This window comes from Ictidomys tridecemlineatus, chromosome 5 (assembly GCF_052094955.1).
Source record: "Ictidomys tridecemlineatus isolate mIctTri1 chromosome 5, mIctTri1.hap1, whole genome shotgun sequence".
Taxonomy (NCBI): domain Eukaryota; kingdom Metazoa; phylum Chordata; class Mammalia; order Rodentia; family Sciuridae; genus Ictidomys; species Ictidomys tridecemlineatus.
Window position 1 is genome coordinate 154,922,345 of NC_135481.1, and position 144,179 is coordinate 155,066,523.

The 144,179-nt window shown below is 40.4% G+C and overlaps 1 protein-coding gene and 1 long non-coding RNA gene across 9 annotated transcripts; both read left to right on the top strand.

The window, feature by feature from the left end:
- Positions 1-67,732: 67,732 nt before the first annotated feature.
- Positions 67,733-72,047, top strand: Foxa2 (forkhead box A2). 2 transcript variants are annotated; one of them, XM_040276062.2, is made up of 3 exons: positions 67,733-67,965; positions 68,935-69,004; positions 70,068-72,047. In XM_040276062.2, the coding sequence occupies exons 2-3, from the start codon at positions 68,936-68,938 to the stop codon at positions 71,370-71,372; spliced, it is 1,374 nt and encodes a 457-aa protein (XP_040131996.1). In that variant the 5' UTR covers positions 67,733-67,965; position 68,935; the 3' UTR covers positions 71,373-72,047. The 2 variants fall into 2 exon arrangements, with proteins under 2 accessions (XP_040131996.1, XP_005334664.1); XM_005334607.3 differs by lacking the exon at positions 67,733-67,965 and having other exon boundaries at positions 68,853-69,004.
- A 1,802-nt stretch (positions 72,048-73,849) lies between these two features.
- LOC120886165 (uncharacterized) lies at positions 73,850-118,467 on the top strand. Of its 7 annotated transcripts, none has more exons than XR_013439499.1 (6): positions 73,852-74,664; positions 84,952-85,007; positions 85,472-85,565; positions 109,319-109,458; positions 113,829-113,912; positions 117,043-118,467. It is a non-coding gene; the product is annotated as an uncharacterized LOC120886165 (long non-coding RNA). The 7 variants fall into 7 exon arrangements; XR_013439503.1 differs by having other exon boundaries at positions 73,885-74,611; XR_013439498.1 differs by lacking the exons at positions 109,319-109,458; positions 113,829-113,912; positions 117,043-118,467 and adding exons at positions 85,961-86,058; positions 86,931-90,316 and having other exon boundaries at positions 73,881-74,611.
- Positions 118,468-144,179: the final 25,712 nt, after the last annotated feature.

Genomic DNA, 144,179 nt, shown 5'->3' on the forward strand with positions numbered 1-144,179 from the left:
ATAAACTCCAGAGTTGGCACCCAATCTTGAGGCAGTCCATACTACTCCTAGACTAGGACTAACATGGGGCACATCTAACAGAGGAGAGTCTTCTTTCTGGATCTGGATAACGCCCATGGGTACTATCAAACCCCACCCCATGATCTACTAATAGTAGATGGAACAAATGGATGCTTAAAACTTAGGACCTTAAATAACGAAGAGGTAAAAAATGCTTCATTGAGGCAAATGCATTTGTGCCAAATGAGAGTTTTATGATCTGTTGTTCTTTTCCTAAAAAAAAAAAAAAAAAAAAAGTAATGGTAGCATTTAAAATTCCTTGTTGGTCACCAGCATGTAGGGTTTTGTGTCTGGGGTAAACAGGTTTGCTTTCTTTCAGGAGATCTTATTGACTGGGGGCCATAATTTATATGGCTATGAGCCCCGATTTGTTTGTGAGTTTGGAGGAGAACTGAGCTCTCAGTGTGGCAAGGACCCTCCTCACCCACTCTCACCAGGAGGGTGTGACCCTGCCCCAGAGGGAGGTCTGCTTTCCCCTCACCTGAGTGGGTCTCAATATTGTCCACCCATTAGAATGATGGGGACAGCTTATTTAAAAACTCACAGGTCTAGCTCCCCTTCCTAGATCATTTATGTCAGAATTGCTGAGAATGGGGCCAGAAATCCAGGTGCCTTTCTCTGAAAATCTGCTGTTGACTGAATCCATCCTAGTGATTTTCCTTCCCCTTGGACTCCATGGTAAGCAGGGAATGGAGGCCTGAGACAGGACAAGGAAGACCAACTGCTTCCACGATGGCCACCTGATGTTCTGCCTCCCGAGTCCAAGTCCTGAGACTGCAGGAAGTACAATCTCTCCTCCACGGGCCCTAAAGAAAGGAGAGATGACGAGGCAAGAGGGTTGGTGTGCAAGTTTTGCTCTCTGCATCTTCCCAAAGATGACTTATTTCCTTTATGTTGCCTTTCAGAGGAGTAAACAAGTATCCATTTCTGCAGGCATTTTTATCTTTTAAAAAATGTTTTGTTCCCTAATTTAATAGTTTTTTTTTTAAAAAAAAAGAGCATTTAATACTCCAAATATACCATCCTTATGTAAATTTTGAATCATGGATAATTGTAAAAAGGAGATGAATGTTCTTAGTTGTGACCAACATTGACTTGATAAGCATTTCATTCATTCACTGGCACCCCACAGCAATGCATTTGATCTCTCTTAAGTTTTGCCCAAAGTGAGACATTTTCTGATTTTTTTGGTGCTGGTCTCCTGGCTTCAAGGTATCATTGTTACCTTGACATGTAGGAATTGGTCTCTGTTGTTGAAAGATGTGTATAAGTGTCTGTAAAGGGATTAGAATCAGAGAAATTCCACTTACACCCAAATCCCAGACAGCTGGTGCCTGATGGTCTACAGAAAATGGGCCCATGGGAGCTGCCTCTTTCTGGGAACTTATATGGGAAACTGAGTGCTAAAGGCTGCCCCAGGTCTGTCCGGTGGAAGAGCTAAGAGGTGCTCCTAGACGGAACTCTTGTTTGCCTTCCAGGTCCTTCTATGTAGCCTGTTTTGAACTGCTTTCCCTGATCCTAAGATGAAACTTGGCACTAAATTTCTAGCTTACAACTCCCACCCTTTACCAACTGTGAGGCTATGTTGAAGTCACTTTACAGATAAGAAAACTAATACTCAAAACCTAAGAAAGGAGCAATTCAATAAGAAATCTAAAGTTGTTGGGTCTTTTAAAAAAAAGATTGCAAATACTAATGTTCATGGCAGCATTATTCACAACTGTCAAAAGATGAAAGCCATTCAATTATCCATCAACAGGTGGATGAATATGCAAAGAATTGTAGATATGTACAGTTGAATATTATATAGTCTAAAACAGGAAGAGAAGTCTGACACATGCTACAAGATGGCTGAAACTTGAGGATATTATACTAATTAAAAGAAGCCAGTTAATATAACCACTCTGAATTTCTCTCATATGCAGAAGCTAGAGAAAATGAATTAAAGGGAGCAGGAGAGAAGGAAAAGATTACACATAGAACCAATCGAATACAAATTAATAGATGAGTGGAAGGAAGTCTAGTAGAGTAGAGGAAGGAGAAGGTGAGGGGAGGGAGGATGGGAGGAAAAGGGGGAAAGAAAAGGGGAACATGAACTGAAATTGATTTCCATGCATGTACGAGTTTATCGGGATAACCCAACTACTATCTATTACCACAGAGCTATAACAAAAATTTTAAAAAGAAATAAAAATAAACAAACAATAAGGAATCCAGTCACTAAAAACCAAATATTACATATCCCACTCCTATGAGGTACCTAGTACAGTCAGATTCATAGAGACAAAACAGAATAACGGTGGCCCTAAGGTGAAGTGAGACAGGACAAATGGGGAGCTAATGTTTAATAGCTATGGAGTCCTCGGTTTTGCAAGATGGAAATCTCTAGAAATGAATGGTGATACCATTCATTAATGCCATTGAACTATGCAACTAAAAATGATTAAAACAGTCAATTTCACGCTATGTATATTTTACCATATACACATAAAAGACTGTAATACTCCTGCAGCTCTGTTATTTTCTGTGCTTTCCAATTGACTTAGCAGGATCAATATTCATAAAAGGACCTGATTATGACAAATAATGATGGTTAGCACTCAATGAATCTGAGAAAAACTTCAATGCAAATTGTTATAAAATTATAAAATTCCAAGTATCTTATTATATGATCTTATGAATAAGGTCTGACAGGAATTATGAGAACATTAAAACTATTTGATTGATTTTAAAAGTTATTACTCCTTTTTTATTTTGATGAAAATTTATAACTTACAAATTTGAATAATTCAGGCATCTAAAAGTACATGATTTTTTCCAGATAACACAGGAAAAGAGTGTGGATCACTGTCTATATCCACAACAATGTCAAAGCGTGGCCAGGAGCTGTCTAATGAAGATGGGTTCCACATTCTCTATAGGTACAGCTCTCAAGACAAATCAAGTTCAAGAAAGAGCAGGTGACTCACTCAAAAGTTGTTACATCCTATATCATTGCAGGCACCACATGGAAACACCTGGAAAGGAAGAGAGGATGCAGAGAGGCAGCCAGTTTGCATAAGACAAACTCCAGTTGACAAATACAGATAATCAAACAGGAAGAGGCAAATTGCTCATTAACTTCTGGGAGTTGATGAACTGGGCCGTGAAGCTTCAACCAACCAAGGAGGATCCACCCATAGGCCCCGAGCTGGCCTCAAAATCACCCCAGAAGTCACTGTCCATGCTGAGGACATGGGAAAGGACACTGGCGAACCTCCTTCCACCCAGACTCTTCTGAACATCAGTGGGCACCATGGGACAGCCAGGGCCGATCTGGGCTCCCCAGGGGAATGTGTCCCTGAAGCTGGAGATGGCAATGCTTTCTGAAAATGGCTCTGCAATTTCTCCAAGTGCCCAAGGAACCAGCAACTCTATCCTCGGGGGTTTGCATACATACAAGTTGTATCTGCGTGAGTGTAAGGGTGTGTGTCTATGTGTGTGTGTGTGAAGGGGAGAGCATGAGTGTGTTAGATAAGAACAAGTGTGTGAGGGTATGTGCAGGAACATGCTCATGAACATGTATGTTAATGTGTGTGAGAACATGTGTGCCTGTGTGATAGTTAATGTGACAGTGTAAGTCTGTGAGGTGAGAAAGCATGTGGTTGTCTGGGTATGTGGGGTGAGTATACATGAGTGGAAATGCCCATATTTCTGTGCATATCCATGTATGCGAACATATTTATGCTTGTCTGTTTTTATATTTGTGTGCAAGTATGTATAATAATATATACAAATTTGAGTAACTCTATGTGATTGTGGATGTGTGTATACCTGCATTTGAGTGTGTTCATGTGAATATGTATTTGTATGTAGGTATGTGTGCACTTGTGTGTGTGCATTTGTGTATACCTGTGCGTGATTGTGTATATGTGGATGAGGATGTGAATGCATGTATAGCAGATGCCTGTGTGTGAATGTGGGTATGCACCTGTGAGAATGTGTGTGAGTGGATGTGTGTGTACTGTGGATGTGTATGAATGTGGGTTTATGCCTGACAATTTGTGTGCGAGGGGATGTGTGTGTATGTAGGTGTGACCATATATATGGATGGGTGTATAGCACATGTGCATTTAGGGATGTGTACATATCTGTGTAGGGGTGTGTAAGAGTGTATCTTCATGTGTGTGAACATATGTATATCTGTGTGTCTATGTGATTGTGCATGTACACATTTGTATCCACCCCGAGCTGCCTCTCCCGGCTCAGCAGTGACATAACATGCAGGCTGCTGCCACCACCTCGATGACTGTGTGATCCATTCATCATAGGCACATGTGAGACCCTTTTGTCCCCTTTTCTTTCCAATCTGAAAGAGATTCTTGGAGTGTAACCGCGTTTGTTTGTAGAACTGCCCTCTCCTTAGGTGAGCCCTGTTTGTCCCTGTGATCGGCAGGCCTTGGACAAGATGTACAGCCCCAGACTTTAAAATAGCCGGGCACATTTTCCCCTGCCCGCGAGACACAATTCTGGCCCTGTGGCCTTTCAGATTCATTCTCAGGTAAACACCCTGTGACAGGCCACAAGCTGGAGACCAACCGGCGTGGTCGCAGCTGTGCCACATCATGGCGCACCCGACACCAGGCCTGTGCAAGAATGTTTGCCGTCACCCCAGGCTGTGGGCAGCAAATATTTTCCATAGCTCACCAAGGAGAAAGGTTTCATACAGCGTTTCTTGGAGATCCGTTATGCTGGAGTCTGTAGCCACCTTGTTGCAGAATTTATGAGCCCATGTGTATGGATTCTCTTAGAAACATTAAATTGAATTCTTAGGGCTGGATCTTTCTGAATCTGAAACCATAAACTTCTTAAAGGTTGTACAACTCTTTGGATCCCTCCCCCAATAAAAAAAAAAAAAGGGACCTATTTGCTGGAAGGAAAGATGAGACCTTCATGTTGGCACATTGAGAGGGGCAGCAGACGTCTGCCAGCTGTTCACAGGCTGGTGACTCACACACGGTAAAGGAGTAGCCTTTTCCCTGTGTACCCCAGGCAGGAAAATCTCTACAGCCAGGCGGTTTTCACTAGGGATGTGGAGCAGGTCTGGGGGCTAACGCTCTGTTGGAGGTCAGACAAGGGTGTGCTGTGGGCCCTAGCATCTCCCTCCAGTCTAGTGGATTAATTGGTTCCCTCTTTGCAGGGATCAGGGTGAAACTTGCCAGAAAACTTTAATGAGGAAAATATAACATACTCCTGGATTTCCGTTTCCCGGTCCCAACCCAACTTGTTAAAGATTTGGGAATGTAAATGGCAGGAGAAGGGACTTACCTTTTGTCCTTACATTTGGCTCAGATAGGAGCCCTCGGATTGGCACCAAGCCATTCAGCTCTTGGCAGGCTGGAGTAGCTCCTGCTCCAGGAATGTGGATTTTCTGTCTGAGCAAAGCATAATAAAATGAAGCAAAGTTCCTGAATGTTAAGCTGAACAGTTGAAACTCTTTACTCTATGGCATGTGGAGAAAGGGAAGGAGTTCGTTTTACAAGGGAAGAGGTTTAAGCCCCGTTGGGGAAGTGGAAGGAAGTCAGCCCCAGAGTCTCCCTCAGCTCCATGCTATTCACCTAGAAGAGGTCAAAGGCCAAGGGTTTGAAAGCAAATTCCATGGGGACTCTTACACCTTCCTCCTTTTAAAGGAAGATGGACTGGAGATGGAAGAGTAAGCCTGGAAGTTTCTGCCATGCTAATCTGGGCTCCAAACCTCTTAGCTCCTGCATGCTTCTGGCAATGGCGTTCAGACTTTCTGGGTGAGTGTTCCCTCTCTCATACAGTGGGGGTGGGGGGCGGTAGCACTACTCTATGGGCCCACAAGGAGCACAACAGGAGAGGCTGGGGAGCCTTTGGCACTGTGACAGACACCCAGGATGGAATTGACTCCCACAAAGATCAATGAAGTCTTGCATGTTTTTTATTTCTTCTTCTCTTTTCTCCTAACAAGCAATGTAAAATAAAGTGACAAACAAGGTTCTCATCAGTGCAAACAGTACTTAACACCTACTGCATGTAGCTTTGGACCAGGTGCTAGAGATGAAACCATGATTAAGGCATATCTGGGCCTTAAAGAGCCAAGAGAAGGAGAGTCTTCTTGCTATGTTACATGGAGTCCAAAATGGCCTTGGGACACAGAGGCAAGAGCAGTTCCCCTAAACTCCCAAGGGGTGCACCTCATCACCCATTGGGATCCCTGGGAAGTGGTAGATTGTATTTTCCAGAAATGGATGCATTCTTAAATCTCTCATTCCACATGCCACCCTTCCAATAAAATATCAACACTTCTGTATGAGGGGGCGGGGTCTCTGTTCCCTCCCTCTGCATCTGGGTACACCTGTGTAACTATCTTAACTGATACAATACAACACAAGAGATGCTGTATGGCTTTTGAGGCTAGGTCCTAAAAGGTGACATGTCTCCACTTGGCTCACCTGCTCTTAAGATCTGCATCTTGGGAGCTCTGAGCCTTCCAAGTAATAAGAAATCTGCCTACTTTGAGGTCAAAGTAGAGAGGCCACATGGAAATAATCATGCCCAGGGAGACCCTGCTGTTCCAGCTCCTCACTATGTGAATGTCCCTAGTCTAGTTACCAGGCATACCACTGAGGTGCCTCCAGATGATTCCAACCCAGTCTTTACTTTCCCATCTGAGGCTTCAAGATAGAAGAAGAGAGATGAGCCATCTCTAGTGTATCCTGTATGACCTGACAGGTTTCAGGAGATTGATTTATAGTCATTATTTTAGAGTAACTGAGTTCTGGATGGTTTTTTTTTTTTTAGATGACTGTAATAACTAGAACAGAAAGGGGCATGTGACATTCTCCAAGGGTTCCTGAACAGTGGGAGACGGAAACAGCATTTAGAAGTTTGTGCCTTTGGGTCAGATGTTCTTTCATAAAAGCAAATCTCCTGGATTCCTCATTACTGGATTATGATGTAGTTCTGGGCAGTGAACAGAAGGAAAACCATAACCTAAAACTATATAGATCAGGTTCCCAAGTGTGTAGTTCAATGAACAGTAAGTGGTTCAATGGGATATTAGTAGCTGTTATGAAAAAGGAAAAAATAATACTTCACAGAAGAGAGAGTGAAAAGGACATTCTAGAGTCAAGTTTGAGAAATCCCAAGTGGAGCAAAGTTGATGGTGCCAATCCACACCCCCAGAGCACCCCTTTGTCCAGTCAGTACAGCAGGCTACATCTTATTGCAGGACCCTGAAACTCTCTGCCTGGGGGATTTCTCTCAGCTTGCACATATAAACAGGGAGTGAATGTCACAGGGTGTCCCTCAGTCCTTTGATGGGTTGAAAGGAAGTTCACCAGTACACCTTCCCCACCCACATGGCGTTGTTGACACTGTCTCCCAGAGGTCCCTGACCAGGCTGAGCCTCTCTCTGATAAGATGCTCGATGACGCCTGTACTGCTGGCTTCACTTCAGCTTCACTGTCCTGCCCACTCCCTGACACTACTGGATGCATCACCTCCTTAATAAATCTCCAAATGAAACCTTATTTTTTAGCTTGCTCTGGGGCCCAGATCTAGGCACTATTCTAGTTTTCCTGCATGATCCTTCAGGAGTAGCCATGCTACCTTTGGCTTAGAGTGGGTATCAAGGACTCAGTGCTTCACCATGATTTTTGTTTAGTCTGGAACATCTCAGATTTTTCCTCTTCTCTGATAACAGCTACCAGCTTGAAGAAATGCTACCTTAAAGGTATTTGTTAAATTGGATTCCATTGGCCAAAAATTCTATATTAAATAAATGATTTATTAAGTAGCAGTCTCCCAAATGTTTTATATTCTTTGAAATGGGTGAAATAGTCAAGTCAGACTTGAAATCAAGTCGAGTCATGAGCACAGCAGGAGATCAGATTTTGATGTATAGATATATGAACTGATGATCTTATACCAACTTAAATTTTCCACCTGAGCCAACATTGAGCCTCATTTTAAAAAAATTGACAACACTGACTTGAAAAGGGGAGATTGAGGGTCACTGAAACATCCAAATCGTCTGGATGTAAGGCGAAGAATTCTGATGCAGCAATATTATTCAGATCCTTGCTTCTTAAACAGAAGCACATGCTGCCCCTCCAGGGCACAACATGAATAAATGGAGGATTAAAACAGGAGAAAATGATTTCAGGGCCCATATCCTTAAGAAATTCACTGATGAAACGGCACAGAACATTAAAGCCTATGAGAAGGCTCTGGGTTTCAGCCTCATCAGCATGTTTTCCTTGGAAAAAGAAAATCATGAAATGTTTGGGAAGTATTTATATAGATTTTTATCAAGAAAGGAAAGGAGAACTAGAGAACCACCTAAGTTTCTTAATTTAATGTTTCCCCAACATGTGTATCTATTTAGGATGTACGTGCTCTCTGCTGACTCTATCCAGGGAAATAGAGTGTTTGTACATAACTTTCCCTAAGTGTCAAACTGCATCTCGTCTCCTCTTGAAGCATTTCTTTTTTCTTTTGCTTGCCCTTGTCTAGAAAAAAACAAATAGAATGGCTGTGTGAGGGAAGGAGCTGAGAAATTGAGAGCTGATATACATACAATTGGAAAAAAAATAAAGTTGAAAGCTGATTCTTCAAATAGATTAATGAAATTGATAAATTCTAGGAATACTGACCAAAAGTGAAAGAGAGAGCCAGCAGATTTAATGTCTGAAATGTAAAAACAATGCAATCACAGACCCAAAGTACATTTAAAAGTTAAGAGACTAAGTATAAACAACTTTTACCAGCCTATGCTTGACAATACAGATGATGCTCAACAATATAGATGACAAGGACAGATTTTTTAGAAACCTAATGCTTAAAAGCTGACACAAGAAGAAATAGAATACCTGAGGCATCCTATAGCTTTTAAAGTAATTATAATCCAATGTTAAAAACTATTCTGTAAAAGAAAAACCTCAGATCCACTCTGCATCACTGGTAAATTCCAAACTTTCAGAAAGAAACAGCACTGATCTAACAGAAAATGTTCCAGACAAAAGTATAGTCACTGCTACTTCATTTCAAGATATTTAAATATTGATTTTACCCTTGGTGTCTTCCTTCTGTACCTCCATGGAACCAAAAGCCACCTTTCTACAGGTGCGATGAATGGTGCTCCCTGGTTACTCCCCTTCACATTCTCCCTTCAGCCCTGGGAGAATACATTGCCTTTCCTTTAAATGATCTCATCCTTTTCCTTAAATCTATATAACCATCCCCATTTTAGTTCCTGCCACACTTTTGTTTCAGCTCCTGACCTGAGTTTATGAATACCTCAATAATAATGGTAATATATGTAAAAGAAAAAAAATACCATTCTGATTCATTCTTCCTGGTTAATTAAATTTCTAAAGATCTTTTCCCATCATGATTTATCAGCATGAATAATTTTAAAAACTGGTTATAACAGAGTTATATAATGTCGTTATATGCTGGCTATTTTTGGGTGGGGGTGGTACTGGTGATTGGACTCAGGGGCACTCGACCACTGAGCCACATCCCCAGCCCTTTTTTGTATTTTATGTAGAGACAGGGGCTCACTGAGTTGGTTAGGGCCTCGCTAAGTTGCTGAGGCTGGTTTTGAACTTACAATTCTCCTCTCTCAGCCTCTTGAGCCGCTGGGATTACAGGTATGCACTACCACGACTGGCTATATGCTATTTTATACAACATAGTCTGCAAAAGAAGAACTTCTGTGTTGCTCCATGATTACCATTTTATCAATTAGATTAAAATCCCAATCTATGTCTTTTAGATATACCATCTTGAAACTTCTCACTGCTTTCTAAGCATTCTAAGACTCCACTCTTCACCCTTTCTTTAAATTATTTATAATATAAATTAATAACATATTTATACACACATAAGCATACATACCACTTTTCTGGATTTGTCCTACAGAAAATTACACAGACATGTGTGTCAATGTATTTACTGTGTGTCTTATAGTCACCCCCAAACCCAATAACAACAAGCTCAATGTACACTAATATGAAATTGTTTAAGTAAATTATATTATCTGAGAGGGTTGCCAATAAACAGATATTTTTAGAAAGTATTATGGCACCTGCATTTTGCACTTTATAAATGTCTGAAGTTTTGTTTTTATCTTATGACTAAGTGTATGATATCTACAACAAGGGAAAATATAAAGAGAAAATTATTTTAAAATGTAAATAAATAATTTTAACAGAGACCTCAAAATTCCACCATGCTCTAGGCAAAGGTATCAAAAATAATAATTATTTTGAGAAGCAAAATAATGTGTTCCTATTATGTCACAGGAAGAATGTATAATGAAGAATTATTATATATTATGTATGATACACAATTATACATTGTGTATAACGAAGAGTTATTTCCAAATGTTTTGATGCAATGATTTGGTAAATATCTACTGAACTGATGCTATGGGTGAGTCACAGAAACACTCTCTCTCATCTCATGGATTTGATGTTGTACTCTGAAAACAGACAATAAATATGAAAACAACTAAGTAAATAAAGTAAGTACAAACCACACATGAGAGATGACTATTAAGAACAAAATACACGTGGTGATAAAATAACGTAAACGGGAGGGACCTACTGAATGGAACGGACAGGTGAAAAAGATCTCTGCAAGGACCAGATACGAGCTGAGACCTGAGAGAGAATGAGCCAGTTTACTAGTGATTCAGCCAGGGGCAGAGTCAAGCATTTACGTGGCACCCAGAAAGTAGGTGACAAGATAAATATATAATCTGAAATTTATAGAATGTGACAGCTTCTTGATTCCATGTTTGTGGAAAAGATAAGAGAGTTGTCAAAATTCCAGAGAACAGAAGGATTGAAGCACGGGCTCAAGTCCCCAACAAGGAACCAAATGTCACCAGTCAGTTTTTTTTCTAGTCTAGCAGTAGTACACAATATGAGCAGTCTCACCATAGAGAGCATTTTCTATTGCTCTAAACACCATCTAACTCATATTAACCTTTCTACATCATTTATAGTCAAGAATACTTGTCAGAGTCCAACTTTAAGAGGTTAGTGTGAAAATTTCAGAGACTATCTTGCATTCATTTGTCAAGTCTTTATTGAACAGATATTATATTCTAGGAATAGTTCTGGCTGCTAATGATTTGGAAAATAACTAAACAGGTCTCACAGCTGTTAATATGCTGGCACTCTCGTTGGAGAAACAAGAGATAAACTGCATGGTCTACCAGATGGTGATAAACACTCTGGCAAAAGATAGAGAAGGGAAAGTAGTCCAGGAAATTGAGAGTCAGAGTGATGATGATGATGATGATGATGATAAAAATAATCATCATCATCATCATCATCATAATTATTATTATTATTATTATTATTAAGTGGACAAGAAACGTGTTATGGTTTGGGTAAGTGTTCACTAAAGGCCTGTGTGTTAAAGGCTAATTGCTACTGGGAGGTGGTGGAACTTTTAAGAGGTGGGATTTAGTGGGAAGAAGTTAGGTCACTGGGAGTGTCTCCTTGAGAGGAGATTAGGACCCCATCTCCTTCCTCTTCCTTTCTTTCACTTCTAGTCATAAGGTGAACACTTGCTTCACCATATGCTCCTTCCATGATGTGTTAACTCACCACAGGCCCAAAAGCAAAAGGTCCAAGTAACCATGATTGGAAACCTCTGAAACCATGAATCAAAATAAACCTTTCCTCTTCTTAAGTTGATTATAACTGATATTTTGATACAGTAACAGAAAGAAAATTCATTCCAAAGGGCCTCAGCAACAAAGAGTACCTGAGCAAAGATGTGAATAAGAAAGAAGAACCCATGTGAATGTCTAAGGGCAGAATTGTTCTAAATAGGGAACAGCAAGACCTTAAGGAAGGTATGTCTGGTGTGTCTGGGGAACAGTTGGAGTCTACATAGACTTGAGATGAATGATCCAGGGATAACAACAGATGTGGTCAGATGGGGTGGAGGTGCAGATCTTATAAGGCATTTATAAAAACTTCAGCTTTTTGCTTTTTTTGTACTAGGGAATGAAGCCAGGAGTCCTAAACCACCGAGTCACAACCACAGCCCCTTTTATTTTATTTTTTTTTAATTTTAAGACAAGGTCTTTATAAGTTGCTTAGGGATTTGCTAAGTCACAGAGGTGGGCTTTGAACTTGAGATTCTCCTGCCTCAGCCTCCCAAACTGCTGGGATTACAGGCATTCGCCACCACATCCAGCAAAACTCCAGCTTTTACTCTAAAATGAGGAAATACCAGAAGGCTTTGACAAGAGTGTTAAGGCATGGGATGATTTTTTTTTTAATATTTATTTTTTAGTTGTAGGTGGATACAATATCTTTATTTTATTTATTTATTTTATGTGGTGCTGAGGATCAAACCCAAGGCCCTGCATGTACTAGGTGAACCCTCTGATATGAATATATTGCCATTTAAATAAAATGAAATTGGTTATAGCTTCTGTAAAATATAGTGAGTGTTGTGTGGGGTGTGTGTGTGTGTGTGTGTGTGTGTGTGTGTGTGTGTGTGTTTGTGTGTGAAAGAGAGAGAGAGAGAAAAAAGAGAAAGAGAGAAACTGTAGTATGTTGGTTTAAAATTTTGCCTGAAGGATTATGAAACTGGTTACAAGTTTTCTCTGAACACTGGGACTATGGAAATCAGGAAGGAAATGCACAGTTTATTCTTTATTAACACATTTGATATCTTATGAACATTATTTTTAGCAGCTACTATTTTGAAATTTATTAAAAGATGATTAAAAAGCTAACAGAAAGCAAGGTACTCATCATAAACAATCCCATAAATGTTTTCTGAGAAGCAAAAAGATTATGAGTGCTCCTGCTTGCATTTTAATTAGGTAAGCAAACAATTTTTCATTTAGATAAATCACCGTGCTTAAGTGGTAAATTAACAAACATTTATCTATTGTTTCTCAGAATAAATTGTAGGAATAAGAAATATTTCAACCAAGTTTACTTTTAAGTTCATAAAAAGGATTAAGTCACTTTAGGACAAAAAAAACCTGAGTCCACCATCTTGATAAAATCAGTTCAGACTGCTGGTTATATTATAAACAGTCCTCTTTACAATTTAAAAAAAGATTGAGGCAATTGGAGATCATGTAACTAAGGCAGATCATATGGCTAAGCCTAAAGCAGAACCAGGACTGTCTATGAGTTGACCTACTCTAAAATCTAAGCTACCCACTGCCACCAAGATGGCTGTCAACCACCATCCTCTCATTCTCTGAATATTCCTTCCCTACTTATAGTGTATTACTTCTCACTTCATCCATCCATCAGGAACTCTCAAAATATTTTTTATCCTACCACTTATACTCTTACCAGTCACAGAAAGATGTCCTGTCTGATTTGTCTATTGGTAGACAATGGCAATTTTTAATGTTTAGGCAAGCAACTCAGCAATCCCAATGTGTTAGTCAACTTTAGCAGAAAAAAAGTTTGCAGATAAAATTATACACCTTTTTATTGCTGTAACAAAATACATGAGAAAAACAATTTAAAGGTGTAAAAGTCTGTTTTGACTTACGGTTTCAGAAATTTCAGCCCATGGTCAGCTGGCTTCATTGTTTCTGGGCCTGTGTTGAGAAAGTACTTCATGGTGGAAGGTTAAAATTGCTTACTTCAGGAAGCACAAAGAGCAAAGAGGGAAGGGATTAGGGACAGTATATGCCCTTCCAGGGCACAATTCCTCCCACTAGGCCCCACTTCCTCCTACAGTTTTCAGCACCTCCCAATAATGCCAATAAACACCTTCCTAATCCACTTGCCTTCCCAAACACCCCACCTCTGAACACTACCACCCTGGAAAACCAAGTTTTCAACACATGAGACTCAACACCAGAAGGAGTAGAATAGGGTGAGAGCAACTGTAAGTCTCCACTGTGAGAAAACTGCCCTTATTTGACCTATCTGAAAGTTCCTTGAAAAAAGCATATATCTCAGATTTGTCTTCATTCAAATTTTCCCAGATATCCACCAGTGCAAATAGACTTTTCCCTTGGAATATTTGTTAGAAACAATCAGTGGCATTAAACTATGCATGAAACTATGAAAAAAAAAAGTGGGGGCAAATGGGGTGAAAAAAAGAATAGTTGGTTACCAAATGAGAACATAGAAAAGTTCCTGAATCTAACTTTGAACCTAGAAGGTCATATACATGCTTAGTGCTGAGCACATGTTCAGGAGAAATCTAAAAAGTGTGTAAACTCTCCCATCTGACTGGACTGAAGGTTCAACACAAGCAAGAAATGAAGTCTAAGGCAGAGTTGCAAACTACCTGTCTGGGCACTGATGAGACGTTCCAATGCACACATGGGGTCCTTAAGCAAAGACTAGGAAACATTGGGGCCAAGCATTTAATATTAAATGTATTAAAGACAGCCTTTAATCAGATATTCTAAAGATGTTCCAAGAATTAAAGTAAAGCTTGTGTCAAGAACTAGTATGAGCATGTGGTCTCACTAGAAAATATCAGTGAAGAGATACAATTTAAAGAACAAAATAGAAACCCTGAAGTTGAAAATTAAAATATCATAAATGAACAATTCACAGTGTAAGTCACAGAGTCTATTTCATTTAGGTTTTTGTGCAGTTTTACTGTCTTTCATTTATATTTTTTCCATCTATTTACTTTCAAATCATTTGTGACTTTGAATATATAGTCAATCATTTAGACAGCATTTTGTTGGATCACTTTTCACTTCATGTTTTTTAATCAGCCTTTTGATCATATTTTTAATCTGCTCACATTTAATTGTATTGTTGATATGATTTGATTACTTTCTGTATGTCTCATTTCTTGTTTTGTTCCTCTCCCATTGTGCCATATTCTGTGTTAAAATTAGTGCATCTAATTTTTTTCCTTACTATGTTTTACCATATTATGTTGAGGATTATAATTATTATCAACACATAACAATTTTGCTCAAATTAATATTGATTTAATTTTGATAGTACACAAAAACATTATAATTCCATCCCCTCTCTCTCTCTTATTGCCATACAGATTGTTTCTTTATACAATGCAAAATTCCCTCAAGCACAGATTTAAAATTATGCTTAATGTAGTTGCCTTTCAAATAATGTAGCAGAAAAAGGTTTGCAGATAAAAATGTATTTAGACCATTTTTATATTCATCTATGCAAATAACTTTTCTTGTGTTTTATGTTTATTCACATAGATTTGAGTTACTGTCTGTTGTCCTTTTTAACACCTTTAAGAATTCACTTAAGAGTTTCTTATAGAGCTAGAAACAAATTAGTTTTTGTTTCTAACTTACCCTTCATTTTTGAAAGATAGTTATACTAGATATAAAATTCTTGATCCTCAGTATCTTTTTTTCAGCATTTTGAATATATCATCATGTTGCCTTAAACGTCCATAGTTTATGATAAGAAATCTGTGAATGGCATAATGAGGATCCCTTGCATGTGATAGAGTAACTTCTTTGGTTCTGCTATCAGAAGTCTCTCCTTGGAGTTTAGCACTTTGATTATGATGTATGCAGGTAAAATTTTCTCTAAGATTATCATATATTGTGTTCATTGAGCTCCTACAATTATAATACTTTGAGTTCACTGTTACAGATTTTTATTTTTCAAATAATTTTGGAAGTTTTGTCTTTAATTCTTCCAATGTTCTTCTTGGAACTTTATCTCTTTCCTCACCTCTGGAACACCCATTGTGTTATTTGAATGTGTTATTTGCCTCATATTATCTCACGTATCTCAGAATCTGTTTATTCCTCCTCTTTTTTACTGTATCATTTATTTTTTATTTGTCCTTTTTAGCTACATAATATTTTAACATATTATACATACATGGAGTATAACTTATTCTATTTCTTTTGCTTGAACATGATGTGGAGTTACATTGGTAGAATATTCATATATCAACATAGGAAAGTTATGTTCAATTCATTCTACTGTCTCTTCTATTCCCATAACCCCTCCCTTCCCCTCATTCCTCTTTAATCCAATGAATTTCTAGTCTTCCCTCCCCAACCCTTTATTTTGTGTTAGCATCCACATATCAAAGAGAACATTTAGCCTTTGGTTTTTTTGAGATTGCCTTATTTCACTCAGCATGATATTCTCCAGTTCCATCCATTTACCAGCAAATGTCATAAATTCATTCTTTATAGCTAAGTAATATTCCATTGATTATATATACCACATTTTCTTAATCCATTCTTCTGTTGAAGGGCACCTAGGTTGGTTCTGTATCTTAACTGTTGAGAATTGAACTGCTATAAACATTTGATGTGATTAACACCCCAAAATCAATTGCATTCCTATACACCAGTAATGAATCAACTGAAAGCGAAATTAGGAAAACTATCCCATTCACAAAAGCCTCAAAAAAATAATTGGGAATCAATCTAACAAGAGAGGTGAAAGACCTCTACAATGAAAACTATAGAACACTAAAGAAAGAAATTGGAGAAGTCCTTATAAGATAGAAAGATCTCCTATGTTCTTGGACAGGCAGAACCTACCAAAAGTGCTATACAAATTTATTGCAATGCCTGTTAAAATCCCAATGGCATTTTTCATTGAATAGAAAAAGCAGTCATGCAATTCTTTTGAGAAAAGAATAGCCAAAGCAACTCTTAACGAGAAAGGTGAAGTAGGAGGCATCACAATACCAGACATTAAAGTATACCCCAGAGCTCTAGTAACAAACACAGCATGGTATTGACAACAAAACAGAAATGAAGACCAATGGAGCAGACTAGAAGACAGAGACAAACCCACATAAATACAGTTATCTCTTACTAGACAAAGGCACCAAAAACCTACATTGAAGAAAAGAGAGCCTCTTTAACAAATGGTGCTGGGACAACTGAAAATACATATGTAGCGGAATGAAATTGAACCACTATATCTCACCCTGCAACAATCAACTCAAAGTGAATCCAGGACCTAGGTATTAGACCAGACACATCTCATCTACTAGGATAAAATGTAAGCTTAACTCACCATCATGTGTTCCTTTTTATTCATTTTTGCTCTTCCTTCAACTCTTTGATGTCAATTGATCTTTGTTCAAGGTGTTAATTGAATAAGTAGAAATGAACAAACAAAATGTGATCCATCCATACAATGGAATTATTGTTAGAAGTAAAAAGGAATGCAGTCAAGGCTAAAACATGGATATCTTTTGAAAAAATTATGCTAAGTCAAAGAAGCCAGGCACAACAGCCATATGGTGCATGATTCCATTTATATTAAGTGTTCAGAACAGGCAATGTGCATTACTCATTTCCAGGGGTCAGGGGTAGAAGAATGAGGAATATTTGCTAACAAATATGGGATTTCTTTTTGCATGATGATAATGTGTTACAATTCAATAGCTTAATAATCCCACACCTTTGTGACTATGTCAAAAAATACTCAATATTAGAGTTTAAAAGGGTAAACTTTATGATATATTAATTATATTTAAATTTTTTAAAGGTCACATTACAAAAATATTTTATGGTCTTGATACATCTCAATCTTGACATTTCAATGCAATCTTGCATTGAAAAGTGGGGACTTCATGAGCTGTTTTATGTTTCTTTTCTCTTAAAAACTACCCCAATGCCCACCACATGGGGATCTACTGTTCTCATTCCCCCCCAAAATTCGCTTTCCTTATGCTATTGAAGACCAACAAGAAGAACCTCTCTTTTGTTTTCTACTAAATCACACATTCTGCACATAATGATTTGAAATGCCCCTCCTTTTCTGATCTTTCTGCTACCACATCATCTCAAAATCAATCAACTAGGTGTGAACTTCCTTTATGCCACTACTCCAAGTAAAAATTTAAAGGCAGGAAGAAACCATGACCATGATTTGTTTTGTACCTGGGATATTGAGTATCTCAACTTGCTTCTTAAATGGCAACAGCTTCTTAAAAATCATCCCCTCTCCTCCTTCTACAATGATATTATAAGCTCTTGTTCTGGGAGAGTTCACAGTGCCTATCTATTGTTCTTCAGGACTAATAGCAACCCACCTTCACTAGACAGATGAGGAAATAAAGTTTATTCATTTTAGAGTCATAGAACATTAGGGCCTGCATGACTTGGGAGAACATCCAGTCCTTTATCTTATTTTAAGTATGACAAGATAAGCACTTAGAGAGGCTGAGGAACACAGAGTAAATTGTTGACCTTCCAGTGAACCAGGTTAGAATCCTACTTTCCATCACAGGTTCCACCACATCCACGACCATCTGCATCCTAGACATCTGTCCAGTCTCATTTCCTTCCACCTTTCTCTGGTTCATTCCATTTCAGTCCTACTGGTCTCCTTAATAGTCCCCGAAAATGGCAAACAGGTGTTCATATTAGGGCCTTTGCATATGCTCCTTCTGCCTCTGGCACACACCTTCTGCCCAGATAGTCATACCATCTGGTCCCTGTTTATGTCACCAACTCAGAGAGATATTCATAATCTAAAATTGCTCCACCAGGCCATTTCTCTCCATCCCTTTATTCTGCTTTATTCCTTTTTCTTAGATTTCACCTGAGACCATGCCCTTGCTTGGCTCACTCCCTTACAAACTCCCTCCTCCTGAGACCCTTTTCCCAATAAATCCTAGTTATCAGAAGATCTATCTTAAGCACTACGTCTTAGAGACTATTTAAAACACTGTGCGTAAGGGAGGCAGGGTGTTGGTTGAACAGCATTGCCTGCTCTCTGGATATCGACTCACCTGTCAAGGGTAACCATTCATGAAATATCCAATGAAACTGTTAAGAAACAGCAAGCAAGCACTTAAAAAAAAATCACATCCTAAAATGGTCACTTTAGTAATTATGTGATCTTTAGTTTTTAATGCCAAATGTTTGGTTCCGGAGATGTGCTCGGACCTCCACAAATCATGTTTGCCTAACTAAATGTGCGAGGCAGTGGTATCAAGCTGGAGGAGATCATGTGAGCTACAGCAAACAGTCAACAGATGCATGCTATTTATTTTGTTTTTTAGTCTTTTCATATGTTTTCATAAGCCATGCAGTCATTTTGCTTATAGGTCACCCCATATTAGTCTTCAGTGAAGCATGTTTCCCAAGTTAATGACAATATTGTCTGCCAAGTAAGGAACACTTATTATAGACAAGGATAGATGACACTGTGTCCTATCCTTTCCAACTGATGTTTACTATCCCTTGTGAATTATGGTACATTATATCTTTATGGCCAAAGCATGTTATTAACAGTTTCTGGAATCTCTTTAGACATTTAACTGCTATTTAAAAAATCACACATGGGGAATTGGGGATGTATCTCAGTGATAGAGTGCTTGCCTAACATTTGCAAGGCCTGGGTTCAAAGTAAGCAAAAAAAAAGTCATACATGTTTATATTCAAAATAGCCTTGTTTGGGGCAAGAATACATCTTTTCTCCATTTCAGTGGTGTTATGAACTTTTAGGAATAAAAATAAACCCAATGGAGAAAAAAAAATAACCTTTTTTTTTTTTTTGATGGTGATGATGGTTTTTCTTTTGGTTGTTGTTGTTTTTCTTGTTTGATTGTATTTTTTTTTTATTGTTTGTTGTTGTTGTTTTGATTTTTTTTTTTTTTTGGTTGGAGGGGTATCTTTTCTCCTCTCTGTTCAAAAGCCTAAGAACATTATCTGAAAAAAAAAAAATAACCAGCATATACAAAGCCTTAGAATTTGAGACAAGTAATTGAAAACCTCCAAAGGGAAATCTCTTTGGTGAAAGAGTTGATTTTCAATTAAATTAAGAGTTTCTCCAAATTCAAAATTTCAGATCTAGGCATGAATTCATCATTTGAAATCCCAAGGATTTGGTCACCTAATGATGATAAATACATTTTATGAGCCACTGAACCAATGCAACTACTATTGCTGACCAATATTTTCATGGACATTCAACTCTTTACGTTTTATAGTTTTATTTTAGGTAAATGTGCATTTCTTAAAATGTTTCAAAAACCATGTTTAATTGCCAAATAATGGTCAACTTTAAATGACTTGTAAAATGTTTTATTTTGGATCAAACAGATTCTTCCTCCTCCAATGCAACCATAACCAGCCAGAAATACTCACTTTGCAAGGTAGGGATCGCACCCAGGGCCTCACATGTGCTAGGCAAGCACTCTACCACTGAGCAACACTCCCCAATCCCATGACACTTTATTTTCAAGGTGGGAAATTCAGCTTCAAATGTAACAATAACCAAAATAAATTGATACACTGAAAATAAAATTAAAACCAAAGTTTATCTTCAAAGAAATTTTGCACTATGATTTGGAAATAAAATAGATTTATTTCCCTAAAAGCATAATCTCTGAAATGATAGTCACTGAATATAACCTCAGGGAGAAAAATTATTTGGTTCTATAGGTTTGGACGATAGTGTAGCCCATGATTCCCTTCAAGGCACATTGGCACATATATAGTTCTGCGCAATATTCTTGTTGAACATCAAGATCCTCAAAACTTCCTTGACCATGGTATCAAATCATTTTTTCTTTATTTTTCTTTCTTGTTCTTTTGAGAATCCATCTGGGATCTTGCAGATGCTAAGCAAGCACTCTACCACTGAGTTATCCTCCAACCCAGTGGAATCCTTTTTTGAGTAATAGATATTTGTTATCTTTGGGAACAAGAATTCTAAATCATATGTTGTGGTTCACAATAAGCATTTTTGTGGTTCATAAGCATTTTAAGAATTTCCAATTAATACATTTAAACAGAAATCACATCTGCTATATACCATCACTGTGCAGAAGGCTGTTATATCAATTTTTTGGAATGGGATTCACTTCCCATTTTTGCTTCTTTCTGGCAACAAATAATAATATTAAGTAAAACTGGAGAATGCTAAAACTTGACTTTATGGATGATACTGAGTTGGAATTCTAAACTTTGAATAGAGCTGGAATTATTCAACACACACTATCTAAGTGGTTCAAATTCATTCTTTGGGCTTTCTCACTTTAAATAAAACATCTAGGAAAATAAGAACAAAGTTTTCTTCAAAACTTGCTCAGTAACTAGAGAAAAAGAATAATGGGAAGCATCAAAATCTTAAATTTGGACTTTTTGTTGCCAAAAATATTTGTATTGTTTTTGTTTTATCTTTTTAAAATTTTCTCTAATCCTATACTAAAAATCATATTATTGTGTTGATAAAACCACACTTATGTACAAAACAAATTACCTATAAGTGACACTTGATACATAAACCTTAAGAAGAAGTGTGATTCCAATTGCGTAAGTTACCTAAATCCAAGGTGAGGAAGTGTTGGTAGTCAAGGGCCTTCCAGTGTGTTCTGAGCTGAAGTTCCCTTTGGTGGCCTTGCATGCCAGTTATTAAGTGGACTGTGAACTCAAATCTCATCAAGTAAGCCTCAAACTTCTATGGATCCTGTATTTAAAGCTCATTTTTTTTTCTCACTTTTAGTTTGAATCGTCTCAGAGAAAGGCCTTTCCAGGCAACATAAAGAAATAAAGAGACACATAGTATGAATGAATTCTACAATTACTAAAAATCAAGATATACTGAAAAGAGGAAGACTTAAGGAATCACACCCTCATTATTTTCTGTCTTTCCATTTACTAAATTTTGAATTATTTTGCCAAATCTTCTTGTTGAAGTGTCTTGTTGAACCGTGTATAACACGATGAATCACGGTAGGTTGAAAGTGAGTGTTTGAAAAGGGGAAAATATTCTAGAGTGTGTAAAGTCACAGAGGAAATAAAACAGCGGGTAAATTGCCAAATCTTTCACAATATCATAGCACTCTGCCAGGCTGCATTTTCTCTCCAGCAACATCCAGATATCCTCCCCCAAAGGTGGGGGTGACCCAAGCAAACAACATCACTGGGAGTGGCAGGTGGCAAAGCCCAGCTGGCCTTTCAGCAGTGTGTGTACCCACACCCCACCCCTGCCAAGTGCACTGTACTGTATTTGATCATTCCATGCCAACACTGATTCCAGCCTGCAGAGCTGCAGGACAACAAATAATTACAACAAGGATTTATGGGAAAAAGAGGCAGACATTGAGCTGCCTTCACAAGGATTTTATCTTAAAAGAGGACCCAGATTTCCATGTGCAACCCAACACCAAACATGGACTTGGATTTGTTTTTCTCTGACATTTTCATGCATGCACGTGCACACGCACGAGCAGCACACACACATAAATGCACAGATACACGGGATGAAAGTATATCACCTGCATTAGTAAGCAAGGAATTCCCAGAACAGGCTACCTGTCAGCTTCAGCCTACATCTACATCTTAATAAGCACCTCGACCTGTTGAACCTGCCAATGAAATCTAAAATATTGCAATTGTTTCATTTTCTTTCTTGTGACAAGTTTGGATCAGGTGGCTAACATTGTTGTAGTCACTCAGATGACAAGTTTAATTGTATGTGGCACATCACATTACTTAACAGAGGATGAAAAATAATTTCTTATGATCAGAAAAATAATCTGAATTGACAATCATAATACATTGCCCAATTGGCTCTTCCATTGCTATCTGTTAATTATAAACTCATTAGTAGTAGAAATCCAAAGCTATGCACTATACGCAGGCATATAATATATTAAATATAAATACATATAAATATTATATATATCTGTGGGGAAGTGTTCATCTTGGGGAACCCCCAAGCCCCTGTGAAAAAGAATATAATATTTCCTGTCTAGCACCATTAACAACTGCATTAGCATAGAAATGCCTAGAGTGACACATTTAACAAATGCCTAAGAAGTGGGAAACTAGTAGTGTTTAGGAGAACAAGAGGCAGGAAAATTCTATCAGTTTTGGAAATGAAATCAATAATGAGCACATGATATCCGTACAGTTCATTCTTAGGTGCCTCATAAAATGAAGTAATCTGGAAGGACCAGGAGAACAAAGGGATGCAGCAGCAGCACCCCATTCAGGACATCTAGGTATACACACCCCTTCCTGGGAGCCTCCAGCCAAATGGAGAAAGAGCCCTGCACCACATCAGTAATAATCGTGGTTGGCTGGGCACAGGGGGACGGGTACACTCCTGTTATCCCAGCAACTTGGGCAGCTGAGGCAGGAGGATTACAAGTTTGAAGTCAGCCTCAACAACTTAGGGTGGACCTAAACAATTTAGCAAGACCCTATGTAAAAATTTAGGGGGAAAAAAAAAAAGCTAGCTAAGGATGCTGCTAAATTAAGCACCTCTGGGTTAAATCCCCAGTACCAATCAATCAATCAATCAATCTATAAATAAATAAATAATCTTGGCTCAGACCCCTATCCATCCTGTTGTCCCCCCATCTTCTAACAAATATAAAGCTTTATCCTTATCAAAATTCTTTTACTATAATTAAAACCTATTTTCCAAGACTTGTTTTGATTCAGAGCCCCACAGAAACTCCTTCTTCTCTTTAGAACATGAAAGTGCAGTTAAATGCAGCCAAGTGTGCCTCTGTAGCACTGAGGTTCAGTGACCAACAGAACACACTGCTCCCATCAGACACCACAGAGAGGCAGAGATTTTTGTCCTTGTCAAATTCCTGGGTTTTAAGGGGGTTGGGGACATAGCTCAGTGGTTGAGTGCTTGCTTCACACATGCAAAGCCCTGAGTTCAGTTCCCAGCATCACCAAAAAAAAAAAAAAAAAAATCCCTGGTTTCTTTATTCTTCCCCATGTGAACAAACTATGGAGATTTCCAACATTGTAAGGAAAAACATGTCTCATTATGAATAAAAATTCATCTCTTCTTGATTCCTCCTTTCCTTTTTGTTTTTTCTCCAGCAAACACAATCAAAGGAGAATTATTTGGACTGGTATTATGCCATATTACTATAAAATAGTACAAGTAGTTTTGTTTTGTTTTATTTCTAAATTATTTTTACCAAGAGGAGTTCCTATTCTTGTCAGGACAAAAATATAGAAATTGAGGGAATGAATGGTTGTGATTTTGGCAACTCAAAGGAGTCTGGGGTAATAAAAATCTCCTAGGCCCATCCCCCTCAGTCTTTGAGGATTCATTCAAATGTGTGAACAACACCCTGTACTTCTGCTTGGTCCAGATCATTAAATCCTCTGAAAATGTTTTTCATGAATTAAGAATAGCCATTACGTGGTGAATCTAATTAGCAAAGATTCAGTTATGGAATTCCTCAAATAGCTGAACAAATATTATCCCATGTAATTGTGGTAATTCCCCATTATGTCTGCTCATACATCGTTTATACCAAGAAACTAACTTCTCAGGCCAGAAAATTCTGTTCAAAACAAAGAGCATCATTTTTAAAGTATCATTTCCTGGTGGTAGGACATGAGGAGAATGTTTGCCTCCTCCAACATCAATCTCCATTTAGTTTTTCATATAAGATGCAAACACTAGATGAAAATCTAAGGATTTTCTTAAATTGCTGTTTTTCTTTTTTCTAGCGCTGAGGATTAAACTTCTGGTCTTGCACATGTTAGGCAAATACTCTTACCATTGAGCTACATCCCCAGCCCCCAAACTTGTTTTTTATTTATTTTTTCTTGGCAGTGCTAGGACCATACAACCCAAGATCTTCGTGTTGGTCAAGATCTCCACTACTGAGCTATAATCCCTATTCTGCATTTATTTAAAGGTTTATATCCTTCTAAAAGAGGCTTGAAAGTCAGGCATGGTAGCATAACTGCAATCCCAGTGACTTGGGAGTCTGAGGCAGGAGAATGGGAAGTTTAAGGCCAGTCTCAGAAACTTAGCAAGGCCCTAAGCAACTTAGAGAGACCCTGTCTCAAAATAAAAAAATTTAAAATAGTGGGGCTGTGGCTCAGTAATTGAATGCCCCTGGATTGGATCCTCAGTACAAAAATTTTTAAGAAAAATAAGACACTTAGGCCCTACATTAATTGCTTTCCTACCTATGTTTTATCCAAAATGTTGGAAAGAGTTTTAGCAATCCTTAAGAACCTCCACTGCTTTTTGACTTTATAAAGAGTGAAACTGAAATTCCTAGAGGTCCTCTTCCAAAATAGAAAAAGGATGTTTGAAAGGAAATTGTACTTTCTGCTTGTTCAACTGAATCTGAAACAACTCCAGATTGTTGGATTTTAAATTTTCCTGAAATTTTAAAACCAGTTGTTGAGCTGACCAATTACCCAGGCAGTGTTGTTCTTCCAGCCTACTCACCGTGTGATCATGAGCATCCTAGCAGTTCTGGGGCAGTGGGACAAGGAGCAACTACCAGAGACTGACAGAGGGACCCTGGCAGTGATACACATTCCTAACACTTTGCTCCAACCTTCAATTCCAATCACCTGCCCACACTCATTCTCTGTCATGCTTTGCAGGGAGACAAAACTGAGTTACCTGGACCCTCAAGCAATAGCTCCAGTGGTCCATTAGGGCTGGGGGCTGGGACAGAGGCCCCACCCTCTTTCATGCCATCCTCTGTCAGTAGAACTACCCTGTGTTTTCAGTAGAGCCGTTTCCCCCCCCCCCTCAGACAGAGAAATTTGGCCCCAGTATGGGCCATCAGACTAACATTTATTTGTTTGTATTATTTATTTATTTTGGGTGCTAGGGATGGAATTCAGAGCCTCATGCAGGTGAGGCCCAAAGCCTCATGCCAGATGGAGAGAACCCCAGTCCAAGACTCTAATCTTCAGATTGAGGATCAAAGGACAAGATTAGCCAAGAAATCCCTAACAAGGAGCATCAAGCCCAGGATGGAGACTGGAGGGAGTTTACCAGTTATGAAGACTTGTTATGCAAAGTAATAAAAATTCCTAATATTTTCCCTGAGTTAGGAGAAAGATTTTCAGTATCTCATGACAGGAGAAGATAGGTTTTGCAGCTCAAGAAGGTGACTTGGCCCTTCCTCCACCTTTTTGTTCTGCTCAAGCCCTCAGATTGGAGGATGCCCACCCACACTGGGGAGGACAATCTTTACTGACTCGAATGCCAATCTCTTCCAGAAACACCCTTCCAACACACATGGAAATGTTTTGTCGGCTATCTGAGCATCCTTTAGCCCAGTCATATAATATTAATCATCACAGCATAGAAACAGAGAAATAGACAAACAGATACCTAATAGAGCCTAGACATGCACACACTCGTGTATGGAAAATTGCATGTGAATCAAGTACCAGACCGATGGTGCTCAGTACAATAGCAGCAAACATTAACTGATGTGCTTCCTGTATCCCATGAACATCTCAATGTTTTCCATCTAGTAATTCACTGAGTCCTAATAAAAAGCCTATGAACAATGTGAGATGCAGACTCCAGGGAGGCCCTGAATGGCCCCTGCCTCCTGCCACTTACACCCATACACAATCCACACTCCTTGGGTAGGAACTGGATTTAGGAAGAGAGACTCTAACTTCAGGAATGAACAGAAGGTAGCAGAAGTATTAGTAATGGGATGTCACTTCCAAGATGAGGATGTAATAAGGCTGCAGATGCCAACTAGGATGTCCTTTTTCATTCCCTTGTTCATCTGCTTTGAGAGAAGTTGCTATGCTGTGATTTGTTCTGTGGACAGCCTGCTCCAAAGTAGGAGGGACACTTCTGGTTTTAAGAAACCAAAGATTTTGGTCCAACTGCCCATCCGGGACTAGATCCTGCCAACAACCATATTATGAATGTACTTGGGAGAGGATGGGTCCCCAAAGAGCCTTCAAAGGAAACTACAACCTATCAAGACCATGCTTCAGTCTTGAGTCAGAGACATCCAAATTCCTTTCTCAAAGAATCTGAGAGATAATAAATGTTGTTTTAAATGTACAGTTTTGGAAAAATATATCCCATTGCGTTGGACAACAAATACAGCAGTTCCATTATCATCTCTATTTTATTGGACAATGAAGCAGAAGGTCACACATCACTGAATCATTCAATAAATGAGTCAGAGAATTGTGTGTCCATTTATGCAAGAAGATTAGTTTCCTAACAGAGACTATTCACAAAAATCAAATGTAGCTCTGTGAAACATCTAAACAAAAATGGTAAATCTTCTCATTGCTGAGAAGAAGCCAGAAAGGAAGGTAGAATCATAGAAAATGGGATTCCTGAAACAAGATGCAAGATCATTGAGGAAGTATGGATGAATTCAAGTACATTAAATTATAGTACTTCCCCTTACATCAAAAGACACCAAAACAAAGTTTCCAACTGAGATAAGCTATGCAGTTTATTTAACTGACAACAGGAAGGTATCCAGAATACTTAAAGTAATAAGATAAAACACAATTCCATACCAAAATAAAGAGGCCACAGACATGAATAAATTTTTCTCAAACCAAAAAAATGAGCTTCAACTAACATTACGGAAGATAAAGTAAAAACATAAAAAGATTTTATTAATTTATTTCTTACATTTATTTATCTTGTATTAATATATCTTTTTATTCATTTATTTATCTTTGGTGTATTTATCTTTACTAAAAGACGGGCAAATATTTAAAGGTCTGAGGTTTCTAAATCCTGGCAGTGAGAGGAAAAACAGTTCTCTCATACCATGCGTGTGGGAATGTGAATTGAGAGAATGCTCTGGATGTTGGTTTGGATGGTATCTCCCATCCCAGAATATCCTATTTTATTCACACAATGTTTTCAGCCAGGCGCCATGGCACAGCCTGTAATCCCAATGGCTCAGGAGGCTGAGGCAGGATGATCAGCAGGTTCAAAGCCAGCTTCAGGAACTTAGCAAGGCCCTAAACATCCTAGCAGGACCCTGTCTTTATATATATATATATATATATATATATATATATATATTTTGTTGTTGTTGTTGTTGTAGTTGGACACAATACCTTTATTTATTTATTTTTATGTGGTGCTGAGGATTGAACCCAGGCCTTGCATGCGCTAGTCGAGCACTCTACTGCTGAGCCACAACCCCAGCCCAGGACCCTGTCTTACAATAAAAAAATTAAAGAGGGATAGGGATGTGGCTCAGTGGTTAAGTGCCACTGGGTTAAATCCCTGGTATCAAAAAAGTAATAATAATAATTTCTTCAGTAGTATTAATTGTAATAACAAAAAGCATGGAAACCCAAATGTCCATGGCTTAGAGAAATGAACAAATAATGAATTTGAGGCAAATTCATACAATGTAATATTATACACCAATGAAAATAAAAGGCAGACACACCCATGTGGATGAATTTGAGAAACACCAATCTGTGATTTGAGTCATATTCAGGACAATATATATGGTGTGATTTCATTTAGACAAAGTAAAAATTAGTCGAAACTAAGTGATGTATGAATGGAATTTTTGTGGTACTTTGGGTGAGAGAGTATGATGGGTTGGTAAAGCATGAGGTTTCTATGGTATGATAGTGATCTGGGTGGTGAATAGATAGGACTTGATTTCATTATTATTGTTTAAACCATATGTACATTCTTTTGTATATATAACATATTTGATTAAAAACAAATAAACCCAAAAGAAAAGGGTAAACCTGTATTTTTATTGGATTTGTTCACAGGACTTTGCCTGCACAGTATCTTGACAGCACAGCTAGACTGAAAAAAAAGAAGACATGAAGAGGTTCAGCTAAGACAGACAGGAATTCAGGGAGGATGTGCAGGGAAAAGTGAGAGAGAGAAGAGGAAGAAATACACCCCAAGTTCTGGGGACATCCTTTAATTTCCTAAGTAACATCATACCTAAAGCCAGATCTACTTTCCTAAAAGGTTCAGTCCATTTAACTTCCCTCCTCTACTTGAACCAAAATATAAGGAAAATTTCTCTCTCTCTCTCTCTCTCTCACACACACACACACACACACACACACACACACACACACACACACCTAATTTATCTAGAAGTTCATTTTTCCTTCTAAACCAATTGTTAGTAAGCTTAGTAACGTCAGAGTATCACTTGGGGACCATTTAAAAACCACAACACCCAAATAGTATCCTAGACCAATGAAATGACCAGCTCAGCGTAGGAACCATGCAAGAATATGTTCAAAACTCTCTGTACAAGTCCTACCAAGATGGCAATAAGTAGATAACTAGATTCCAAACACAGACCAGCCATGTCACATGCTGCTTGCTTGATGCACGAAGAGATAAACAAGACCTGTGGTATGCAAGGAGAGTATATTCTGTGAGATGGAGCTGTGTATCATGCACATCCAAAATGCATGCAGAGGCTGTATGAAATGGAGTTGCTGGCTCATTGTCATAAAGACTTTTCTTGCCAACCACAATCCATTTTGCCTTCCACAGTAATGGACCTGTGTAACTGAGCATTTGCATGTTACATTTCCCAGCCTCCCTACAGGTAAGCATGGCTACAAAACTGCATGATCTGAAATGGATGTGATTGGTGGTGATCTGCTTTGCTTTGGGGTCCAGGCCTCAGGACAGTGAGCATATTTATACACTTTGTTCCACTATGTGAACTGACCTTAGCAGCCATGGAGCTTTGAACATCAAATTGTTGGCAATGGCCTTGGTGAGGGTACAGGAACAAGATAAAAAGAATCCAGGCTCTGCAACCTAAACAAGTCCCATGCAGACAGTTACATGAGATGGAAATGCACTTCTGGTTAGCTCTTATGGTTAGCTAAGCCACTATTACAACCCTAGTGGGGACTTTTAAATACTCTGCCCAGATCCCTCTTTAATAAAAAATTTGTTTCCCAGATACTGAACTGCTGCAGTTATCAGGCCCTTCTGAAGTGCCTCAGCTCCAGAGAGCTACCTAGGTCATGGCCATTCTTGGGGAGTCTCGTATTCACTAGCTGATGGTTGTGGGTTACAAAGTTCTGGCCATCTAGATCTGACCAATCTGAATAGTCACTCTAGTCCCACAATCCAAATGGGACTTCTAAGCCCACATTTACTCCCTGTTAACCCTTGATTCTTTCCTTTCCCTTCCACAAGTCCCAAGGGTGCTGCTTAATAAGCATTATTCCTGATAAATGCTATCTCAGATCTAAAGAAGTCAGCTGCAACCCATAGAAAATGCTCAGAAACAAGCCTCGTGTTTTCACTGTCCAAAATAGAAAGCAGAGCATAAAAGAGTAAAACATCCATGAGTAAAAGCACAACTAAATGCTACCAATTGCTTATTTCCAACCACAGGAAATAGACTAAGAAATTTTTTATGTTTTAGATTCCTTTAGAACTTTGTACAGGATGAATTAAAGTCCAAGTTATTAATATTCCAAGTGAAATACTATATATCCCATACTGGAGAATCTAGGTTAGGTCTAATGAACATCAAAAATAAGTTGCATGTTGGCTTTATTTTGTCAAAACTCTTTCTAGGAGCTTCCTTTTTTTCTTGTCATCCTCAGGGGTCAAGGAGAGAGGAGAATTTATTGGTGTCCAAGTTCTCTTGCACTCAACTCAGACTCTGATGCTGGATGTTCCCAACCTGTAGCTCAGGGCTCCCTCTCCAGGTCTATGGGGGCCACCTAAACCTCCATCTTCTATGGAGCATTAAAATGCTGAGGCATAGAGCTAGAGCACTGCCATCTTTTATCATCTGTTAGAACACAGGAGAATAAATGCAGCTTGATTGAAATGAAGTCTTGGAATTTTCAGTAGATTCTGTTCAACAGTGATTGTTTTCATTAAAAGTTTCAATAGGGACCAATACTAAGTGATAATCTAACTTCTTAAACTTTCGGACACCCCAAAGGGGCAGAAACTGCAGGTCATCTCTCTAAAATCCAATTGCAAACCTACTGCAGTAACAGAATCCAATTTTTATCTGTGCCTATTGTCACTGGAGCAAAAGGTACTTGCCCTTTATTCCTTAACAGCCAGGGGTGACCATGTGACTAATTTTAGGATAATGGAGTGTGAATGGATGTGCTATTTCAGCAGTGAGCTTCCTTTCCCCTCTGCTTCCTAGAGTGACCCAGAGGCAGCACCTTAGGTTGAGAGGAGAAGACCACCCACAGGGGCTGGTACAGTGAAGAGATAGAAGAATCCTAACCCCTGAAAGATTTTTTGAAGTCCCTATGCCAGCCTTGACCTATTCAACTTCAACACTGGTATTTAGACCACTACTTTGGGACTCAGCTATGCACAGTTCATAGCAATTACTAACAGATGCAACTCACAACACAAAATAAAATATTAATGTATATAAAAAAGAATGGAATTTCACTTATAAAAGTAACACAAGAAAATAAAACAATTTGTTCCTCTTCAAATAAATTGACATTTGAATATTTTATAAATTGTTATATAAAACTGGATTTCTTTTTTTTTTTTTTTCTGGTGTTAGGGATCAAAATCAGGGCTTAAATCTACTCCAAGCAGTCTACCACCAAGTTACTGAGCTACATCCACGGTCCTTAAATTGTACTTTTTTAACTTGGCACTTAAATATCATTTAAGGAAAATCAGTGTTTTTCAGAAAGCAGTTTTAGGAATCTAATGGGTCTGCTATCCATGGTGTTTGTGAGAAAATGCAGAAGCTCTAAAATGTGATAATTTCCTTCATGTTATGACCTGTATATAAAAATAGTCCTATTTTGAATAATGTCATCTAAGCTACCTAAACTAACAGGCATGCACATACACATGCACATGCACAGAAATCATGCTTTTAGGTGGGCATGCATCACAATGAAAAGGAATATCACTCCAAGGATGTGTCCTCATGAGGGATTTTTTTTTTTCTCAATCTACCTAGCTCTATTTTGTAAGTTGTGTGGTCTGAGAAATTTCATAGCATGTATTCTTCCCCACAGCCTGGATTTTGTGCAAAATGGAAAATGCAGAGATTGAGCAGTTTGGCCAAAGTCCAACAGACTCTCCAACTGGGGCAGACACACAGGCTTCCTTAAGAACCTAAGCCATCAGCTCTCAGGAAATCATTCCTCCTTTTCTTAAGTGAAAAAAAAAAAATTCAGTTAATTTTGTTTGCCAGCTTGGTCTTTTTCATTTCTGGGCAACTTTGTGCTTCCTGCTTTTAACTACGTGGGCAGCTTAAGTAGCCTGAGCCCTGCAGAGGATACTTGTGGCTTGTCAGGTCCAGACAAAATCTGCAGGACAGAAACCTCCAAAAGTTTGTATGTAGAGAGGTTTGCTGCAACCCGAAGTGAATGTAAGTAAATAAAAGCTGATGGCTGAGAATCAGACGGGCGGGGGGTGCGGCACATAGCAGGGCCTCGGGCTCACTCCTTGCCAACCACAGAGGTGTGTTCGGTGCGTGGCGAGGCCCTGGCTGGCTGGTGTTCGACAGTGATTTAATACACAGCTCTACACACTAAGAGACTTCAATAAATGTTGACTGACTGCCCAACTGGCTTTGACCTCGCCTGAAAGGAGGGTGGGGGCATTAAATAAACTCAAGGTATTATCATAATAATGCCTGCTGACCAAGAATGTTGTCAAGATGAATGAGCCCCTTTTGAAGGGCAAAATGGGTTTCTCTGAAGAATGACACTAGATGAATACTAAATTTAACATCATTTGAATAGCACCTTATATTGCTTCAACTCTAGCCTGATTACAATATCAGCTAAAGGCCTTCTGGAAAGTGCAAACACTCTCTTGTTGAGACAGTTAAGCCAAAATGTGACCTATCTTGACACCAGTGGTTTGCTCTGTCTTTATTGTCTCGGAACCCTACGATGGAATGGATCTTGGAAGATGGAACACTTTGTCACCCACCCAAGGACAAGAGGGTTGTGAAACCATCTAGAGGTGAGTCTCTCTCTCTCTCTCTCTCTCTCTCTCTCTCTCTCTCTCTCTCTCTCTCTCTCTCTCTCTCTCTCTCTCCCCTTCCCCCAACTCAGCTCCTGGAAGAGAAATTCCCCACCTCTCCTAGGAAACCATTTCTAGGATGTGCACAGTATCCACTGTTGGGATGACCTCTTTGTGTTTAACCCTAATCCTTTGAGAAATGATTTGTCAATTCCTTATTGTTTAGTCTTTAGTGAAAATAAAGAAAACCTAATACTCTGGGCTTGTATTGAAATTCAGACAGAGACAGACAGACACACACATACACACACACACACACACACACACACTCACACACACCACTACACACACACTTGTTAATTCACCAACTTGGGGCTTAAAAAATTGCAATCATTAGTTCAAGATAACCTTAGCTTTTCACATGCATTGATTTTTTTCCTAATCTCTCTTATGCTTCTTCTACCTACAGCCCGTTTTCAATTCAAGCCACAACTTGGTGCTTATTGAAGAAAATTAGCACACATAAAAAGGTATATAGTGTGCCAAGACAACTACACTTCTGATGCAATATTTTGGCTTAGTTTCCCTTTTTTGAGGGGAGGGGATGAGGTGGGGTAGGCCCATTGAGGTTGCCAGTGTGAAGGGTCATTCTCCTGCATGCCCAGCGATAGGGTTATTTGCCCAGTGAATAATGGTTCCTGGTCTCAAGCATGTGCCACCTTTGCTGAAAAGTCCTTGACTTTGTGGCTCTATACAAAGCCCAGCAAAACAGTCAAAAGTGAAATTGTTAAGACAACTATTTTGTATTACTGAGGAACCTAGTGCTTTTCCCTGAATAAAAATAATTGTTCTGCTATACTGAGATTCCATCTCCCTCCAGTCAGAATGTCAATCGTCAAGAATACAAATAACAATAAATGTTGGAGAGGATGAGGGGAAAAGGAAACCCTTACACACTGTTGGTAGGACTAGAAATTAGTAAAGTCACCATGGCAATCAGTATGGAGGTTTGTCAGAAAACTAAAAATAGAATTACTGTATGATCCAGCTATACCACTTCTCAGTGTCTATCTAAAAGAATTAAAGACAACATACTTTAGAGTTATACATATGTCCATATTTTTAATATCATAGTTCATAATAATCAAGATATGGAATCAGCCTAAGTGTCCACCAACAGATGAATTGATAAAGTGTCAGATATATACACAATAGAGTTTTACTCAGCCATAAAGAAGAATGAAATTATGTCATTTGAAGGAAAATGGATGGAACTAAAGCATATTATGTAAAGTGAAATAAACCAGACTCAGAAAGAAAAGTATGATACATATGCTTTCCCCGCCCCTCTTCTCTCTATCATGGAAACTAGGGAGAAAAAAAGGAGAGAGAAGGATCTCATGTAAATAGAAGGGAGACCATTAGGGTAGAGAAAGAGGATTAAGAGGAGGTTGGGTACTGGAAAATGAAATTGATCAAATTCTGTTTTACGCATGTGTGATTATACCACTGTATAATTAATATGCATCAATCAAACATTTTTAAAATAATTTTTGATCAGAATAGCTCAGCATGCATGGCCTGAAACTCCACCCCTTTATGAGTGGTTTTCCATTGATTTTTTTTTATGATCTACTTTTGATTTATTATTTATTTAAAGAGACTTCCAGGTGAAAATGAATTTGCACCCCACCCCCCACCCCTCATTTTATAGTTTTTTTTTTTATGGTTTCCTGAAGAAGCTTGAGTTATATGAGCAAAACTGCTAAATTACAGGAAGCTAATTTCATTTGTATGATGGATACATTTGAGATTGTGTCAGAGAAAGAGCAACTTTTTTTGAACGTACTGATTTATAGTTCCCAAATGTTGACATGTGTGGGTGATGGACAAGGAGACCCTTTTCTTCTCCCAGCCCCATATGCCACTGAGCAAAGGTCCCAAGGGAGATTTTAATGACTAGGTTACAGGAGTAAAAGCAAAAACATTACGAGCAACTCAATGGCTTTCCTTACTTACTAGAGACTTCCAAGAATAGTCAAAAGTAGTCATTTATATGTTGTTTTGCTAAGTTGTCCCACTAAGCCTTTCTGGAACTTTTCTATTAGTGTCTCCTGCTCTCTGTGCTCTTTTCAGAACAAGTTTTTAAAAAGTTTCTTCTATAGCCCTTGAAGCCATTCATATTCTTTTCCCTTCTGCTTTCTCTCGACTACCTTGTGAGATTTGAGACAACAGCAAATCTCAGCTCCTGTAGCAGCTCCGTGGAGACCAGGAATTCGGATCATTTGTGTTCCTGCAAAATGTATTCTGAACTAAAGAAAAAATAAAAAAAGAAATAAAAATTTCACAGGCAACAATGAAATGTGAGTTATTTTCACAAACCTATCGTGTATTTTTTGGAGGCAGTGTAGACACCCTGATCTTAAGTTCAGCCTAAGGAAGGGACTGCCTGGATTCTAGTTCATACTGACCAGCCATTCACTGTGTGACCTTGCAAAAGTTACCTACCATTTCTGGGCTTTATCTGTCAAGTAGGGTTAATAGCAGTCAGGAGAAAGTTGTTGAACTAAAATAACTTCTAAATAATTGTTGCGGTTACTGTTGAGTATTAATGTATACTGCATATATGTAAGCTTCAGATTAGCACAGTTTATTATCCATCCTTTAGTAAATATTTTATTTATATGGAAATGTTAAAGCCAACCAATTACCTAGTGGCTCTGGACATAACAGACAATACTCAGCTATATGCACTCATTTTTACAATAAGATCACTAGGGCTCAGAACTGTCTTTTAGCTTATTTTGGATCCAATTGAAATCCTCACTTTTGCATTTAAACAGTGAATTGGAGGCCTGGAAGCTATAGCTCAGTGATAAAGCCCTCGCCTGCCATGCTCTAGGCCCTGGGTTCAATTCCCCCAACACTACCAAAATAAAAATAAAACAAAGAAAAAATAAACAGTGAATTGGGAGAGAAGAATGACAGCAAACTGACTGCAAAACTTTAAAAAAAGCTTGAATTAATTATGTCACTTATATATAAATCATTCAATGAATGCATAATTCATTATTTTGTATTTTTCTAAAAAACATATTAATTTAAAAATATTAATCCATTTCTTACATACTTTTTGCATTATATTATTATTGTGATGATGATGATTTAGTGCTATGATTATATATTCCATGTTCAATAAGAAGTGTTCTATGTCCATGTTTCTTTTCTGACCAGTATTATTACTTGTTTTGTTTCATGATTGTCATTCAATAATTGTATCATATGGTGGGCCTGATGAAGGTTTCAAGTCTGCCAGACATTCTAATGCTTGGAACCTAGTAAACTCTCAGATGGAGTTAGTTAATATGATGATGAATATTGTTAGTGTGTAGCACTGATACCAAGGAAAGAGGTTTGTTTGCTCATAGGAGCCCAGAGTAAGTAGCAGAAATATGCTGCCATCCTTCTCCTTATTGATTCCTCGCTCTGGTGCAACCTCCTCACCAGATATGATTCAGCATCCATGTTTGTCAAGAGCTTTACCATTGGCTGGGAGCACTGCCAAAAAGCAGCCCTGTGAAGGAAAGCCACTCCACGGTGCCCATTGTGAAGATAAGGAGACAGAAGTCCACAGAAGAGGTCAGCATCCCTGCCCAGTATCAACTGAGTGGCCCAGGAGCAGATTTCAGCTTCCTGGTTCAGGTTATCTGCATACACTTGACTTCTGATACCAACAGAAGATATTGTCATCTTCAGTTTCAACTAAGGAAACAAAGGTACAAAAGGATTAAGGAATCTAAGCTAAAACAAAAGAAAAAAAATCATGCAAACAAGAAGTAGCCAATAGTACTAATTATTGGGCTGAAAACTTCCCTTTAGATACTAACCATAACTGGTTGGTATTTGTTGCAAACTTAGAGAAATTGACTCTTGGCTATTCCTCAGTTTTTTATCCTTACAGCATGTCCACAAGGTGAGTCTTAGCAGCATTAGTTCTATTTCATATGGAAGGAAGGACAGACTACCAGGACTTGGGGAAACTAAATTCTAAAACCATTTGTTTAATTGTAATTGCTGATCGTAAAGTACCACAAAATAATCATCAAAGAACCACTTAGAATATGAATGTTAATTTATTTAGCATAGATACCCAATTTATAATAAATGGCCACGTCATATCTGTAAGCAAAGTATTTTCACAAAATCCAGGAAAAATAAACCAACTTTGGTACACATCTACCATATATGTCCAGGACTATGCTGGCAACTTCTTTCTGCTTTAAGTGCATATGCCTATAGATCTCCTTGTACAATTCATGCTCCAAGTGAATGCATGTGAAGCCCCTTCTGCTCCCTGCATAACAAAAATTCCAAATATTTATATATGTTAGTGCTTCCTTCAAATGCATCTCTGCATCATTTTCCCTACTCAGTGACATTTTCCTGCTTTCTGATTATCTAATCAAATCCAAAATGTATCATATATTAATATGCATAAAATATTGTGATAGATGTGAAGATTATACAAAGATAAGCCTGGACCCTATACTAAGAGTTTGCCAGTGGGATGATAGGTTATAAACACAGATTCACCTTAACCACATAAGACAGTCAGTGGCATGAAATGTCACAGACATTAACGAAAGAAGGAGAGATCCTTGCTTTAAACAGAGAAGACTGAAGCAAGACAAGAGCAGAATTAAGAAGGCATTGCAGAACAATCACTCTGTTGGTTTCCAGTGTTTTATTCACATTGGAACATGTAGCACATAAAGTTATTTATCACATCTCACTATATCAGTTAGTTTATTAAAAAAAAAAATCATCTGGCTGGGTTTGGTGGTGCACACCTGAGTTCCCAGCATCTAAGGAGATTGAGGCAGGAGAATTATGGGTTCAAAGCCAGCCTCAGCAAATTGGTGAGGCCCTAAGCAAGTAAGCAAGATTCTGTCTCAAAATAAAATATAAAAAGGGCTTGGGGGAGCTGGGTATGTGGCTCAAGTGGTAGCGCGCTCGCCTGGCATACGTGCGGTCCAGGTTTGATCCTCAGCACCACATACAAACAAAGATGTTGTGTCCACCGAAAACTAAAATATAAATATTAAAATTCTCTCTCTCTCTCCCTCCCTCCCTCTCTCACTCTCTCTTTAAAAAAAGGGGGGGGGCTTGGGGAGATACAGGGGTTGTAGCTCAGTGGCAGAGAACTTGCCTGTCATGTGTGAGGCATTGGGTTTGATCCTCAGCACCACATAAAAATAAACAAATAAAGGCATGTTGTTAATCTACAACTACAAAACAAAAAAAATTAAATAAAAAAGGGCTGAGGATGTGACTCAGTGGTTAAGTGTCTCTGGGTTCAATCTCTGGTATAAAAAAAATCTATTCTTATAACTATTTTTTTAATAGAGCACAGACTTCCATGAAAATTTCTGAATTTTAAAAATTCAGAGCAGTAAAAAGAAGATAAGAAATATCCTCCAAAATTGTACAAACTGAAATAATCAGCATTAGTTATTGTAAATATCATCCAAGACATCTGTGTTTGCATGTAGACAGATAGACAAATGGTAGGCAGGCAGACAGATAAGTAGAGAGAGCTAGCAGGATGAACTCAGAAAATTATTACATCATTAAAGACATTTTAATTATTTTTGTTTTAATCAAAGAAAAAATGGTAAAGTAAAATTCAAGAAAATGCTACAATTCAGATATTTTCCCACTGCAGGAAATGATAATTACCATAACATAAAAGTTACTAAAAATTACTAAACTAATAAACTAACTAAAAATTACTAAATTAGCATAACAAAAATAAAATGATTTTTAAAAACCTTTATTATATCATTTTATATTTTCATTTTAGTTATGAACAATATATGACTCTAGCTATAAAAGATAAGAAAGTGTGCAAAATAAGTTTTTAAATATAAATTTCTTGGCATCCACCTACATCTACCTTTTCTGCTAATTGTCTAATTATAAATTATTGTAATTTTATCAACTTTTTCTCTATGTCTCATAAACAGCTTTTAGCATTCTGACATGAGCATTATATTCCTGATCATTCCTAATATAATTATAAGTTATAAATAGAATTAATTTCTCAGTTTATATTTTTAGCCAAAAGAGAATCTTTCTTCCCATGTCATACTATTCATTTTCTTGGTTTTGAGAATTTTTTTTTCAACTTTCCTTTTGAGATAATTTCAGATTAACCAAAAAGTTACACAAATAATGGAAAGAATTTCCATGTGCTCTGCATCCAGCTTCCCCAAATGTAAATGTCTTACCTAATCACAGAACAATAATCAAAATCAAGAAATTAATGTTAACAAAATTCTATTCAATCTTGACACTTTTCCCTCTAAAATTCTTTATCTAGTCCAGGAGCCAATCTGGGATCACACATTCAATTCAGTTGTTGAATGTTTCTTTTCTTTTTCCTTAGTTCATGTTCTTAATAAGAAGTCCAATAACATGAAGGCTTTGCTTGTGAGGATTTTTAACATGAAGGCTTTGCTTGTGAGAATTTTCTTCTGTTCTTTGAATTATGCTGTCTTCCAGTCTTCACCTTTGTGTGTGTGTGTATGTATGTGTGTGTGTGTGTGTGTGTGTGTGTGTGTGTGTGTGTGAGAGAGAGAGAGAGAGAGAGAGAGAGATAGAGAGAGAGAGAGAGAGAGAGAGAGAGAGAGAGAGAGACAGACTAGGAATTTTTTGCAAATTGTGAAGCCATAGTGGCTTTGTTCACCAATTCAGTCAGTATCCTCTTTTTTATTGCTTACAGAAGCATAAATTTATTCAATTCCTGAATGGAGATTCTTAATCACAGAGAAGATATGCCACATTGGTGGATCAGAGGGTGTTCAAAATTTTGAACTCTGCTGGGAAAAAAAAAAATTTTGCTGGGGGGGGGTGGATTATCTGGGATTAGAGAATTGCTGGTGAGAAAAATCAGAACCCTATATTGTCCTCTACCTCATGACATTCATGGTACTATGAGTACATGATGCATTGTGCTCCTGCAGTCATTTGGCAACATTAAGGAAAGTCTGGAAGAATTGCAAAGATGTTGATTCAGAATGCTCATGTCAGTAAGCCCTAAACCAAGACAAGTAGCTACCTCCCTCCAGACTTGGTAAATAAAAAAAAAAAAAATTAAAAATCCCTATTTGTCTAAGACACTGTCCAGATGATCTGTTAATTGCAGTTGGACACATCATAATGCACAGAGCTTGCTATGTCTCTCTCTTTTTTTCTTTATTGCTCATGTTTATTTGCATAGTTGCTTTGCCACTTTTCATCCCATCCATGCATGAGTGGCTCTGTCCAGACATTCTGCTTCCTCTGACCTAATGTAACTAAATTGAACTTGACTTCTTTCCAACTTTTATTTGAATCCTGGGTGTCCTTCCCTCTGAAGCACAATTTGAGGACAGAGGATTGCGGACTATGTATATTTAGGCAGAGATTTTATTCTTGGGTTAATGAGAAGGTATTGGAGGATGTTAAGGATGAAGGTGGGACAATCAAATTCACATTTTTAAAGGATTCTCATATCTGATGTGGTTTGGGGGAAAACACAGATGGAGAATGCCCCTGAGTAGCTCTTGAAGGAGTCCTGAGAGCCAACAAATAGACACCCAGTGATTTAGACCAGGAGAGCATCAGTGGAGGTACTGGGAGGTGTTTGAGAATAGGGTCAACAGGTTTTGCTTATGGATTGAAGAGAGGGTGAAGGAAGGTAAGAAAGAAGGATAAGATTTGGTATTGGGGTGTGAATTCCTGTGTGAGTGGAGATGACATTTAGTCAAAATGAGCACTGGGAAAGGGAAGATTGGGCATAGAGTGGGTGGAGTGGGAAAACAGAAGTTCCCTTAAACACAAATGAGAAAGAAGCATGACATGACATAATGGGAAATTTCTTTCTGTTTCTAGAATTAGGCTTTTTCCCATTATGAATTTTTCATCTATTTTGTTGTTGCAAGTTACAGCAGACATTGTGGTTGTTTACTCATTTGGCAATGTCCCCACACTTTTTCCTTGCTAACAGATTCCCTGCTCTGCTCAAGTCATAGGAAAAGACCCCAGTCTATCTTAGAAACTGGTGAAAGACAAAAGACTAAGAATGGAACCACCATCTGACCCAGCCAGCCCACTCTTTTGTGTCTATCTGAAAGAACTAAAATCAGTATACTATAGTGATACAGGTACATCAATGTTTATAACAGTGCAATTCACAATAGCAAAATTACAGATGAATGGATAAAGAAAATGGGGTGTATGTACATAGTGGAGTTTTCCTTAACTATAAAGAATGAAATCATTTTCATTGCTTGTGAATGCATATGACTAGAGAACATCTTGCTAAGTGAAATAAGCCAGACCCAGGAAAGTCATAAGTTGAATATTTTCTCTCATATGAAGAAACTAGAAGAAAGGAAGTGAAAAAGGAAAGAGTGGTTCCCACAAAAAAAAAATTAGGGGAAATCAGTGGAATACAGGAAGATAATTGAGGAGGAGGGAGAAAAAAATGGGGAAAAAAAGAGGAATTGTGGAATTAAGTTGATGAAATTATGGTAAGTACATATCTGAATAGGCCCACAGTGAATTCCACCTTTATAAACATCGGTAAAGTACTAATTTTACAAAACAGTAAATAAAAGGAAGGAAGTATAGGAAAAGGAACAGTGGAAGGGAGAAGTAGAGGAAAAGAGAAAAGTTCTGGGGACTCAAGTGGTACAAATTATATTCCACGCATGTGTAATTATGTCAAAATAGATCCCACCATTATGTATAACTGTAATGCACTAAAAAATTAAAATAAAAAGAAATTGGTGAGAAATCCTAAGGACAGGACAGGAAGATCCTCACTTGACTCCTTATCTTGAACCCAGAAGGGTATTAGATATGAATTAGCTCATCAAATCTCTGGAGACCTTGCAGGGTTACTACCTCACTTTAACCTCAGTTCACAGACATGGAGATTGAGGCTCAAAGAAGTTAAGAAAGCAGCAAGATGTGACACAGCCCAGTCGGGGTGACCAGAATGCAAGCCCCTCGCATCTTCAAAGTTATTCCAGCACCCATCACATGCTGCCTCCAAGACCCCATGGAGCTCATGGAAAAGCTTCATTTACCTAAACCAAAGCCTAATTACCCCCTCCACATAACCATCTGGGACATCCCAGTCCAACATCAAAAATACCTCTGCTCTGTACTTGCTGTTCCTCTCTCCCAGCAACCAGGGACAAATCTGTATATGAATGGTACTGGGCAGGAACATTTCCCCTTCATTAGAAGAACTTCTAATGTACTGTCACCCCACTTCTCTTCTCACTCCCCTACCCACAAAACCAGAAAAAAAAAGATAGCAGGGACACAAAGAAAGAAAGAAAGAGCATTGGTTTTCATAGATAGACATAGGAAAAAAGTAAATGAAAGATATAATTCTTAGAAAGAACCTTAAAATTGAATATATGCTATCTGTTCTTAGCAATGTGAGATGAGCTGCTCCTGAGAGCAAAAACCACTGACCAGCTCAAAGGGGCCTGTAAGGAGTGAGCTTTTAGAACATCCTAAGCTCTCTAAAGTGCCTTTGTTTGAACGTGTCTTCTTGTTACAGTAATGAGAAAGGTGTTGCCTTAATGATTCATATAATGCAAATTTTAGTGGTAAAATTAAATTTTGAATAAACACTATGAAAAATCAAATATTAGAAATCCATTTCTTAAAAGCTTACAGCAGTGACTTGTCAAGGTACTAGGTAAGCTTAAGTAAGATCATTTCGGATTATGTATACATTGCTGAACCAGTTCAATCTAATTATGTTAAAATTGTATTTTCATTAAACTTCCTTTCTAATACAAGAATGCTATTAAAATTATTTTCACTGACTTTCTTCTAATAATCTGGCTTAGAAACTGCAGTAACACTTGACTTGGTAGTTGTTTATGGAAGAGGTGATACCTCAGTGGGCTAAACAGCACCTCCCATGCAAGATGGGAATCCTGACAGGATTGAAAGACACTTGTCTACAGGTGAATCACACCTAACAACCCTGACACCCAGCAAGCACTTTCAAAGGTTACTTTATATTGCCATTATCAATCTCCATCTGTAATTATACCACCTGCAGCACAGGTAAATAGGTAAATATGGAGGTAAATAGGGCAGTTGACAGTCTCCAAATTTTGCAGTCATTTCTTGGTCACAGCATCATATTTGCCAGACACTGGCCAATGCAGAATCAGAAGATGGATAAGACATTTCCAGAGACTGAGTTCCCAGAGCATGTTTTAGTCTAAACACTCCGACACCCAGATTAGTGAAGAAAGAGGAAGGGGTGGGCAATGCTTAGCTATTGCCAAGACAAAAGTCAACAACACCAGGAGAGCAAAGTTGAGATTCACAGCCAAGGAGGCACCTTAGAAATGGTGTGTGAAATGATCCTGAGGACCAGAGCAACAATGCTGCTTCCTCCTTGTACAGGCTTCACAGGGCACACTGATTACTCACCGACTAATCCAATTATTTATTTCACACATACTTATTAAATGTTTACCATGTGCTTGGAGTCATTCCAGGTCCTGGAAGTACTGTAGTGAATGAGGAAAAACAAATCCCCACACCCCTCCTTTTTACCCTCCAAAGGGAAGTGAACAGTAAGTGAGAAAGCAAGCAAACCAGAGAATTTCAAATGGCAATTGCTCTGATGAAGAAAACAGAATAGATAGGTGGTAGAGAAGAGATAAGAGGGGTGGCCGGAAGGTGGCATTTGGGCTGGGAACCAGAAGCCAGAAGGAATCGAATCGATCACTCGTTGATTGTTGTATAATCCTATCCCCCACTGCTCCTAAGACACTTTTCTCCAACCCTCAGCATTCAAGGAGGGGGACCCAAATGAGGGTTACCTTTTCAGTGCATCAGATGATGCCCAGATGAAAAGATACGGGATGAGCATAAGATGGGTGAACAATGACCTGGAAAGGCCCCAGGGACGTTATAAATAAATAAAGTCATCTGTGGCTGTTGGACTGTTCTGATGGAGCTATGGTAGGCTATCTAAATACCAACCGTACAAGTTTGTGACAGGGCAAAGTCTAAGGTCAGCCCCTTTTATTCCTACCTCCTGGTATTCATGCCCTTACATAATCTCCTCCCTTTGAATGTGAGATTTGTGACTTGCCTCAGACCATCAGGGGAGTGAGGAGTTGTCACTTCCATGATTACATTACAAACGGAACATCTAGCTTGCTAGTAGACTTTCTTACTGGCTCTAATGACGTGAGAGATCATGTTGGGGAGGTCCAGGTGACAAGAAACTGAAATGGTCTATCAACAACCAGCTAGAAACTGAGGCCCTTCATCCAACAAGAGAGATAAGAAACAAAATTGTGCCAACAATTGTAGAAGTGGATCCTTCCACAGCTGAACCTTGCAATGAGATCGGCCTCAGCCAATGCCTTGAATTCAGCCTATGGGAGATCTTGTGGCAGAGACCCAGCTAGGCTATGCAGGAAGCCCTGTCCACTAAAACTGGGAGTTGATGAGTGTGTGTTTCCAGCCACTAAGTTTGTGGTGATTTTATGCAGTGAAAGAAAACAAGTACAATGGCATTAATGAAGGTTGATGGGACTGCTGAAGAACACAGAGAAACTTCCAGGCCTTCACTTGGGAATGAAGAGGTCCTGTGTCCATCATGGGTCCGTTGAGTATTCCATAGAGCCTTATTTAAAACCTTTCATATAACAGTGAAGACCTGACACAGGAAAGCCCAGAGTTAAGACTGGATCCCAGGCTTAAGGAACTCAGCCAAAACAGGGTTGTCAGAGAAACTGAGATAAGAGTGGGGGACACCAGACAGCAAACGGGAAGAATTCTGAATGAATTCAGGAAATGTTCAACCCGTGGCCCTGATCAAATGTTTTGCTATTTAAACAATTAAATAGGCTCAATGATAATAAAATAAATACGATTTTTTAAAACAAAATACAAAGGAATATGAAGTAAAATTTAAACTCTCCCTCCTCTCCCCTCAGGTTCTCAGTTCCACACATGAAAATGATTAACATTCATTACAATTTCTTATGTATTTTCTCAGAAATTTTCTGCACATATATATGTATATGTATAGTTTTTTATACAAATGTGATTAAACTATATATACCATCTGCTCTAGGCTTATTTTTTCTCATTAGGACTCGATTATCAAAATCTTTCAAAATCATTCCAATTTATGTGGCTATCTAATTGCATGAACATACTTTTCTATTGCATGAACATACTTTACCAAACTAGTTCCCCATTGATTGAAATAGAGACAACTATCTTATGCATTTATGAAGATGTCAAAATGAATCCCACTACCAACTATTATGTATAAATACAATGCACTAAAATGAAAATAATAATAATAATAATTAAAACCTTGGCTAAGAAAGAAAGAACAAACCAGAGTCTTAAATATATTTCTTGTATAATATATTCTTACTTGTCTTTGTTTACACAAACACACACACACACACACACATACACACACGCGCGTGTGTGCACACATATATCTATACACATATACCTTAAGGAAGTCATAAGAAAATAATTTTCAAGAACTGAATATTTCAACATTTTTTTTAAAAAAACCTAGTCCCTCATTAATTAACATAGCTGTTGTTTCCATATTTTCACAATCAGAATAAATGTGATAGGCAAAACTTTGTTCTCTATTTGCAGGATAAATAACTAGAATTCAGATTCTGGGGTCAAATAATATGTGCCACTAATCTGTCCTTGAAGGCTGTACCTATTTTACTCCCACACCCAGTCTACAGGGTTACATTTTTAGCCAAACTCTGGCATTAACAAAATTTTAAATCTCTGTCGATTTAATGAGTTTTTACGCTGTATAGTTTTTTGGGTCTTCCTTTTCGTGTGTGTGGTTGTGAGTATGTGTGTACACACCTATATTTTTTTGAAATCCTCACAGGTTGAATCCACTTAGAGACTCCAGAATCCTGCCTTGAGTTTAGATATTAAGACTAAAACCCTTAGGAGTGAAGGAAAGAAGAAGCAATGTTGTTTAAGAACATCTAGTAAAGGGTAATATATAAGGCACCCCACAGCAGGTCATGATTTTGGCAGCCACCTCATTAGGGTTTAGAGACTTCCTTTTCTCCTTGAAATTGCCACACCCTTTGCTTAGAATAAGATCAGGGATTTTTAAGAGATGTGATATGCACCAGGTGCAAATAAAATATATATACATGCTTGCCGACTTTCAGAGATGATCTGTGCCTGGAATGTCCTTGTACAGAAGTCTTCAGGAAACTTCTCAGGTAATCATAATCCTGAGTGTGCTCAGGTTTGAAGGTGAAAAGAATTCAAACATTTACCCTTTTATTAAACTGAAGTTCCACCCAATTAAATCATTTAACAGAACCCCTTCCTATGAACCAATAGATGTTATTAAGAGAATAAACCTCACAGATTTACGGGGCGGGGCGGGAAATGCTGAATTAACATGTATTAATTTTCTGTTTCAACTGTGTTCAGCAGCTTTGAAGTAGCCTGTGAGCTCACAAAGCCCTTGGCTCAGTGCAACATAAACATAACAGCAAAAGCAAAGGGGCTACTCAGGTCTCTTGGTCTTGGAAGAGACTTTGCCAAAGACTGGATTATTTTTTAAAAATCTATTTTTGCAGTGAAAGGAAGCCACAGGCATCTGAATACTGGCTTCCCAGCCCGACACCTAATTTCTGCCAGGGCATGAAGAGCACCTTCTGAAATGGCACCTCTGGAATTTGGGTTGGTTTAAAATGAGATTGGAGTGTTGGGTGGCTTTTGTTTTTGTTTCCCAGTCCTCCTTCACTGGGGTAGTTCTTCCCTCCAAAGGACACTCTGTACTCACCACGGTTACTCCTGATCATCCCCACACACAGATCCAGATTCATTTTTTAAAGTCTAATGATTGAGGGCTTGTCCTGTGTTTTTGTTTTCTCCCAGCTATAGGCTTCCTGTGCCAACAAAAACGAGTGTATTCATTTTATTTTTAAAAACCTTTTTACAAATCTTCAGTGACTCTTTGAGTATAAAATATTCATACCTTGACTCCAAATTACAGTTGGGAACGTAACCACTCAACAAGTACTTTCAGTTCAAGTTCATTTTAGATTCATGCAAGCAGGAGAAGGAAACTTGGGAATAACAAAGTATCCTTTGAAGGAGAGAAATCCTGAATGAAGAAATGGGAGGGAAGTACTGCCATCTCCAACCAACCCAAACACCTAAGCCGCATATTCAGAGTTATTTAGGGTGGCGGAGTGGGCTTTGGCTACTAGAGAAGGTAGCCGCATGATGGGGACAACTGAATTGAAGAGCTTCTGAGGCAATTAAACCGAATTAGAGAATTGAGGTGAGTTGACTAAATGTGACTGTGTCCCAGTTACATCAACTTTATCAAAATCATTCAGGACTTGTAGGAGCTATTCTGAGTATTTGGTTACAACTACTAGAGACAGCTAGAAAGTTGATTTTACTATGAATTTGGATACTGGGGGGGGGGGATGATCTAGATATTCAAAACTTACTTCTTTATTTCCGTGAAGTGCTATCTGGCATATCTGGTTGCAAATCATTTTGCAAATGCAAAAAAAAAAAAAAATCCCAAAAGTTTCAGGACATTTTCTTCTTTGTAGTCCTCTTAATTGTCATGATTCTGATGTAGATTTTTTTAGGAAAATAATATTGCTTTGATCTAAGCCTTCCAGTCTTTTTAGAATGGAGGTATTTTGCAACCTAAAAACAGAAAGTGTTGATAATGGTTGGAGGGAAATTTACCAGAATTTGTGGATCTGCTGGGCTGTGCGGTATTTAATAGGTACAAATATAGTGAAAAGCAATTCTTTCTGCTGATAAGGTTATATTTCGCTAATATTTTAGCTGACCTGACTAAAGGCCTTACTGGCAAAGGCCTCACTTGATCCCTTACCGACAAGTCCAGAAGTGAAGGAACTTTTAAACTTGCTTGATTCGGGAACACTGTAAGAAGGCCCTGGATTCTTTTGGCTCATCTCCTTTCTGTGTGCCCAGTTTAATAAGTTAACACTCACAATATAAAGTTCTCCTACCGTGTCCAGGAAGGAAGAGCAGAGGTCTCTTCTCAAACCAGTACAGCATATTTTCTTCCAGATTCCTCCAGCCCATGTGGCTCACATGGAGTAAACAGTCCACTCCTGAACTCATGTGTGGCCAGGAGGTGAAGTCAAGCTAAGTAACTCAAGCCCACGCCCCAAGATACTTGCCACATGCAGGAACATTGAGCAAAGACTTTTCTTGAATAGATGCCAAGGAGAGAGCTGAGCTAACAAATCCAAGACACAATACCCATTCTAGGCCTCAGAGGAAATATAACAATTTAGCACTCAAACTCAGAGATTCAGGAACAAGTAAGAATTGTCATTGTTAACACTAGATGTGCCTTCTCCAGGTAATTCCTGGATGCCCATTATATCTAAATTCCTGATTCGAGCTGAAATTTAACTCCCTAAAATTCATGTGCTGGAGCCTTAACCTCCAAAGTGAATATTTTTGGAGAGAGGTATTTTAGGAGGTAATCAAGGTTAAATGAAGTCATAGGGTAGGGTCCTCATCTGATAGAGTGAGTGGCTTTAGAAGAATAAGAATGAAAAATATCTCTCTTTCCATGTGCACACACCAAGGAAAGTCCAGATGAGGAAACAGCAAGGAGAAAGCCATCTGCAAACCCAGAGAGGGCCTTCACCAGAACCTAACTAAGCAGGCACTCTGATCTCAGAATCTCAGCCCTTAAAACTGTGAGAATTGCATTTCTGGTTTTTAAACTGAAGAAAAAAAAAATTAAAACAGAGAAATCCAAGACAGTTAAGAGAGAATGCTAGGAGACTCTGTCTTAAGAGATCAATATGATACGCATGGGTTCTTTTCAAGGGGGTCAAAATAGGATGGTCACCACGTCTGAGGCCTTCTCCCTCATAAAGGATATTCATTTTTCAAGAGCCAACAAGAACCAAAGCATGAGATTGTGCAGTGGAACTTTAGCCAATGGGAGGATGAAATATTTTGGTGCAAATTCAGTTAGTTCCTCACTACCTCCCACTGTGCCAATGCTGATAACAACCAGCAGGAAGATTGTCACTCATTATTTTATCTTCTCCACGGACCCACTAATTTCCTACTCACAATAACACTCCCTATCTTGATTCTCAAGTGCTGCTATCTGAAACTGAGACCTATTATAAATATGCTAATGTGTCTCATTCAGCAGAACCGCTGAGGTTTATCCCAGCCAGGCTCAGAAAAGGCAAAAGACTTATTTAAGTTTTTCACTTTTCCCAACAGACAGCGACTCAAGGAAGGGTGACAGACCATGTAAAAGTATATTATTTTTCTATAAATAAAAAGGAAGAAAAGTAAAAGGAAGTTGCCAGGGTCCTGAACATTTTTCTAGGCTCTGAAGCCCTCTCACATAGGCCTTCTTCTTGGTTGTCTTGAATTTAAATTGTTGCAATGTCCATCTCCAGTGAACTCTCACTCTGTACCCTAGGTTTAATGGGTTAATTTAATACTTTTCAATGTGCGAGTTGTCAATTTAAAAACACTTCAATTATTCCCCATTCCTCCTTGAATAAAATCTGAGCAAGCAAAATCTGAGCATCGTAAAAGGCCCAGCACAACTGAATCCTCTCCTGCCATTTCCTTATGCTCTGTCCAAAGCATCTAATCACTATTTCCAGAGTGTGCCTGACCTCTCTGCTTCTCATGGTGGCTCATACCATTACTCCCAAATGGGATATTTCCTAGCTCTCTCATTAAAATCTGGTTTAAATGCCACTTCCCTGACCTTCCTCTGAGAACCTCTCCAGAAATTATTATGCTTCTCATCTGGCATCCTAAATGAACGCATTGTGTGAATTTACATATGTGTATGGCCCTGAAGGGACCACAGCACCTTCAGTGCTTTCATAGATAGAAGGCACTCAATAAATATGGGTGAAATAGATGAGCAAGAAAGATTCATAATTTCTCTTCTCTTTAGATTATGGCTTTGTTTCATCATTTGCTATAAAAGAACATCTATACGTATGTCTAATAAATATATTAATCTCTCCATCAGTTTGCTAGGGCTGCCATAAAACACTACCATAGTTTGAGTAGCACAAACAACAGAACTGTACTTCTGGTTCTGGAGGCTACAAGTCTTGAGATCAAGAAGTTGACGCTATTGGCTTCTCCCGGAGACTTTCTCCTTGACTTGTAGCTGGCCGCATCTTCCTGTGTCTTTACATGGTCTTCTTCCTGTTATAAGAACACCAGGAATATTGGGTTAGAGCCCTAATGACCTCATTTAACCTTAATTTTTAAAATTTTTTGAAGACTCTTTCTCCAAATACGTTCACTTCTGAAGTCCTCAGGTTCAGAATTTAGGCATAAAAGTTTGTGGGGACATCACTAAACCCATAACATTATATATATATATATATATATTCTATACACATTTGAAAGTACATATGCACACACATATATTTGCTACTTGGGGGGGATATTGGGAATTGGACCCAAGGGATGCTATACCACTGAGCTACATCTCCAGCCCTTTCCATGTTTTATTTTGAGACAGGGTCCCCTCTAAAGATGCTGAGGCTGGTCTCAAACTTGTGATTCCTGCCTCAGCCTCACAAGTTGCTAGCATACTTGCCATTTTTCACAAAAAAAAAAAAGGGTAACAAAGGTGAGCATGTAAAAATAAAGATTCTGAAGTCTACAAAAAAGATGAAAGTACACATAACATATGTTCATTTTTAAAACTATGAAATATCAGGTGTACTAGTATTGTTATTTAGTTATTAGTTACATAGTATCAAGCATAGAAGTTAAGTGATTTTGTGTTGGGGTGTGAGAGCTAACTTTATTTTAAAGTTGATTAAATGATACTGAAGAGTGATTGATAATACACACTACTATTCCCATGAGCAAAAAAATAAATAAATAAATAAAAGTGGTTTCTTTATTTCCTATTACTAACCTCAACTTCAAGGTCTCACCCACCTCTAGCTCATCTCATGACTAGGTAGCCTGCACAAATCTGCTAGTGAAAAGAAACATCCCCTCTGTGTGAGTAGCATCTGCTACCTTGATGCCATCTCTTCTGAAGCCATCTTCTCACCAGAGCTGCCTACACCTAATTTTTTTTTCTTTTTTTTTTTTTTTATTTGTCTCTTCAAGAACCTGGGGTGGTCCAAGAAAGTCTCATATATCCTCAGGTTTCAGGGAAGGCCTGGTCACCTATAAGCATTCCTCTAGTTCCAGCCAGTTCCAGGGAAAGGATATCTCGTGTGTGGTGTAGGCAGGGTCCTCTAGTGACATTGCAGAGTGCTGGTCCTTCCTGGATCTTTGGGGGAACTGTGTAAACTCTCTTTGCCGAAGTGTCAGCAGACAAAGTACCTGAATCGGGGCTTTAAAGGCTCTCACACATGGTTCCCTGTAATCTTTGGGTGGCTGCAGCTTCTCAGTCTCAGCCATGACCACTGTCTGTTTCCAGGGTGCACTTCCACTAAACAGTCAGACCTTCAGCCCAAACCCATCACCATCCTTGTTCTACAGTGGTCTTCCATTTGGGGAGTGGTGTGGTGAGGATAATGGGTCCAGAAGTTTTTAAAGTCTCAGAAACCACCTCCTAGGTATTTCCATACCTTCCTTCTCTGTGGATTTGGCCTCAAGGGAAAAGAGTCAGAGCCTCCTTTATTACCCCTCCCCATCTCCCTCTGACTCTCCTCTGGAATCAGGAAAGTTTTCCCACCTACTTCTCATTTGCAGGTTAATTACTCTACTTCCCTTTCCAACTTCCCTTTAGTATGGCTTCTGGTAAAAATTTAGGGCCTGTCGCTGACTTACTCTTGAGATGTAAAGGAAGATTTTGAAATTTAAATTATCACTGCCTCTTGCCTCTTAAACCTGGCTTTCAAAACTATTTTCTTGCCATAGTCTCAAGAAAGAGTCAATGGCCATTCTTTTCTTGGCTTTTGACATGCAGCAAGTGGTATCCAGAATGTGACAGTGTGGAAGGACAAAGGTGGCTTTGGTTTAATATTTTCAATTATAAAGGTTTATTCTTATTCATACTCAATGGATGGGTACCTTTGTTTAAAAAAAAAAAAAAAAAAAAAGTAGTCCCTTGAGAAAATCCAAGCCCTTTCCCTGTACTGAGAAATTTAAACTAGTGTATGAGTTCTCTGACCCTTTCAGTTTGAACTTCTCTATTTCCATGAGCACCAGGTAGTGGGGCAGCCATAACTTGGCAAAACCCTCACTCTCCCATTCGCTTGTCACCTTAACAGTATTTGGCCAGGTGGATGTCCTCATCCTGTTCTAAAGGTTAAGCTTTTGAGGCTCAGTGAAATCAACCAACTCAATCAGGGCCTTCCAGCTCTCAAGAGACAGAGCTAGAGACAAAACTGGGTCATTTAAATCTGTCCTCAACTTCCTTCCCAAGCCTTAGAAAAGGATAGCATGAATAGAAAGCTTGTTTTTCTTGATATAGAAATAACCACTGAAAAATACGAAAGGCTTGCCTAGGGTCAGACCAGCTGATCTTCTGTATAACCTAGGACACTCTGTGGGAGAACCGGATTATCCTCCAATATACCAACTTGAATTCCCCCTCATGTTGTTGATGATGATGGTGATAACATAATGAGGAGTTAAGCATTCAGTTTTACTAGAGGAAGTATTAACTATCCTTGAAATACTTTTTTCCTCCTGGAATATGCACCTTGCTGCTCAGGTAAGTAGCTTGGAGGATGCAAGGAAAGACCTGCAGCTTCCCTGAATGACATTACTTCCCAATGATCCCCAAGAGAATTTCTTGAGTACTACCCAGTCTGCGGTATAAATCAGATCATATCTAAATCCTATAAAAATTTATCCAGGGCTGGGGATGTGGCTCAAGTGGTAGCGCACTCGCCTGGCATGCGTGTGGCCCGGGTTCGATCCTCAGCACCACATACCAACAAAGATGTTGTGTCCGCTGATAACTAAAAAAATAATAAATATTAAAAAATTCTCTCTCTCTCTCTCTCTCTCTCTCTCTCTCTCTCTCTCTCTCTCTCTCCTCTCTCACTCTATCTTTAAAAAAAAATTTTATCCAGTTGTTTTCATACCCTGCAATAGCCAACATACAGAGAAATTTTATTATATGTTTATAGTAATAATGAAGGAGTCCTTGGCTCATTGTGAGTCATCACTGTGTACAATAAGGCATGATCTCCATGCTGCTTGGAGGAAGAAATAATCACCATCTTCACTGAGAGATGAAGAAACTGAGGCTTGGGGTGCTAAGTAACAAGCTCCTGGTTACTCAGTTCATATGTAATGGAATCAAGGCCTGAAATCAATATCTTGACTCTAAAGTCATGCTCTTTACCTCTATCATTCATCGGTTTCTCTTTTGAACCAATGAATACCTTTAGTCATGATATACCTTACCAAGTTTTGCTACATGCTAAACCTTAGTGAGGAACAATTACTGATAGAACCCTGAGGGAACAGAATGCCTGGCAGGAGGCTAATGAAGGACCCTTGGGGATAGAGAAGCAGAATTCTCTGGACATCAAAGGTAGAGACTGAGAAGGTCCTGCTCCCCATGTTGACACAGTTGCAGGGAAAAGGTGATGCTAATGATTAAGACAAAGCTAAAGAAAAGCTGAGGTTTTTCCCAGTTCCAGCCCAGGTCCTTGTCACAAAACCCCTTGAGAAACAGTGATTACTGGTGTGCCTACTCCTTCTCTTGTAAATTTTTAAATAAAATCAACTGTAGCTATCCCAGGTATATGGAATATGCTGCAGTTTTAATACAGATCATGGAATATTTTACAGTAGAATTTCCTACCTATCTGGTGGTCAAAATATCTTTCCCTGTTCACTTTTTATTACATTTTTTTCATGAGAAATAGTGATGATGCTTGCAATTGTCTACTTAAAATGGGGAAAATCAATATCTCTGTGTTTTTGACCCCTAGAAAAGGTGCTTCCTGATAAAGGAATTAAAGAAAGTAAACAAACTCACTATTCACCTTTCCACACCTACACACAACACCACCTGTCCACCTACAGGTTGATACCCTGTCCACCATTCAACTCACCCCTACCTGCCCTCCTAAGTAAGTCCAACCAAGATGGAGGGCTTGGCTCTGACGTCTTCTGATTGGCTGGCACTGAGCACAAGAATCCAATCAGGACACTAGGAGAACGCAGCCCTAGAGCTGGCAGCAGCGTTTGGGATGAATAGCAATTTCCCTACAAAGGCCCCTGGGGAATTCATTATGTGGGTTGTTCTGACCGCTCTTTTAAACATGCAAATCCCTTTAGCAGGGCTGTACTCGTGATGGAATAGAATATGAATCAAAGGCTCAGCTCTTTCTTTCTGTGCTCGGATAATAAAGTCTGAAACATCTCAAGTTAGTGTACATAGACTTTTTTTTTTTCCAATCAGAGGACAAAGTTAAGGTTTTACTTATACTATCCTGAAGGAGCTTAGGAAATGGGAAATAGTACTTCAGATGTTATCTAGCTTTAGAAATGAAAATGATTAATGTCTAGAACATAAAATTCAATTATGGGATAGTGGTAAAAATAAAGAAAGAGTGGAATTTCCAGATAAACTCTGAAGGGTCTTGTGACTGATTTAAGGTCCCATTAACCTCATGGGGATCAAATCAAAGGCTTTTGGTTAAAAGCAAATCTGAGTCTGAGGAGTGAGAGTTCTTACAAGGACAGGAGAAATTCCATCAGTACTTTGTAGAAATGGCCCTGAAAATGGGATATTCTTTTTCACCCAGGGTGGGAATTATCACAGTGCTGGTATTTTGCACAAGGGTGATTAGGGTCATGCTTACAGTCGAATTGTAAGAGTATTCCTCTTCTTTGTGAGACCCCAGGTATTCTCCTTTCTGGTTTTCAGTTTTTAGGAAGGAACTAAAAATCCAGGCTTGAGTTATGGGGACTTTCCAAGATGATATTATTTTTATCATGAGTTCCCAGTCAGTGCAGGTGAATCACCTCACCAGGAAACTAGAAGCAAATCAATCATTTACCTTCTACTTAATAGGAAGAAAGTTCACCATTATTCAATATTTCAGTCTACTCTTTTACCACTGAGCATTAGAAATGCATAATGCTAGAAGATTTCTGCTCAAACTGGGCATTTTCACTTGCCTTCTTTCAAGTCATGAAGAGCACTTGGGCCCAGCAAGCATCTCAGTGGAGACAGTAGAGCTCTGCCCCCTGTTTCCTGCAGCTAACTCTCCAGCTATCCTTGACTCACTATTCCATTCTGATAAAACATGGGAAAGTAACATTTCTGAATTATGACACATCATTTTGAGTAGCAGAAATATATATTTTTGGAACCTGCAGGTGATTCACAAACTATAACTCTCACAATTCAAATTTGGAAGGTTGATTCTCTTGAAGAAGTTGGAGGGGATTTGTGATCTCTCCCCACTTAGGAATCAACTTCTGGGGTCCAGAACCTGTGATAAATAGGAATATTATTGTATGTCTACTTGTCTCTTTCTTCTCCATCAGGATTCTTGAAGATATTATTTGAGAATTAAAGCAAAGCCTCATTTAAACCTTACAACAATTAAAAGGCATTTATCATTATCCTTGTTTTATGACTAAAGATCTCACTCAGGCTTAGGAGATTAAGGCCTCTAATACCTTGCCATTGGGAAATGGAGATGCTAGAACTTAGATGATGTCGGGGCCCCAAGTATATCTCCAGTGTCCAACTTCCATTGGCCAGCATCCTCACACTTGTGCCTGAGAGTGTTTCTGTCAGTCATTCCTACCCCACCCATGCAGGCTGGAAATATCCAGAAAAGAATCCTCAGCAGCAACTGTCAATCGATGACTATAGGAGTTGGCACAAAGATACCTCAGTTCCCTCACCCTTTGGCAGGGATAACAGGGAGATACATGTTCTCCTCTAGCTCCCAGAGGTCTTAGTGGTATTAGGCCTCAAGAGTCCACAGTGATAACCTGCTTAATAGCATGCCCTCTCTTGGCTGCCTCTCTTTCCTTGCCTTGCTTCCTCAATCCCTTTCCAATGTTTCTGGCTTACACTCAAATCCTTATAGCATGTCTACTTCTGGGGAGCCAAAACAAGGATACAATCCTTAGTTCCAAGTTTTCATTTCACCTGAAAAAAAAAAAACATTTTTCCTGTTTGTATTGGTTTAGAGCTTTCTGGAGAGATCATCAGAGGCCTGATCTAGCAGAGAGGTTGACCTCTTCTTTTCAGAACCGTGCTGCCTGCATGACTATGTAGCATCGCCCTATTAAATCACAGGAACATAGATTCTGGGAATTCTCCTGAGACACCAACATTAGTAGATTAACTAAAGGGCTATGGATTGTGAATGCTGTTGTGCACTATAAATAGGAGATCATGATATATGTGTGTATATGGGAAGATTCCAAAACATACCTTTATGTGGAAAGGCAAGTTGAAAATGATAATTGTGCTCAAATATCAGTTAAGGAAAAGACTGAACAATGATGTTGGAAATTAAGAAGTGCAGTCTTCTCCCCAACACTAACCCCCATGTGTTCCTGCCCTGCTATCTCCCCTGTACTGTGTTGCCAACGTGATTTCTTAGGTTTTTTTTTTTTTTTTTTTGGACTGGTATATAAGTATACCCTAGGGATACTTTACCACTGAACCACATCACCAGTACTTTTTATTTTTTATTTTGAGACAAATTCTCACTAGGCAAGTTAGGACCTTACTAAGTTGTTGAGAGACACAGAGAGATGCATTGTACTATATTTTACAATTCTCTCAATTGTAACTTGTGATCCTCCCTGCCTCAGCTTCCCAAGGCAATGGAAATATAGGCATGTGCCACCACACTGAGTTTCTTTTGTTTTTTGAAGCAATGAGCTTGGAAAAGGGGAGAATTTTTCATCACTAATAGCAAGGTATCCAGTTTTTATGGAGCCGGTAGCTACATTGGTCAGTTTAAGAGAATGAAAATTTCTCTCCCTTATATGCATTAAGTCCAAGTGAAATTTTTTTAATCTAACAGGAGATTCCTGGCTAAGGTCTCACCTTAGACAGATCCCCCAGGCTAGTCTGAAGCAGTCTTCGTGGGAGAGGATCCAGGAGTCATCAAATTGGCTTTGGCAGCTGAGGAGTCTTCTAGATAGATGGCTGAAGGAGGCTTTTTACAGATTTAGGTCACCTGACATTCCTTGGGTGGAAGACAGTTTTACTGAATGAAAAAAAAGTGCAAATGCAGAGGCAGGTGAAAATACAGAAAGGTGATCAGAAAGAGGAATGGTGAACAACATAGTCCTGGAGAAGGTAAAGAGAGGAGTTGCATAAACATTCCAAACCTGAGGCTTGAAGTACCTAGTGACCTCAAGAAGAGGGCAAGGAGAAAATGAACAACTGTAGTGGGTGGTAAAGAGTTTATGAAGAGTTGGAAATAGGGGCAATTGAGAATCATAGTCAACAGGAAATTTAATCTTCAATGGGAGAGAAAGCTACAGAATTGGAAACAAGGACTAACTCTTTGCTAAGAAGAATTACAAGTGGGCAGGACACATTTTCTAATCCTGGAGCAGCTTTTGGCCCAGAGCTCAGCAGAGCATTTATGTCATTCATAGAGAAGAGAATAACCTTTTCAAATACATGGTGACATTTTAAGCAAATGTGGTTGCTTTTTAAGAGAGCTGGTTGTGATTCCAGTTGAGAGAATTGTAAAATATAGTATAATGCATCTCTCTGTGTCATGGGCTGAGGACTTTCTTGAAAACTGCAGAGGACACAGGGATTGAAAAATACAGTTCAGATATTCTCAATATGGTAGATGTTGGGCTAAACCATCACCCTGAGTTCCACCTCACTCCGTTTTCATCCATTCCTATGAGGTGACTTCTACTGTTATCCCTGTTTCACAGACGAGAAATATGAGGTTTCCTTGCAAACAGAGCTAATGAATCCTCAGCCCCAAGCTTTTCAAGTAAGAACCACACAGTCAGAGATGCATTTTACATCTTGATGCAGATATATATACACATTTATAATGGGAAGAGAGGTCTCTTCAAATCTACACATCCATTACTATGTGAGATACCCTGAAAGCTTGTATTTTATTCTTTCCCTTTCTTACACATAACAATAATTTTAGGGAAGTAAATTGTGGTCAATATACATGAATGAATGGGTTATCAATTGAAGTTCGAACAGCACTGGCCTAGGATTTATTGTAATTTGATTTTATCCTGTCAAAACTAGTGCTCAGGGCCAAACTATGAGCTTTTCAAAGTTGCATAGCATCTGTTTTCTATTTTTTGTCTTTCTTTCACCTATCCATTTATTAAACATTTATTAGCCCACAGAAGTTGAACCAACCTTAGTTTGGATTCCTCACAACAGGAAATGATGCAATCTCACCAACTCTCTGTTTCCAAGAGGGAAAACCCAAAGCATGAAACCACACAAAGAATCAGTACATGACAGATAATGCATCTTACAAATGCCCAAATGGAGCAATTATACATGTTTCCAAAGCTGACATCTTTAGGCAGCCCCTGGCTTTTTACCCCAATGGAAAAAGGAAACCTTTCTTCAGACATTCAATCACAATGACAAAGAAAACATGCAAAATGATAAGTGAAAAGAGTCACCACAGTATTGGGGGTCTCACCTAGCATGAAGGATGAAATGGAGAAAACTGAAAATCACACTTCCCCAAACTGAAGTCCCCAGAGCACTTGCATTTCTTGCTTTGGAATTTGTTGTGAGTCCTGCAGACTGTGACCACAGGCTCTTTAAAATTACACCGTTTGCCTTATTTAATTTTCTTCTACGGTCATAAATATTAATTAAGTAAAACCACATAGAGCCTGCATTTCAATCCTTTCACTTCCTGAGCAATTAAGAGCCACAGCAATTTAAGTACTAGCTGGTTCTTTACATTTGCCCTGTGACATCCACTTTTTTCTTTTTAAAATTAGGTCAGATTTATTAAGTCTTAGTGGTTTCTTTTTCCTACCTAACTTCTCCCACCCTGTGGGTATTTCCAGTTTGATTTCTCTACCTACAAATGTAAAGCAGGCTCGTCCAGGGAGAGGACTTGCTCATTTTCTCTAAAGCAAGTTGCATGAAAGTATATTTCAATTAATAAGAACGAGGAATATTTGTTTGCAACGTAGCAGCTATCCAGTGGCAAAGACCACACTTCTCCATGTTTGTCTGAGATTGTTTAATAGCAAAACCGGAAAAGACAATGATAAAAATAAGGCAGATATAAAATAAGAACTGGAAATCTTCTCTCTCTCCTAACTCCCAATCTCTAGGGGTGTCATTGTTGACAGTTTTGTGTATAAACTTCAAATCTTTATTATGCAGTGACTGAGTCAGGGCTCATTGTTACAAAAATTTAATAAATCATATTCTACAACTACTTAACCTTTTATTATAAAATCAGTATTGGGGTAGAAGATATAACTCGGTGATAGAGTTCTTGCCTAGCATGCAAGATGCCCTGGGTTCAATCCACAACATTACAAAAAATAAAATAAATTTAATTTTAAAATAAATTTCAAAATCAAAGGGTTATATTTTCTATGTGATTTTATAGAGATTTATATCATCCTTGAAAACAGTTGCACAATCCTCCATTATAAAGTTGGGTTATTATTTACTTAACCATATTCTTCTAGATAGAGACATTGGGGATGTCATAGACTAACTCTGCACATATAATACATATACACATATATATACACTCACAAACAAATACATAGACTCCTGGTACCTGAGAATTTTACTTGTATTTTCTTGTTTCCCAGGTTTTTGATAACTTCTCCATCTCACTAAAGGAATGTCTATTGGAAAGGAAGAAAAATTAATAAGTGAAAATAGGTCAAGCTTTGAGTAATATTGTGATCAGAATGGCTGAGTGAGCTGGGGCAGAGTCTCAATGGCTTTCATCCCAGTTGCCCTCCCCCAACTCTGTGATAAAATGAGCTTTCTCAGGTGAAAGGCCTGTGTGAACCATAGAGTCTGATGAAACTATTACCCCCGACCACCTCACCTCTTTATTCTCAAAGGACCCAGCCATTGGGTGGGGGGTGGAGGTAGAAAACCCTTTGGAAAATGAACATGAAGAAAGAATTTGACATTTCTAAATTTAACATGTTAAAGGAGGAGAAAAAATAATGAAAGAAAACAGAGAAACAGACAATGCCACCCTCTTGTTCCAATTTCAACTTAACTGTGAGAACTAGGGAATGGATATCAGGTCTGAGACTTGGAGCTTCCACTAGGAATGGCCACATCATTAGCATCTAGTTAGCACTTTATTTTGAAGACTTAGAAGAATGAATTTGCAGGTTTCACACTTACTGGGCACAATTAAACCCTCAATATTTTGAAGGATATAAACCTATTCATATGGATTCCTCTGAAGAATATCAGGCTGTACTTATATTACTATCTTTCATTTAACACAACACAATTTGTGTACAGTTGGCATCACAGTACAATCTTTTATATGAACAGAGGTAACCTATTGGGTGATTTAGAATTTGAGAGCGAAAGGAACAAATGGAAAATGTTTGGATTTTATATCCTTTTGTATCCAGGGATCTCAAAGCAGCTTCATCCAGCTTCCTTATTGACTTTATCATTCTCAGTTCACATTGCTTTAAAAACATATGTAGAGGGCTGGGGATGTGGCTCGAGTGGTAGCGCACTCGCCTGGCATGTGTGTGGTCCGGGTTCGATCCTCAGCACCACATACAAACAAAGATGTTGTGTCCGCCGAAAACTAAAAAATAAATATTAAAAAATTATTTCTCTCTCTCTCTCTAAAAAAAAAAAAAGATGTAGAGTCAGATGCAGTAGCATGTGCCTCTAATCTCAGTGACTTGGGAAGCTGAGGCAGGAGTATAGCAAGTTCAAGGCTAGCCTCAGCAATTTGACACTATCTCAAAATAAAAAAAATTAAAAAGGGCTGGGGACATAGCTCAGTGTAAAAGCACTTCTGGGTTCAACTCCCAGTACCCTCTCCCCAAAATCAGATATAGAATTAAGTAGTTGGCCGAAAAATTTAGAGACTCTACATTGTTTCTCCCATATGCATTTACAAATATGGTAGAAATAAGAATTCACCTACAGAATAACTATTTCCCTTCCTTCTTAGCAGTTTTTACATGGTAGGAAATACTCTGTCCAGAATTAATGCTTCATTTAAATTTCCACAAAAGGAAAGATGGTCTTATTGCTAATAATGAAACATTTCAAATTTTTAAATTCTTCTCACCTCTGAGACTCCAATTTCAGTTTCTAAACATTTCATATTACATATCAGAAAATACTTGGGTAGCACAATAGGGGGCTTAATTGTTATGCCTCGGGGTTCAGTTTTAATTACTCCTGGTAGTGTTCTTTTCTTGTGCATTGGCAAACAGTGTGGGTTCAACATCGGGTCAGATTTTGTGGGCGAAAATTCTCATTTCCAGTTGCCTTCAAAAGAAACCCAGGTTTTTCTTTTCAAAGGGAAATAGGCAAATCCACTGCAACTCAATAAACAGGAATTTCTTCATCACTTTCTCTTCCTTTGATCTTTTCTCTATTTTGTTTCTTAAATGCAAAGTGAATCAGCGAAGAGATTCAATGAATGTTCCAAAGATCAGTCCTGTCCCTGAGCAGAATTCCCTGCCCAATGCCAGAGGCCCGCAGTCAGGCAGGGATTGCCTTGATTCCCTGGGGCCTCTTCCTTAAGGAAACATTTTAACTGGACCCCAGTGGGCCTTTGAAGAGCCTTCGAGGTTGCAGGGGACGCTTTGCTTAGGTTGTTTTTCAATAATTGGAAAATGACCATTTCCACGTTGCAAACTGATAATTGCCACAGATCCCCTTTCCTTCCCAGTCAACCAGGGAGGTCCCTGTCTCTGGAAAACACCGCCTAAGAGGAGAATACCTGCTGAGCTAACAATGAGTCTTGATGGGGGTGGGGGAGTGAAGATGGGCAGCTACACTTAGGAGGACACTGCTGGGGGCTGCATCCCCTGGGCTGGAGGACCCCCAACCCCGCTTAAAAAAAAATGCTGAGAAGAGATTCAGATGTGGCTGGGGGCTGGGGAGAGGGGAGGGATGTAGATGCGCTAGAGAACTGACAGGAGTTAAAAAGGTACCTAAACTTATTTATCAAGTAGCATTTCACCACCTAGCTAGGGACAAACTGCAGGATCAGTGAGAGAAATAGGCCTTTAAGGCTTAATTTTACTACCTATGGTCAGCCGACCAGCAGCATCTGTATCACCTGGAAGCTCATCAGGGCTGTAAAATCTACTTTCTGAATCAGAATCTTCATTTTAACAAGATCCCCAGAGGATTCCTGTGCTCACAAAAGTATGACCCAGCAGAGCCCAGGCCTGGTTAATTAGACCAGTCATGGTGGGGCACTGTGTTTGTAACTCAGTACCCCTCCTTGAAATACACACACACACACACACACACACACACACACACACGTGCGTGCACATACACCCACACACCCTAGAGGGGTCCACAATTTTTCTACATTTTTTTTTCTGGAATTACTTTTGGGAAGTGCAATTGACACAGACCCAGTACAGACACTTACATCACAAACATCTAAGAACAGCAGGTTCAATATATATGTCAGAGGTGACAAGTTTCTCAAGCCATCACCAGCAGCACCTCCCTACCATCTTTATCCTTCTGCTTCCCAAAGCAGAATCTCCTGGCAGAGGGAAAACTGATCCCATAGTCATTGCAAATGGAGGTATGACAGAGTTGCACTGCCACAGTACTCCCTGTCTGACCACAATTGTGCCAGATCTATTCTACTGGCATCTTGAGAACTATGCGAGCATTGAGCCCTTGGTTTTCCTGTTGATTCTGGGTGGAAACAGGAAGAGCTCTTCTTCCTGAATTTTAGTTCATCTTTGCCAGAAGATTGACTGTTTTCAAAGAGGTGAAATGCAAAATTTCCCTTTGGAATGGGATTTTCACACTTGGAAATTCCTGGATTATGGTTAGGAGGGAACTGAAAAACAGTGAGAGGTTGGACTTTGTGACAGAAACAGAGAGGGAAAGAGTGAAAGGAGGAAACAGACTTAGTTTCTGTAAACACAGTCATCATTTCCTCTGTCCCCCACCATCTAGAATACAGTAAGTACTGATTAAATATTTGCCAAATGGACAAAAATATATAAACTCCCTTCATCATCATTGCTTAATATTAGAACAAATTAGGTCTAGTTTTTCGGGTGTTTACACAGAGCACTGTATCACTTTGAGATGGAAACAAGAAACTAACAATTGCTTCATAAGCATCGGACTCAACACTCAGGACTTTCTGACCTCTTTCTAATCTCCACATCTCTCAGATGCCTCATCCTTTCATACTTATTGAAAGCACATTTGTTTGTCCAAGCAAATAATCAGTAGCTCATAGATCTAGTGGGGCTACTTTTAAATTAGCTCTTTGTGTAACACAAAGAAAAAATGGCTGGGGTTTGATTCTTCAGGTAGTCTGTGAGTGACTCTCCATGACTCCTTTCCTTAAAGAAGTTTACTGCTTGCCTTTTTGGCAGGAATAACTGAGATTTCTCCCAAGAATAACATGCTCTCAGGACCACAAATGCAGATTCATCTAATTTAAGCATCCCTCAAAGAAGAGCTTATTCTCCCTCACATTGGCATATTATTATTATTGCCACTAAAAATTGTCATTTATTTTTATCTCTTCTAATTATTTTTAATTACCTGCTATAATAGTTCTACATAGCAGAAGAGTGCTAAAATCGCAACAATGGTGGACAGGATGTCAAGCATAGACTAGAAATATATTTTAAACTCTGGACCCAAATGGGCAGAGCACTAACTTTTCTGTACAGAACTACAAAGATGGGAACACAGTCAGCAATTGCTCAGCTAAACTACTAAGTCCAAAAAGATGGACATCCATAACTAACACCCAACCTTCCAAACAACAGTCAAATTCTACATGTATAAACAAAGAGGTCTTTGTGCCAAATTCATCTTAACCGTACCCCAGAGGAAAGAGTCTTCCTCTTTCTTCTATGTGATGTGGAACACACTGGGAGTCTCCATCTATGGTTGTTATGAATATGTCTTGTCTTCCTCAATGAAGAACATAATCCATCTATCCCCTGATACCAGTAAGGAAAAAAAAATTAGTTTTGTTTTCAGGAATTTAAAAGCTTTGTCAGTTTGGATGGTGACTTCTCTGATCTTTGGAGGCTGAGAACTGAGTGAATATTTGTACAAGTTATTTTGCTGAATTTTCCTTAACATGAAAGCTTATTACCTATTTCACCATAAAATAATAAAAGAAGGTAATAATAAAACAACAGTGATACAAAAATGTACAATCATACTGCAGAAAAATGTACATTGAAGATATAAGACTACTACCCAAACAGAATTGGTGCTGGAATTGAACTGAGGGCCTTCCTCATTCTAAGCAGGTGCACTACCACTGAGGTATACTTCCCCCACCACCCATTAGAATCATTAACATCAACATTCTTTTTATTTTATGATTATTTTTTATTTGGATCCCTTCTTTTCATTACATCTTGAAAAGGGAATATAGATTGCATGCAGGTTCGTTGTTTTTTAAACTTAAATGTTGTGTCTTATCCCTCCCCACTTCTATCAGCATTTTCTAGTGTGTGTCTGTGTGTGTGTGTGTGTTTGTGTGTTTTTTGGTAAGACTGTATCACACTATTTTTTTTTCATTTTTTCAAGTCAATATCCGTTTCATAAGTTGTTCTTAGCTAATTGTTTTCAGTAGCACTTCCAACAAATAGTGTTTTGACCCTTAAAGAACAATGAAATGGTTTTTTTTAACCTTTGTTTATTTAGTTTTTTTTTTTTAATGTGGTGCTGGGTATTGAATCCAATGACTCACATGTGCTAGGCAAGCACTCTACCACTGAGCCAAAACCCCAGCCTAAATGAAGTGTTTTGACCCTTAAAGAACAATGAAGACCAGCAGGAGAGTATTTGAAGATATGCCCACTGCCAAATAGACAAATTCTGATACTCTGATTTTTAAAAATGAATTTCAGAAATAACCCACCAGTTGGCCAGCCCACGTGGCACATGCCTGTAATTCCAGCATCTGGAGAAGCTAAGGCAATAGGCTCACCAGCCTAGCAACTTAGCAAGATTCTGTTAAAAAAAAAAAAAGTTAAAAATTAATGATAACTTTGACACACTATATACATTTTCTTCATTGAGACTTGGGATTCACCCAGAGAATTCCACCCTGGGCATGTGGACATCTGATGGCTATTAAATTTAAGAAATCTTATTTTTGACAGTAAAAAGTCTACTTTCATAAGACTTTAAATCATGTTTCTATTTCCTCTGACTTAACCTCGCCTGCAGACCTGTTGGAAAATGCCCTGAACAGGTTGGAGAACTTTGAGTAAGTCCTTTCCCAGACATTCATTCTCTGAAGGGCTTTATGAATTGGAGTATTGATCAATTGAATAGGGCTTTTAATATTTTTCCTTTTGATATTTTATGGATTATATCTTAAGGAAGTTGAGTTCTTTTCATTGATGCTCCCTTCTGTAGTTTCATTGACAAAGAGAGTTGGGGGGGGCGGTGGAGGATTGCTAAGGGACACAGAATCACAGCGTCTCTTACCACCAAGAGAAGAGGTAACCTGCATTTGAATCCAAGCCGTAGCTCCCTTTGCCGCTGCGGCGACATCCAGAATAAAAATAAACCCTACAACCCCAAGTATAGTCGTTGGTTGTAAAGAGGCTTTAATATAGTAACGGAGCAGGACTGAAGGAAACAGAAAGAAAAGAGAGAAGGCAGGCAAAGGAAAGCTTTATAGGTCTAGGCTCCAGGTGAGGTGAAACTAAAGGAGGGTCAAAGCAAACATCTGTTTGCAGCCCGAGTTCCTGCGAACTTTTTCCTGGAGAGAAGCACCCGGAGCAATTCACAACATTCCAGCCTGAAGCTTCCGTGCCAGAAATCTGAATAAACCTTTAGAAATCGAAGCTCCAGGGAGGACCAGAACGTGCAGGGGGAGGTAGCGCCGCCAAAGACGGCGGAGCTGGGAAAGCGCGAACCCAGCCTGTCTGGTTCATTCCGGCCCCCGACGCAGCGGGTGGGTCCCCTGTTACTGGCTGCCAAAAGCGAACTGCAGGCCGCGTTCGCCTTCCCTAGGAGCGGGCGCGCTGGGAAGGCCCGGGACCCGAGGCTTGGAGACCGCAGGCGGCGTTATACGCAGCTCGACCCTACCCGAGCCGGTTTGGGTTTGCGCAGAATTTCGAGGATCTCCGAAGAAATTCAGAGGCCCTGGCATCGTTATTCCAGGCAGGACTACTCAGAGAGATGGAAAAGGCAGCTAGGCATTGGAGTTGGCCGAATGGGAGCGCGGGGGGTAAATGCAGACTTGAGTCGCTCCCATTGGCTTTGTGGACGACAGGGGGCGCCCTGTCACTGTAGAAGCCGGTTCTTAGCGCTCCCTAAGGTCAGGGATCCAAAACACCAAGAAGACTGGGGGTGAAGGTAGGAGCTCTCAAGATCCGCTCCTTCTCTTCCAAATAATCTCCTGTTTCAACACCTGCTCTTTCGTTTTGCATAAGAAATATTTTCTAGGACCAAATTTTCAACCAGGAGCAAAATCGAAAGGGGGGGAGTGGGCACACACTTAAGCTCACATCCTCACATTAACTCGCCTGCCCCTCCCCACACAGGTTAACCAGAATATTCTTTTGGATTTTCAAGTCGATGCACACCAGAAACCTGCCCGTTTGGTGTTGTTTTGCAGAGTTTTCTGTTTGGGAATTTAAGTGCTATGTGGAAAGGAGGGGTTTAACAATGTGTTTTGGGGAGGATGTGTGTATTGGGGGAGCTGTGTTTCTGCTCCCGAATGAGCAGAAAACTTTGGGGGAAAAGAAAAAAAAACCTTTTTTTTTGTTCTCCATGCCCCTTTTCCCCAATTTCTTAGAAGTTGTTTCCACCCTTCCTCTGGATGGGACCCACTGGAAGATGCTGGGGATCTGGCTCTCTGGCTCCCATGGGCAAATATTCAACTGTGCTTATTACACACCATCAGGCACTTGGGGGTATCTTGCTCTCCTGAGAGCTCTCATCAATCTAGGATGGGGTACACCGGCTTCAGCAGAAATGGAAATCTTTACTTTGGGGAGCCCACCCTGACTCTTTCAGAAGGCTTATTATTGCTCTCCTTTATAAATTATCCAAACTATGTGCATTTGAGCATCAAAGGGCACTGTGAGCGTCTGCCTCTTCAGTTCAAAACCAGTGCAGACCCCAGAGGCAGGGATGGGGGGGGTCCGCCTGCACCTACTGCTATCTTCTGACTCACCTTCCAGTTTGATCCTCACACACACTTCCATTCTTAATGTTCAGCTTCATGCCTGTTACCTCACCTCTCTTCTGCTACCATCACCCCTAACTCTGGAGAAGTGTGCCAGGGCCCCACTATTTCCAATTTTTTTTTTCCTCATCTCGGAGAGTGAGCATGCAAGGCTAGATACCATGGCCCAGCCAGTTTTCAGAACCAAAACAGAGCTTCCATATCTAAATACCTGCAAATACTTCCATTGCAAACCTGGACTTGCTGTGGGTAGCCAACCCAGGACAGGCGACAATTTTTGCACCCAGGAATTACAGTGGAAATAAAAGAGAAGCACAGAATTGCTGAAGTTTTTAATATTTATAAAACAACCCCTCCAAAAGACAGAAAGGACAGAGACCCTCTTGAAGTCATTTCATACGACCCATTATTGATTCCTTTATTCTTCTCCCCCTTCCTGCTCTACACCCACCTCCTACCCTGTTTGTTTTAGTTACGAAATGCTGTGGGCACCTTGGTTGTAACTGAAAAGTAACCTTGAAATACGCCGGCCTGAATGTCAGAGACAAATCGGTCTTCCAAGCGTCGGCTGCAAGTAGCCGAGCTGCGTGCGCCCGACTGCACCCCTGTCAGTGGCAGGAGGTGGACTTGGAGGAGGCAGAAAACCGAGGTGTTTGTATCATGAGCGCCCCGCGCGTTGTCCGGGGCCGCTCAGGGACTTAACTGGAGCAGGGAGGGGCCTCTCAGGAGCAGCGGCGGGCGAGTTAAAGGTGTGTACACAGTTTTTCTAAATAAGACGGCGCTTTGCAAATTGGCTGTCACCTGCTTGTTGTTTTGACAGGGAAGGTGCGCTGAGAGCGAAGAAACCCGGGATAAATAAATCCTGCTTAAATAAGGCTCTGCGGGACGCGGAGGCGGGACGCCCCCTAGGACAGACGCTTGGCGCTAAGGGATCGGGCGGGAACAGAAGTCCAGAGCCACTTTTGCCGGGGGTGGAGGTGCCTTTTTCCAGGCACCTCTGCCCTCGGTGACTCCCAGGTGGATCCAGGAGCAAAAGTGAGCTCCGTCTGGGCGCCTGCGGGCCAGCTCGCCGTTTTCCTGTCCCGACCCCAGAGTGTAGTGCACGTAGGGAGCTGAGCGGGCGCGGGCGCAGAGGGGCAGGTGTGGGGTGCCTGCCGAGGCTTCCTCTCACCTAGGTGTGAGCTGATTATTCAAATGGGCTGCCCCGGGTCTGGGGATTGGAGGCCCGCGCCAGCGCGCCGCGCTATATCACCAGCCGCCCACGTCACTGCGGCACTTGTCCGCTCCGCGGTCCACACCTCCTCCTCCCCCTCCTCCTCCTCCTCTCCCCCCACCCGCCCCGCGCCGCGAGCTTCCCGCCGCCTCGGGGCAGCTCGGCACTGCCAACCTCAGCCTCCACCCGGCAGCCCGTGAGCGCGGCGGCGGCGGTGGCAGTGGCGGGCGCTAGCGACAGCCGGGCTCTGGTCTGGGCCTCCTCGGTTCCTCGGCCCCCTCCTCCTGTGACCCACACCTCCCTCCCACTTCCAACTACCGCCTCCGGTCGGCCCTGGGAGAGAGAGGGAGTGGATCCGACAGAGAGGGAGCGCCAGAGAGGGAGGGAGGGAGGGGACGGTGCCTTCGCCGACTTTTTTTTTTTTTAAGAGGGTGGGGGTGGGGGCTGATTGCTGGTCGTTTGTTGTGGCTGTTAAATTTTAAACTGCCATGCACTCGGCTTCCAGTATGCTGGGAGCCGTGAAGATGGAAGGGCACGAGCCGTCCGACTGGAGCAGCTACTATGCCGAGCCCGAGGTAAGCGCTCGCCTTTTCCAGGGGGAAGTGGGGTGGTGGCGTTCGCTCCTTCCCCAACCTCAGGACCGCTTCCCTCGCTGGCACCCGCCCCTCACCCCCAGCTTTACTGGGCAGCCGCCTTTTCCGCCCTCCTTCGACTCAAATGGGTCTCTTTTTTATACGACACACTGTTAGCCTTGAGATAATATTAACTTTGTGATCAAATATTGACTTGCGGCGCCTCCAAATCCTCTTCGTGGCCGAGCCACGCACTATCCTAACAGAGTTATGTTTGGCAGCGCGCGGCTGGGGAGGGGTGGGAGGTCTGCCGGCGAGGGGGTGGGGAGCTGAAGAGGAGAAGGTGGGTAGGAGTTGGGGGCTGAGGTGAAGGCAAAGAGTCAAAGAATAATGGACAAAGAGAAAGAAAGTTTGAGGCTTCTAAGCCCAACCGCGTGTAGTTCTTTCCCCAGTTCGCGGTTCCTTCCCTATTGCTGCACGCAATGCCTCAGACTGTCCCCCGCCCCCACTCCGACCCCGCGCACATTGCACTTCAGTTCTCCTAGGGGCCAGGGTGGGGGTCCTGGGAGGAAGTCTGGGCATAGGGAACCCTGGGACAGTCTCCACTTGAGACCGTCCTGTGCGTCCCGAGCGGCGTCCTAAAGGTTGTTTACTGGAACCTGAGGTAGTGTCCGGGGATTCCTGGCCGTGGCGCTGGATCATTATGCTGGCCGGAGAGTTCCGAAAGAGTTTGGGGAAATTATAGGGAGGGAGAATTCATCTGGGGTAACTGACCTGGTGTTGCGCCAGGGACCCGGTGTTCCGGACCCCGGGCAAGGAGCAGAAGGAATAGAAAAGGGGCCACATGCCCATGACTGCAGCCTGTTGACTACCTCCGCAAGGGTTATCCTGGCTCACTCTAAGTGAAATAAATTCAGTGTCCCGTTACCGTAGCCCAAAGGAGGGAAAGACTCCCTAGAGGCTTCACCGGAGGCGGGGGCCTGGGCTGGACGGGTGGATGGGAGGTTTGGCCACGCTGGAGCCGCGGTGCTAATGTTGCGTCTCCCTCTCCCGGCTCTGTCCGCAGGGCTACTCTTCCGTCAGCAACATGAACGCCGGCCTGGGGATGAACGGCATGAACACTTACATGAGCATGTCGGCGGCCGCCATGGGCAGCGGCTCGGGCAACATGAGCGCAGGCTCTATGAACATGTCGTCGTACGTGGGCGCGGGCATGAGCCCGTCCCTGGCCGGCATGTCCCCGGGCGCGGGCGCCATGGCGGGCATGGGCGGCTCGGCCGGGGCAGCTGGAGTGGCGGGCATGGGACCGCATTTGAGTCCGAGCCTTAGTCCCCTCGGGGGACAGGCGGCCGGGGCTATGGGTGGTCTAGCCCCGTATGCCAACATGAACTCCATGAGTCCCATGTATGGGCAGGCGGGTCTGAGCCGCGCGCGCGACCCCAAGACGTACCGGCGCAGTTACACGCACGCCAAGCCGCCCTATTCGTACATCTCGCTCATCACCATGGCCATCCAACAGAGCCCCAACAAGATGCTGACGCTGAGCGAGATCTACCAGTGGATCATGGACCTCTTCCCCTTCTACCGGCAGAACCAGCAGCGCTGGCAGAACTCCATCCGCCACTCGCTCTCCTTCAACGATTGTTTTCTCAAGGTGCCCCGCTCCCCAGACAAGCCCGGCAAGGGCTCTTTTTGGACCCTGCACCCGGACTCGGGCAACATGTTCGAGAACGGCTGCTACCTACGCCGCCAGAAGCGCTTCAAGTGCGAGAAGCAGCTGGCACTGAAGGAAGCCGCCGGTGCCGGGGGCGGCGGCAAGAAGGCGGCAGCTGGGAACCAGGCTTCGCAGGCTCAGATCGGGGAGGCCGCTGGGCCGGCCTCCGAGACTCCGGGGGGCACTGAGTCGCCTCATTCGAGCGCCTCCCCGTGCCAGGAGCATAAGCGCGGGGGTCTAGGGGAGCTGAAAGGGACGCCTTCCGCGGCGCTGAGCCCCCCAGAACCGGCACCCTCGCCAGGGCAGCAACAGCAGGCCGCAGCCCACCTGCTGGGCCCACCCCATCACCCTGGCCTGCCTCCTGAGGCCCACCTCAAACCTGAGCACCACTACGCCTTCAATCATCCTTTCTCCATCAACAACCTCATGTCTTCGGAGCAGCAACACCACCACAGCCACCACCACCACCAGCCCCACAAAATGGACCTCAAGACCTACGAACAGGTGATGCACTACCCTGGCTACGGTTCCCCCATGCCCGGCAGCTTGGCCATGGGCCCGGTCACGAACAAAGCGGGCCTGGACGCCTCGCCCCTGGCCGCAGACACCTCCTACTACCAGGGAGTGTACTCCCGACCCATTATGAACTCCTCTTAAGAAGACAGCTTCAGGCCCGGTTAATTCTGGCAGCCGGCAGCCGGGACAAGGACAAGAGAGAGGAAGGAGGGGTTGAGACTTTGGGGAGGGTGTGTTGGAAAGGTGCAAGGAAGAAGAAATTACACCTCCACCCCAAGACAACTGTCTGCTGTTCTCCTCTGCAGCCTTTCCTTCCCAAACAGATGGGCCACACTGATGCCTATCAATAAAGAGGGAAAGGGGGAAAATATGAACTTTTAAAAAAACCTCCCGTTTCCACTACTGTGTAGACTCTTGCTTCTTTAAGCACCTGCAGATTCTGATTTTTGTTGTTGTTGTTGTTCTCCATTGCTGTTGTTGCAGGGAAGTCTTACTTAAAAAAAAAAAAAGGAAAGAAAGAAAAAAAAGAAAAACTTTTGTGAGTGACTTGGTGTAAAACCATGTAGTTTTAACAGAGAACCAGAGTTGTACAATTGTTTAAAAAGAGGAAAAAATAATGTAAGGGCCTATTGTAATGGCCAAGTAAAAAGGAAAAAAAAAAACAATGCATTCCCATTTTTGACACGGTGAAATCCAAGTCTTGGGTCTGATTAATTTATGGTTTCTGCGTGCTTTATTTATGGCTTATAAATGTGTATTCTGGCTACAAGGGTCAGAGTTCCACAAATCTATATTAAAGTGTTATTGCTGGTTTTATTCATTGAATCTTTTCTTTGAAATTTTCTTTTTTCTTATTTTTCTTCTCTCTCTGAATTAAAAAAAAATAAACAGATTTAGAAATAATGTCAAGAAGAAGGAAGCAAGACTCTGGCTGGTTACAGGGGTTTTTTTTGGGGGGGGTAAGGGAGTTGTTGTTTTTCCAACATTTTATTAAAATACTAAAGATGAGTGAATTCTGCAGGAAGCACATGGCACCCTACTGCCAAGATTCTAGTTAACATTTTCACTATCCTTACTTCAAATTTGTACGTCTAGCCGAATCCATCAGTTAATCCATCTTTATTTCTCTAAATGAATTTCAAAGTAAATTGCAGATACCAGTACACTTCCACAGAACACTTCAGCAAGTACCTCATTAAATAGAACTCAATATTGTTTATGGTCACTTTTTAATTTTGAGGTTAACTTTACACATAATAAAACACACAAGTGCCAGATGAACCATTCCAGCAGGTTTCTTTTTAACACCAAGAGAAAACCACTCTTCACCTATCTTTCCACCTGGTCTGTTGGGAGGCACTCTGGTTTTGAGATCTCTTGGGAGACTGGACTGGCTTCTCTAGGGGAAAGCCAGGATTTTACATGTATTTGCTATATGTCAGATCTCAGGCTTCTGTTCAAGTCCAAGCCTAGACTGGACTTGCAAATTCCTAGTGCAGCACTTTGTCTTTTTACCACTGCTGGTGGCACCCCTTATGTTCTTGTGGAATCCAGCTTCTTCTTGGATCCTCCAAGTTTGTGTCTACTCCACCACCCACTCCCACCCTTCTCCTTCAGATAAGGTGCTCTGGAGGACCTTGGCAGACCCAGGAGTGGTGAAGCACCTGATCTGGGGCAACCTTTAGAAGATTGTTCTCCTGCAATTGGTTTCAAATGGATAACTGCAAGTGACCAGCCAATATCCTTTTAAAAAGTAAGGCATATTGGGGGTGAGGTGTCTGGTGCTGTTTGCCAAAAGAGAGATTGCAGTCTCTCAAGCTTTGTGCCTCTTTCTTCTCAGCAAACCCTGATGATACCCTTCCAAAACATCCTGTTGGCCCAGGAGTTCAGGTTGGCAAACCAGGATTGCTGGCTTAGAGGATGAGTGGGTATTTTGTGAGCCTTCAAAGAAATTCCAAAAGTATAAAGACAGACTCAGAATGAATTCTTACAAGTAGTGCTACCTCTCCTTACAGTTGGCTTGTAAATTGGTGGCCAACTGTGAAACAGTAGCCCAGGCGTGCAAAGGGAAGCCTGACCATTGGCTTTGCCTGGGATATCTACAGGCCTATAAGCTGTTGGGATTCAATGTTGTAGCCCCCCCACCCCCCTCCGTCTTCCGGCCACTGCTGCATGTATCCTGCAGGTGCCTGGACGTATTGCCTCTTATTTTAAAATCCAAGTTCCTGTTTCTGAGACTTGGCTTGTGGGCTTTCTGGCTATCCAAACCTGGAATGTCCCAGCTGTGCCCGAGCCCTAGAAACCGCCTCTTCCGCAGCCCTCAACCACCTTGCCAGGGTCTCTGCACCCTCCTCCCAACCCTGGCCTTCCCACTCGCTTGAGGGGGGTTTGCTCCTCGCCTCCGGCCCCCTCCTCCAAATCCCTTTTCAACACTCCACATTGTCCCGAAGAACACAGGGAAGAGAAATTGGGGGGTGGGGGATCCGGAGGCCGCAGCCAGCAATCAGGCAGTCTCTCCCCCTGGCAAGGACACACACGTCGTGAGCCCGGCCTGAAATGTGTTTCATTATCACATAAAAGGCTCCCGTGGCGAAGGAGCCGAGAGGCAGGGCCGGGGGCCGAGTGGGGGACAATGGAGGCTGAAAGCGCTGCCCTAACCTGCTATGTTTCGTATCGCACGCCCATTGTTCAAGGGTCGTTTTAAACTACTTAGCGCGCCCCCCTCCACTGATCCCTGCCGATAAGATATAGTTCTGTCCGAATACATAAAAAGGATGTCTCGGAGCGGGTCCTTTCGTCGGCTTTTCTGCGCTTCTTGTGTCTTTCACACACAGCCCCTCCGATCAACCCCCTCCCCTAGCCGGGGTTCCAAGCTTAGGAGGGCAGGGATCGCCCTCCGCCTTTCCCCCCAACTCTACGTTGTGGGGTGCAGTGGTTCTCCCCCCGTCTCTTTTTCTTCCTTTTACCCGCGCCTTCAGCGCGCGGGTTTAAGCAACCGTGATCTGTGAATAAACAAAGTCAGTAAACAACCGAAAAAAACATTCTAGATCCGAATTCCAGGAGGGTAAACTTTCCATGCCACGTCACACTTCAGCAAATTTGCACAGATATTATATTGCCTCCCCCCTCCTTTATTATTCTTTTTTTTTTTTTGCCAGGATCCCATTGTACTTAACTGAATTTTATAACGCTGATCGATATCTTGGTAAAATATTCATTTTTAAACTAGCGGGCAGTGAAATCTTTGCTTTGTGTGCTAAAGTCAACAGTCGCTCCGTTTGAGCTCAAATAAATGCAGGGATGCCTCGGCTCGGCGCAGTCGGACGCCTCCCTCCGCGCATTGGACGCTTTGCCACCCGCCCGCCTTCCAGCCACTGCAGGTAGGGAGCGCACCCACTCGGGGACCGCGCCCGGGCTCCCCGCAACAACTCAGGTCCGTACACTTCCCTTTTCCTCCCCTGCCTCAGCTACTCCCTCTCCCTTCCTGGAGCTCTGGATAACTGGATGCCTGGATGCGAGTTGAGGGTTGTAGCAGGAATCTCAGTCAATGAAGACTCAGGAGGTTGGGAGGTGGCCTTTTTTACTGGGCGTTTCGAGAGTGTCAGGCATAAAAGGATGAGGGGTCCTAGAGTCAGAAACTCAGACTTAGTCTAGGCTTTGAGCAGCTAAGTTTGGTGGGGCCTCAAGGCAATGATAACCTAGGACCAGTCCCTACAGCATCTGTAGCCCCTCGGGGCTGGGGATTCGATCTGAGCGCTGCCTTTCCTAAGGACAGTGGCTGGGAGGAGAGGTTCAGAGTCTAGGGTAGGGGTCAACAGGAAACGATGTGCGTGGTGTCAGCGACCATTCCTGAGAGACACAGGCCCGAGCATGGTGGCCTCCCCCCACCCCCAAGGCCCACAATAGTTTGAGTCCAGTCTCAGTCCTTTCTCGGATACAGTCAGGCCAAGATGACAGTGGGGGTCGGCACCAAGCTGGAGCAGGGGAAGGAGCGGTAAAGCCTTTCGAAAAACTAGTAGCGTTAGCTTTCTCCGTAGAAAGTGGCCAATGATGGCCTTTGCCCACTGGAGCGCTTGGCCGTAGGCAGGTTGGGTAACCTTCAGGGTTATAAACTGCGCCCAGGACTGAAAGTCAGAAATCGGCCGCGGAGTCATGCATCGCCCCATTCTTATTGCAACTCCGTTGCCTATTTTCTGATGGAGCCTGGGTTCGCGTCTGGCCGGACTCGAGGGTGTCCCAGCTTACTGGACGTGCGCGCTCAGGTGCAGAACGTCCGAGCAGAATCAAGCCGGTCTTTCAGCCGCTTGCAAGCGGGTGGTGACTTCGGGAAATCAGTAGTTGCTCAGAGGCTGTTGAAAAGGCAGGACGCTCGGCTTTCGAAGGCAGGATTCAGAAAAGTTGTCTTTCCCCTTAGGTTTGTCCCCTCCCACCATTCTTTCTCCAATCTACATTCTCCCTAGGGTCTTTCCTTTAAACGTCTGGGTGTCAGGCGTCCTGAGATGTCCGTTCTCAGCTGGGTTTTACTAGGTATTTCACTAAGCAGTGTGAGACGCGCTATGTAACCGGCCCACGGAAAATGCCTACCACCCCCAACTGGGAAGCTTTTCTGTCTGAGCCCCAGTTGCCAGATCGCGAATCCAAGTGGGCAGAAATCAGTCTCACTGATCCGCAGGATCAGTGTTATATGGGCACCTCCATTGTATAGGGACTCTGGATCCTCCATTTCCCTCCTTTCCTGGCGCCAGGGGCTGCTCGCCTCGTTCACCGTACCGGAGGCCGGCTGGGGAAGCGCCTGCCGGCCACCGGACCGGGCTCTGATTCGCGTGGCTGGTTATCTTTCCTGAACAAGATGGAACGCTTGCAGGACACATGGCAAGGCTAATCGTTTTTAAATAATTAATGCCTCCCCATTCCGCTGGTAATGCAAGGCCTTGAATCCGTCAATTACTTGTCATTAAACGAGTGTCGCCCCACGGCCTTCCCTCGGGCCTTTGATGGGCGCCCCGTCACCTAGCCCAGCCCACTCCACTGAGGAATTAAAAGGTGCCCGGCCTTTGAGAGCCGGGTGCGGAGAAGCCGCGGCCCTTAATTCAGTGCGGGGTTTTGAAAGAAAGACCCTCGCTGAAGAGATGTAATCTTCCAAATGACCAATTTAAACGCCTGATCTTTATCACCCGCCTTCTCGCGGTTTCATAAAGAGAAGCCAGTTCTCAGTGCTTTGGGGGCCTTTTAATGTTAGGGCGGGCGGGGTGGTGGTGGTGAAGCCAAAGATAAGGCTTAATAGGGCATAATGGGGAGGAGTTTGCCGGAGGAGGTACCTAGAGGTAGCTGGGGCAAGGAGTTTTCTTGGGAGCAGTGTATCCTTCTAAATATCCGGGTGTCAGGGAGTGCTTCGGGTGGAGAAGGGTAGCTGAGAGCAGGTCTGGAATGTGTTCATTCATGAGCGTTCCCAAAACTCAATGTAGCCTTTTCTGACTGAATCTTTACCCAGCCAGAGACAGCAAAAAAGAAGATGGTATTCCTGTCCTCCCCCTGTGGCTCCCCACCCCCGCCCCAGCCGCTGTGAATTTGGAGCTACCGAACAGCTGGTGCTGGCCAAGAGCCACAAACTTGTGAGCATAAGTCCTGCCTCACAGAATAGACACCCCTCCCCCTAAACACCCTAGTATTGCTAGTCCCGTTTTTTTTTTTTTCTGTCCCTGATACGGCAAAACAACAAGTTTTCAGATCTGAATTATTTTTACTGAAATAGGACAGCGTGGACACCAGCTCTGGCAGCAATTCCATAGCAACCCAGGCCAGCCAAGGGTTGGAGAGTGGAAAAAAAAAAAAGAAAAAACTTTTAAAAAACAAGGAAAATAGACCCCCCCCCCAAAAAAAAAGTTTGTAACTCGATTTCATTATACTTCTTCCTGCTTCCTCTCTGGGTTCAAATATTCATTTTACCATAAACAAAAATGGAAGGTTCTCTGGACCTGTTTGCAAACTATGTACTGTATGTACTGTATCTTCAACCCTCCTTGTCGGCAAAGACATATCCCTTCCTCTAAGATTTATAGCTAACTTCAGATTATAGATTTCTTATAACTTCTTATCCTTAGGACAGGTGTTCCCCTGAAAAGTGGGGGAAAATAGAATAGACAGGGGATGGTGGAGAAGACAATGAGGATCAAGGGAAAAACTTTTTAAAAATGGAGAAAGGTTGAGGGGCTGTGTTCCTTGCCTGCCCCATAGGTCCTGGCTTGCTCTTCAGAGGTCTTCAACTCCATACACACTGCCTTTCTAGGGCAGGTCACCCCCATGATTTTTAAATTATTATTTTTTTATGAGTAAGCACCTCCAGAGACAAAAAATAGCAGAGAATAGATGTGTCCCCAAAGGAGCTCAGCAGGGGCTTCAGCTCCTGGTGGGTCTCTTCTCCCTTTAACAAAACTCCCAGGGAGTCCCCCTACCCTCCTCACTCCAGAGATTGCCTCAGAATCCTAAATCCTGGGGCATCTTCCCCATTCTGTTAGCTGCCTTCCTGCCCACTCTCTTATCCCTTTTTTTCCTTTCTTCTTTAAAACAATCATGTGTGTCCCCCCTTGCTCCCTCCTCCCATTGTATTTGTTGATGACCTAACACGCTCACACCAAAAGCCACACACAGAAAACCAACAACGTGGGATGGGAGGAGAGACCAATTATGACTGAGGCTAACAAGCGGGGAACACCCAAGTTGAGGCCGGCTGTCTCCTGGGAGACTGATGGAGGCTTATTTTACAAGCTGTAATTCCGTCGTGGTCCCTATTGCTAGACTAGAGGTGATGCCTCCTCTCCCCTCCCCCTTAGGCCCTGTACCCTTGGAATCTATCCCAAATTTCTTTTCTTTTCTTTTTTTTCTTTTCTTTTCTTTCTTTTTTTTTTTTTTTGGTATTTTCTGCAGGAAAATACCAAAACCTTGTACTAAAGTCTCTCACACAGACAGGTAGACAGGACAGGATGTTTTCAAGCACAGCTTCGCAACTATATACCTCTCCCCCGCCACCCATAAATGACTTTTCTTCAGAGCTTGGATCTTTCTTCAGATAACCACATAAACTGGTCAGATGTCATTAACTCTCTCCTCTCTGTTTCTGTCTGTCTGTGAGTTTCACTATTTGATAACACAACTGATATCTGGGCATGCTGAAAGAAGCAACACAAATTAAGTTACATTCATTCATGAAAAACTAAATTTCTCATGGTCCCTCTAGGGCAAGTCCCTGCTCCTGTTAATTAGAAGTACCAATATTCTCAGCAATGTCAGATGATGATGGCAGGAATACTTTATTTATTTCACTTAAACATCATTAACCAAGAAGGAAATTTCAGCATCACAAACATATTTGTGTAATGGAAAAATATTGATGTTTGGTGCACATCAGAACTTTGAAATGAGATTTGCTGTGTTTTAGTTCTACTTGCTTTTCTCATTCCATTTCCACTTGCTTAAATAATTTCCCCCATAGTTAAATCAACTTTCCCTTTGTTTTATTTATTTGAAAGCAATAAAACACTGGTTTAAGAATAAGCAAGAATGTTTTTGAACCACAGTTGGTCATGAGCCAAGCAAATCAAAGTAGAATTGCATGCATGTGAATTTTGACTTGTTATTTCCTTAGAAATATGATCTCATTTCTTTATGATTTCTCTTTTACAAAGCAGACATAATTGTATAATTAGTTCTATTGGGAAATTCTTAAAGGAAAGCATATAATTCCTAATTTGAAATCATGAATGTTGAAATACATTACTTAAAAATATAAAACATAATCTTGATAAGTATTTGGGAGAAAGATAGAAAGAATGAATGCATGAGGTGGGTAGAATGGGGCAAGAGGACAAATGATTATATAACATATTCTGTGAAGGAATGAAGTGAAGTGTCTTCCGGGGCAAGATCTGGGTCATAGAGAACTCTGTAGAGTGGTCAGAGGAAACTTAAGGAAAGAAATCAGAATGGCAGTGCTGGGGGATAGCTCAGTGGTAGAGTACTTGTCTAGTATGCACAATGTCCTGGGTTCCCAGCACTGTAGAGGGAAAAATATTAGGATATTATCATGGGTCGTCTTTGATATCAACAACAACAACAAAAATGCAATTGTGTTCGTGTTTTCTGCTGGCTATACCTTCTAAAACCTTTATTAGTATAAAATAAAAAAAACATTTCACTATATATTTTCCATTTGTACTGCAATTCTAAGCTACATTTTGAACTGAGTAGTTCATACAGTGGAAGAAGTTGTTACTGCAGCTATATGCCTTGCTGACTGAGAAAAATTACACTTTACCCAGAAAAACCAGTCCATTTTTTGGCAGAAAATTTGTCTTTTGTTTTATCATTTTAGTGTTTCTTATTGGCCCCCCACACCCCAACATATTCCCTCAGCTTATTTCTTTAACACAACTCTATTCAATCCTACTATCCTTAAGTGGAGTTCTTGTAGGTGTCAGGCACCATGGGAGGTGTCTTCATGAACATGATCTCTATAGTCTTCCCCATACCTCAGTGGTAGAAGAATTATGTGTGATGGGCCTGGGGCTGAGAGAAGTTAGGGAACTTGCTCCAATTTCAGAGCTCAGTACTGAAGTCCAGTCTTACAGTTCTATGTTCTTTCAGTTCCTCTTGTTTCATATATGATTTTGAGCATAGTCAACTCCAATTCCAAAGCAGTAGGAAGCCTGCCTTCACTAGAACTTCAGAATTTGCAAAGTAAGCTGTGTTGGTAGAAGAGGATGTGTCTTAGGGGAAGGCTGAAAAGAACAGGAAGATCTCAAAAAGAGTGAAAATTGGATACACCTTTTGGAGGTTAAAAAAGACCTACTCTAGACCTGGTAGAGATTATAATGGTATGTCTGGGATCAGTCTGATGCTTATTTTCTCTTGTAGTAACAGTCAGAATCTCATGTGATCAAGGTCCCTCAAAGCCAGCAAGGGGTTCATTCAGACCTGGGCTGTACTTTCTTCCCTGTGGAATCTCCAGGGCCAGCTGGCTAATGCTTTGGAAAAGAGGAGACAGGGCGAGAATCAGCAGCTAGATGGTTCTTACATTGTGATTAGAAAGAGAAAATGCCAGAGAAGGGGGGGGGGAGTCAAGGCAAAGATCATGGGCAATTCACACAGCCAAATTATTTTGGAGATTCAGCCTATCAGTTTAAATCTTTACTAGGAGTAGGGATCAGGAATATCCAATAGACTCTTGCCTCTGACCTCCCCCTGACCTGCACCTGGAGGTATGACAACACAGGTGACAATACAGCTGGAATGTATGCACCTCCCACAGCTGGTCTCCAAATGGCCTTGCCCAAGCTGCAACAACTGCAAGACCCCCATCCCCCACAGCATGCTTCCTCCAACATATATACAAATGCAGATCATGATAAACATTTGCTTCAAAGGTTTGTCTTGAGTAGAATGTTGGCGAAGGTGGGCTGGCCTGCATCCATCCTGGAGGAGAATGAGGCTCAGCACCTAATAGACCTGTTGTCAAAGAGAGGAGAGCAGAGTGCACACCAGTGGACTACATATGGGTATGCATGACAATTATGGCTGAACACCTGCTTGCCAAAGCCTGGGGACACCAGGTGGAACTGAGCACTGCCCTCCTCCTCCTGGAAATAGCACTCAATCTTGGTACAGAGGTCTCCTTTTCTTTTCAGCCTACAGAGAGCTAAGTTACCTTGTCTGTCCAGATTTAGTGGTGTGGAATTTCCTGCAGACTTAGTATCTTCCATTGTGGCATTTCAGAGGAGACTTATACAACCGAATTCCAAGGTCAGCTCATGCACAGTGATGTGCAGGGCATGGGAATGATCAACTCTTGAAGAGAACAGAGTACTAGGTTAAACTGTACTACCCACTCCAAATTGCATAACTGAAATGTTCGACTAAGGTGGGGACATGAGATGACACAAGGTACCCACTTTCAGTAAGGGCAGTAAGCCTTCTAAAGACCGGGAAAACAGAGAATGCCATTTTGAGGGTGGTTTGTGGGAGTGGGCAAGTGGGGGAAGGGCATCCAATCTATATTTTGTCCTTTCTCCATTTTAATTACCACCCCTCTCTCACCAGCAGAGTTTGCCTATTAAAGGCCAATCTCTCTTGATTTCTTTGCTTTAAAAGGACATTTCGATTCACCCAGGCAGACAATTAAATCCCCCTCGAGCCTCTCCCTTCCCAGAGCTCGAGAACAAGAGGAGTCCCTATCTCCTCACAGCATCGAGCTGAGAGAAGAAGTTGATCTCAGGTGCTCACCTGCAGTTATCAGAATGCCAGACTCATTTAGGGAGCTCAACTCTGGACCCTGAGGCGATCCCTTCATTGATTGTGGAAAGCGCTGTTTAGATTTTGCCTCTGCTCAGTAAACAACTAAAAGTAACTGGGCGATTTCTGCCTTGTATTCATCCAACTCTCTCTCTCTCTCTCTCTCTCTCTCTCTCTCTCTCTCTCACACACACACACACACACACACACACACACACACACACACACACAGCTCCTATTAATCATGAAGGAACAGTCAGGTCACAATGCCTTTATAATATCCTTAGCTAATCCCCCCACCCCCAGCAGCTGGGTCTTCTGGGGGATGCTATGCCTTCCTCTGAAGATTCACAGATCCCCAGAAGGACACACCCTCCCAAATCCCTAAGACTGTAGGGACCTGAGAAAACGGTGCCTCTTTGGATCCCCTACTCTGCAACCTCTGAAAGTCCACACCTGCCTAAAATACTTACCAGGGACTTCCTAGGGCCATTCCTCTCTCTCACCTCCCTTCCCCCACACGAAGTCCTCCAGAGTTCTCAGTTGGTCTTTGATAAGCCTGTTGCAGCTCAGACTCAGAGAAACAAAGTTGGGGGTGGGGGCACATTAACTGTCTACAGAGTTGGAGGCAGTTTCTGGATAAAGCAACCATGGTACTCCAGGGAGTGAATTAAAATGGTAAACTCACTCTCTGATCATCAAACTTAAGATCCTTAAGGAGATCGCATTTACTCCGCAGTTACTAACAGAAAAAAAAAAAAAGAAAGAAAAGATGTTCACTACTGTCCACAATTTGCATTTCTCTGAATAGACCATTAGTTATAATTAGACCCCCTTCATTTAGCTCTATCTGTAGGAATAAGTTCGCACCCACTCTGTCACCTATTTGTATAAAATGGACAAAAATTACCTGGCATCCAAAACAATATAAAAGTTTAATACAAATCCTAAACAATGACAATTTAAAAATCAAACAATTATTTTTTAAAAAGTCAAGTGTTAAAGAGCAGTTTTCCGAAAGGTATTAGAAGTCAGCCTGCGACGAATGTGTTTTTTAAAAATTAGCTTTCTCTTTCAAAGTTGGTACTATTTCAAATGGAATTCTTTTCTTGTTTGTCTACACTCCTTTCACATGATAAAAGATATTTTTCAAATGAGATCACCTCAACTTAAAATACAGTTCTCCATTACCAGCTGGTCTCAAGCAAAACCTTTTTTTTTTTTTTGAGGACTCACACAACTAATTTCCCAAGATGACGAACTGTAGTAACTTTTATTTTTGAAAATCTCTAATCTTGCCCAAGATAATTAAAAAAAACCTAAAAATTAAATTTTTAATTTGTAAATTCTTAGGATTTAAGGTAGAAATAATTTCCACAGTATTGAGTGTTCTATAGTAGTGAATAGTGAACAGGTAAATACATTTATTTTTAAAATGAAGGGCAACTCTGGAAATTTGATTGCTACTTTTTGTAAACTACCCATGGGCAAACTCCAAAAGTGTGTCATTTCTTCTCTCCTTTCTTTTTCTAGTATGATTTTATAAGTGGGTTATGAAATGCATGTAGAATTTCGGTATATTCACTAAATGCCAATTTTTCTCCACATTTTGTGAATATCAGCTATTTCTTTGCATGATGTCTAGTCTAGTCGATGGCATGTCCTGAGGAATTGAAACCATCAAGGATTGGCATATACTTGCATTAGTTTTTGGTGTGGTTATGCAGCAGGTCACAACATCATTGTTATTGGCAATGCTATTTTGTTGAACCTCAATTTTGATATGACTAAAAATAATTACCAAATTTCAATTAATATTTGCCTATAAATTTCATGTTTGATCAAATAGCTCAATGATACTAATTAAACCTTTCCTTGCAAATATTTCTTTGTATTCTCAATGTTTGTCCTTCTATCTGTGAAATCTACATTCAAAACATTTCGGGGAGGGAGGAGAGAATTTATTTATAATTTTTGGTTTGTTTAAAATTATTATTAATACAGTTTAGAAAATATTTCTGAGCAAAAAATAGAATTGCTTCTATGCCAAATAGGAATTCATTTTTTCCATGCCTTCATTTTTACAATATACAATATTTGGGCTGGTATCCCACACACATTGACTAGTTAAATGTAATATATATATATATTACATAATAATAATAATATTTATATATAAATTATCTAGCTATCTATATATTTTAATAGTTTTCCCAGACAAAGCCACCTTAAGTTTTGAAACACAATTCAAGAGAAACTTGCAGATATTTTTAGGAATCGGGTCTAACCTCCCATGACACTCAGAAACATTCTGTTTGGTTCAAGGGGCGAAAACCACGACCTAACGGTGTTTACATGTGTATTCAGCCATGAAATTGAATATTATCAAAGTTGAAAAATGCAAATCAAATTAAAACCGGAGAAAATTGTCTTTGGAATTACAGCGGCCTGGAGCCCCCAAGTGTTTGCTTAAATTGAAGCATTATAAAATGAAAAGCATCTAAATTGCCACCCTCCCCGGTCTCTGACACCCCCCCCCCATGACATTGTTCTTTAGTTCTGTCTAGGAAATGTGTCTATGTTTAGGCATAAATCATTCGCCGCCGTTTGCACAAATAGCACTGGAATATAGGGTTTTTTTTTCTGAAAAAAAAAAAAATAAATGCTTCCCTTTACCTAAGTTTTCTTAAAGTCAGGCCTGCTTCAGAAATGGAGCGGCACCCACTTTTCTTAATGCGAAGTGAGCCCCTAAGCTGTTGGCTGACGGCCTTGCTTTTAGCTACTCGCCAGTGGCCAGGGGAACCTTTGGAGCAGCGGGTGGCAGTCACCAAAGAGGAGCTCTCAGGGAGAACCGCCTTAGCCTCCGCTCGGGCTCTGGGAGTACTTGAGCTGGGGGTGGGGGGTGAGGGGGGTGAGGGTTCGGACTCCCAGCAACCTGCTGGTGTCCGACCCCTCGAGGTGGTGCATCCAGCACAATTGGGGCACACCTGCGCGCCGACTGGGCAGCGGGTTTTGCAAAGCCTCTAGCGGACCCTCGGAGCCTCTCGGCGCATGGGTCGGGCTGTTTGACTTCTGCCTTTACGCACTGGTCACGGAACCCTCGCTGCTCTCAGTGGCCACTTGTCTGACTCAGAGCTTTTCGGGGCCTTGGTAGAGGAGATCAAAAAGGGAAAATGAGTTGACATCTAGTTGAAAATATTATTTAGAGGAAAAAATATATTTTTTAAATCTTAAAACACACGAGGAAGACGGACTGGTCACTCTTGCCATTGCTCAAGTTCTAGAGCGCAGGGAACCGACCTGAGGCTGCCAGCCGCACTGGACTGGACCTATCCCGTGGCGGTGGTAGTGGGTGATGCCGACTTAATTTTTCCCTTGCCCCTCCCCATTTCGTTTCTGCCTCCGGAAAAATCAACAACCTGGGCTTCTCCTTCAGGTGCCAAGATCGGCCAGTTTCGGAGAGAGCCAGGGCACTGAGCGGCGAACCGGAGGGTAAGGGGAGAACAGTTTTGGATCAAGGTTGGCAGCGCGACCCAGCTTGGTGGGAGCCAGGCCAATACAGCCACGCCCACCAACACTAACTGGGACAGTAGGGGACTCTGGGGACCTCAGCAGTGGCTAAGCTGTGTTGGAGTGCCACTGGAGAAACTTTCATCTCATTTGGTGACCTCTGAGGATTTTCATTTCGCACCCTCAGGCTTCATTTCCGCAGGTTCTAACACTCATCCACTCTACCCCAGCCCAAGTCGCCTGGTTTTGGACCAGAGCTAGCGGAGGGCGGTCTGACTTTTTCTCCTCGGGGAAGGGAAGACGGTTGGTGTCTTCCTTGTCATTCCGTTCTTTATCTTGTTTCTTCTGGAAGAAACGCAACTCCAGTCAAGCCAATCCCGATGGGGGTGGGGTGGGAAGTAGTGGCAGCCAATTTTTATTTCAAATTTCCTATATTTCCTTTCCAGGACCCCCTGGATGCAATCCAGCTCAACTGTGGCTGAGAAAACATACCCTGTACTTCCCAGAGCTGTTAATCTGCTCAACTCTTAGGCAGATACTGTAAGTTGTGGTTATGTTGGGAAATTCAGGACCCTATTTCCAAGGAGAGTTGTGCGGAACGTGTGTATGTTTGTTATTTTCAAAATCAAGCAAACGAAACAGCAGCCAATTAAAATGAAATATTTTTATTCTCCTCGCATGTTGTCAGTGATTTGCCCCCCGGGATCCACAATTTTCCCAAGCCTGTTAACGGGTGACAATGAATGAGTGCCTCGTGTAATTTAATTTTCCTGTCACACTAAATAGAGCTACATTGTAAACCTTAGATCTACTCTTACTGATAGGATCGCCTTGTTTTGCCATTTGCACCATAAAGACCCCCAAAAGGGACACTGTATTGTGACCTCTACTCTTGAATTATTCAAGAACTTAATGACATTTTCCATTTTAAAAAGGGAACTAATTGCCATTGATGCAAAGCATGTGACCTTCTCTGGGTGCCCAGTATGAGAATGTTACCATCTGTATGTGCACACAGAGCTGCAGAACACAGGTAAAAATAGGAAAAAAAATGTAAACATAATGAGCTCAAAATGGATACTAAAATCATGCACATTATTTAATTCCACCCAAGCCACAAATTCTCCTTACCTGACCTAAAATCTGCATAAAATGCACATCAACTCAGGCCTGCAGTTTTGGACATGAATTGACTTTTTACCTAGGAGAGGAGCATTTAACATTTTGAAATCTAGTCTTCTTTCCTAAATTAAAATTACTGTCTGAGGTCAAGCAAAATATCTAACAATCTGTCCCCTCCTCTCATTGACTTTTCTTCATTTAATGACTTATTCACTCAGAAGGAAAAAAAAAAAAAAAAGTCAGAATCATAAAGAGACTGTACCTTAGTGTTTGCTGTCTGAATTTACCTTGGGTTTCTAGGAAAGCAGGCATTGCAATTCTTCATTACTAGAATTCTCATTCTTTAAATAACTTGAAAATTGATGCTTTTCTTTTTTCAAAGTATAAAATAACTCCCCGTGTTATTTCCTATTTTTTTTTCTAGTCCCAGAGGATTAGCAAAGGGAGAGTAATGGACTTCCATCAATGTCCTTTGGCATTTCACAGATCAGTCTGATTTCTCTCAGCCAGTCCACACTCACTATAACCATTTTTAAAGTATGAATGGAGTTAGGAAGTTGGAAAGCAAAACATTTTTTTTTTTTCCCTCTGTGCTGGGCTGCAGAAACTTCTTTTGAACTTGGAAGTGGTGCTTGAGACAATGCATAGTGATTTCTGAAGACAATGGACAGTTCCTTTTAAAATGGCACTCTCAATAAACACACCTAGGCTTAATCTGAAATATCCTCTTAAAAAGAATATCTTTTTTGTGTTCATCTGTGAATCCATATCTCTATCTTGCAGAATTTCCAGAAAAGAAAATGAAGTACATTTGAACATCTAACTAAATTTTTATGAATCCCACATTATATCAACATATTTGACACAACTGCAGCTATGGCAGCCTGGAGTCATGTACAAAACAGAATGACTGTCACTCCATCGATGGAAGTATATTAAATGCTATTTTAAAGAAGATTGCTAGAAAATCTTATCTGAATTACATAAGAGAGCATGTTTTATATTTCTTTAAAAGTAATTTGCTTTCCTCCTTGGTATTACATGCTCGTGTACTCTTTAGCATTGCAGAAGAAATTGAATAAGGATATATATATATATATATATATATATATATATATATATATATATATATGTTTATTTGGTTTCTTTTGTTTTGTGATGCTAAACTTAGAGCTTTGTGAATGATAGGCAAGTTGATGTAGCATGTAAGACCAAAAAATTATCTCTTACAGCATGTCTATTATATTTGCATTTTATAGAAAAGCTATCAAGTAATTTTTTTCTTGGTGATGGTATGCTTTCAAAATCAAAATTTTATTTGCCTTTAAAACTGGCACCACAGATAAATTATTATTATTATTATTATTTTCATGTTTAAAAACAGCTCTTTTGATCTAGAGACATTTTAAGTACTGTGGAAAGTTTGTGGCATCTTTAATACAAAGTCATGCTCCCTTCTGGCCCCATTTCTAGAATTATGATCTCCTGAATGGGTATCTGTGTTAATAACTCAGAGGTTCAGGAGAGGGACTTTACCAAGAGATCCTGATATAGGGCCATATTTCACCCAATTTCCATCCCTGTCTGCTAATCTTCAATACAAACAAACCATCTTTGGAAAACATTCCTGTTTGGCCTTTCTAAAAGGGTAAACTATCCCTCCCACAGGGCAAACAGGAACGTTTGGTTCTTCATCTGTAAAATGGGTACCTTATTTCCATCTGGCCTGGTGTGAAGGGGCACCCTGGGGTGGTGGTGTTAAGAGAAACACATTTCATCACAGTTATTTATATTTGATATTAGTGGAAATCAAGAGAGCTGTGTACACTGTTTTAAAACCCTGTGCAGGGCTGGGGATGTGGCTCGAGCGGTAGCGTGCTCGCCTGGCATGCGTGTGGCCTGGGTTCGATCCTCAGCACCACATACAAACAAAGATGTTGTGTCTGCCGAAAACTAAAAATATAAATAAATATTAAAATTCTCTCTCTCCCTTTCTATCTCTCACCCTCCCTGTTTAAAAAATAAATAAATAAAACCCTGTGCATACATGGGAAAGGAAGGAGGGCATTATTGTGGGGAAATAATTTAGTTTATGATACCTAGGTAGATATATTCAGGCCAGCCTGTACTTATTCACATAAAATTTCATCTGTTTTCCAGGTTATAATTGGCTATAATAGCTGAGAATGGTTGTCTTAGTCCATTATATCATACCTGTCAAGGAGTTGAATATGAGCATGTTTTTATCCTCATTTCAGAGTTGTTTTGTACTCTTTTTCTCCTCCTTTAAGTATTAGGATGTATCTATTTTTTAAATCTTAGAACTAGCAAAGTCAACAGCTTTCTATCTTGTATTTATCCAAATGTAGACACCTACATAAATCCATGACTTCTGACTGTCCAACCCTTCCCCACCCCCAGAAGTGATATCAAAATAGCTCAACTATGACACGGAAACTAATAATACCTTTTAAAGAAACTGAGTTTTGAGAATAAGGATGGGGATGTAGCTTGTTGTTAGAGGACTTGCCTGGTATACATGAGGCCCTAAGGTTTGATCTTCAGCACTTCAAAAAAGAAAAAAAAAAAAAAAGAAATGCAGTTTTTCCTGTTTAGTAAACATTTCTTTCATAAGCATATATTGTTTTGCAACCCTGTGTTGGCATTCTGCTTAGGCCTGGGGTACTGACCCAGCCAAAGAAGATGGTTATGAGGTCACTTAGCAATGACAATTTCCAGTTTGAGTAAATTTCACTATGGAAAAGGAAATACTCTGCTCTAGTATGTTCTCTCTCCTCGTAAAAATTGGGAGTGGGTATTCAACTCCTTAAAGATTTTTCTATATGTTGAACGAAGCTCATGTGTTGTTCTATTTTGAATTAATTAATAATTAAACCATGGATAAAGCAGACCTTGAGTTCATAAAGCCCAAATGCTTTTGGAATAGGAGGCATCATTCCTGTAATGAGAATTCAGGGACTTTTCCAAGATTCCATCCTGAGGTAGTTTCCTTTTCAAACAGAATTCTCACAATTGGGTCACTCTTCTTAATGTGAAATCTTATGCATTCTCTAGATTTATTTATTCATAGCTACTGAGACAGAAAGATTAGGTAAAGGCAGGACATTCGTACATTTGTTTTCCTAAAAGCCCCAAGTAACTGAAAGCCCATATACCTCCCCCATATTGAACTTTGACCATCACAAGAATTTTCCCCAAAGCCCACAAACCTGGATGCTTTCCTCAGAGCCCTTAGTTCATGTAAACTGAGGAATGCATGACTTGTTCACAGAGAGGCAGTGGTCTAGTTCCATATGGGTGCTGTGTGCTTGTACAGAGCTCTCAGGGTAGGGAAATAGGGCCCATGAAAATCAAGAGTTGCATAACTGCACCAAAACAACAGAACGATAGCCACCAGAATTTGTCAATTGAAAGATCTTAAAAGGTAAAGGTGTTGATTTGTCCTGCTGTCACAAGGAAGTTGTGGCAGTTAAGTTGCCCACATAGACATTTAACCTCCCCTGACGTTACTAAATCTCATGATGAATAAATAAAGATGCATGATGAATTTTTAGAACTCTATGGCCTAAAGCCCATGACTGATCTAAAACATCAATACTTTTCAATGACCAGAAAATGTCCATCAAATCAGAGTGATCATTTGGAGTGAGAAGTGGCCTACTTTAGGTACCTTGTGGGCCTTTTTTTTGCTGGCCTATACAACATTGGAAATTAATTCCTGCTTCTCAAAAATATGACCAGTGACAAGAGTGGAAAACAGACCTTAGGAGGGTAGGGAAGCTTTCCTCCAAAGAGCACTGAGCCCCACAGGGCACACCAAAAACTAGGTGACATGGAACCGTGTGTTCAGAAGGGTCACACAGATAGGATGCTGTTGGCAATGTTTTACAAAGGTGCAGAATCAAAGTGGACCCATGGCACAGCTACTGAGGAGAATCTTACCTTTATTAGTACCATTTTAATTACTGGGGTCAAGAAGAGCATAAAGGAATAAAACTCAACCTGTGAAAAGTTAAACAACACAAAACAAAACAAAAACTGTCAATCCCAAAGTGCATGGAATCAACTCTCATTCCCTTTTGAAGGCTGTGTATACTTTTCAAGCTGGGTATTTGCTGCATGGGGGTTTCTAATAAAATGTGATTTTTCATTGTGCTTTGTCTCTTTAGAGAGGATTCAGAAGGCCCTTGAAGTCCTCAGCCTTAAATCCATGTTAATAGGGGTAGTCTTTTTTTTTTTTTTTTTTTGTAGGTGGGGAGGTTTGGTTGGAAGAAACATTGACCCGGACTGCACTTTGGGTAAACTACAGCAGAAGACCTGATACGGTCTGCAGGGTACTTATTAACCACTGTTCATTTGTGGGATCAATATTTCCAGCAAAGGAGTCAACATTCAAGATACACCACAATGTCTGGCTCTTTTCTTGACACAACAATTTATTTTATAAATGCATCTGCCGGAGAAGAAAAGGGAGCACCAAGCACTGTGTCTTTTATCTCGGGGATATGCAAAGCGCATTTATTTTCAGCTTTTATCTCTGGAATTGTATGTTGATCCCATACATATAGATTGATTTTGTTCAGGTAGATAATGAAAAGTCAAGTGGAAAATTACACAATGGCACTCACGATCCTGGTCTTATATCGGTATATAAATTGGTTTATTATTTCATTCTATTAAAGAGGCTTTTTTTTTTTTTTTGGTACTGGGAAAACTTCAAAATGCATCATGTAGTCAGTCTCACTGAATTTTCCTTTGGAGGAGGAGGTGGGGAGGGAACACAATGGGGGCTGATTTCTTCTGCTCTTTTTGCTAATTACATTGGCTAAGTGATCTTCACAGAGGGATGTCCTTGTGGCTTTTTGCTCTCCCCCTGCCCATTTCAGGGTGGTGCCTGTGGTTTTCTGTAACTCTTGAATCTCTCTGGGTGGGAACAAAAATGTCCATCATGTGTATCCTGTTACATAGGTGTGTGTATATATATATATATATATATATATATATATATATATATATATATATTTTTTTTTTTTTTTCACCCCAGGCAATTCTAAATTTTGTCACGATGCCTGAAAGAGGCAACCCCCTCCTGAGCACCAAGGGACCAGGAGTGAGAGGGTGGCATCAGATAAAGGCCACCATCAAGGGACAGCTTGGAGCCAGAATCTTGGAGGAAACGTTATTAATAAACATCTTCTGGACGTTTGGTAGCCCGTGGAGCTTGCTCCAGCTTAAAGCAATTAATTCAGGACACTGACATAAACTCTCCAGGTCTTTGACAGCTTGGAGCTGAAATAAAAATGCTAGTTCTCCGGGGAAGAGAGGAGGATGGCTAGCTCTTTTCTGGACTGTTTGCTTATAGGCCCAGCGAGCAACCTTCCTTGCAGAATGAAATGCAAGGGCACAAACAATGTACCAGGGAGAGAATAGAAGATGAGAATGAACAGTTTGAACTATTTGCTCAGCAGAAGGGCACCACAATGCTGGGGTAGTGGTTTTCCCATGCATCCACTGTCCCTTCTTTGGGTTCTTTTGTTGTCCCTGTCTCCTTTGGTTAGATAAGAGCACAGCTGCAGCATTGCAGCTAAGTAAGGCTGCACTTATCCCCTTAAATCTCGGGGTGCCTGTACTGTACCAGGTTGCGCTCAACTCTCTTTTATTTTACCAGGGGGGTGGTGAGGGAGAGAATGTAGAACTGAGGGGGAGGGAGACACAGGACTTTTCACATTTCTTATGTCTGATTCATGCTTTTCCCTGCCTCTTTTTCTCCCTTAAATCCAAGCTGTGATTAGATGCAATCTTTGTGGAGTGTTTATACGGAAGGTTTCCATGTCTTGTGGTAGTTGTCAAGTCAAAATGTTGCCTTTTGGGGAAGAAGGGACAGGAAGCGTTTGTGTAGTGCAGAGTACCATGAGGCAGAGTTTTGGGTTTAAATAATCAGCCCTCTCTGCTGCTAAAAAGAAGGAAAAAGTTGGGAACAGTTGATTTAAAAACTAAGTTTAATTGTGATTTGCCACTTCTGAAAATCACTTTGGGCTTCTCTTTTCCACATTTATTTCATTCAGAATCCTAATGAATGGAGGTTGCTACAATCAGAGTTAAGAACAGGATGAACCAGAGATGGGACATAAAGTGTACTTTTGTAATTGCCATAAACTACACTTAGGATCAGAGTAAATGCCATCTAAAAAAATAATCAGATGTTCTTTCACATTTGCTCTTTTAAAACCAGAGCTTATTTTAAATACCATAAGAAAAAGTAGACATAATAATAATATAAAAACAAACACAAAGTGCAGTTTACATTAAGTTGATTTTAAAGTCAAAATTGAACCCAGGTTTGCACTGTTGGATATGTGTTCCGACTCAGTGGATTTTACCCCTGGTGTTGGTTTTGGAAGCCTGGATACAATGCTTAATTCTATGGTAATAAGGTTGATTTAGCCTGAATGGTTTTTATAAGGTGAAAAGGCAAAAAGTTTAACCCCAAAGAAAATCAATGGTTTACTATGATTGCATTAAATATTCACAGGCTAAAAGCCTACCCGCGGGAAATAAAAAAGTTTTCAATGCTCTGTGTGTATGTGTGTGTGTGTGTTTCTCACTGACAAAACTGGTGGTGGGGTTGGGCGGGGTGGGGGTGGGGGTCTACGGTATATTTTTCCTGCTGGGTGGTCAGAAGGAAAGACCAGGAAGCCAAAGGCCTCCCATTGAGTCGCCCGACCTCACGTGCCGCCACTGAGGGCACCTGTTCATCTCTGCGCACTGTGGGGCGAGCTGTACGCAGGCAGCAGGAGGGGCCGGGCGCGTGCCCCCTGCAGCCATGGAGATGACACCCACAACGTGCTCACAGCAGATTTAGGACCCCATCTAAAATATCCACGAAGCCATTTTCCAGCAAAACTGCTAAGTAATTTTAATGCCAGTGAGTATTACATTTGGTTAAATGTGTGTGTGTGTGTGTGTGTGTGTGTGTGTGTGAGAGAGAGAGAGAGAGAGAGAGAGAGAGAGAGAGAGAGAGAGAGAGAGAGAGAGAGAGAGAGAGAGAGAATATATGCGTCCAAACCTGTTTGAGATTCAAGGAGAGGGAAATATGGATGACAGGTTCTATTTAGATGTTTGCAAATGTTTAATGGTACCAAGAAATGACACTCCCCCCCCAAACAAAAAAGAAAGAAACAAGAAAAGACTACTATAAAATATATCATCCTTTGCTATGATTTTGTATGAACATATATAAATGGATGATAACCTTTCTTCCTAAAGAACTGTAATAAAGTTATGAAGGACAGTTGTTCTGCTTTTCCTTATATTTTGTACAGGATGATTCATATCACTCTATATAAAAGAACTCACATATATTTCATCTGATTAGATGCTTAAACTAAATATATTCTGTCTTTTTGAGAACTGAGGTCAAAGTGGAAATTGTGGTTGGCCTGGGTGAATATATATCTTTTCTTTATCTAATTCTTGACATAAAGAAAAACCAGTCCAGGGAAAATTTTCCAGTGTATCAATTTTAAATGAACCTGAAAGTCATGTTGAATCATTGTGGCTAACTCAGACATACCCTGGTTGGTGGGACTCTAGTTCCAGTAAAGGACTTTCCCCTCTCTTGAGATCATGGCTGTTCACAGGATGGGAAATTGGTTGGTTTTTATTTCCAATTTCTGCAAAGAATACACATGCAACCAGTATTCATACAAAACTGCACGTGTTGGAAGGCCTCTGAGGGAGGAGCAATGCTATAGGGGAGGGCAAATGCACAAATAATGAATCAAGTTTAAAGGACTGGTCAAATTCGAGGAGCAAGTGATACTGATCTTATATGTAAGGGGCTTGGACATCACACCAGCTGCCAGGGGGTTTGATTAATGAGGCATTAAGGAGATCGAGTGACACTTACAGCTAGTTACTTATGGTGCTAATTTCAAAACACTTTGCAATAGACAAAGAGACTCTGCTCATAATGCAAAGTAATTTGTGGTGTGTTCCTGGTGAATGCATTTAGCGAAGCAAATATAGTTATGCGGAATTTAAATTAAGGTTGACACTAATGTAAACAGAGCCCAAGAACCACTGTCCAATAATTTGATGAGGACATAGGTTTTAATCAAGCCTCTTCTACTAAAATAGCAATTTAAATCCCCATCGTTTAGACTGGATAAAATGCTTAAGCCCTGAAGGTTGTTGTTGGTGGTGGTGGGGGGGATAAAAATTTACTGGAAAAGAAAAAAAGAAACATATTATCTCTGGGGGGAAAGGGTGACTATGCTTTGACCCAATAGAGGGCTATGCATGTGGCTGTAAATACCAGGTTGATTTCAAGGCCAGGTCTGGGTATTTGAAAACATTGAACATGTATCCTTTTTGTTGTTGCAAAGTTGTGGTTGGATACATTGTGGTAGTATTGATCTCAGAATAAAAATGCTCCTGGTAATTGGAAAGTGGAGACTAAGCTGATTCAGAGGCTCCAGAAGTATTTATTTTATTAAGAGGAGAAATCCTCCCAGCCCCCAACGGATTCTTATTTGAACAGGAAAAATTCCGCATTGACAGGGAGTGGAGGAAGGGGGGCAGGGCTGGTTAGGGAGACTAGCCAGCCATCCTGAAGGGTTAGCTTGACTGGGGAACCCACACTCACACATGGCTTTGTCTGGGTTTGCCAATTTATTTTCCTTACTCAAAGTCATTGGGGGCTGGGTGGGGGTGGGGTCATCCCAGGCATTAACATTAATTAAAATGCCAGTGGCCTGCGTTCCAGGGCCTGGGAGGTTTTGTATATGGGAAACAAAACCAAACAAAATAGCAATTTATTCTGTCACTGCTTGTGGAAGGAAAAACAAGTGACAGTTTGGCAACATTTTCTAGGGCCTCCAGACTTTATCCCTGGCAGAAGAATAGGAAAGGTAAAGGAAACCCCATTCTCTGGATTGTGTGATTCTGACTTCTCCAAATCACATTAAGGATTTGATATCTTCTGTGGAAAGAAATTGGTAGGATGAAGTGTGTTTTCTAAACCCATTCAGAAGAAAGGGCAAAAACTTCTTTTGGGAGAAAAATCCTTTAAGTGTATGGTGTTCTGAAAATGCTTCACCATCACCCACCTTAATGTGGTGGGGTTGGGGGTAGGACAGGGGATTTTTACATCTGGGAGATGAAGGACAGGTCTGAGCATTTATTCTGAGTCAGGCACCAGGGGCCTGGTTGGGAAGATGTGTCTTAAACTCAGAGAAACTGATCCCAAGGAGCTTTAGTCACAATCCTAAAGTCACACAGGCAGGACCTGCAGAGCCAGTGTGCTGTAGTTCCCAAGCAGTGTCTCTCTAACTCAGTCCCACAGGGGATGCTGCTTCTTAGAGAAGACTTATCTTTTCTCTGGGACCCTTTATGTGTGATCCTTTTGGGATCACATTAGTGATACACTGGGGAGACTCCACCTCAGGTGTATTACCTGAGGAAAATTCACACCTCAAACTCCCTTCTTGCAAACAGGAAAAAGAGAAGGGACATTTAATAATATCCATCCCTCTGAAGTTAGAGAAAAGGAACTGAAATGCATTCCTGTTCATCCCAATGATAAGGGCAGCAATTCTGAAAACAGTGAATCTACATGATTTTTTTTGTAGCTTAAAAAAAAAAAGCCAGCTTCTTTGAAATCAGAAGTCAGAGGTGAGAGGAGACTGGACATGTTTGGGGACCTGTGTGGAGGAATCTCAGAACACAAGACTCTGAGGGTAGACTTGTCTTCTTTTCTACTCCACCAGGAAAATCAGAAAGAAGGATGGGTGGTAGAGATTACAGGGAAAGGGAGAGGGACTTGTAAAGTCAGAGTATCTTCCAGAAGGATGGGAATTTGTATTTTTTAAAAAAGAAAAATAGGGGCTGGGGATGTGGCCAAGTGGTAGCGCGCTCGCCTAGCATGCATGAGGCACTGGGTTCAATTCTCAGCACCACATAAAAACAAAATAAAGATATTGTGTCCACCTGGAACTAAAATAAATAAATAAATATTTAAAAAAAAAAAGCTTAGGGAAAAAAGAAAAGAAAATAATGTGTTGGGTGATGACTCTCAGGGTCTTCCAGGTTTGGGGACACATATTTCTCCTGTGCCTTGGCTCACATCCTCTTCCCCTCACCTGTGTGAAGCCTCCTCACATAGAATGTTGATTCCTGGCCTGTCCTGTGTTTGCACAGGCCAGAATGAGGCCAGGTGACTGCTCATGCCAAGATTCAACCTTAAGAAATGGGACATGAACTACCCTTTGTCCAGGCTCCTTTGGGGATAATTCCAACAGCATCCCACTCCCCTCTGCATGTGATTCTGGTGGGCTAGATCCTATTGCCCTGGCAATGACCAGCCCAGAGATACTTTATGAATTTTCCATTTCCTCTTTCCCCACCTCATCTTCCCCAAGCACTCACTTCTGCTTTCTAAGGTCACCTGCTCAAGAATCCACACACGACTTTCTCTTTTCCAGCTGTCCTCTGCATACCTTCATGTAACTCAGGATGGTCCTGTAAGGGCGTATTGGAGTCATCTGACCATCTCCTTAACTTTATTACCCAAACCCTGGTTCTGGAGACTTCCTGTTATCATTAGGGTGTCCAGCTGGGGTCCAGGTCCTTGGTGTCTTGAAAGAATTGAGAACAACACACATGAGTGACAGGTAAATTATAGAAATACGAAGGTGAGTGTGGAAGTAGCACTCCATAAGATAGCGCTCAGTGAGCTGAGCAAGAGGGGCTCAAGTCCTCCATATCTGGAAATTGGTGTCTTCTGTGTTGGGCTGTGAGGCATTCTTGTACCGATGAGGACCCGACTGAAGACCTTGCCCTATTTTCCCCCATTGATGACCTTATGATATCTGATTATAATATTGTCCATTTACCCCATTGGTCATTTTTAAAATAAATATTTTATAGGTGTAGTTGGACACAATACCTTTATTTTATTTTATTTTTATCTTTATGTGGTGCTGAGAATCAAACCCAGGGCCTCACACGTGCTAGGTGAGTGCTCTACTGCTGAGCCACCACCCCAGCACCCGCATTGGTCATTCTAAAATATGGAACCTGTGGCAGCAGTTTTCATGGTGATGAGTCCTCAGTGGTTGAGTTGTCATGGTAATGGGATTTATCATAAACAGGGATGTCACCCCTCTCCCTGTCTTATCCTCCAGGGGCATTCTTCTTATACCCTACCTATGACATCTTGGTGTTCTTGACCTCATACCTAACCCTCATGCCTCTGAAATGGCTTGTCATAAACTGTCAAAAGCATCTCATTCTTTTTTTTAAAAAAAGTTATTTATTTTTTAGGTGGACATAATATCTTTTCTTAAGAGAGAGAGAGAGAGAGAGAGAGAGAGAGAGAGAGAGAGAGAGAGAGATTTTTTAATATTTATTTTTTAGTTCTCGGCAGACACAACATCTTTGTATGTGGTGCTGAGGATTAAACCTGGGCCGCACACATGCCAGGCGAGCGCGATACCGCTTGAGCTACATCCCCAGCCCGCATCTCATTCTTTCTTGAGGGATACACTGATCCTTATTGCTCTGAATGTAAGTGAATAGTTTAGAAATTTCAATTCATTTCTTTTGGCTTCTGTCTCTGTCTCTTGTCTCTCTGTATGTGTCTCTCTCTCCTCTCTGTGTCTCTTGATAAAACAATTGTACAAACCATTGTGACAAAAGGTTTGCTTCTCAAAGTGTTCTAGAAATGAATGATGCTGGTGATGTATTCTGGACTCATTTGTCTCCTCCTCCTCCTCCTCTTCCTTCCTCTTCTTCCTTTTTTTATTTTTAAATGGTGCTGGGGACTGAACCCAGAGGTACTCTACCACTAAACTACATACCCAGTCTTTTTTATTTTGAGATAGGGTCTTTCCAAGGCTGGCCTCAAACTTTCAATCCTCCTGCCTTAGCCTCCCAAGTTTCTGGGATAATATGTGTGTGCCACCATGTCTGGCTGGACTCATTTCTTATTATAGAAACATGAGGCAAAAAATAGAGTATGAGCAAAGCCAAGGAGCAGTCAGCAGATGGCTCTTGAAATAGATGGAGAAGTGCTCACATTCTTCTGCCTGCCTGTGAAGGAAATCCAAACCTGTTTCTCCTGCACTACCTCTTGATGTGGAATCTCAGTGCAAATCCCAACATCAACACAGTTGCTATGGATTTTTATGATTATCTTAAGAATTTGTCTCAAGTGAGGCTCAAGGACCATTAGGAGCAGGTGCTGGGATACCAATCTGCTCACCTATGGCTCTCAGCTCAGCACACCTTACCCTCTTTTCTACCTTCCGGTCTCTGTATTGCAAATGCCACCTTGTTGGGCACAAAGCCTACTTTCTTTCAAGCACTGAGATATTTTGCCATTTAACTCAGCCCAGAAGCCTCCCATAATTTCCTCTTAAACAGGGCAGAAATGACTAAGTTCTTCTTATCAGATTGAAAGCATTCCCTATTTGTAGGAAATACTGACCTCTTCTGTGCCAGACCACAAGACCCTCCTGGATAGAGCTGGTTGCCTTTCAACAGCAGTCTGACCACTGCGAGGGCTCCAGGTTATCTGGGAGAGGCTCTGACCAAGCCAGCTTCCTGCCCAGTTATTCCAATTGAGTCCTAATTCTTCATGCTCTTGTGGGCTGGCCCTTGTCAAATGCCAGTATTGGTGGTTGGGACTTTCAAGGAGGCAGCTGGGAATGGCAGACCTTTACCCTGCTCAGAAATGGGCAGGAACAGATTGACATGTAGGTTTTGGGTTGGTCTGGGAATGTCTGCTGATAAATAGGCTTAGAGGCATTGGGAGTGGTGTCTATTGAAAACCTAAACAGAAATGCTGAGGTCTGGATCCTTGTTTTTTGTTAAGGTCTGTAAACAAGTCAAAATAACACCTGGTATTTTGCCAGGGGAATGTTAGAGTTTCTAAACAAGTCTGGGTGGTGCCTGGCAAAATGCCAGAGGGAGTGGTTTGAGAAGTAACAATAGTGAGCCATTAAGTGTGGAGATTCCTTATTGGTTGACTGATGTATCTAGTTTATGCTAATTAAGATAAGCTGTGCAAAATGTATAAATACCTCTGTTGTCCTACAATAAATGGCTCCCTCTCCTGCTGTATCAACGCACACAAGTTATTTGTCACCCCCGGTTATTCTGCTGCAGCCAGACCCTGGCAGGTTTTACTATATTTCTTTTTTAAAATATTTTTTTGAGTTGTTGATGGACCTTTATTTTATTTATTTGTATGTGGTGCTGAGAACTGAACCCAGTGCCTCACACATGCTAGGCAAGTGCTCTACCACTGAGCTACAACCTCAGCTCTCTATTGTATTTCTTTTAACAAACATTTTGGGGGTTAGTTCCAGAACTGGGTCATTTCTCTTAGACTTTATGTCTAGATTTCACTATTTTACTTGCCTTCCCCCCCCTTCCAGGGCACAAGTGGGGATCCTGGGTGATTCTCCTGACTTTTTGTTGTTGTTGTTGTTGTTAATCAACCCAACTGGGCTCTACCATGTGCTGAAGACACATTTTTTACTTTAGCCTTCAGAATTATGTATAGCTCCCTTTAATCCCAGAGTATTTATACAACCAATTTATTTTGCAGAGACTGATGCTTTAGGGTATATTTTTTCCTGACAGATTGGGGGGCACTAATAATTTATTCCTTCAAAAAGCTCTTTGGTTCATGACTTTGCTTCCTAGAATTTCTTTAGACAATGGATATATTTGTTATATAAGTAGTGGTCTAAGAAGTGCATGGAGATGAGTGGGGTGGATTTTAATGGCTTAGGGAAATTTCTGGGGTTTTCTGAGCATAGTAGTTATGCATGAGGTCAGTGTAATACCAGTATTATTCATGTTCTTATAAAACTTGGAATTTACATTCTTAGGTTATTGGAGAATCAATCAGTCAAGGTATTGGTGATATCTTAATTCTGCCATTTTAAAATTATTTACTAAACCCTTTAGATTTTTTTTTTTTTGGTAATGCCATGTTATCACTACTTTTCCATTCTCTCTGCCAGTAGCACTCTACAGGCCTTAATGACACAGAAAATCTCTACATTATCAGCAACCTCCAAGATCAGCTTCCAACCCTGCCTGCACTGTGAGCAGGTGTTGGTTACTAGAGATGTCTTAATGTCCACAGAGAGGGGCAATTTGTGAAAATTTCCCCTCCAATTATCATTCCAAACCCATATTTTGTATAAGATCTTCTATATCTATTATTCTAATTTCAATGATATTGATTTCATGTTCTAAGTCATGATAGTTGGTCATAGAAATTGAAATCATCAAGTATGTTTCATATAGGTTTTCCTGCTATGTTGCTGAGGCTGGCCTGCAATTTTTGATCCTCATGCCTCAGCTTCCCTGATAGATAGGATTATGGGTATGAGCCACCATACCCAGCCATAATTTTTATATTTAAGAAATGTTGGTTCTTTGGTATGTCTTTATTGTATGTAGAGTCTTAAATTTTCTGTTGATCAAAAAGAGATTAGATTAGATATGGCTCAGTGGATTTAACCCTGAGAACTGAAAAAAAAATGTTGTGGATAAGAAGGTATATTGGGGACTGGGGATGTGGCTCAGCGGTAGCTCGCTCACCTGGCATGCGTGCGGCCCAGGTTTGATCCTCAGCACCACATACAAACAAAGATGTTGTGTCCGCCGATAAATTAAAAAAAAAATATTAAAATTTGGGACTGCGTTAATTTAAAAAAAAAAGAAGGTATAATTGCATTTTACTGTCAACAGAATAAAAGGTTTTGGAAATTTATCAGGAATGGGCTGACATGATGACCTCTGATTGTAGACATCAATCTAAACCTCAGAAAGTGACATTTGTGCTTACTGATGTGATTCATTAGGAAATACACATTTTTTGACCAAAAAAAAAAAAAATCCAACTCGAATCACAGGAAGCCTCAAGATTTATCTTCTAGTTGACAAGAAATATAGGGGTGGAAGAACCTGCTAAATGATCCTCTGCAGATACCTCCAACACAATCCATGGCAAGAAGCCCTATAGGACACATTACCTTGTTTCTTCAACAAATAAGCATCAAGATGAAAAAGAAAGTTGGGGCCTGGCCCTGTGATGCATGCCTACAGAGGCTGAACCAGGAGAATTACAATTTTGAGGCCAACTTAAACAATTTAGTGAGAACCTGTCTCAAAAGTAAGTAAGTAAATAGATAGATAGATAGATAGGTAGATAAATAGATAGGGTTGGGGATGAGGATGTAATTCAGTGATAAAGTGAGTGCCCTGGGTTCAATCCTCAATTTCAAAAAAAAGGGGAATTTAGAGATGTGAAAAGATGCAAATACATATTGACCAATGCCGTGTTAGGCCTTATCTGAATTTTTTCCCCCTTTATACTAATACATTATATTTATACATAAGAGTTAATTTTGACAAAATCATTCATGCATGCAATTTTATTTTATTTATAAAGAGAGAGAGAGAAGAGAGAGAGAGAATTTTAATATTTATTTTTTAGTTATCGGCGGACACAACATCTTTGTTTGTATGTGGTGCTGAGGATCGAACCCGGGCCGCACGCATGCCAGGCGAGCGCGCTACCGCTTGAGCCACATCCCCAGCCCCTGCGTGCAATTTTATTGACTCCATTTTCCCCTAATCCTCCCCATTTTCCTTTCTTCCTCCTTCCCTCATTCTCCTACCTCCACTAGACTTTCTTTTATTTGATTATTTATTTTTGATTGCTGCTTTATAGATACTTATGAAGGTGGAATTCACTCTGGTATATTTGTGTATACACATAGTGTGATTTTGTTAAATTCATTCTGCTGTTCCTTCCTTTTCCCATCCTTCCTCTCTCCCTCTTGGTCTCCAACTTTGCCCATCTCCTCTACATATTTCTGATATCTGCATATGAGAGAAAACATGACCCTTGTTTTTTCTGTGTCTGGCTCTTGTTTGAATCTTGATTGTGATAAAGCAGCTCCCCCTTTGCACCAAATAACATGAGATAATTGGGGAAAATTTAAACACTTTTGGGCCATTCAGAAACTATTGTTTACTTTTTTAGATGTACCAATGCTACATATAGCTATACTTTACAAAGTCTGTAATTTTTATGGAAGCACTTGAGGAATTATTTCAGGAAGAAGTGACTTGATATCTGGAAATAACTTGCAAATAAACCAGTTGATAGACAAAGTGGGTGTAGAGGAAGCAAATCAGGATTGCCCATGGGTTGGAACTGAGCATTGTGATACACTATTCTAATGTATTTGAAGATTTCCAAAATGAAAAATAAAAAAAATGTCAGCTCATATTCCTGAACAGATTCATCCCATATCTCTCAGCCATTGAACGTTAGAGAGAGACTGGAGGCTGCAGTGGCCATATGCTCTTTTCCTAGGCTCACTCACTTCCTTCCTGGTGGTGATGGCCAATCTGGTTGAAGAAGTCTTCTCTATGAGGCTGATACTGTCTTGCTACTGCTTGGGTGCTCTTTCCTGTTCCTTGGTGTTTTATTTGCTAAAAGTACATATCTGTAATCCCAGAAACTAGGGAGGTTGGGGCAGAGAAGGTAGAGGAAAGGAGGAGGAAGTGAGGATTCATTTTTGAGAAACACTGGGTTTGAAGTAATGATGGAATTCTAGCAAGAATGTCTGACAAACAGCTAAAAAGGTGAAACTATAAAAGTCTCAGGGCAGGGGAAGCTAGAAATGCCAATAGCAATGGTTGTAAGGAGCAGAGATGAAGTTTCTCAGATTGAAGAGTTTAAAGAAGAATGGTATCCACTACTGCCAAGGTATACGTTGCTAGAGAGATGGCTCTTGGGTTTGTGAATCAGAGGTCAACCTGTGCAATGGCCCTCACTTCCTCCTCCTTTTCTCTACCTTCTCTTTTTTTCTTCTTTTTGGTACTGGGGATTGAACCCAGCTGGGGGTTAACATTGAGCCAAATCCCCAGCCCTTTTGATTTTTTAATTTATGACATAGTTTTGCTGAGTTGCTTAGAGCCTTGCTAAATTGCCAACTGGCCTCAAATTTGCAGTCCTCCTGTCCCAACCTCCCACGTTGCTGGGATTACAGATGTGTACTGTAGCACCCGGCTCACTCTCCCCACTCTCCCCTCTGTATTTCCCAAGGTGCCATATTTATTGTCAGCTCTTTTGTATTTTTTTTAAATTTTATTTTTTATTCTAATTTGTTATATATGACAGCAGAATGCATTATAGTTGATATCACACATATAGAGCCCAAATTTTCATCTCTCTTGTTGCATACAAAGTATATTCACACCATTTGTGTCTTCATACATGTACTTAGGGTAATGATGTCCATCTCATTCCAACGTCTTTCTTACCCCATTCCCCCTTTGCCCTATCTAGAGTTTGTCTAATCTATCTAGAGTTTGTCTAATCTTCCCTTGCTCCACCTACCAACCCCACTATTAATCAGCCTCCTTATATCAGAGAAAACATTCAACTTTTGGTTTTTTGGCATTAATTAACTTCACTTAGCGTTATAGTCTCTAACTCCATCCATTTACCTGCAAATGCCATGTTTTTATTCTCTTTGAATAATATTCCATTGTGTATATATACCACATTTTCTTTATCCAATCATCTACTGAAGGGCATCTAGGTTGGCTCCACAGTTTAGCAATTGTGAATTGTGCTGCTATAAACATTGATGTGGCTGTGTCCCTGTAGTGTGTAGTATGCTATTTTTAAGTCCTTTGGGTACAGACCAAGGAGTGGGATATCTGGGTCAAAAGGTGGTTCCATTCCCAGTTTTCCAAGGAATCTGCATATTGCTTTCTATATTGGTTGCACCATTTTGCAGTCCCACCAGCAATGTATGAGTGTGCCTTTGCCCCACATCCTCACCAACACTTATTGTTGTTTCTGTTTTTAATAGCTGCCATTTTGACTGGCGTGAGATAAAATCTTAGAGTAGTTTTGATTTGCATTTCTCTAATTGCTAGAGATGTTGAACATTTTTTCATATATTTGTTGATTAATTGTATATCACTTTCTGAGAAGTGTCTGTTCAGTTCCTTGGCCCATTTATTGATTGGGTTATTTGTTTTTTTTCGTATTTAGCTTTTTGAATTCTTTATAAACCCTAGAGATTAGTGCTTTATCTGATGTGCTTGTGGTAGAAATTTGCTTCCAAGATGTAGGTTCTCTACAAACCTTACTGATTGTTTCTTTTGCTGAGAAGATTTTTAGTACGAATTCATCTCATTTATTAATGCTTGATTTTAATTCTTGTGCTATAGAGTATTATTAAGGAAGTAGGGGCCTAATCCAATATGATGGAGATTAGGGTCTACTTTTTTTTTTTATTAGATGCAGCATCTCTGGTTCTATTTCTAGGTCCTTGATCCACTTTGAGTTGAGTTTTGTGCATGGTGAGAGATAGGGGTTTAATTTCATTTTGTTGCATATGGATTTCCAGTTTCCCCAATACCATTTGTTGAAGAGGTTATCTTTTCTCCAAATGTATGTTTTTGGTGCCTTTGTCTAATATAAGATCACTGTAATTATGTGGGTTAGTCTCTCATCCTCTATTCTGTACCATTGGTCTACCAGTCTATTTTAGTGTGAATAACATGCTGTTTTTGTTACAATTGCTCTGTAGTGTAGTTTAAGGTCTGGTATAGCGATGCCACCTGCTTTACTCTTCTTCTTATGGATTGCTTTAGGTATTCTGGGTCTTTTATTTTTCCAGATGAATTTCATGATTGCTTTTTCTATTTATATGAGGAATGTCATGGGGATTTTGATGGGAATTGCATTAAATCTGTGTAGTGCTTTTGGTAGTATGGTCATTTTGACAATATTAATTGTGCCTATCCAAGAACAAGGAAGATCTTTTCATCTTCTAAGTTCTTCTTTAATTTCTTTCTTTAGCGTTCTGTAGTTTTTATTGTAGAGAACTTTTACCTCTTTTGTTAGATTGATTCCCAAGTATTTTATTTTATTTTTGTAGCTATGGTAAACTATGATGTAAACTATGGTGTAGTTTTCCTCATTTCCCTTTCAGAGGATTTGTCACTGATATACTAAATGCCTTTGATTTATGGGTGTTGATTTTGTATTCTGCTACTTTGCTGAATTCATTTACTAGTTCTAGAAGTTTTCTAGTGGAAATTTTTGGGTCTTCTAGGTATAGATCATATCATTGGCAAATAGTGCTAATTTGAGTTCTTTTTTTTTCCTATTTGTATCTCTTTAATTTATTTCATCTGTCTAATTGCTCTGGCCAGTGTTTCAATACCATGTTAAATAGAAGTGGTGAAAGAGGGCATCCCTGTCTTGTTCCAGTTTTCAGAGGGAAAACTTTCAATTTTCCTATATTTAGAATGATGTCGGTCTGGGGCTTAGCATAGATAGCTTTTACAATGTTGAGATATGTTCCTGTTATTCCTAGTTTTCTAGTGTTTTGAACATGAAGGGGTGCTGCATTTTGTCAAATGATTTTTCTGTATCTATTGAGATGATCATATGGTTTTTATGTTTAAGTCTATTGATGTGATGAATTACATTTATTGATTTCTGTATGTTGAACCAACCTTGCATCCCTGGGATGAACCCCACTTGATCATGGTGTACTGTCTTTTTGATATGTGTTTGTATTCGATTTGCCAGAATTTTTGCATCTAAGTTTATTAGAGATATTGTTCTGAAGTTTTTTTCTTTGATATGTCTTTGCCTATTTTGGAATCAGGGTGACATTGGCCTCATAGAATGAGTTTGGAAGTGCTCCCTCTTTTTCTATCTCCTGAAATAAATTGAAGAGTGTTGGTATTAATTCTTTGAAGGTCTTGTAGAACTTGGCTGTGTACCCATCTGGTCCTGGGCTTTTCTTGGTTGGTAGGCTTCTGATGGCATCTTCTATTTCATTACTTGATATTGGTCTGTTTAAATTGTGTATATCATCTTGATTCAATTTGGGGAAATCATATGACCCTAGAAATTTGTTAATTCCTTCAATATTTTCTATTTTATTGGAGCATAAATTTTCAAAATAATTTCTAATTATCTTCTGTATTTCTGTAGTGTCTGTGATATTTCCTTTTTCATCATGTATTTTAATAATTCAAGTTTTCTCTCCTTCTCATTGTTGGCATGACTAAGGGTTTGTCAATTTTATTTATTTTTTTCAAACAACCAACTTTTTATTCTGTCAATTTTTCAATTGTTTATTTTGTTTCAACTTCACTGATTTCAGCTCTGATTTTAAGTATTTCCTGTCTTCTGCTGCTTTTGGTGTTGATTTGTTCTTCTTTTTCTAGGTTTTTGAGATGTAAAGTGATTTATTTGTTGACTTTTTCTTCTTTTAAGGAATGAACACCATGCAATGAACTTTCCTCTTAGTACTGCCTTCATAGTGTCCCAGATATTTCAATATGTTGTATCTGTGTTTTCATTCATCTCTAAGTATTTTTAAATATCCTCCTTGATATCTTTTGCAACCCATTATTCATTCAGTAGCATATTATTTAGTCTCCAGGTGTTGGAGTAGCTTTTATTTTTTATTTTATCATTGACTTCTAATTTCATTCCATTATGATTTGAAAGAATGCAGGGTAGTATCTCTCTTTTTTAATATTTGCTAAGAGTTGCTTTGTAGCATAATATAGGGTCCATTTTAGAGACGGATCCATGTGCTGCTGAAAAGAAAGGTATTCGTTCATTGTAGGATGAAATATTTTATATTTGTCAGTTTAGTCTAAGTTATTGATTCTATTAGTGAGTTCTATAGTTTCTTTGTTCAGTTTTTATTTTGACGATCTATGCAGTGGTGAAAGAGGTGTGTTAAAGTTACCCAGAATATTGTGTTGTGGTCTATTTGACTCTCTATTATTATTATGTCTTGTTGAAGAATGGTTCCCTTAGCAGTATGAAATATCCTTCTTTATCCCTTTTGATTAACATTGGCTTGAAGTCTTCTTTATTTGATATGAGGATGGGAACCCCTCCATGCTTCCACAGTCCATGTGAGTGGTATGATTTTTCCCAACTTTCACTTTCAGTCCATGGATATTATGAAATGAGTCTCTTGGAGGCAGCATATTGTTGGGTCTTTTTTTTTTTTTTTTGTAATCCAATATGCCAGTCTATGTTTTGATTGGTGAGTTTATGACATTAACATTCAGGGTTATTATTGAGACATGATTTGTAGTCCCAGCCATTTTTGTTTATTTTTTATATTTAACTTGACTTGGTTTCTCCTTTGATTAGTTTTTCCTATAGTGTAATACCCTCCTTTTCTGATTTTCTGTTTTTCAATTCCTCTTCATGGACTATTTTGCTGAGGATGTTTTGTAGTGCAGCCTTTTGAGTTGTAAATTCTTTTCACTTTTGTTTATCATGAAAGTTTTTATTTCATCATCAAATCTAAAGCTTAATTTTTCTGGATATAAGATTCTTGGCTGGCATCCATCTACTTTCAGAACTTGATCTATGTTCTTCTAGAATCTTCTAGCTTTCAGGGTCTGGGTTGAAAAATCTGCACATAATCTAATTGGTTTTCCCCTATATGCAATCTGATCCTTTCTCTTGTGGCTTTTAATATTCCCTCCCTTTTCTATAAGTTAGGCATTTTCATTATAATGTGCCTTAGTGTGGATCTCTTGTGATTTTGTACATCTGGCATCCTGTAAACCTCCTGAATTTTGTTTTCCAATTCATTCTTCATGTTTGGAAAATTTTCTGATATTATTTCATTGAATAGTTTGCTCATCCCTTTGGTTTGGAACTCTATGCCTTCCTCTATCCTGACAATTCTTAAAGTTGGTCTTTTCATGCTATCCCATATTTCTTAAATGTTCTGCTCATGGTTTCTTACCATTTTCACTCTATGGTCTACATTCTTTTCAAAATTATATATTTTGTCTTCATTGTCTGAGGTCCTGTCTTCCAAGTGGTCCAATCTGCTGGTGATGCTTTCGATTGATTTTTTTAATTTTTTTCCTTTCAGATCAAGAATTTCTGTTTTTTTTTTTTTTTGTAGAATCTCTATTTCCTTTTTTTAAAAATATTTATTATTTAGTAATCGGCGGGTACAGCATCTTTGTTTGTATGTGGTGCTGAGGATAGAACCTGGGCCGCACGCATGCCAGGTGAGCGTGCCACCGCTTGAGCCACATCCCCAGCCCCTCTATTTCCTTATTGAAGTAATCTTTTGTTTCCTGTATTTGTTTATGTAGCTCATTGTCAAAATGATCTTTTGCTGCCTCTATTTGCTCTCTTATATCATTCTTTAATTCACAGAACATTTTAATTATGTACATCCTGAATTCCTTTTACGTCATTTCTTCTGCTGTGCTGGCTATGGATTTTAATAATGTGGTATCTTGATTTGTTTGGAGCACTTTCTTCCCTTATCTTTTCATATTGCTTGTGTGTCTTCCCTTTTAGCACTGTGGATCTGAGGTGTTACATTTTTTACCCTATAGGCTTATAGTGCCCCTGTAGGGATCCAATACCTCTCCTTTAAGGTGAAGGACAATGTTAACAGATCCCAATATAAATAATAAACACCATAAAAATAAATGTTTGCTATTAAGACATTTACAGTTTGGTTACAATGTACAGAAATGGTGAATTCAATTAATAACTACAGTATACTCAGTAGGTTTGTAAAAGAGTTTACTGTTTCTGATGGTGGATAATGAACTGGGGGTGAGGATTAGGATGATATGCTGAGGAGGTAGAAAGTGAGGATATGGAGTTATTATATCTTAGGAAGTGTGGAAGTGAAATCTAAAGAGGAAGATTAATAGCAGGAAGTAATTTTGGGTAGACAGGTAAGTGAAAAGACAGTAGAGTATATACAACACACACACATATTAAGAAAAATAAAAAATGTTAAAATAGTACAAATTGGTGGGAAAAAAGAAAAAGAATATACAACACAACTGTAATATACTATTCAGATGCCCCAGTCTTCAAAATCCTAATTCATGCAAAGTATTTGGTTTCACATATATTGGGGATGTGAGGACGGGAGAAAAAAGAGGGATAGGAAAAGAAAATCTTGAAGGAAGAAACAGGTATTGTTTTGGTTGGAGATCAGTATCTTTCCTGCTTCCACTCTCATCCAATAGGTGGGGTCATCTGTTGGTATCTCTGCCCTCAGGATGGTGAAGGTAACCAGGGCATCACTGTGCTGGAGGTAGCCGCTGCTGGATAGTTAGAAACTGGGTACCTGGCCAACTGGAGTTCTAACCTGGGAATTGCTCCCACTGAAGATGGTGATGAAGATGGCCCAAGATGGAGGTACCTGCTTTCAGCGATGGGGTGTTGGCTGGGGTGGGGGAAGCCCGGTGATGGCATTGGACGATGAGCTCAGAGACAACTCTGTGGCTTGCAGTGTGTGGCTGTCAGCTGACTTCCGAGCCTGTGTGGAGTTCTCAGGTGCAGGCAGGCTATTGCAGGTAGGAGACTATCTCTGCAGTTTCAGAGTCCCAAGATGGAAGCCCCACATTGGTAGCTCGGGTTCCACACAGGAGTGGCAGCTGGAGTTCCTGTGTGTGAGAAGTTTCCAGGTGTCCTGCGTGGGAGCAGTGTCTATGATTTCTGCTGTGGGGAGGGCAGGGGGTGGCCGAAAGTTCTTTGTGGGTGCTGCCCATTGTCCCACTCAGGAACCGGGTAGTCCTGCGTGGGTGAGTAGTCGGGAGGCCTGCTCTGACGCTGAGGCCTGGAGCCCTGGACAGGCAGGATTCTTCCTGCATGGGGGAAGGAATATCGCTCTCAGAGAAGTAGTATTCTCACTACTTGAATCCCAGGTCACAGAGTGTCACCAAATGCTGCCTCCCTCTGGCCTGCCATCTTGGATCCTCCTCTTTTGTAAGGTTTAATTTCTCAGATTGGTCTCCTTTACCATCCTTCATTCTGACACACATGTCCAAGCCCTTGACTCGCCTCTTTCTGGGTTTTCCAGCATCCTTCACTCTGTGGACAGGGATTAGGAATGTATTCCTACACCTCCCTTTGTTTCTGTTCTTAACCTTCTGAACATCAGAGAGCTCATGCTTCCTCATGAATGAAATTCTAGACTTATTTCTCTACCAGAAGAGAAACTATGTTTTGATGTTTATAACACATATAAAACAGATAAAGATAGTTTAGAAATTAACTTTCAGAGATAATTTGAGATATGTTGGAGAAGTGGGGCTGGGGCATGGAGGGGTTCAGATTTTGTCAATTTTCTTTAATAAGCCCCATGTCTCCTGATTTGAAACTACTAATTTCTGACTCATTTCCTGCTGCACAAACTATTCACTGATCTCCTTCCTCCAAGGGTATAATCTCAGTTCCTTCTTTCTGGAGGGTTAGTAGAATTCTCCTGTGTTTTGAGATCTAGCTCACTGGATGTCATAGATGGGGACTCTGTTGACACTTTGGTTTTCTTGATCTTAGCTTGTCATATAGTGGAGATGTTCTGAGCTGGCTATTTCTTTAAAGTGTGTGCTCTTAAACCAGTGTTCTGTTGTTCATTTCAAAATGAAGATAAATCCAAACTGGATGCCCACCTTGGTGGATAAAGCCAAGCACAGTGATTGTACCTTTGGAGCCCATAATGATGAATTCATTAATATCATCTGAAGTCTTTTCTCATGAACCAGAATATAAACATTTTAGAGTAGGGGCTGTCTCACTTATCTCATAGCTCTCAGGCCTCCATGCAGTGTGCAGTAACAGGAAATATTCATGAAGTTGGTTGAGTGAATGTATGTTTTTCAATCTTCTCTGCAGACCCAACCTAAATTCAGCTCCTTTCCTCTCAATCACACAAGGATAAAGATCCAGGCACATACACATCTGCAGATTTTCTGGGAGATGTCTTCTTTCAAATACTTTGCCATTTCCCTACAATAAGTACACTTGTCAGATGGTGTACTTGTATTTCTTGGTTTAAAAATGTATTAATTGGGGTACACTTTTGGTTTGCATGGACTGGAATTTTCTGGATGAAATCCCTCACTGACCTAGATACCCTGAGGTAGGTGTGGGAGCTCACAGGTTAGGGGGTGCCTGGGAGCTATGTGACACATTGCTAAGAATCACAAGTTTGAGCAGCTCCATGCCCCTTTCCCCACATCTCCAGTACATCTCAAATCTACTCTGATTGTTAATTCTAAACTTACTTTTTTATATGGTATAAAATCAAATAAAAACATTCTCACTACTCTCTAACACTTTTTTTTTGTTGTTGGTAGAGAGTGTTCTAGGGATTGAACCCAGGACCTTGTACATGCCAGGCAAACACTGTATCTCTAAGCTATATCCCAGCACCCTAACACTTATTCAGTTTATTAAAATTTGGATATCAGGTGTGGTGGTGGTACACACCTGTCATCCCAGTGACTCAAGAGCTAAAGCAGGAGGATCACAAATGAGAGGACAACTTGGGCAACTTAGCAAGACCCCATCTCATTTTAAATTGGTAATCTGTATATAGACCCTGTTTCCAAATAAGGTCACCTCCTGAATTGCTTACATGCTAAGGACTTTGACATAGGTTTTTTTGGGGGATGCAATTTAACTCATCATCCCCACACACATACAAAAACTACCATGCTGCGTGACATTGAGTGTTTCCTGAACATTTCTGGACTACTTCATAAAGGATAAAATCAAGATATCAACATCCCTCTTGCAAGATAGTTGGGATGATTTATTTAGTTAAAAAAATGACACCCTTATATCTTGCCTTATAAATATTAACTACAGTTATTATACAAGCTACATATACATATCCATGCACATATATCAGATTAATTATCTATCTTAAGTTTATTAAAACATCATGTCTAAGGAAATATGATGGTCAATTTTGGCCAAAATGGAAATGGATATATTTTATTTGACATATGTATTTTTATGTGTGATATATATATATCATATATATATACACACACACACACACACACACACACACACACACACACACACACAAACATTATTTTTTGTGGTACTGGGGACTGAGCCTAAGAGTGCTCTGCCACTGAACTACATTCCTAGCCCTTTTTATATTTTATTTTAAGAAAGAGTCTTGCTCAATTACCAAAGGCTGACCTCAAACTTGTGATCCTCCTTCCTTGGTCTGTAAATACATGTTGATAAATGTCTATATTTATCAACAAGGTATAATAGGGTGAGCACAGCAGGAAGTAGGTTTGGAATTTCAACTGCTCTCTCCCTCCCTCTCTCTTTCTCTCTGACTGTTCATCTCACTACACCCCTCAGAACAGCTCTTCGTGTTCGGTGACAGAGATACCAAGATCCCCCACCTTCTTGAATTATATTCTGGAGACGATGCTTAGATATAAAATCAGACAGTTTCTATATCATGGGCAAAGTGCTAGGATAGCAGGGTGAACAGGTACCTGAGAGAACTAAAGGGAGGAATTTGGATCAAGATGGAGGGTGCCAGAAGCCTGCCTTTGTTTTGAAGATGAAAACCCGGCAAGTGAAGATATGAGGGACACTGCATGATCCACCAGGACCCTGAGCCACTCAGCAGCACCAACAAGTCATGAGCCCAAGTTTGTTGAACTCCTCTGTTCCAGGCATTATGCTGCATTCTCGTGTATTCCATTTGTGCTTCACAAACACCCCCGAGGAATCATTTCCATTTCATGGCAAGAGCAAGCTGTAGCACGGGTAGTCTGAGGCTTGCCTCAGTGATGTGCCTCTGCCAGCTTTTAAACACTCCATGTGGGCTAAGTGTCAGGTTTGAGGTCGGATCTCAGGAAGATGGGCTGGAGCTGCCCGCAGGGACCCAATGTCAGGGAGAGTGAAGAATTAAGGAAAACACCTGGAGAAGGGGAGGGTGTGAAGCTGGGATAGTGAACTTTTTGGATTCTTCTGTGGGGAACATGGGTGAAGGGGGTGAGCCTGGAACAGGGAATCAGTTAGGAGCCTTCTCAAGTTGGCTGAGGGCTTCCAGGGGTTCTTATTCTTGCATTCTTCCCACGGGGAGGATATGCAAGGAGCTAAGGACAAGACCAAGAACGGTACTCCCAAGTGCGATGGTAGACCTTCCCCCTGGCTGAATTATTGAGCACTCTGCATCTGTTTCCTCACAGCTTCTAGAATCTTCCATTTCCCACTTATGTGTTATTTCCTAAGAGGTGCCTACTGGGTTCATTTGCTCCTGCTTAGGGAGTGTCTCCTGAGTTCTTCTCTTGGAGAACAACTAATTTGAGGACCAACACTGCTGCCACTGGTAGTGGGTGCACCTGGAAGTTCCCTAGGTGCTTGGGTGTTCTAGCAAACACAACAGTCCCCATGTATCTGAAGTTTTGCTTTCCATGGTTTCAATGGTGGTCTGAAAATAGTAAGTGGAAAATTCCATAAAGAAAGATTTAATAAATTATTTAAAACTGATTACAGAATGCTGTTGCAATGGCTCTATTTTATGAATTGTTATTGTTGCTCTCTTACTGTACCTGCTTTATAAGGGAAACTTTATCAGACAAATGTACGCATAGAAGGAAACAGGGAGAGCTGGTATTATTTGAAGTTTGAGGCAGCCACTGGAGTCTTGGCATGTATCCCTTCTGTATAAAAGGAAACTATTGTGCAACACTTGCTTAGTTATTTATTCCTTTTTACTTATTTGTTCTTCTCTCCCCATCCAGTTTCCTTCTCATGAAGATCTCCATTAAGAAAGCTGCAAGTTTTGGGAGAATAATATCTGTGATGTCTGGCCACTGATTCTCAAGGTTAGTTCCAAATGAGCACCGAGAAAGACGTGAGACATCCTTGGATCTTTGCAGTGCCTGCTGCCCATGAAAATGTTCTTCAGGTGCAAAAGGACACGTAGGCTCTGTCACAAATCTTGCCTCCAGTCTCCTCACCCTCCCATGTTTCATTGTTCCACCTAACACTCCTGATTCTGATATTTTGCTTCAATGTTCATTTCCCATCTGTCTCCTATTACTAGAAGGAAAGCCCCCAAAGAATATCAGTTTTCTCTATTTGGTTTCTGTTACAGACTGTGCCTGGAACATAGTAGGCATTCAATTAATATTTGTTGAATAAATGAATGGATGAAACTGCTGCGTGCATTTAGTCCTTTTTTTTTTTTTTTTACCCACTGGGAGGTTCCAGGAAAGTGCAGCTGGGCCATGGCTGATCTTTGGGAGACGTTGACCTGTATTTGGTGTTAACCAGTCACAGGCTCTCCCTGTTTCTCATATACCCAGGAGCCTGCAGGCTACTGCCTTCTAGCTTTCTTCAGTTTCAAGGATAATCTTTCTATTCATGACTCTTATTTGATATCAATAAAAATATACTACTCGATTAATGCCTGCAAGCCACCAGGAGTTTTCCATTCATTGCACTACTTAATCTTTCCAACACTCCAACAGCCAAAATTTCCTAAAACATAAGGAAGCAGAGTCTCTGCAGAGTTTTGGTCCTTGTCTGAGGTGTTAGGGTTTAAGTGGAAAAACCTCAATTCCACCTTAAGTTTGCTGATCTCCTATGTACCTATTGTCTTAGTCCAGGGAGTGAGGACTAGAAGATAAGGAGAAGAATTGCCCAGTGAGCTCAGGGACTATATGCAGGGGCATCCTGCTGCACAACAACCCTTTTCTCTAGGATTACATCAAAGTGGGGATAAGAAGGGAGGAGGTGGGTGGGGTTCTCTGTGTTTCCAAACAGCATGAACGACTAGTTTCAAACAGGATAAATTGCCAACAAGACATTGCAAATGATCTGACCTAATAGCTTCAATAACATTTCCAAGAGCCCTTTCACAAGCTTTTATAAGTGTAAAAGTTTTTCTTATCCCTTGAAATCTCAGTTATCTCTCAAAGGACTTGCAAGAGGAAGGAGCAATTGCAAGATCTGAGCAATCGAACAATGGTAGAATCAGGGACAAATGTTTGAATTGTTGGGGACTTGGGGTGGTTTTGAAGGGTGAGTAGGAGTTTTCTAGGTAAAGAAGAGGAGAGGAAGGACTTTCCAGGCAGAAGAAAACCAGTGTGACAACTCTTAATCCTGAATTTCCTGCTTGTGCCCATGGGCACTCCCTTCTCTAACTGTGCTTCATCTGTCCTGCTTCCTGCTGTGTCCACATAGTCAAGGGCAGTTTCTGGCACACATTGGCCACTTAATAAATACTTGTGAATACAGAACAGATGGTGTCCCCATGCTCAGCAGTGATTGGTGGTGGGGAAAGCCGTTCGTTTTTGCTATCTTGGGTGTCACACTGTCAATCTATTGCCACACCACTTTTTCTGTTTCTTCTCACACCTCACAGGGGAGATTCTTGACTTAAACTAAAATAGTGCCCCCCACAATAATGTCCCCACTTGGTGTCCATATTCACCGCATTGATCCTTTTCACTGCTGTGAACTTGATATGCCTGAAGAGCAGTAAAAGAATGCTGTCACCCTGTGCTCAAAACCATCAATGACTCCCCTCTCCCAATCATGCTAAGCACAAGTACTACTCCTGGTGTTCAAGAATTACACAAGGTGACAGCTAGACTTTCTCAACTTCACAACCTAAGCTTATCTCTACGATTTCAGTAAAACTGAAACATTTTCTGTCCCCAGAACATACTCTCTATTAACTCACCCTCAAACCTTTTCTTCAGGCTGTTCCCAGGACATGAAAGGGCTCTCTCTCCCAAGTTCACCTGCTGAGATCCTTTTGTCTCCCAAGGGTGATGGTGATGATGGGTTTGATGATAATGATGATGATGATGATGGTGATGATGATAGTGATTAGTAGGATGGTGATAATGATCATGATGATGATGATGACAAGTGGTGATAATGGTGGTGATGATGGTGATGGAGGTATATATCTCCACTTCTAAATCTACTCACTACATTTATAATCTTTCTCTGTCTCCTGGGAAATGTATCTATGTGGATTCTATCAGCCAGGCTCCCATGCCCTTTGGTTTCCTGTTGATTTTAGCTTACAACAACTATCAGTGGAAGAGAAGAGAAGTTTGAATATTTATTCTCCAAGTTCTCTCTTTGCTGGGTCTCAGTTTTGCACTTGAGAAGTCCTAGTTCCTTTCCTATAGTTAGAGCTTTTGCCAAATTCTGCTAATACTTCCCACCTTACACATCTGACCTCGAGTGCTAATGGCTCTCTGTGGTCACCAGTCCCAGGTGGGTCACTAACAAGTTTCCTTTCCATTCTAACCACCTGAGAAAAACGCTCTACATTTTTCTCTCTTCAGTCTATCATTTGTGTTTCTTGGTGACACCTCAACATATACAGTGACAGATGATGACAGCAATGGTGACAGTGGTGTTAGACTCCAGTGGAGAGTTCAAGAATCCTAATGAGCAACTCATGCAGAAATGCTCCAGAATTGCAACAGAGACTGGCACGATGCCTTTCGTACTGTTTATCAACTGTGGGTAACAAGTTACCCAAAACTCAGTGGCTTTAAACAACAGTAATGATTTATTATTTCTCATCCTTTTGCACATAAAAATTGATAGGGCACAACAGGATGGCTCGTTTCTACCCCATCTTGTCTATGGTCTTCTATGGAAGGCTTTGAATTCCAGCTGATTCTGGCTGAAGTCTTTGTGAATAAAAAAGGCTGAGCATTTAGAGACACAGAGAGAATGATCCAGGCTGAAGCCATACTGCCTCCTAAGACCTATCCTTGGAAGTCATGCAGGGTCATTTCCAACGTGTTTACTGTTTTAGGCAGTTGTAAAGGGCCACTCAGGTTCAAGGGGAGGGTATGTATGTGCCACCTCTTGATGCAGACTATTGGATGCCATATTGTAAGATAAGGACTAATGTGATGTGGGCCACTTCGAGATCTCTACATGAATCTTCATGTGTCACCCCACTTTTTTCCCATGCAGTGACAATCATGGGAAGAAACATGCTGAAGATAACAAGTTCCTCAAACATCAAGGAACCTGAACCTCTAAGTCATCACTTGGAAGATAGCCTCCTACTCCATAATTGACCTATATTTGTATAAAAATCAAACTCCTAGGGTACCAATCCTGAGATTTAGTGATTTCTAAAAGAATGGAAATTTACCCATGTCCCTAAACTTCCTCCGAGCCTGTGTCTCTCTCTCTCCCTGTATTAACAGCACATCTATCATGACCGTTAAGGACTGTGGCTAATTTCATCTTCCTTCCTATAAACCACATACTTCTCTCCACCCCAGGTATTAGTAAGCAGTGGGATGACTATGGGAAAGAGAAGGAAATCATGGGTGGCTGACCCACAGGATCACTGTATGCAATTAAAAAGATTTGGCCCAACCAAACAGTGGAAAAGGGAAAGCGTTAACACAAATGCAGTTCAGCCCTGGTCTGAAGGATCACGGGGAAGATGGAGATGGTTGTGCTGGAAGTGATTGGCAGGGATGTGTCTGCAGCCACCTAACCCCACCACGGAAGACCTTGTCTGAAGGAGGAAGTCAGCTTCATGTCCATCCCAATAAAAATCCTGGGAAAAACATCTGTCAGGTGATATTTAGAGCTGAAATTTTCATAAGGATCCAGTCTATAGAGGGTTTCGTAGGGCTTGGAAAACCATGTTTTTCTTTCTTTCTTTTTTTTTTCCTCCTCCTCACCTCCTGTAATTAAACATTGCTCACAGTATTAAACGTAGGTATGCAGAATGACATTTTTAAAAAGATTTTTATTTCAAAATAATTTCAATACAATGATTTCAGTAATACCAGCTTAATCATAATAATTTAATACATAGCATTTCTTTCCTGAAGCATTGGACAGTAAGTCACACACATCATAGCTCTGAATCCCTGAATACCTCAGGGCATATTTCCAAAAGATAGCAATAATTCTATATAACCATAAAAAAATGGTCAACCTCAGCACACTTACCATCAGTATGTTTTTCTAATCCCCCATGAGCATTCTGATTGCATCCATAATTTGACTCAATCATGTTCTACTTGGATCCCCACCCCAGTGCTTATCATGTCTTGTGATCGCCCCTTAGCCTGGAACATTTACATTCCTACACCTTTTTTTTTTTTTTTAAATTTAGATACTAACAGTTTTGAGGAATTGAATCATTTTAAAACCAGCATGTTCCTTACATTCATCCTTTTCATTTCCTCACACTAAATGCCCATCAGAATCCATACAGAGGCAACTAACTAGTTAATTGGTAGAATGGTTATAAATAGGTAATCTACCTAATTATCACCTTGTTCTTTCCTCCATAATTGATTGTAGTGTACTAAGATATGCTTTTTACTGAGATATGATTTATGTCCATTAAAGTTTGTCCTTTTTATTGAACAGTTTCGTGAGTTTTAGTAATGCATTTATTCATGTAACTAACACCAGAACCAAGGTTTGGGAGAATTCCACCCTCAAAAATGTTACCTTGTGTCCTCTACCTTTTGATAGTCAAGCCTTTCCTTCTGGTTCTTGGCAATCACTGAGCTATTTTATATTTACATAATTTGGCCTTTTCTAAAATGTCATATAAATAGAATTATATTTATGAGGCTTTTCTGTGTCTGGTTCTTTACCTTAGCATATATATATTTGAAGTTAATGCATGTGATCAGATGTAATATTTATTGCTGTATAGTATTCCGTTGTAGGAATATGCCACAGAATGTATGTCTATTTGTCATTTCAAGGACATATATATTGTTTTCAGTTTTGGTGATTATGAATAGAGCCATTATAAACATTCATATTCAGTTTTTTGTGGGAACTTACGTTTTTGTTACTCCTGGGCAAACAGAAGTAAGATTTCTGGGTCCCATGGTAAGTACATGTTTAACCTTTTCAGAAATGGTGGGAATTCCCAGGGAGTGATATTGGCCAAATTATACTGTTATACTATCAATGAAAGAAACTATCAATGGAAGTTATAGTATTTGTGTGACTGTATAAATATGCAACAACAAATCCCATCAAATTGTACAATTATAATGCACCAATAAAAAGTGTAGAAAAAAAGAAACCACTAAACTGAGTTCAAAAGTTGCTGTGCAGAAATGTTTACAAGTTCTATGTCTTGGTATTTTCAGCATTTTTAAAGTTGTTTTAATAGGAACTTATTGGTATCTAATGGTGATTTAAATTTGTATTTCCCTAAGTGACAAATGATGTTGAACTTTTTTTCTATAATTATGTGTTCATATATCCTTTTCATTAAAGTGTCTGTTCTGATTTTTTTGAATTATTTGTTTTTAATTACAAAATCTGAGAGGATTTTTACTGTTGCTGCAGCTTGGTTTCTACATATGATGAGTAAATTCTGTAACATATATATTTTACCAATACTGTTCTCTTCCTGTAGGTCACTTATCTTTTCATTTTCTTTTTTTTTTTTTTTTTTTTTAGAATGAGGGGCGGGGGACAGAGAGAGAGAGAGAGAATTTTAACATTTATTTATTTTTTCTTAGTTCTCGGCGGACACAACATCTTTGTTGGTATGTGGTGCTAGGCGAGCGCGCTACCGCTTGAGCCACATCCCCAGCCCCTTTTCATTTTCTTAACAATGTTTGTTTTTTTTTTTTAAAAGTAGCAGTTCTCAATTTCAAAGTGCAATTTGCCAATTTTTTTCTATTGTGTGTCATGTTTTGGGTGTCATCTTTTAAAAATGCTTGTTTGGCATGAAGTCACAAAGGTTTTCCCCTAAGTTTTTTTTTTTTTTTTTAAAGATTCACAATTCTATACTTAGTTTTATAAGCCATTTCAGTTTATTTATGTACATGATGTGAGGCACAGCCTGAGGTCGTGCATATTTCTATGTGTTGGTTTTATTGTTGTTTTCCTGCAAAGTTGATATTTTATCAAAGATATATCATAGCACTTCAGATTAAAGAAATACAAGGAAAAAAAAGACTATTGAAGCCTGGCTCTGTTTGACTTTTTTAAATTGATTTTTTAAAAAATAAACGACAACAGAATGCATTACAACTCTTATTACACGTATACAGCACAGTTTTTCATATCTCTGGTTGTATATAAAGTATGTTGACACAAAATTCGTGTCTTCATACCTGTACTTTGGATAATGATGTCCATCACATTCCACCATCCTTGCTAATCCCCTGTCCAATCCCTTCCCCTCCCACTCCTCTGCCCTATCTAGAGTTTGTCTAATCCTCTCATGCTCCCCCTCCCTACCTCACTATGAATCAGCCTCCTTATATCAGAGAAAAGATTCGGCATTTGGTTTTTTGGGATTGGCTAACTTCGCTTAGCATTATCTTCTCCAACGCCATCCATTTACCTGAAAATACCATGATTTTATTCTCTTTTATTGCCGAGTAAAATTCCATTGTGTACGTATACCACATTTTTTTTTCATCCATTCATCAACTGAAGGGCATCTAAGTGGGTTCCACAGTTTAGCTATTGTAAATTGTGCTGCTATGAACATTGATGTGGCTGTGTCCCTGTAGTATGCTGTTTTTAAGTCTTTTGGGTATAAACCGAGGAGTGGGATGGCTGGGTCAAAGGGTGGTTCCATTTCCAGATTTCCAAGGAATCTCCATACTGTTTTCCATATTGGCCGCACCAGTTTCCAGTCCCACTAGCAATGTATGAGTGTGCTTTTCCCCCCACATCCTTGTCAACACTTGTTGTTTGTTTTCATAATAGCTGCCATTCTGACTGAAGTGAGATGATGTAGTGGAGTAGTTTTGATTTGCATTTCTCTAATTGCTAGAGATGATGAGCATTTTTTCATACATTTGTTGATTGCTTGTATATCCTCTTCTAAGAAGTTTCTGTTCAGGTCCTTGGCTCATTTGTTGATCGGGTTATTTTTTTTTTTTTTTTTTTTTGTTGCTTAGCTTCTTGAGTTCTTTATATACCCTAGAGATTAGTGCTTTATCTGATGTGTGAGGAATAAAAACTTGCTTCCAGGATGTAGGCTCTTTGTTCACCTCACAGATTGTTTCATTTGCTGAGAAGAAACTTTTTAGTTTGATTCCTCCCATTTATTGATTCTTGGTTTTAATTCTTGCACTATAGGAGTCTTATTAAGGAAGTTGGGGCCTAATCCTACATGATGAAGATTTGGGCCTACTTTTTCTTCTATTAGACGTAGAATCTCTGACTTAATTCCTAGGTCCTTGATCCACTTTGAGTTGAGTCTTGTGCATGGTGAGAGATAGGGGTTTAATTTCATTTTGTTGCACATGGATTTCAGTTTTCCCAGAACCATTTGTTGAAGAGGCTATCTTTTCTCCAATGCATATCTTTGGCACCTTTGCTAATATAAGTTAATTGTAATTTTGTGGGTTAGTCTCTGTGTCCTCTATTCTGTTCCATTGGTCTACCAGTCTGTTTTGATGCCAATACCATGCTATTTTTGTCACTATTGCTCTGTAGTATAGTTTAAGGTCTGGTATAGTGATGCCACCTGCTTCACCCTTCTTGCTAAGGATTGCTTTAGCTATTCTGGGTCTCTTATTTTTCCAAATGAATTTCATGATTGCTTTTTCTATTTCTATGAGGAAGGCCATTGGGATTTGAGTTGGAATTGCATTAAATTGCATATAGTGCTTTTGGTAGTATGGTTATTTTGATAATATTAATTCTACCTATCCAAGAGCAAGGGAGATCTTTCCATCTTCTAAGGTCTTCTTTGATTTCTTTCTTTAGGGTTCTATAGTTTTCATTGTATAGATCTTTCACCTCTTTCGTTAAGTTGATTCCCAAGTATCTTATTTTTTTTTGAGGTTATTGTAAATGGGGTAGTTTTTCTCATGTCCTTCTCAGAGGATTTGTCACTGATATACAGAAATGCCTTTGATTTATGGGTGTTTATTTTATATCCTGCTACTTTGCTGAATTCATTTACTAGTTCTAGAAGTTTTCTGGTGGAACTTTTTGGATCTTCTAGGTATAGAATCATATCATCAGCAAATAGTGCTAATTTAAGTACTTCTTTTCCTATACATATCCCTTTAATTTATTTCATCTGTCTAATTGCTCTGGCCAGTGTTTGAAGAACTATAATCAAGTGGGATTCATCCTAGGGATGCAAGGTTGGTTCAACATATGGAAATAAATAAATGTAATTCATGGATAGATTAAAAAATAAGAATCATATGACCATCTCAATAGATGCAGAAAAAAAGCACTTGACAAAATACAGCGCACTTTCATGTTCAAAACACTAGGAAAAACTAGGAGTAATAGGAATATATTTCAACATCGTAAAGGCTATCTATGCTAAGCCTTAGGCCAACATCATTCTAAATGGAGAAAAATTAAAGGCATTTCCTCTAAAAACTGGAACAAGACAGGGATGACACAATTTAAAAATTGTGCTCTTGGTGATTGAACCTCACACATGCTCTGCAAGTTCTTCACCTCTGTGCTGCAGTCCCAACCACTGGCTCAGCTTTTATAAGAATTAGAAGTTAAGATGGACTGAATGCTCACTAAATGCCAATGGTGTGTCTGAAATGTTAAAATATTTTCAAGATCTGGCATCCAGATCAAAGGAGGTACTAATCCTCTGGTTTTCCATACTGGCCAAACTCTTCTTGAATTTTTGTAAAGTTTTTGTGTAAAATTTGAAGAGTGATACTGAGAAAACAAAGAAGGACTAGAACCATGTTGGTTATGTTTGGCCCGGGAGAGGAGGGCAAGAAGATGAGGGAGGTAAAAACTAGATTATCATTTCTGATAAGCAATAAAGAGACTCCATTTTTGTTTTGTTTTGTTTTGAAAAGGCAGCTGTCCTCCTGTTAAAAATTCACACTTTGATGTCAGCTACATGGGTTTAAAATTCCAATCCTGTATCACTTTAGCACTGGGACAATAAGTGAATTGGTTAATCTTTCTAGTTTTTTGCTTTTACATTAGCAAAATGTAGATAAGAAAAATCCTTATCTTGTAAATTGAGCTTACCTCAAATGTCTGGTGGTTTTGGTTTCTTTTCTTTTTTTTTTTTTTCATTTTGTATATATTCCAAAATTGCTAGCTATTTTCCTTGTTATTTATTATTTATCCACTCAAGTTTCAGTCATTGACATTCTACCACGTATCGGGCTTTGGGGTTTCAAAGTGAGTTAAATTCAGCAAGAGACTCAACCTAGTAGACATAGAAGTTGGACCAATATAGACAAGTGAGTAAAGAGTTAACACAGGGGGCTGGGGTTGTGGCTCAGTAGTAGAGCATTTTCGATCCTCAGCACCACATAAGAATAAATAAAATACAGGTATTGTGTCCAACAACAACTAAAAAATAAATATGAAAAAAAGGAGTTAGTTTTTTTCTTTTGTATAAGAATTATCTTGTGTGTGTATATGTTCTATATAGACTGAGATGGATTTAGATTATGTACATTTATGAAGGTGAACTCTTGTTAGATTTCTGGCAAAGATAAACTCAGGGGTGTATCCTATCAATGGTGGAATCTTTCATCAAAAGAAGTGATAAATGCAAGATTAATGGGAGGGGGATGTAACACAGTGGTAGAACCTTTTCCTTGCATGTGTGAGGACCTGGATTCAATCCATAGCACTGAGGGGAAAAAAAAAAAAAAAACCAGCAAGACTAATGAGGTACCTAAATTAGCCCAGAAGCCAGAGGTCAAGCACATTATTTTTCTAGAGAGCTGACCCTTGAACTAAGACTTGAAAAAAATCACCTGGAGGGGAATGGGTAAGACATAGAAGGTGGTCCACACAAACAGTCAGCCAGTTTTCTAGAGTGTGATAGTGAAGCACAATAATCTTGGAGTTAAACAGACTGGTGTGAATCTGTTTCGTTAAGCCAGACTGCCTTCTTGTGAACTATTTAACAATTTCTCACAGTTGTAATGAAGAAAAAGAGAGATTGGTATAAGCTCCTAGTGAAAACCCAATGTTGGCTGTCTTTTTAATTATCCATAGAATTTAAGCAATCCAATTAGTCTGGAGCAGAGGGTAAAGCCTGGGTTGGTAGAAGATGAGACTTGAGAGGAACAGATGATGAATGGGCTGGGGTTAGCTGAGAAGGAATGTGGATGTTATCTTAAAGGTAATGATTAACCAAGAAGGGTCTTAAGCAAGGAGCACAGAATTTCAGAGAAAGCACTTGGGCACCAGAAAGGACAATAAATTGCAAGAGGACTGACTAGAAACAGGGAGAGCGATTAGGAGACATTGGGAAATCAACACGAGAAATGAAGCCAAGGGGAAATGAGACGAGGACAGAGGGGTTAAGAGTATAGAGCAGAAGTGGGGAGGATTCAGGAGTTAGTGCTACAGACTTGGTAGGCCATGAAAGTGGGCGAGAGGTGGAGGGGCAATGACTTCAGGTGTCTGACTTGGGCGAGATGGGAGAATGTAGGGTAGAGTGAGTTTGTAAAGAAAGTAAATGAGTCAACATCCATCTTGAGGTGCCTGTTGGCCATCTGAGTTGAGAGGGCCTGAAGGTGTTAATAACCATATTCAGAGCCTAAAAGTTCTGAGCTAGAAATGCCAACATAGCAGATGTCAATTTCGTAGATGAAATTTTCAGTGGGGGTGAGATCACTTAGAGATACTTGGTTAATGGAGGCAGCCAGACACCCTGTGTTTATCTGCCTTACTGGGTGACAGACCTTGGGTGTCACCTATACATATGAACACACACACACACACACACACACACACACACACATATATGAACAAAACAATTCATGACCCAGGGTGAGAATTCAGTGACCTTCACCTCTGCCATTTTTATCAGAATAAGATCAAAGAGCTTACAAAAGGGGCCAGGAAGGAACCGTAGGTGATAGAGTAAGGGCTGAGGAAAAGTAGGCACTATAGATACCAAGAAGAGTCTTCCAGAAAGGAGAGAAGGGAGAGAATCTTGAGAACTCGATGATAGAAAAGTCAAGAGGGAAGACCCTCTGAAGAAAGAGAAGATTCTGGATGGTTTTCGAAGATCCATAGAGAGACTGAGAAGGGTATACTGTGGTAACAATCAAGAGGGCATTGGTGTCTCTAGTGGGGATACAGAGTTGGTGGCAGAAGCTGGAGAGGGGATGGAAAGCTAAAGAAATAGAGTCAAATACATACTTAGCTTGGAAAAGAAAGAGCAGACAATATCTATATTGAGAAATGTTTAAAGCTGATGTATAGAGTAAAATGTTGTCTAATATAATATGTTATATTATATCCAGATGGATATTGTCATCTTCATTGTAAGGCTGAGCAAATTAAGAGCCAGAGAGTTTGAAAGACTTGCTCAAGGTCACAGCTGATAAGAATGGAATCGGATCTCAATTGATTTAGGCTTAAATTCTGAATCCAATATGTCTAGGGAAGAAAGAAACGGACAAGCTTCAAGTTAGGAAGAATGTCTCAGTAGTTTCTGACACCTAATAGTACACTAAGCCATATACCAATGTAAAGTGGAGCCCTCGGTTATGGTAATGTTTGACCATAGCCTGGGACAATCCTCCAACAGGGAAAATCACTTTGTACTGTGTACATATATTCATGAACTTGCATCCTTCACTGGAGTATGTCTCATCTTGAAATTTTCCTAATTTTTTACTTCTTTGATTTTCTATAATGCCTAGGATATAGTAGGAGCTCAATAAACAGTTATGCCCAACTGCCTTTAGGGGGGATTATTGTACTGAGTGATTCGACCAAATATCTATACTCTAAGATCCTTCTCTGGTCCAAGTCTCCAGGAATCTCTGAATTCTCTGAGTTGAAATTACAAAATCTCCAATGGGAACCAGCACAAAACATTAGAGGTTGGTAAGGGAAGAGGAGTATATACCAGTAAGGTGAGAAGGAATGAGAAATCAGGTTGGAAATCAAGGCAAGTATGGTTCAGGGATGAGATAATAAGAATGAGAATCATAGATGGTGATTCTCAGCACCCACCCAGCACACAAAGGGTTTGCCAGAAGCATCTAAACTTCAAAGCAGGTACCCAAATGGAACAAAAGCATAGTTGATTGACACTGAGACAATCTAGTTCTCAGACTTTGCTATGTGGGGTAAGTTGGCTACTAGCTTAGACTCCAAGGGCTGGGCCATGTTAGCAATTACCCACATGACCTTGAATGAGACCAAGTATTGCTTGCCTGGGAATACCAGGAAATAAGTGAAAAGGGAGACTTTGGAATTCTGAATTCTTACTTACCTGACTGGATAAGGTGAGACAAAACTGTTTGTAAGAATCATTGAAGCAATGCTTTGGAAACTATGGGTAAAAAAACAAGGTATGTCAAGCACTTGATATTATTCAGAGCTCAAACAAATCCTCCAGGTTGGATAGCAAGTTCAAAGCCAACCTTAGCAACTTAGCAAGGCCCTAAGCAACTCAGTGAATTAAAAAAAAAATCCTCCAAATTTGTTTAATGACCTTGACTTTCTGCAGATTAATACTGGAGCCCAGAGAGCTCAGCCATCTGTTCTGATGTCATACATGAAGCAATGGGAAACTGAGAATTAAACTCACACTTACAGGGCTGGGGAAAGAGAGTGGAGTTTCTGAGCTCACATTGATTCTTAAAAAAAGGTTCTTTGCTCTTTAGAGATATCAACACTAGGTATTAACACGATATCAATATCAACAAGATATTTTAGAATCGAGAAGCCATTTAGAGCTGGGAAGTCTTTTGGAGGAGAAGGAAGATCTTGTCTATTGAATTATGGCCTTTGATTCCAGAAGCTTGTTTGGTAAACCCACTGCACCTCTGGAGGTGGCTGAAGTCACTGTTGGAAATCACAGTCATACTGGATACAGCAAGGGAACACGCCTCAAGATGACAGAACCGTGGTGACAGAGATGTATGTGGCACACGTGGGCTGTGTGGTGCTGTGCTGCTCTTCCCAAAGGGTGCCATGGAGAAATCATCTTGTGACCATTTTGGAAAACATTGCACAGGAGCTGGATTCTAAGTCCCCAGGGTGTAGGCGCCTCTCCTGTGGGCTTTCCAAGCCTCAGGACTGGAGAATGACCTCAAGTCCCTGGAGAATGCTTTGTTCTTCACTCCCTTCCCCCACTGGCCTTTGTTCATGGCTGAGTTAATTAGGTTCAATGGTTAATTAGCAGGTCCCAAAGTTAAGGAGAACAATGGCAGGAGCTCTGATGGCTTCCTGCCCCTGGTCTCTTTTCTTCTAGGGGAGGGTAATCAAGGCTGAGGTCCTGGGTTCCCAGTCTGACATCTAAGCTGTTCCGTCAGTCCCCTGATGTGAGTGCAGGATTCTTCCTCTTGCTAAACTCATCTGTAGTAAGACCAGCACCACTTTCTCCCAGAATTGGACAGGACAACACTGGGACATCCTTAGCTAAATCCATAGTTTATTCCTGTGACCACAAGGAGCCATTTATGAGAATTTTTTTTCCTTTTCTTGAGAAAACAACCTCTCTTTATAACAGTGGAGCTAGCAAGGAGACTACAGGGTTTACCAGATGTCACATGATAATATTTTCCCCATGATATCCCCAAAAGATCATATGGTGGGGCTCAAGCTTGTCCAGGCTCAGCAATATGCACCCATGTTGTCAGGTTTCCAAGCTTTGTGCTACACTTACCATCAACCTGTAAAAAGGCCCATTGTGATCTCTACAGATTGGGGGCATGGTTCTGCCCCCAGCCCAGCCTCTGAAGGTCACCCTGGTCCGTTTATTTGTGGACTCTTGATCATAGTAAAGACGCTAAGAGATTTTGTAGTTTAAATAGCTCCTTTTCTTTTCTTTTCTTTTTTTTTACTTTGAGGTACAGAGAGGCCAAAAAATTAATTTGAGAAACCAGATGGACAACTAGGACCCTAATGCCCTATAATTTTCAGCATGATTCCAGCTAGCCTAGGCCAGTGCACCTCCACTAACACACAGAGTGGGTGCAAGTGCGCCTAGGCAAAATCAAACAGAAGTTAATCCATCTGATGTCTTTGCACTTCCTGTTCTTCCTTCCAAATCTCTAGTGTTTATCTGGATCCTGGCTTCCATCACCAGGGACCAGACAAAATCATTAAACCATAGGGGTTAAGGTGGATTTGTGGAGTCACACAGATTGGACTGGGATTCCCTTTTGATCATTCCCTAGCTGAGGAACATGTGATGTTTTTTGAGTCTCAGTTTTCTCATCAGTAAATAGGGGTCTTAGAACAAAATCTCAAGGATGCTCTGAGAGCTGAATGAGTTAATCATATCTATAAATGTCTTAAAACATGAAATATCATTTTTTTAACCTTTCAAAAAAGATATGTCTAGAGAGGCCCTGGGTTTAATCCTCAGCATTCAACTAACCAACCAAACTGAACCAAGCCAAAATAGATATCTAGTGGTGTGATTTTGCTCCTCCAGGTGAAAATTTTGGAAAAAAGGCCTCTAGAACCCTTGATTCATGGTCTAAGATCACTTCAGATATTCTACATCACACAGGCAAATACTGATAAAGCTACAGTTTCCTTTCTTCTTCTTCTTCTTCTTCTTCTTTTGGAGGGTATTGGGGATTGAACCCTGAGCACTTTACCACTGAGCTGTATTCCTGGCTCTTTTTAATTTTTATTTTAAGACAGGATCTTGCTAAGTTGCTTAGGACCTTGCAAAATTGTTGGGACTAGAATCTGTGATCCTCCTACCTCAGCCTCCCTAGTTATTGGGATCACAAGTGTGAGTCACTGCGCCCAGATAAAGTTCTGTTTTCTTTTCTTACTGGCATTTTTCCTGGACTACCTTGTTTTTTAATCTGATAATTAGTGTAGTGGTAAACTAATTTTTACAGAAATTTTAAACAAAGAATTTCTATTAAGAATTAAGTGCCAGGAGCAGTGTCAGAGGCCTATAATCCCAGTGACTTGGGAAGCTGAGGCAGGAAGCTTGCAAATTTGAGGCCAGCTTCAGCAATTTAGTAAGCCCTAGTCTCAAAATAAAATTAAAATGTCTGGGAATGTAGCGCAGAGATGAAGCATTCCTGGGTTCAACCCCCAGTACCCAAACTAGAAATTAAAAAATAAATAAATAAAACCTACATTCAGATTTAAAATTCTGTATTCTATTTAGAATATTGTATTCTATCTGGCAGAGTGTGGTGCACCCCTGTCATCCCAACAAATTGGGAGTCTGAGAAAGAAGGGTCCTAAGTTCAAAGTCAGCATGGGTAACTTAGTGAGATGCTGGCTCACAGTAAATAAATTAAAAAAAAAATCTCTGGACATGAACATTAATGGTAAAGTGCCCCTGGGTTTTGGTCCCAGTACCAATAAATAAATAAATAAATAAATAAATAAAAATAAAAATAAATTAAGTAGAAGTGATCAACAATTGTGTAGGAACTTATAGTATAAAGATGTTTCTCATTATGTAGCATGCCATCTCCACAATGGCCCCTACTATTCCCCCTGGTACACATGGCCTTGTGTAATCTCCTCCTCTTGAATATCTTGCTTCTGATAAGTGGAATATGGGGATATTGAAGGAATGTCTTTTTAATGATAAGTTATTAAAGACTTCAGTTTCCCTAGCAGTCTCTCTCTTCCTCTGCTTTGATGAAGCAAGCCCCCATGTTAGAGAGGACCTACCACAAGGGCAGCAACCGAGGGCAGCCTCTACCAATAACCAGTGAGGAACTGAGCACTGGAGGAACTGAGTTCTAACACCAATCACCGAGGTGAGATGGAAGCAGAACCTTTTCTAGCTGAGCTTTCAGATGAGACCTCAGTCGTCACCCACATCTTGATTGCCATTGTATGAGAGAACAAGAACAGAGGATCTGCCCTAAGGCATGCCTGATTTCCTTCCAATAGAAACTGTGAGATAATCAATGTGTGTTGATTAAGCCACTAAGTTTTAGGATATTCTGTTACACAGTAATTTATAACTAATACCATACATTAGATGATTTTTTTTTTCATGCTTGCATCACTTTTCATAGAGGTTAAGTAACTCCTGTTGGATCACAGAGTAAGTAAGATATAGACCGGATATTGGCACCCAAAACCCAGCTGATTCTTAGAAGAGGTGGCAAAATGTAGGATCCAAGGTTGTCTCCTGAGATTTCCTTTATGTATTTAAAGTTTCCATTTTCTGGAATGACTATTCTGCTTTCAATGTTTGACACAGGAAGGAACTAATACTCACTGTCCACCAACTCTGGGCTGAGGACTTTGTATATGCTATCACATCTAATCCTAGCTTGATAAAATGCATTGACTTTCCTGAAGTGGACTTTCTAGACGTGGGTCACTCAAGGTGCTTTGAGAAAAAAAGTGTTCCGTGGCCTAATATGTTTGGGAAACACCACAGTCCTCTCTTGGAAATTTACTATGCACATGAGTCCCTGAAAGGCTCAGAAATATTGTAGCAATGACATCCACTTAAAAATTTATAACATCATCTATTTTAGTTTTATTAGACTACAAAACTCTTAATCATGAAACACTAACTCTCACCACAATCTGAAGGAATATTCTACAAAAGGCACTTTTGTAAATGTTGGCTTATAGGAAAATTTCATACTTGTGCTTTTTAAAGCAGACCTCGTTAGCTTGTAATGACAAAAAATAACATTTTTCGTTTTATGGATAATCAACTGAGAGTCCAGGAGTTGTAGAGTAACTCATTACCTAGAGATAATCATTGGAGTGGTGGCCGATCAATCTCCGCAATAGTTCATATGGTTAATCATTCCTGTCCTACCTTCTCCTTACCCCTCTCTTCCTTCTCCCCTCCCTCTTCCTCTTTTCCTTCATTTCCCTCTCCCCCACCTCTCGCCGGGCTCCACCATGTCAAGTTCTCTTCCTTTTTTTTTTTCAGCCCACTTCTCAACCTTATTCTCCTTTTGCTGAATGCTCATCATCTATTCTGTCTTGAAACATCTGCATTCCTGTCAGTCTTCTTCCTTAGTTCTGCTCTGGAACATTCTATCTGAGTCATCATCTCACTCTCAGAACTTTAACTTGCCCTTGAAGAGTGGTGGCTTTCAAGTCAGTCCTCTAACCATAACCGCATGTTATGATTTCAATACGAAGCATCCCCCACAGGCTCATGTGTGAGACAATGCAAGATTTTTCAGAGAGGAAATTGATTAGATCATGAGAGGTAGAAACTAATCAGTGGATTAGTCCAATGACATGGATTAACTGGACAGTAACTGTTGGCACGTAGGGTGTGGCTGGAGGACGTAGGTCACTGGGGATGTCATCTTGGGGTTTATATTTTGTCCTTGGTGAACTGAACTGTCTGTTTCCTTACTGTCATGTCCTGAGCTGCTTTCCTCCACCATGTCCTTCCGTGATGAAGTTCTGCTTCAGGCCCTGAGCTATAAAATCAGCTGACCATGAACTGTATCTCTGAAACTGTGAGCCAAATGAAACTTTTTCTCTTCTATGTTGTTCCTGTTGGGTCTCTTGTTCATAGTGACACAAAGTTGACTAAAATACCTCCCTTGGTTCTAGGTCCTTATGAACACATTTTTATCAGATACTTCTTCCGGAATATCATATCAGTGTCTCAAGTTCAAGTTCCTTCCAGACCCATCTATAAGTCTTCCCTAACTTTTGTGTACCCTGAGTTGCCCGCCATCTACTGCGTAAGCCTGGGGAGACATGTTGAATTCTTCTCTCCTAATCAGTTCAATTCGCATGTTGACAATCCCACATTAAGTTGAACCTGGGTATGGTCCTCTCTGTCCCATCTCCTGGACCCACATTCTTACTAGATCATTCATGAGCATCTTACTCTGCCTCCTGGGAGCCCTTCCTTCTTCTCCCTTTCCTGCCAGCCCATCTTCCCCACTCTTCCTTTCATGAGGATCATTCCCCAACCTTGCAAATCTGACCCTGAAGACTCAGTGTGGTCTCTTTGGGAGGGTTCCCTGCTATCTCTAGAGTCAAATCCAAGTTCTTCCACACTGAGTAAGTCCTTTGACCATTTCACCTCCACTTCCTCCAGCTTCACCTCCCAGGTCAACATGCCATCTCCCAGGGACTCTGTAAAATTTCTGCTCTATTAAAATCTCCCTTCCCTCAATGTGGGTTTTTTTTTTGATATTTTTGTCCACCCATATAGTTAATTTATTATCCAAAATTCTGCTTGAAAAGTGATTGGCAATGAAACATCCAACCTTGAACAATTTTGAAGAAAATTGGCAGTATCAAAAAAATTTTTAGAAATTCTTGAGTTCTGTCTCTATAGATTCACCTCTGAGAATTCAGGCTTAGGAAATCATAAAATTGATAAAACACATAGTAGACCAGAAGATGTCAATCACTGTGTTATTATAATGAAGAATGTTCTCAAAAATAGGACCATTCAGTTGCTTATTCAATATTCACTAGAAGGTATATATTAAAGTGTTCACTATGAAATTATGTAGAAATTTTGTACTTCCAATAAACTTCAGTTATACACTGGAAGGGAGGTAAATCACTATGTGTTTTATAATTGTGACTGTTAAATATATGCAAGAAAAAGAAGGAATCATTCCAAACATCATTGTGATTATGTTAGGCACAACTACAAGAAGATGTATTTTCTTCAATTAAATTGACTGGATGCAGTGGTGCATACCTGTAATCTGAAGGCTGAAGTAACAAGATCAAAAGTTCAAGTCCAGCCTCTGCAGCTCAGTGAGACCCTGTCTAAAAACTATAAAATAAGAAAGAACTAAGGATGTAGCTCAGTGATAGAGCACTCCTGAATGTAATAGCTATACCTAAACTGCCAAAAAAAAATAATAACAAAAAATAAAAGACGGAAAAAGAAAGAAAAATATTGTAGTTTGTTTATTGTTTTTACAACAAAAACATATTTTTATTTAATGTCACTCTGATGGTCAGTTTTGGTAAGGGTTCCAGGGACTAGAATTAGACTTCCTGTGTTTGTTACCCTGTGTCTCAGTTTCCTTATCCATAAAATTACATAATAGGATCTGAAGATGTAGCTCAGTGGCAGAACTCTAGCCTAGGATGCACAAGACTTGGGTTTGATCCCCAACACTGGGATAAGTAAATAAAAAATATAAGTCAATGCATCGTATATAATAATAATAATATCTGTGCCATGGTGCTTTTGTGGGAAGTAATTGAGTTAATTCAGAGAAAACTCATAGAAGAGTGGTTGGTAAGTAGTGTCTAACAAATATTAATTACTACCATTACACCATTAAATATCTACATGGCATATGCCTCTGTGAATTCCTTCAGGGTCAGTGGTATTTTATTTATGCTGACCCTGAAGGCTCAGTTATTTATTCTTATATACAGAAGACTTCAAAAAATGTTGTTGCTAAATGACTGAGTCAAGATCCCTGGAAAGAATGTAAGTTTCTATAAAAAATAAAAGGGATAATACCTAAATCTTCTTCCCAGAAAAACAGAGATTCTGTGAATCTGTGGTCGTGGGCAGCCCAGGAGCAGGCATAGAAGGTTTTACAGGTTTGCAACCTTGGTAAAGTGCATAGCATCCTGCTGTCCTTGAGAGTGTCTCAGGCTTGCTCAGGTCTGGTTGAGAAACCAGGGGCTTTAGCTATGATCATCTGAGATGTGACCCTGACTCATGCTGTTCTAGTAACAAAGGGCAATTCTGAATCTTTTGTAAGAGGTAAGTTAGGAGGAAGAAAAGGACTGGTCATCAAAGGCTTTGGGGTCTGGCTGTTGCCTCAATTTCTGAAATACATGCCCAGCATGTGCCTCAGTCTCTTCATCTGTAATGTGCCTGTCTTCAGCTGGTGGTCTCTAACTCTTCCTGATATATTTTGATTTTTGAGCTTCACATTCACCACACACCTATTCTCCCTGCCCCTCACCCAGTGCAATCTATGGTCTGCAGCATAAACTTCATGGTCTAAGTAAACAGGCTTTGTGAATCAAACTTCAAAGCTTGACGGTTCAGGCTCCTTACAGAAGCACTGGAGGCAACAATGGGTTTGAACCAGGGCTGGGGAGGAGCTGCCCAGCTGGCACTCCCTAACCTGGCAACTATTGTGTTCAAAGTCATTGCTGCAACCACAGCGGAACAACACATTTGGCAAGCTCATGGTTCTGCTTTCATAGCAAAGTAATTTCTGCCAGCAGAGCCTCACTGAGGACCATGGGCATAAAAGCCTTCTCAATAAAAATAATAAAAAATCTTTTATTTTGCTTTTTCTTTTTTTAAAGAAATTTAAGACAAAAATGAAGTCTAACCACATCAATGGAAAAACCTACATAAAAGAAAATAAAAGTCTTCCTGTAATCCCAGTTCTCTGGCCCAATCACCACGATCTTCGGGAACTTTCCACTTTCTCATCTTTCTGCTTTCCTTTTTTTTTTTTTTTTTTTTAAATCTAGTTGTAATCAGTATATAAAGCCGCCTCTCTGCTGCTTGCTTTACTTGGCATTATAATGGGCATAGATTGCTCTATCATCTTTTCACCTATTGTTTAATGGATGTAGAGCACTTCCTCAAGGTCACACAAAGAGAGACGTGGCGTTGGCAAGCTCTGTGCTTTCATCTGAACCATACTCAGGTAGAAATGTTTCTTCTTTTCCTTTCCTCTTAACAAAGTCCACTGAACTATATACAACCTGACCATGGATCCTCACTTTCTAATTTATTACTGGATTTTTAAATGGCTCTTTTATTTCCATTCCGATTCTATGTGTCTGTGACCTTGCACCTTTTCAGAATAGGAGAATAGGAACATGTGTCATAGGTGTGCAGTGACCATACTTGCCATGGGGAGGACCAAAGACCAGCTAGTGCTGGAGTATAGATCAGTGGTAGAGTATGGGCTTAACATGCACAAGGCTGTGGGTATGATCCCCAGCACCATATAACAGTTAACAAGAAAAAGACAAGCTACAAAAGGGAGTTCAAAATCCCCAGCTGAATCCCAGCACTTTTCTAAAGACAGAATTTGTCCTGGTCTGGAAATTTGGACAAATTTATTAGACCCCCCCCCAAAACGTGTGAGCAGGTGTTGGGCTGTTTCCCTGAAGAGAAGAATCTGGATGGTTCTAGAACCACAACTGCGGAGGTTCTGCAATGCTGGAGGCTTATCCTGGAAATGTAACCCCTAACACTATGGCTGTAGTTCGGATCTTAGATGTCCCCCAAAGGTCCATGGGTTTAAGACTTGGTCACCAGCCTGTAGTGCTGTTAGAAGGTGGTGGAACATTGAGGAAGTAGGACCCAGTGGGAGGAAGTCAGGTCCCTGGGATGTGCCCTTGAGGGAGATACTGGGACCAGTCCTTACCGCTCTTTCCTTTTGGATCCTGGAAGCCCTGAGATGAACAGTCCTCCTCCATCACAAGCTCCCATCATGATGGACGTGCTGTCACAGGCCCAAAACAGTAGAACCAGTTCACCATGACTGAATCCTCTGAAACTGCAAGCCAAAATAAACATTTCTTCCTTATAATTTTTTATATCAGGTTATTATTTTTTTTTATAGCGACACAAAGCAAACTTACACAGCCATCTTCTGTGTTATGCCTGGGACCAGCAAAGTCAACAGACCTTGCCCAAAAATCAAATGTGAAATTTAACTTTTAACGGTTTCTCCAGCACTTCTCTGGTTAAGCAAGACTGACATTTCCCACCTTGGAGATGTAGGCTTCTATTCTAAAGAAGACAATCAGAGGTGAGGCTCAGAGGCTCCTATGACTTGGCAAAGCACCCCTGGGGTCTGAAACAGGACACATCTTCATGGAATCTAGCTTTACTATTCCTTTTCTTTCTTCCTAAATAGGAACAAATGAACTGCCTCCATCCTTGCTCTGATAACATACTGTACACGCACTGATAGCCCACAGTCTGCAGAGACATTGTTATTTAATGGAGAAGCCGAGACTCAAAAATATTAAATAAGATGATCATGGAAATGTGCCATGGGAAGTATCTAGTCAGGGTTGGAATGTACTTGTCTTGATTTGGAACCCTTTCCTTTTCACCTGCTAGGATTCCTCCCTATATATAAGGAGAGGCAATTTGGCACTCCTCAGGTCTGGTTTTATTTTAAATTATGGGACACCATTTCAACGTTTCAGTCCATGGTAGATGGACACTACTGCTCTGGGTCTGTGGCAGCACAGTACATCACGTCAGGAGCTTGTGATAGAGGAGGACTGTCTACTTCAGGATGCAAAAAAGAGAGACAGAAAGCAAGGAACTAGCCCAAATATTCAATTTTTTGTGGACAGAGCTGTTCTGTCACAGTAATCCTTGATGGGTTGGAAATGTGTACCAAACCTTGGGAGATATAGCCAGAGGGTTCCCAAGTATGAGAGTTCAAGGACACTACTAAGCCTGGGCATATGAGGTTTCCAAGATGGCTTTTTCTACAAAATGCTTTCTATATTCCACTGAGGCCAAGCTTAGGGGCTTTTGCTTTCTTTCATTCTTTTTCTAGAAAGGCAGCTGTTCAACATAAAGAATAAAGAGGAAGTGCTGGAAAACCATCTGGAGACCTTATAAATAATGTGGCCATCTGCTTGTGCTTGTTCTTTGGAAAAATCAATGAATTTGATTTTTGGACAGTCAGTTCCTTAAGCCTGAAAATATTCATTGGGATACCATGAGCAACCAACGTTCACCCTTCCAGTTCTCGATGATTTCTCTGAAGTTGGCCTGATGTTGTTACTACTTCTCCACAACAAGCCTGGAGACGTTCTATAGTATGAGAGCACCCAGGTTCTTGTAGGAACTAGTAGGGCATGACTGCAAAAATGGACAGATATTCCAAGAAGAACAATTTTGGATGTGGGGAGTGGGGTTCTGGGGATTGAACCCAAGGTCTTGAATGTGCTAAGCATGAGCTCTCTCTTTGATCAACACCCCCAGCACCATCCCACCCCTTTCAAAGAAGACATGTCTCTTTTCAGAAACAAATAGAAATCCTATAATGAAACCCATTAGGCTAGGAGAAACTAAATGGAGGCTCCTTCAGAATTTGGACCTTGTAACTCAATATATTGTCTCAAGATAAATGATGGAAATTTTTTTTATAGGATTGGCTATAAAAATCCATTTCCAAGTTGGTCTCCTTCTGTGATAGTTTAGCTGGGAACAGCAGCCAGCTCTGATGGATCAGAGGATCCATGAGAATAAACCTGGAATGCTAGGGGCTCAGGAGAACTATGTGTGAAGTCAGTCTTACAGGCACACAAAAGTCTAGCACCTCCCAGAGTTGAGTGCAGTATCTTTCCTTCCTTCCTTCCTTCCTTCCTTCCTTCCTTCCTTCCTTCCTTCCTTCCTTCCTTCCTTCCTTCCTTCCTCCCTCCCTCCCTCCCTCCCTTCCTCCTCCTCCTCCTCCTTCTCCTCCTCCTCCTCCTCCTCCTTCATTTTTTTGAGACAGGTCTTGCTGTGTAGCCAAAGCTGGCCTCAAATGATCATCCTCCTTCAGCTTCCATGGTCCTGAGACTGTGGGTACATGATACCTACCTGACAGATGGTGAAGAATCAGGCTTCTTGAGTTTTTGGTCTTTCTCTCTTTCCACTGTGACATGCTAAGGTCTTGCCTTCCAGCCCGACTTAATTTTCATCACATCATTGTTTCTGTAGTCTAGATGTGTCAACGAAGCATTAAAATCATTTTTGATAAGAACCTTACTTCATCATTTAGAGTTATAGCCAATGGCACAGTAGCGTTCCTTTCCCTAAGGAATCTCTGGCAAAAGGGACTAAAACCAAATAATTCAAGGCAAGGGGAAAGAAACCTACTTTTATTCCACCCACACTAAATCCAGGAGCTTCATAGATTATCTCAGATAAATTAATCTTAGGCAACAACACAATGAGGACTGTCACTTAAACAAAGACAGGAAGATGCATGGAGGTTGAAAAAGATACCCAAGATCTCTACACTAGGGATGAAAAATAGATAGATATGGGGCCAAAGTCCAGAATCTTTCCATTTATGAAGCACATTATGTAAAGGGTAGAGTGCCAATAATTCTTTGAACAATTCCCGAGTACTACAAATATGCAGGAAAAGGAGCAATCAATCAGAGTGTGCTAGCATATTGGAAACAGGAAGGTCTACACAGAAGGACTGAGGAACTCAGATACCTCTTGAATAAACTGGAACTATGACAAATTGGGACCAGTCATCTTCTTGCAAGGTAGCTCTTCCCTTGTTCAATGAGAAATGAGGACAGCTGCCTTTGAGTGCCACACCACTCTTGTCTTTAGTGAGGGCTGCAATGTGATGTTCCCACTTTCAGTGATGGCTGGTGGCTCTCACCTAGCTATTAAGGTATGTAGGGCTAACTATTCACCTTCAGCCTGCATCAGGGAAAAGCCAGATGGCATTCAGGCTGATGCTGTGCCCCTGGCTGACTAATCTCTCCTGGTACAAGAGTAAACACAGAGCGCAGGCACACCAGATGTCCCTGAGTCATAGTGCTTGCTGGAATCACCCTCAATCGACATGATATATGCTTTCCTGGGTTAAGGTGGGAGTTGGGTCAATGTAGTAGAGGAAACTTGCCTTCAACTGACTGTAGAGTTATTAAAAACTTAAAAGAGGGAGTAGGCCTCTGGCCATCCTATCCCATATGACATTTATCTTTAAAGTGTTCTTTGTTTTACGAGAATGTTCACTTTCCTTTACTTCTTGAAGAGTCCAACCCAGGGATGGCCATTAGAGGTGCTCAGGGACTATAAACTGAATGGTGGGGTTGCTTTCCCAACTCATTTTCTTTGTTTGTGACATTCCCAATTTAGGAATTTCACCCTAAATTGAAAATGAAGCAGCGCCTAGTTCAAGTTAAAGGATCTCCTGCTAAAACTGGAAAGTAGCATCCCAATAAAATGACATTTCTTTGAGTCTCTTGAGAGTTCCCCCTCAGGAGGACAGAAGTGAAGTGAGGGTGTTAGAGTGATCTGATCAGGAGCTGATCCATTGGGAAGAGGCCGACTCTGTTCCTAGGTCAACCAGAGTCTTGGAAATGTGAGCTCCTTGAGTTAACTTGTCCAATTCATTCCTTTCCCAGGCGCAGTGACCAAGGCACAGAGGGCTGATGTACCCCACTTTGGGTATACTTGTGAGAGGTTCAAGTGGAGCAAGAGCTCAAGGCCTCCTCTCCAGTATTTTTCTAGAATGACAGAATCCAGTGGGGCATATAGAATTGCTGAGTTATGTTCAACCACATGCTGTGGGAGCCAGGAGTGGACTTAATGCCTTTCATACTGCAAGACTGAAATCATGATCTATACTTTGTAACTCTAGTATAAGAAGCTTAAGGATGATCCAGAGCTCTGATAATAGTGAAAGGCATTCTAGACCAAATCTTTTCTGTTTTGGGGAGCTTTTTAGTGTTCATGGAAATTTTTCACTCTCTATCCCATCTGACCTTGACAGATTTGTGAAGTGGGTCTTATCACTTCAGCGCACAGGTGATAAGGAGGTTGAGGTTTTTGAAGGACCAAATGACCCATCCAAGGGCATGCTGTTATTATAACAGATGGAATTTGGACTTATCAGAGTCTAAGATATTTTTCAAAACTCTACTTATGGTCTTGAAAAGATAGTTTTTAGAAACATGGGTTCTTATGGATATAAGTCAGAATTTAATGTGCTTGCTAAAGTACTCGGAAAACTTCCTGTTCTAGAGAGCAGCTGGTAAGTGGGGTTGACGGTAACAGCCCATAGGAATATACAGGAGTTTACCTCCAATCATTAATCCATATGCCAAACCTCTACCCTAATGATCCCTGCCAGAGAGGACATAGTATCTTCTGGACCTTCTCTATCCTTTGCTTTTCTCTCTTCTTAAGTCTTTGGAATTTTTCTTCTAAGGCAAAAATCCCACCTTAATTTCAAGAACACTCATAATACTGAACATGACAGAATTTTTCTTTACTCTTGAGGTTCCTCAAAGTACTAGAAATGGAATCACCAAACCCAGCTATCCCATTTCTCAGTATTTATCCTAAATAATTAAAGTCTGCATACTCCCGGGTGAGGTGGCCCATGCCTGTAATCCCAGCAGCTTGGAATATTCGAGGCAGGAGGATAGCAAGTCCAAAATCAGCCTCAGCAAGTTAGTGTGACCCTAAGCAACTTAGAGAGATCTTGTCTTGAAATAAAAAGAAAATAAAAGGACTGAAGATGTGGCACAGTGGTTGAATGTCTCTGGGTTCAATCCCTGGTACTAAAAAACAAAACAAAACAAAAGTCTGGATACTATAGCAATATAAGCGAGTTCATATTTATAGCAGCACAATTCACAATAACCAAACTATGGAGCCAGTCTAGGATTTTCTTTCTTTTTAAAAATAAATTGATTGATTGATTGATTTGAATTAGGCATATATGAAAGCAGAATGCATTTTGATTCATTGTACAAAATTGCAGCACAACTTTTCATTTCTCTGGTTGTACATGATGTAGCATCACAACATATGTGCAGTCATACATGTACCTAGGGTAATGATGTCCATCTCATTCCACCGTCTTCCTGCCCCCATGCCCCCTCCCCTTCCCTCCCAACCTTTTATCCAATCAAAGTTCCTCCATTTTTCCCATGCACCCCTCCCATTATGGATCAGCATCCACTTATCAGAGAGATCACTTGGCTTTTTGTTTTTGGGGATTGGCTTACTTCACTTAGCATGATATACTCCAACTCCATCCATTAACCTGCAAATGCCATAATTTTATTCTCTCTTAATGCTGAGTAATATTCAATAGTCAGCCTAGGACTTTCATAATGTGTTCAACCTTTATAAATATGATCCAAAGACTTGCAACAGTTTCTGGAATATTGTCTCTCTTCTTCTGCTCTCATCTCAAATTCTCCTGATCATAACTCTCTGAGATATTTAGCTCTGTGATCAGAGGGAAAGAAGGAAAAAGAGAAAAGAGAAGAATAAAGTTTAATTATTAGCATTATGAGAACAGGAAGATGAACATGGGTTCCCTTTCATGCAGCATCAGGACTCCTGGCACTCACATTGGATCTGGTTGTCAGATACCACGGGGCAGGGATGATAGCCTCCTGAATGTTCCACTCTGCTTGATTCATGGAACTTGATTGGGCTGGTGAAAAAAAGTACCTGATTACACCATTGTTCTTTCAGTCCTAACATGATGCCATAAGCACTTTAAATTTTTATTGAATGGGTTAAGTGTGGTTTATACAATTTTGTTGTTAGATTCATCCTAGTCCAAGTTAAATTGTAGACCAAAGTGTTTAAAGATGACTTCCAAACTATTACTTTCCTCCTTCAAATGTATAAGGAATGTCTAATTTCTCTGCCAGACATTAGTGATACAGGTGTGAATAAGAAAGAGCCCTCCTTTCTGAGGATGCCAGACTCACACAAAGGACCAAATATTGGAGATAGCATGGTGTACTTGACCAAGTTAGTGAGATATTTAGCGTTGTGTTATTTAGATATTTAGAGTTGTGTTCAAATCCCAGCTCTGTGCCCACTAGTTTTGTGACTGTGGGCAGGATACTGATTATTATTAAGAATATCTCCCCATCAGGGTTAATGATATATTAACTTATTGGTCGTTGGAGGATTAAATGTGTTAATTGATGAAAAGCACTTGGAAGATTGCCCAGCATGTGGACAACCCTTCAACATATGGCAGCTGTCAGGCCAATGAAGTGGAATTTATTGAGGAAGAAGAATTGGCTCACAAGTTCAGTCCAGTTTCATCCAAGTTGCTGCTGCAGAAGAGGGGTAGATGGGCACATATATCAGTTACTATTCCAGGTGGAGGTGTCTTCACTGCAAAGAACAGTTGGAAAGAAACCATTTTGAAAAGGCCTACACTAATATTAGCCAAACATGTTCATGTCCCCAAATCACTGTCTCCTTCTTGGCTTTCCATTGGGGCTTCATTTTTGAATTGCCTTTGCTTTGAAGAGACTCCACATTCAGTTTTTGATTGATCCACCTCAACAGGTACTTTGATTGATGCTTTATTTAGTGGATGTCACATATATTACTTTACAAACTGCCTTTCCATTCACATGCAGACAACTCCAGCTTCCTCCTGGATGCATTTTCTTTCTATATGAGGGCTTCCAGAGGCTTCCTACATTGAAAAAAAAGTTAGAAATCAATGTCTCCCTGAGAGTGGACCAGTAAACACCTCACCCTTTCCCCCCTGGTGGGGCTGTGCTGATGCATGTTCTTTGCTGCTCCCGGAGGCCCCAGCAGGATCTATCCTCAGTGACCATCCTCAGTAACTTGTGCAATCCTGCCAGTGCCTCCCCATTCTGTCTTGCTTTCCCACTTGTTTATGATGTTCACAATGTCACCTTCCAAATAAACTACTGATAAATGAATCCTTCTGTCTTGGTCCATTTTGTACTGCTTATAATAGAATACTACAGAGTGACTCATTTATGATGAATAGAAAGTGGTGTCTTATAAATCTCGGGGTTGGAAGTCCAAGGTCAAATTGTTGGCATTTGATGAGGAACTTTTTGCTGCATCCTTACATGGTATAAGGGAAAGAGAGGGCAAGAGGGAGGAGGAGGAGACCAAACTTATTCTTTTATAAGGAACAAACTCCCTCAATAACAGTATTAAGCCATTCATGAAGGATCTGCTCCCAAGACTTTTTAGGCCCTATGTTTCACTGCTGCCACATTGGGGATCAAGTGTCCAACATATGAACCTTGGAGGACATGTATAAACCTTAGCACCTTTTGTTTCCAGAGTGAGCTTCTGGGGGAATCCAAACCAAGATATATGTCAAATTCAGTGTCTAAAATGTTTCTCTTCCTCCTGATTTTCCCTGGCCATCTCATTGGTTGACATCACCACAGCTCCAAAAGCAGAACCCAGGAGGATAATTTTTTTTATTCCCTTTCTTCCATTTTGGAAAGTCCATCTTTCAATTGCTCACTGATTTGTATGAATTATATTTTCGAAAAAAATCTCTCCAATTAGTCCTCCCCTTATTTTCAATTCATTTTAGTTAAAACCTTTAACAAAGCCTTAGGTAATTTTTGTAGCTCCCTAGCTCTTCTTTATATCTTTAATTGGTCCTTTGAACACACAAATTTGATCATGTATCGCCCCTACCCCAAACCTTCTGATAGCTCAGTGCAGCCTCCTTAGCTCTGCACAGATCCTCATGAGCAGCCCTGCTTCAGCACTGTCCTCTAGCTGGACCTCTTTCCTCCCACAGACACCTGCCATCTGTACCTGCAAGTCCGAGAATAACCTACTGTCTTTGTGAATGCGGGTTTGGCTATGCTATACCCAACTTTAGAATGGCTGTTCGTCTGATGAATTTGCAGCATCTCCAAGCAACCCAATTAAACCTCACTTACCTGTCTCTGGTAATCCACCTGCCCACACCTCCTTCATTCCCTGTTTTAGTTTTTCCAGAACACCTACTGGTTTGAGTATGCTCTAAAATTCAATTATTTCTTATTTTATTGCTAATTGGCTACCTCTGTTTATGACAAGATAAGCCACACATTTGCTGGGAACTGATAAATGCCAGGCACAGTGTCTGGCATAGAAGGTTCTCAGTCTCTTTACCAAGGGAATAAATGGTTACATATACTCTTTGACTTGAATGTCACCTTAGCTGTCTAAGAACAATTTGCAAAAGATATAACTCAGAAATGTGAACCCTTGTTAATATTCTGGTTTAAAATTTCTTTCTTATTAAATTAATGATATAAATTTAAAGTTTTAATTGGCATACAATAATTGTAAATATTTATAGGGCATAGTATAGTACTTCAGTACATGTATATAATCATTTGATAATGATCAAATCAGGGTTAGTAGCATTTCCATATTCTCAATCTTCTCAAATGTTTATCATTTCTATGTGGTTAGGGATCTTTGAATGCTTTGAGTTATTTTTGAAATATCTCATAAATTATTGTTGATTATAGTCACCCTATTGTGCTATATACCACTAGAACCTATTACTGTAATCTAATCGCATCCCCTCTTTCGCCTCCGCTGGTGGTGAAAATGGAACCCAGGGCATCATGCATCCTAAGCAAGCACTATATAGCACTGAGCTATACCCTCAAAACCCATCTAACTGTATTTTGCTACCCACTATCCAATGTTTCTTCATTTTTCCATCCCACCCTTCCTAGTCTCTAGT

Coding starts and splice junctions, on each gene's coding strand:
- Foxa2 (XM_005334607.3), top strand. CDS start 68,918: ATGCACTCGGCTTCCAGTATGCTGGGAGCCGTGAAGATGGAAGGGCAC. Junction 69,005..70,067: donor GCTACTATGCCGAGCCCGAG/GTAAGCGCTCGC, acceptor CTCTGTCCGCAG/GGCTACTCTTCCGTCAGCAA.